Consider the following 144179-nt stretch of genomic DNA (forward strand, 5'->3'; position numbering starts at 1 on the left):
AGTGCTTGGCCCTCAATCACCCAGCTGACAGTTGGTGGAGGCGGGATTTGAACCCAGGACCTCCGACTCCCAAGCCCGGGCTCTTTCCACTGAGCCACCCTGCTTCTCTGGAGAGGCTCCCTCCCCTCCCCTAACGGTCCGGAGGCTGGGCTCCCAGGGGCAGGGGCGGGGCGAGGAGCCTTGGCTTTTTAAGGGCCTCCCCCAAACAGTAGCCAGCCTGGCAGGCCTGGCCCTTTCGTTCTTCCAGTCCTATTTACTGAGCGCTTACTTTGTGCAGAGCACTGTACTGAGCGCTTGGGAAGTCCAAGTTGCCCCTCCTGGCTTGGAAGGCCCATCCCGCAGGATGGCCCTGGTCACCCTGGAAAGAGGCCCCTGCCCCGACCCCACCACCGAGGCGGTGAGTCTGGCAGTGCCCACCTTTTTTTTTGTTTTTTGGCATTTGTTAATAATAATAATGGCATTTATTAAGCGCTTACTATGTGCCAAGCACTGTTCTAATCGCTGGTGGCGGGGGGGGGGGGGGGCGGTTACAAGGTGATCAGGCTGTCCCACGGGGGGCTCCCCGTCTTCATCCCCATTTCATCATCATCAATTGTATTTATTGAGCGCTTACTAAGCGCTTGGGAAGTCCAAGTTGGCAACATCATCATCATCAATCGTATTTATTGAGCGCTTACTGTGTGCAGAGCACTGGACTAAGCGCTTGGGAAGTACAAATTGGCAACATATAGAGACAATCCCTACCCCACAGTGGGCTCACAGTCTAAAAGGGGGAGACAGAGAACAAAGCCAAACATACTAACAAAATAAAATAAATAGGATAGATATGTACAAATAAATTAATAAATAGAGTAAAAAAAATGTACAAACATATATACATTTTGACAGATACATTTGACTGATGAGGCTCAGAGAAGCAATCATAATAATAATGATGGTATTTATTAAGCGCTTACTATGTGCCAAGCACTGTTCTAAGCGCTGGGGACGGTTACAAGGTGATCAGGTTGTCCCACGGGGGGCTCCCAGTCTTCATCCCCATTTGACAGATGAGGCTCAGAGAAGAAATAATAATAATAATGATGGTATTTATTAAGCGCTTACTATGTGCAAAGCACTGTTCTAAGCGCTGGGGAGGTTACAAGGTGATCAGGTTGTCCCCACGGGGGGCTCCCAGTCTTCATCCCCGTTTAACAGATGAGGCTCAGAGAAGCAATCATAATAATAATGATGGTATTTATTAAGCGCTTCCTATGTGCAAAACACTGTTCTAAGCGCTGGGGAGGTTACAAGGTGATCAGGTTGTCCCACGGGGGGCTCACAGTCTTAATCTCCATTTTACCGATGGGGGAACTGAGGCACAGAGAAGTTAAGTGACTGGCCCAAAGTCACCCAGCTGACAATTGGCAGAGCCGGAGTTTGAACCCATGACCTCGGACTCCAAAGCCCGGGCTCTTTCCACTGAGCCACGCTGCTTCTCTTTCAATCAATCAATCAATCGTATTTATTGAGCGCTTACCGTGTGCAGAGCACTGGACTAAGCGCTTGGGAAGTCCGAGTTGGCAACATCTGGAGACGGTCCCTACCCAACAGTGGGCTCACAGTCTAGAAGGGGGAGACAGAGAACAAAACCAAACATGTTAACAAAATAAAATAAATAGAATAGATCAATCAATCAATCAATCGTATTTATTGAGCGCTTACTGTGTGCAGAGCACTGGACTAAGCGCTTGGGAAGTCCAAGTTGGCAACACCTAGAGACGGTCCCTACCCAACGGTGGGCTCACAGGCTAGAAGGGGGAGACAGAGAACAAAACCAAACATATTAACAAAATAAAATAAATGGAATAGATATGTACAAGTAAAATAAACAGAGTAATATAGAGGCGGTCCCTACCCAACAGTGGGCTCACAGTCTAGAAGGGGGAGACAGAGAACAAAACCAAACATATTAACAAAATAAAATAAATAGGATAGATATGTACAAGTAAAATAAATAGAGTAATATAGAGATGGTCCCTACCCAACAGTGGGCTCCCAGTCTAGAAGGGGGAGACAGAGAACAAAACCAAACATATTAACAAAATAAAATAAATAGGATCGATATGGACAAGTAAAATAAATAGAGTAATATAGAGACGGTCCCTACCCAACAGTGGGCTCACAGTCTAGAAGAGGGAGACAGAGAACAAAACCAAACATATTAACAAAATAAAATAAATGGAATAGATAGGTACAAGTAAAATAAATAGAGTAATATAGAGACAGTCCCTACCCAACAGTGGGCTCACAGTCTAGAAGGGGGAGACAGAGAACAAAACATATTAACAAAATAAAATAAATAGGATAGATATGGACAAGTAAAATAAATAGAGTAATATAGAGACGGTCCCTACCCAACAGTGGGCTCACAGTCTAGAAGGGGGAGACAGACAACAAAACCAAACATATTAACAAAATAAAATAAATGGAATAGATATGTACAAGTAAAATAAATAGAGTAATATAGAGATGGTCCCTACCCAACAGTGGGCTCACAGTCTAGAAGGGGGAGACAGAGAACAAAACAAAACATATTAACAAAATAAAATAAATAGGATAGATATGGACAAGTAAAATAAATAGAGTAATATAGAGACGGTCCCTACCCAACAGTGGGCTCGCAGTCTGGAAGGGGGAGACAGAGAACAAAACCAAACATATTAACAAAATAAAATAAATGGAATAGATAGGTACAAGTAAAATAAATAGAGTAATATAGAGACAGTCCCTACCCAACAGTGGGCTCACAGTCTAGAAGGGGGAGACAGAGAACAAAACCAAACATATTAACAAAATAAAATAAATGGAATAGATAGGTACAAGTAAAATAAATAGAGTAATATAGAGACGGTCCCTACCCAACAGTGGGCTCACAGTCTAGAAGGGGGAGACAGAGAACAAAACATATTAACAAAATAAAATAAATAGGATAGATATGGACAAGTAAAATAAATAGAGTAATATAGAGACGGTCCCTACCCAACAGTGGGCTCACAGTCTAGAAGGGGGAGACAGAGAACAAAACCAAACATATTATCATCATCATCAATCGTATTTATTGAGCGCTTACTATGTGCAGAGCACTGTACTAAGCGCTTGGGAAGTACAAATTGGCAACATATAGAGACAGTCCCTACCCAACAGTGGGCTCACAGTCTGAAAGGGGCTCACAGTCTAAAACATATTAACAAAATAAAATAAATAGGATAGATATGTACAAGTAAAATAAATAGAGTAATAGTATAATAGAGTAATTGGAGCGAAGTGACCCGCCCAGGGTCACACAGCAGACGTGTGGCGGAGCCGGGATTTGAACCCATGACTTCTGACTCCAAAGCCCGGGCTCTTTCCACTGAGCCACGCTGCTTCTCTCTGCCCAGGCCCTGGCATCGGCCAAAACGAGGGACATCTGGGCACAGACACTGGGGAGGCCCTGGGGACCAGGGCAGGAGGCCCACGGGTGGGGATGATGATGATGATTATTTCCCAAGCGCTTAGTACAGTGCTCTGCACACAGTAAGCGCTCAATAAATACGATTGAATGAATGAATGATTCATTCAATCGTATAGGGACCGTCTCTCTATGTTGCCAACTTGTCCTTCCCCAGCGCTTAGTCCAGTGCTCTGCACACAGTAAGCGCCCAATAAATACAGTGGAATGAATGAATGAATATTGAGCGCTTACTGTGTGCAGAGCACTGGACTCTTAGTACAGTGCTCTGCACATAGTAAGCACTCAATAAATACGATTGATTGATTGACTAAGCGCTGGGGAAGTCCAAGTTGGCAACATATCACAACATATCATATCACATATCACATATAACAAGCGCTTAGTACAGTGCTCAAGCGCTTAGTACAGTGCTCAAGCGCTTAGTACAGTGCTCTGCACATAGTAAGCGCTCAATAAATACGATTGATAACATAGAGAGAGACGGTCCCTACCCAACAGCGGGCTCACAGTCTAGGTGATGATGATGATGGCAGTTGTTAATAATAATAATAGTAATAATGATGGCATTTCCAGTAAGCGCTCAATAAATACGATTGGTTGATGATTAAGGGCTTACTATGTGCGCTTACTATGTGCCAAGCACTGTTCACAAGGTGATAATAATAATAATGACAATGCATTTATTAAGCACTTACTATGAGCCAAGCACTGTTCTAAGCGCTGGGGAGGTTACAAGGTTGTCCCTCAGGAGGCTCACAGTCTTCATCCCCATTTGACAGATAAGGTCACTGAGGCCCAGAGAATAATAATAATAGTAATGGTATTAAGTGCTTACTATGTGCCAAGCACTGTTCTAAGCGCTGGGGAGGTTACAAGGTGATCAGGTTGTCCCACGGGGGGCTCACAGTCTTCATCCCCATTTGACAGATGAGATCACTGAGGCCCAGAGGAGACTAATAATAGTGGTATTTGTTAAGCACTTACTATGTGCCAAGCACTGTTCACAAGGTGATCAGGTTGTCTCCCAGGAAGCTCACAGTCTTCAGCTCCATTTTACAGATGAGGAAACTGAGGCCCAGAGAAGTGAAGTGACTTGCCCGAAGTCACACAGCTTACAAGTGGAGGAGCCGGGATTATAATAATAATAATAATGACGGCATTTATTAAGCGCTTACTATGTGCCAAGCCCTGTTGTAAGCGCTGGGGAGGTTACAAGGTGATCAGGTTGTCCCCCAGGAGGCTCACAGTCTTCATCCCCATTTTACAGATGAGGTCACTGAGGCCCAGAGAAGAATAATAATAATGGTATTTGTTAAGCACTTACTACGTGCAAAGCACTGTTCTAAGCGCTGGGGGGATACAAGGTGATCTGGTTGTCCCACATAATAATAATAATAATAATAATGATGGTATTTGTTAAGCACTTACTATGTGCAAAGCACTGTTCTAAGTGCTGGGGAGGTTACAAGGTGAATCAGGTTTTCCCACGTGGGGCTCACAGTCTTCATCCCCATTTTACAGATGAAGTCACTGAGGCCCAGAGAATAAAAATAATAATAATAATGATGGCATTTATTAAGCGATTACTATGTGCAAAGCCCTGTTCTAAGCGCCGGGGAGGTTACAAGGTGATCAGGCTGTCCCACAGGAGGCTCACAGTCTTCATCCCCATTTTACAGATGAGGTCACTGAGGCTCAGAGAATAATAATAATGATGGCATTTATTAAGCGCTTACTATGTGCCAAGCACTGTTCTAAGCGCCAGGGAGGTTACAAGGCGATCAGGTTGTCCCACGGGGGGCTCCCAGTCTTCATCCCCATTTTACAGATAAGGTCACTGAGGCCCAGAGAAGTGAAGTGACTCTCCCAAAGTCACACAGCTGACAATAGGCAGAGCTGGGATTCGAACCCATGGCCTCTGACTCCAAAGCCCGGGCTCTTTCTGCTGAGCCACGCTGCTTCTCTATTAAGCGCTTACTACGTTCAAAGCACTGGGGATGATAGTTTGGGGCCGGGGGCGACCCCCAACCCCAGGGAGTCAGAGGTTGTGGGTTCTAATCCCGGTTCTATCACTTGTCAGCTGTGTGACTTTGGGCAAGTCACTTCTCTTGGCCTCAGTTTCTTCATCTGGAAAATGGGGATGAAGCCTGTGAGCCCCCCGTGGGACAACCTGATCAACTTGTAACCTCCCCAGCGCTTAGAACAGTGCTTTGCACATAGTAAGTGCTTAATAAATGCCATTATTATTATTATTATAATCCCGGCTCCTCCACTTGTCAGCTGTGTGACTTTGGGCAAGTCACTTCACTTCTCTGGGCCTCAGTTTCCTCATCTGTAAAATGGGGATGAAGACTGGGAGCCTCCCGTGGAACAACCTGTTGGCCTTGTAACCTCCCCAGCGCTTAGAACAGTGCTTTGCACATAGTAAGTGCTTAATAAATGCCATTATTATTATTATTATAATCCCGGCTCCTCCACTTGTCAGCTGTGTGACTTTGGGCAAGTCACTTCACTTCCCTGGGCCTCAGTTTCCTCATCTGTAAAATGGGGATGAAGACTGGGAGCCTCCCGTGGAACAACCTGTTGGCCTTGTAACCTCCCCAGCGCTTAGAACAGTGCTTTGCACATAGTAAGTGCTTAATAAATAAGTGCTTAATAAGCGCTTAGTCCAGTGCTCTGCACACAGTGAGTGCTCAATAAATACGATTGAATGAATGAATAAATGCTATTATTATTATTATTATTATTATTATTATAATCCCAGCTCCTCGACTTGTAAGAGGTGTGATTTTGGGGCAAGTCACTTCACTTCTCTGGGCCTCAGTTTCCTCATCTGTAAAATGGGGATGAAGGCTGTGAGCCCCACGTGGGAGAACCTTGATTACCTTGTATCCCCCCCAGCGTTTAGAGCAGTGCTTGGCACATAGTAAGCGCTTAACAAAAACCAATATTAGTATCCTCCCCCAGCACCCCCTCACCCTCGGGGGGACAGAGTGCGGGCATCCATCGCCCGTCCCTTAATACTATTAATAATAATGATGGCTTTATTAAGCGCTTACTATGTGCAAAGCGCTGTTCTAAGCGCTGGGGAGGTTACAAGGCCATCAGCTTGTCCCACAGGGTCTCACAGCCTTCATCCCCATTTTCCAGATGAGGGAACTGAGGCCCAGAGAATCAATCAATCAATCAATCGTATTTATTGAGTGCTTACTGTGTGCAGAGCACTGTACTAAGCGCTTGGGAAGTCCAAGTTGGCAACATCTAGAGACAGTCCTTACCCAACAGTGGGCTCACAGTCTAAAAGGGGGACACAGAGAACAAAACCAAACATACTAACAAAATAAAATAAATAGAATAGATATGTACAAGTAAAATAGAGTAATATAAATAGAGTAATAATAAATAGAGTAATAATAAATACATAGAGTAATATTTATATATAATAGAGAAGTGAAGTGACTCACCCAAAGTCACCCAGCTGACAGTTGGAGGAGTCGGAATTTGAACCCGTGACCTCTGACTCCAAAGCCCGGGCTCTTTCCACTGAGCCACGCTGCTTCCCTTCAACTGCTGTTGAGGGAGAGGGAAGACTGTGAGCCCGCTGTTGGGTAGGGACCGTCTCTCTATGTTGCCAACTTGGACTTCCCAAGCGCTTAGTACAGTGCTCTGCACACAGTAAACGCTCAATAAATACGATTGAATGAATGAATGAATGATGGGAGAAAAGTGGGAAGGGGAGAAGTTGTGGGTGGGCAGAGCCGGGTGGGTTCTAGAGCCCTTCAGTTGAGGGTTGAGGGTTCGAATCCCGACTCCGCCACATGTCTGCTGTGTGACCTTGGGCAAGTCACTTAACTTCTCTGAGCCTCAGTGACCTCATCTGTAAAATGGGGATTAAGACTGTGAACCCCACATGGGACATCCTGATCACTTTGTATCCCCCCCGAGCGCTTAGAACAGTGCTTTGCACATAGTAAGCGCTTAACAAATGCCAACATTATTATTATTATTATTATTATTATTATTATTATTATTATTATTGTTGAGGGTGGAGGGGATTGGGAGCGTTTCCCCCACCAAATTCCCAGGGTGGTCCTGTACTGACTGCCACCAAATAGCCCGTTGAGGTGCCAACGGCCTTGACTCTGCCTCTACTCAATCAATTGATCAATCGTATTTATTGAGCGCCTACTGTGTGCAGAGCACTGGACTAAGCGCTTGGGAAATCCAAGTTGGCAACATCTAGAGACGGTCCCTACCCAACAGTGGGCTCACAGTCTAGAAGGGGGAGACAGAGAACAAAACCAAACATACTAACAAAATAAAATAAATAGAATAGATATGTACAAGTAAAATACATAAATAAATAGAGTAATTAATATGCACAAACATATATCCATATATACAGGTGCTGTGGGGAAGGGAAGGAGGTAAGATGGGGGGGATGGAGAGGGGGACGAGGGGGAGAGGAAGGAAGGCGCTCAGTTTGGGAATCAATCAATCAATCAATCGCATTTACTTCCCAAGCGCTTAGTACAGTGCTCTGCACATAGTAAGCGCTCAATAAATACGATTGATGATGATGATGCTTTGCTCCCCTGGCAGGACGTCTTAAGAAGCCGGAGGGACCAGCTGCAGAGACGGTGAGCACCCCACCATATCCATCCTTTCCATCCCCTTCTTCCCTGATACCCTCCCCTCCCTTAATAATAATAATAATAACAATAATAATAATGTTGGTATTTGTTAAGCGCTTACTATGTGCCAAGCACTGTTCTAAGCGCTGGGGTAGATACAGGGTCATCAGGTTGTCCCACGTGGGGCTCACAGTCTTAACCCCCATTTTCCAGGTGAGGTCACTGAGGCCCAGAGAAGTGAAGTGGCTTGCCCAAAGTCACACAGCTAATTGGCCGAGCCGGGATTTGAACCCATAATAATAATAATGATGGCATTTATTAAGCGCTTACTATGTGCAAGGCCCTGTTCTAAGCGCTGGGGGGGGGGGGTTTACAAGGTGATCAAGTTGTCCCACGGGGGGCTCACACGATTTTAATCCCCATTTTCCAGATGAGGGAACTGAGGCCCAGAGAAGTGAAGTGACTTGCCCAAAGTCACACAGCTCACAAGTGGCGGAGCCGGGATTTGAACCCATGACCTCCGACTCCAAAGCCCGGCCTCCATCCACTGAGCCACGCTGCTTCTCTGGTAGCCCCTCAACCTATAACTGATCAAATGTCTCCCCAGCTAGATTGCAAACTCCCTGAACAGGAGGAGTAATACTATTCATTCATTCATTCAATCGTATTTATTGAGCGCTTACTGTGTGCAGAGCACTGTACTAAGCGCTTGGGAAGTCCAAGTTGGCAACATAGAGAGACGGTCCCTACCCAACAACGGGCTCACAGTCTAGAAGGGGGAGACAGAGAACAAGACCAAACAAGTAGACAGGTGTCAATACCATCCAAATAAGTAGAATTATATTCATTCATTCATTCATTCAAACGTATTTATTCATTCATTCATTCAGTCGTATTTATTGAGCGCTTACTGTGTGCAGAGCACTGGACTAAGCGCTTGGGAAGGACAAGTTGGCAACTTCTAGAGACGGTCCCGACCCAACAGTGGGCTCGCAGTCTAGAAGGGGGAGACAGACAACCAAACGAAACATATTAACAAAATAAAATAAATAGAATAAATAAATACAAATAAAATAGATAGAGTAATAAATACGTACATATATACATATATACAGGTGCTGGGGGGGTGGGGAGAGGAAGGAGGGGGAAAATTGGAAATCCGTATTTGCGAAGCTTCCCCCCCAGTTTAGACGGTGAACCCGTTGTGGACAGGGATTGTCTCTCTTTACTGCTGTATTGTACTTTCCAAGCGCTTAGTACAGTGCTCTGCGCACAGTAAATGCTCAATAAATAATAATGTCGGTATTTGTTAAGCGCTTACTATGTGCCAAGCACCGTTCTAAGCGCTGGGAGAGATACAAGGTAATCCGGTTGTCCCACGTGGGGCTCCCAGTCTTCATCCCATCCCATCCCATCTTCATCTAATGCTTCATGAGAAGCAGCGTGGCTCAGTGGAAAAAGCCTGGGCTTTGGAGTCAGAGGTTATGGGTTCGAATCCCGACTCCGCCACATGTCTGCTGTGTGACCTTGGGCAAGTCACTTCACTTCTCTGAGCCTCAGTTCCCCCATCTGTAAAATGGGGATGAAGACTGTGAGCCCCACGTGGGACAACCTGATCACTTTGTATCCCCCCAGCGCTTAGAACAGTGCTTTGCACATAGTAAGCGCTTAACAAATGCCAATATTATTATCATTATTATCCCCATTTTCCAGATGAGGGAACTGAGACCCAGAGAAGTGAAGTGACTCGCCCAGAGTCCCCCAGCTGACAATTGGCGGAGCTGGGATTAGAACCCACAGCCTCTGGCTCCCAAGCCCGGGAGCCAATTCATTCATTCAATTAAGCGCTTAGTCCAGTGCTCTGCACACAGTAAGCGCTCAATAAATACGATTGATTGATTGATTGATTCAATCGTATTTATTGAGCGCTTACTGTGTGCAGAGCACTGGACTAAGCACTTGGGAAGGACAATCAATCAATCAATCAATCGTATTTATTGAGCGCTTACTATGTGCAGAGCACTGTACTAAGCGCTTGGGAAGTACAAATTGGCATCACATAGAGACAAGTTGGCAACATATAGAGACAGTCGACTGAGTGAATGAATACTAAGTATACAAGTGGAAATTAAATACGGACTCTGTTCCGGGAGCGGCTCCCAGGCTCTGAGGTCACAGAACAGGTCTGTCAACTCCACTCTAATAATAATAATAATAATGATAATAATAATAATAATAATGGCATTTGTTAAGCGCTTACTATGTGCAAAGCACTGTTCTAAGCGCTAGGGAGGATACAAGGTGATCAGGTTGTCCCACGTGGGGATCACAGTCTTAATCCCCATTTTAGATGAGGGAACTGAGGCCCAGAGAAGTGAACTGAGTTGCCCAAAGTCACACAGCTGACAGTTGGTGGAGCGGAGATTTGAACCCACGACCTCAGGCTCCCAAGCCCGGGAGCCTATACCACTGAGTGAATGAATACTAAATATACAAGTGGAAATTAAATACGGACTCTGTTCCGGGAGTGGCTCCCGGGCTCTGAGGTCACAGAACCGGTCTGTCAACTCCACTGTAATAATAATAATAATAATAATAATAATAATAATAATAATAATGCCATTTGTTAAGCGCTTACTATGTGCAAAGCACTGTTCTAAGCGCTGGGGAGGATACAAGGTGATCAGGTTGTCCCACTTGGGGATCACAGTCTTAATCCCCATTTTAGATGAGGGAACTGAGGCCCAGAGAAGTGAACTGAGTTGCCCAAAGTCACACAGCTGACAGTTGGCGGAGCGGGGATTTGAACCCACAACCTCAGGCTCCCCAGCCCGGGAGCCAACACGACTGAGTGAATGAATACCAAGTATACAAGTGGAAATTAAATACAGACTCTGTTCCGGGAGCGGCTCCCAGGCTCTGAGGTCACAGAACCGGTCTGTCAACTCCACTGTAATAATAATAATAATAATAATAATAATGCCATTTGTTAAGCGCTTACTATGTGCAAAGCACTGTTCTAAGCGCTGGGGAGGATCCAAGGTGATCAGGTTGTCCCACTTGGGGCTCACAGTGTTAATCCCCAAGCCCGGGAGCCAAGACGACTGAATTCATTCATTCATTCAATCGTCTTTATTGAGCGCTTACTGTGTGCAGAGCACTGTACTAAGCGCTTGGGAAGGACAAGTTGGCAACATATAGAGACGGTCCCTATGAATGAATATTAAATATACAAGTGGAAATTAGATACGAACTCTGTGCCGGGAGCAGCTCCCAGGCTCTGAGGTCACAGAACAGATCTGTCAACTCCACTGTAATAATAATAATAATAATAATAATAATAATAATAATAATAGCATTTGTTAAGTGCTTACTACGTGCAAAGCACTGTTCTAAGCGCTGGGGAGGTTACAAGGTGATCAGGTTGTCCCACGTGGGGATCAAAGTCTTAATCCCCATTTTAGATGAGGGAACTGAGGCCCAGAGAAGTGAACTGAGTTGCCCAAAGTCACACAGCTGACAGTTGGCGGAGCGGGGATTTGAACCCACAACCTCAGGTTCCCAAGCCCGGGAGCCTATACCACTGAGTGAATGAATACTAAATATACAAGTGGAAATTAAATACGGACTCTGTTCCGGGAGCGGCTCCGGGGCTCTGAGGTCACAGAACCGGTCTGTCAACTCCACTCTAATAATAATAATAATAATAACAATGGCATTTATTAAGCGCTTACTATGTGCAGAGCACTGTTCTAAGCGCTGGGGAATTTACAAGGTGATCAGGTTGTCCCACGTGGGGCTCACAGTGTTAATCCCCATTTTACAGATGAGGTAACTGAGGCCCAGAGAAGTGAAGTGACTTGCCCAAAGTCACACAGCTGACAAGTAGTGGAGCCGGGATTTGAACCCATGACCTCTGACTCCAAAGCCCAGGCTCTTTCCACTGAGCCACGCTGCTTCTCTAATGGCGTTTAAGTGCTTACTATGTGCAAAGCACTGTTCTAAGCGCTAGGGAGGTTACAAGGTGATCAGGTTGTCCCACTTGGGGACCACAGTCTTAATCTCCATTTTAGATGAGGGAACTGAGGCCCAGAGAAGTGAACTGAGTTGCCCAAAGTCACACAGCTGACGGCGGAGCGGGGATTTGAACCCACGACCTCTGGCTCCCAAGCCCGGGAGCCAAGACGACTGAATTCATTCATTCATTCAATCGTCTTTATTGAGCGCTTACTGTGTGCAGAGCACTGTACTAAGCGCTTGGGAAGGACAAGTTGGCAACATATAGAGACGGGCCCTATGAATGAATATTAAATATACAAGTGGAAATTAGATACGGACTCTGTGCCGGGAGCGGCTCCCAGGCTCTGAGGTCACAGAACAGGTCTGTCTACTCCACTGTAATAATAATAATAATAATAATAATAATAATAATAATGATAATAATAATAGCATTTGTTAAGCACTTACTATGTGCAAAACACTGTTCTAAGCACTGGGGAGGACACAAGGTGATCAGGTTGTCCCACATGGGGATCACAGTCTTAATCCCCATTTTAGATGAGGGAACTGAGGCCCAGAGAAGTGAACTGAGTTGCCCAAAGTCACACAGCTGACAGTTGGCGGAGCGGGGATTTGAACCCACAACCTCAGGCTCCCAAGCCCGGGAGCCAATACGACTGAGTGAATGAATACTAAGTGTACAAGTGGAAATTAAATACGGACTCTGTTCCGGGAGCGGCTCCCAGGCTCTGAGGTCACAGAACCGGTCTGTCAACTCCACTCTAATAATAATAAAATAATAATAATAATAATAATGGCATTTGTTAAGTGCTTACTCTGTGCAAAGCACTGTTCTAATCGCTGGGGAGGTTACAAGGTGATCAGGTTGTCCCACGTGGGGATCAAAGTCTTAATCCCCATTTTAGTTGAGGGAACTGAGGCGCAGAGAAGTGAACTGAGTTGCCCAAAGTCACACAGCTGACAGTTGGCGGAGCGGGGATTTGAACCCACGACCCCTGGCTCCCAAGCCCGGGAGCCAAGACGACTGAATTCATTCATTCATTCAATTGTCTTTATTGAGCGCTTACTGTGTGCAGAGCACTGTACTAAGTGCTTGGGAAGTACAAGTTGACAACATATAGAGACAGTCCCTATGAATGAATATTAAATATACAAGTGGAAATTAGATACGGACTCTGTTCTGGGAGCGGCTCCCAGGCTCTGAGGTCACAGAACAGGTCTGTCAACTCCACTGTAATAATGATAATAATAATAATGATAATAATGGCATTTGTTAAGCGCTTACTATGTGCAAAGCACTGTTCTAAGTGCTGGGGAGGATACAAGGTGATCAGGTTGTCCCACTTGGGGATCACAGTCTTAATCCCCATTTTAGATGAGGGAACTGAGGCCCAGAGAAGTGAACTGAGTTGCCCAAAGTCACACAGCTGACAGTTGGCGTAGCGGGGATTTGAACCCACGACCTCTGGCTCCCAAGCCCGGGAGCCATGACGACTGAATTCACTCATTCATTCAATCGTCTTTATTGAGCGCTTACTGTGTGCAGAGCACTGTACTAAGCGCTTGGGAAGGACAAGTTGGCAACATAGAGAGACGGGCCCTATGAATGAATACTAAATATGATAGTGGAAATTAGATACGGACTCTGTGCCAGGAGCGGCTCCCAGGCTCTGAGGTCACAGAACAGGTCTGTCTACTCCACTGTAATAATAATAATAATAATAAAATAATACTAATAATAATAATGGCATTTATTAAGCGCTTACTATGTGCAAAGCACTGTTCTAAGCGCTGGGGTGGTTACAAGGTGATCGGGTTGTACCACTTGGGGATCACAGTCTTAATCCCCATTTTACAGATGAGGGAACTGAGGCCCAGAGAAGTGAACTGAGTTGCCCAAAGTCACACAGCTGACAGTTGGCGGAGCAGGGATTTGAACCCACAACCTCAGGCTCCCAAGCCCAGGAGCCAAGACGACTGAGTGAATGAATACTAAGTATACAAGGGGAAATTAAATACGGACTCTGATCCAGGAGCGGCTCCCAGGCTCTGAGGTCACAGAACCAGTCTGTCAACTCCACTGTAATAATAATAATAATAATAATAATAATAATAATAACAATAATAGCATTAGTTAAGCGCTTCCTATGTGCAAAGCACGTAGTAAGCGCTTGATAAATACCATTAAACAAAGAAAGAAAAGAACAGGTCTGTCTACTCCACTCTACTCTCCCAAGTTCTCAGTGGAGTGCTCTGCCTAGAGTAAGCGCTCAGTAAGTATAAGGCGTGGCTCAGTGGAAAGATCCCGGGCTTTGGAGCCAGAGGTCATGGGTTCAAATCCCGGCTCCGCCACTTCAACCAATCAATCAATCAATCGTATTTATTGAGCGCTTACTGTGTGCAGAGCACTGGACTAAGCGCTTGGGAAGTACAAGTCAGCAACACATAGAGACAGTCCCTACCCAACAGCGGGCTCACAGTCTAGAAGACTGTCACTTGTCAGCTGTGTGACTTTGGGCCAGTCACTTCACTTCTCTGGGCCTCAGTTCCCTCGTCTGTAAAATGGGGATGAAGACTGTGAGCCCCACGTGGGACAACCTGATCACCTTGAATCCCCCAGCGCTTAGAACAGTGCTTTGCACATAGTATCAATCAATCAATCAATCGTATTTATTGAGCGCTTACTGTGTGCAGAGCACTGTACTAAGCACTTGGGAAGTACAAGTTGGCAACATATAGAGGGTCCCTACCCAACAGTGGGCTCACAGTCTAGAAAGCACTTAATAAATGCCATCATTATTATTCTTATTATTCTTATTGGAGCCAGAGGTTGTGGGTTTAAATCCCGGCTCCTCCACTTGTCAGCTGTGTGACTTTGGGCAAGTCACTTCACTTCTCTGGGCCTCAGTTCCCTCGTCTGTAAAATGGGGATGAAGACTGTGAGCCCCCCGTGGGACAACCTGATCACCTTGTAGCCTTCCAAGTGCTTAGAACAGTGCTTTGCACATACTAAGTGCTTAATAAATACCATTATTATTATTATAAGGAGAAGCAGCATGGTTCAGTGGAAAGAGCACGGGATTTGGAGTCAGAGGTCATGGGTTCAAATCCCGGCTCCGCCAACTGTCAGCTGTATGACTTTGGGCAAGTCACTTCACTTCTATGGGCCTCAGTAACCTCATCTGTAAAATGGGGATGAAGACTGTGAGCCCCCCGTGGGACAACCTGATCACCTTGTATCCCCCAGCACTTAGAACAGTGCTTTGCACATAGTAAGCGCTTAACAAATACCATTATTATTATAAGGAGAAACAGCGTGGTTCAGTGGAAAGAGCCCGGGCTTTGGAATCAGAGGTCATGGGTTCAAATTCCACTCCGCCAACTGTCAGCTGTGTGACTTTGGGCAAGTCACTTCTCCGGGCCTCAGTGACCTCATCTGTAAAATGGGGATGAAACCTGTGAGCCCCCCCGTGGGACAAGCTGATGGCCTTGTAACCTCCCCAGCGCTTAGAACAGTGCTGTGTGCCTTCGGGCAGGTCACTTCACTTCTCTGGGCCTCAGTTCCCTCATCTGTAAAATGGGGATTAAGACTGTGAGCTCACCTCCTCCAAGGAGGCCTTCCCAGACTGAGCCCCCTCCTTCCTCTCCCCCTGCCCACCCTCCCCACAGCACCTGTATATATGTATATATGTTTGTACAGATTTATTACTCTATTTATTTTACTTGTACATATTTATTCTATTTATTTTATTTTGTTAATATGTCTTTTTTTGTTCTCTGTCTCCCCCTTTTAGACTGTGAGCCCACTGTTGGGTAGGGACCGTCTCTAGATGTTGCCAACTTGGACTTCCCAAGCGCTTAGTCCAATCAATCAATCGTATTTATTGAGCGCTTACTGTGTGCAGAGCACTGTACTAAGCGCTCGGGAAGCCCAAGTTGGCAACATCTAGAGACAGTCCCTACCCAACAGCGGGCTCACAGTCTCGAAGGTGGGCTCACAGTCTAGAAGTCCAGTGCTCTGCACACAGTAAGCGCTCAATAAATCCGATTGTGGGCCCACAGTCCAGAAGGTGGGCTTACAGTCTAGAAGTCCAGTGCTCTGCACACAGTAAGCGCTCAATAAATCCGATTGTGGGCCCACAGTCTCGAAGGTGGGCTCACAGTCTAGAAGTCCAGTGCTTTGCACACAGTAAGCGCTCAATAAATACGATTGTGGGCTCACAGTCCAGAAGGTGGGCTCACAGTCTAGAAGTCCAGTGCTCTGCACACAGTAAGCGCTCAATAAATACGATTGTAGGCCCACAGTCTCGAAGGTGGGCTCACAGTCTAGAAGTCCAGTGCTCTGCACACAGTAAGCGCTCAATAAATACGATTGTAGGCTCACAGTCCAGAAGGTGGGCTCACAGTCTAGAAGTCCAGTGCTCTGCACACAGTAAGCGCTCAATAAATACGATTGTAGGCCCACAGTCTCGAAGGTGGGCTCACAGTCTAGAAGTCCAGTGCTCTGCACACAGTAAGCGCTCAATAAATCCGATTGTGGGCCCGCAGTCTCGAAGGTGGGCTCACAGTCTAGAAGTCCAGTGCTCTGCACACAGTAAGCGCTCAATAAATCCGATTGTGGGCCCGCAGTCTCGAAGGTGGGCTCACAGTCTAGAAGTCCAGTGCTCTGCACACAGTAAGCGCTCAATAAATCCGATTGTGGGCCCACAGTCTCGAAGGTGGGCTCACAGTCTAGAAGTCCAGTGCTCTGCACACAGTAAGCGCTCAATAAATCCGATTGTGGGCCCACAGTCTCGAAGGTGGGCTCACAGTCTAGAAGTCCAGTGCTCTGCACACAGTAAGCGCTCAATAAATCCGATTGTGGGCCCACAGTCTCGAAGGTGGGCTCACAGTCAAGAAGTCCAGTGCTTTGCACACAGTAAGCGCTCAATAAATACGATTGTGGGCCCACAGTCTCGAAGGTGGGCTCACAGTCTAGAAGTCCAGTGCTCTGCACACAGTAAGCGCTCAATAAATCCGATTGTGGGCCCACAGTCTCGAAGGTGGGCTCACAGTCTAGAAGTCCAGTGCTCTGCACACAGTAAGTGCTCAATAAATCGGATTGTGGGCCCGCAGTCTCGAAGGTGGGCTCACAGTCTAGAAGTCCAGTGCTCTGCACACAGTAAGCGCTCAATAAATACGATTGTAGGCTCACAGTCCAGAAGGTGGGCTCACAGTCTAGAAGTCCAGTGCTCTGCACACAGTAAGCGCTCAATAAATCCGATTGTGGGCCCACAGTCTCGAAGGTGGGCTCACAGTCTAAAAGTCCAGTGCTCTGCACACAGTAAGCGCTCAATAAATACGATTGTAGGCCCACAGTCTCGAAGGTGGGCTCACAGTCTAGAAGTCCAGTGCTCTGCACACAATAAATCCGATTGTGGGCCCACAGTCTCGAAGGTGGGCTCACAGTCTAGAAGTCCAGTGCTCTGCACCCAGTAAGCGCTCAATAAATCCGGTTGAATGAATGAATGAATGCTTTGCACACAGTAAGTGCTTAACAAATACCATTATTATTATTATTATTATTATTATCTTTTCGCTTACGTACTCGCTTGAACCGTCCCCAGGCAGAGCTTTGCAGTGCTGCGAGGGGCTGCGCTGGGCCTGCACGATGTTGGGACTCTCGGGGCCGAGGAAGAGGACGAGACCCCGGAGGGGACGCAGGAGCCTGGACATTGGGATGAGGAGCAGAAACATCGCCTGTGCCGCATGATGGAACTGCTCAGACCTCAGGATAACATCCGCCTGGTGCGGGGGCACGCGGAGGGGCCCGGGGGAGACGGGGGAGAGGAGGACGGGGTTCCCAGGTGCATTTTTTTTAATGATATTTGTTAAGCTCTTCTTTGGTAAGCAGCCCGGAACACCAAAGGACATAATAATCATAATAATAATGTTGGTACTTGTTAGGCTCTTCTTTGGTAAGCAGCCTGGAACACCAAAGGACATAATAATCATAATAATAATGTTGGTACTTGTTAGGCTCTTCTTTGGTAAGCAGCCTGGAACACCAAAGGACATAATAATCATCATAATAATGTTGGTACTTTTTAGGCTCTTCTTTGGTAAGCAGCCTGGAACACCAAAGGACATAATAATCATAATAATAATGCTGATTTGCTAAGCTCTTCTTTGGTAAGCAGCCTGGAACACCAAAGGACATAATAATCATAATAATAATGTTGGTACTTTTTAGGCTCTTCTTTGGTAAGCAGCCTGGAACACCAAAGGACATAATAATCATCATAATAATGCTGGTACTTGTTAGGCTCTTCTTTGGTAAGCAGCCTGGAACACCAAAGGACATAATAATAATGATAATGTTGGTATTCGTTAAGCTCTTCTTTGGTAAGCAGCCTGGAACACCAAAGGACGTGATAATAATAATAATAATGGTGGTATTTGTTAGGCTCTTCTTTGGTAAGCAGCCTGGGACTCCAGAGGACATAATAATAATAATGTTGGTATTTGTTAGGCTCTTCTTTGGTAAGCAGCCTGGGACACGAGAGGACATAATAATAATAATGATAATGTTGGTATTTGTTAGGCTCTTCTTTGGTAAGCAGCCTGGGACTCCAGAGGACATCGTAATAATAATAATAATAATGTTGGTATTTGTTAGGCTCTTCTTTGGTAAGCAGCCTGGAACACCAAAGGACATAATGATAATAATAATAATGTTGGTATTTGTTAGGCTCTTCTTTGGTAAGCAGCCTGGGACTCCAGAGGACATAATAATAATGTTGGTATTTGTTAGGCTCTTCTTTGGTAAGCAGCCTGGGACTCCAGTGGACATAATAATAATAATAATAATGTTGGTATTTGTTAAGCTCTTCTTTGGTAAGCAGCCTGGAACACCGAAGGACATAATAATAATAATAATAATGTTGGTATTTGCTAAGCTCTTCTTTGGTAAGCAGCCTGGAACACCAAAGGACATGATAATAATAATGATAATGGTGGTACTTGTTAGGCTCTTCTTTGGTAAGCAGCCTGGGACTCCAGAGGACATCGTAATAATAATAATAATGTTGGTATTTGTTAGGCTCTTCTTTGGTAAGCAGCCTGGGACTCCAGAGGACATAATAATAATAATGTTGGTATTTGTTAAGCTCTTCTTTGGTAAGCAGCCTGGGACTCCAGAGGACATAATAATAATAATAATAATAATAATGTTGGTATTTGTTAGGCTCTTCTTTGGTAAGCAGCCTGTAACACCAAAGGACATAATAATCATAATAATAATGTTGGTATTAGGCTCTTCTTTGGTAAGCAGCCTGGGACTCCAGAGGACATAATAATAATAATAATAATGTTGGTATTTGTTAGGCTCTTCTTTGGTAAGCAGCCTGGGACTCCAGAGGACATAATAATCATAATAATAATGTTGGTATTTGTTAGGCTCTTCTTTGGTAAGCAGCCTGGGACTCCAGAGGACATAATAATCATAATAATAATGTTGGTATTTGTTAGGCTCTTTTTTGGTAAGCAGCCTGGGACTCCAGAGGACATAATAATAATAATAATAATAATGTTGGTATTTGTTAGGCTCTTCTTTGGTAAGCAGCCTGGGACTCCAGAGGACATAATAATCATAATAATAATGTTGGTATTTGTTAGGCTCTTCTTTGGTAAGCAGCCTGGGACTCCAGAGGACATAATAATAATAATAATAATGTTGGTATTTGTTAGGCTCTTCTTTGGTAAGCAGCCTGGGACTCCAGAGGACATAATAATAATAATAATAATAATAATGTTGGTATTTGTTAAGCTCTTCTTTGGTTAGCAGCCTGGGACTCCAGAGGACATAATAATAATAATAATAATAATAATAATGTTGGTATTTGTTAGGCTCTTCTTTGGTAAGCAGCCTGGGACTCCAGAGGACATAATAATAATAATAATAATGTTGGTATTTGTTAAGCTCTTCTTTGGTAATAATAATAATAATAATGTTGGTATTTGTTAAGAGCTTACTATGTGCCAAGCACTGCTCTAAGCGCTGGGGTAGATACAAGATAATCAGGTTGTCCCACGTGGGACTCACAGTCTTCATCCCCATTTTCCAGATGAGGGAACTGAGGCCCAGAGAAGTTAAGTGACTTGCCCAAGGTCACACAGCTGACAAGTGGCAGAGCCAGGATTTGAACCCACGACCTCTGACTCCAAAGCCCGTGCTCTCTCCACTGAGCCACGCTGCTTCCCAGCCTGGGACTCCAGAGAACATAATAATAATAATAATGTTGGTATTTGTTAAGCTCTTCTTTGGTAAGCAGCTTGGGACTCCAGAGGACATAATAATAATAATAATAATAATGATAGTAATAATAATAATGTTGGTATTTGGTAAGCTCTTCTTTGGTAAGCAGCCTGGGACTTCAGTGGACATAATAATAATAATAATAATAATGTAGGTATTTGTTAAGCGCTTACTATGGGCCAAGCACTGTTCTAAGCGCTGGAGGGGGATACAAGGTAATCAGGTTGTCCCACACGGGGCTCACAGTCTTCATCCCCATTTTACAGATGAGGGAACTGAGGCCCAGAGAATAATAATAATGGCATTTATTAAGCACTTATAATAATAATGGCATTTATTCATTCATTCAAATTTCTTGAGCGCTTACTGTGTGCAGAGCACTGTACTAAGCGCTTGGGAAGTACAAGTTGGTAACATATAGAGATGGTGGCTACCCAACAGTGGGCTCATAAGCGCTTGCTATGTGCAAAGCACTGTTCTAAGCACTGGGGATGTTACAAGGTGATCAGGTTGTCCCACGGGGGGCTCACGGTCTTCATCCCCATTTTACAGATGAGGGAATTGAGGCCCAGAGAAGTGAAGTGACTTGCCCAAACTCACACAGCTGACGGTTGGTGGAGCCAGGATTTGAACCCACAACCTCTGACTCCCAAGCCCGGGCTCTTTCCATGGAGCCACGCTGCTTCTGGGTTCTAATCCCAGCTCTGCCACTTGTCTGATGTGTGACCTTGGGCGAGTCAACTTGTACTTCCCCCAACTTGTACTTCCCAAGTGCTTAGTACAGTGCCCTGCACACAGTAAGGGCTCAATAAATACTATTTAATGAATGAATGAGCCACTTGGCTTCACGGGGCCTCAGTTCCCTCATCTGTAAAATGGGGATTAGTCATTCGTTCAATCATATTTATTGAGCACTTACTGTGTGCAGAGCACTGGACTAAGCGCTTGGGAGAGGACAAATCGGCAACATCTAGAGAAGGTCCCTACTCAACAACGGGCTCACTTTCATTCATTCATTCATTCAATCGTATTTATTGAGCGCTTACTGTGTGCAGAGCACTGGACTAAGCGCTTGGGAAGTCCAAGTTGGCAACATCTAGAGACGGTCCCTACCCAACAACGGGCTCACAGTCTAGAAGGGGGAGACAGACAACAAAACAAAACGTATTAACAGAATAAAAGGAATAGAATAAATACGAATAAATAGAATAAATATGAATAAATAGAATAAATATGCTATTCATTCATTCAGTCGTATTTATTGAGCGCTTACTGTGTGCAGAGCACTGGACTAAGCGCTTGGGAGGTCCAAGTTGGCAACATCTAGAGACGGTCCCTACCCAACAGCGGGCTCACAGTCTAGAAGGGGGAGACTGTGGTATATATTATATTATATTATATTATATTATATATTATATTATATTATATTGTATTATATTTTATATTATATTATATTGTATTGTATTGTATTATATTGTACTGTATTGTATTATATTATATATAACATTATATTATATTGTATTGTATTATATATTATATTATATTACATTACATTACATTGCATTATATTATATTGTACTGTATTGTACTATGTTATATATCACATCATATTATATTATATTATATTATAATATTATGTTATATTATATTGTTATATCATATCATATTATATTATATTATATTGTACTGTATTGTATTATATCATATATAACATTATATTGTATTGTATTATATTATATGATATTACATTACATTATATTATATTATACTGCATTATATTATATTATATATCACATTATATTATATTATATTATTATATTATCATATTATGTTATATCATATTGTGTTATATTATTCTATTCTATTCTATTCTATTCTATTCTATTATTATATTTTATATTATATTCCTCCTGGAGGAGGTGAGCTCTCAGTAGGGCTTTGAAGGGAGGAAGAGAGCTAGTTTGGCAGATGTGCGGAGGGAGGGGGGGGGGTCACATAACTAGTGTGAACTCCACGTGGGACAACCTGATTACCGTTTATCTCCCCCAGTGCTTAGAACAGTGCTTGGCACATAGTAAGTGCTCAACAAATTCTAGACTTCTAGCCTGTGAGCCCACTGTTGGGTAGGGACCGTCTCTCTATGTTGTCAACTTGGACTCCCCAATCAATCAATCAATCAATCAATCATATTTATTGAGCGCTTCCTGTGTGCAGAGCACTGGACTAAGCGCTTGGGAAGTCCCAAGTTGGCAACCTAGAGAGACGGTCCCTACCCAACAGCGGGCTCACAGTCTAGAAGGGGAGAGACAGAGAACAAAACCAAACATACTAACAAAATAAAATAAATAGAATAGATATGTTCAAGTAAAATAAATAAATAAATAAATAGAGTAATAAATATGCACAAACATCTATCCATATATCCAGGTGCTGTGGGGAAGGGAAGGAGGTAAGACTGGGGGGATGGAGAGGGGGATGAGGGGAAGAGGAATGAATGAACAAATACCATTATTATTATTATTATTATTATGTCTACGGGGTGACCCTGGGCAAGTCGCTTTACTTCTACGTGCCTCAGTTCCCTCATCCGTAAAATGGGGATCAAGACTGGGGATCAAGTAGAGGCCTTCCCAGACTGAGCCCCCTCCTTCCTCTCCCCCTCATCCCCCTCCCCATCCCCCCGCCTTACCTCCTTCCCTTCCCCACAGCACCTGTATATGTGTATAGATGTTAGCACATATTTATTACTCTATTTATTTTACTTGTACATATTTATTCTATTTATTTTATTTCGTTAATATGTTCTGTTTTGTCGTCTGTCTCCCCCTTCACCTACCTAGCTATCTATTCTATTTATTTTATTTTGTTAGTATGTTTGGTTTTGTTCTCTGTCTCCCCCTTTTAGACCGTCAGCCCACTGTTGGGTAGGGACTGTCTCCATGTGTTTCCAGCTTGTACTTCCCAAGCGCTTAGTACAGTGCTCTGCACACGGTAAGCGCTCAATAAATACGATTGATTGATTGATTGTTGGGTAGGGACCGTCTCTGTTACCGACTTGTACTTCCCAAGCGCTTAGTACAGAGTGCCGCACACAGTAAGCACTCAATAAATACGATTGAATGAATGAATGAGGGACTGTGATGATGATGATGATGGCATTTATTAAGCGCTTACTATGTGCAAGGCACTGTTCTAAGCGCTGGGGAGGTTACAAGGTGATCAGGTTGTCCCACGGGGGGCTCACAATCTTCATCCCCATTTTCCAGATGAGGGAACTGTGTCCAACCTGATCAGCCTGTAGCCACCCCAGTGCTTAATACAGTGCCCGACACACAGTAAGCGCCTATCAAATACCACAATCATCATCATCATCATCAAAATAATAATGATGATGGCATTTATTAAGCGCCTACTATGTGCAAAGCACTGTTCTAAGCGCTGGGGAGATTACAAGGTGACCAGGTTGTCCCACGGGGGGCTCGCAGTCTTCATCCCCATTTTCCAGATGAGATAAATGTGTCCAACCTGATCAGCCTGTAGCCACCCCAGCGCTTAATACAGTGGCCGACACACAGTAAGCGCCTATCAAATACCACAATCATCATCATCATCATCATCAAAATAATAATAATGATGGCAGCGTGGCTCAGTGGAAAGAGCCCGGGCTTTGGAGTCAGAGGTCATGGGTTCAAATCCCGGCTCCGCCACATGTCTGCTGTGTGACCTTGGGCAAGTCACCTAACTTCTCTGAGCCTCAGTTACCTCATCTGTAAAATGGGGATTATGACTGTGAGCCCCATGCGAGACAAACTGATCACCTTGTATCCCCCCCAGCGCTTAGAACAGTGCTTTGCACATAGTAAGTGCTTAATAAATGCCGTTATTATTATTATCATTATTATTAAGCACTTACTATGTGCAAAGCACTGTTCTAAGCGCTGGGGAGGTTACAAGGTGACCAGGTTGTCCCACGGGGGGCTCACAGTCTTCATCCCCATTTTCCAGATGAGTTAACTGTGTCCAACCTGATCAGCCTGTAGCCACCCCAGCGCTTAATACAGTGTCCGACACACAGTAAGCGCCTATCAAATACCACAATCATCATCAATATCATCATAAAAATAATAATAATGATGGCATTTATTAAGCACTTACTATGTGCAAAGCCCTGTTCTAAGCGCTGGGGAGGTTACAAGGTGATCAGGTTGTTTCACGGGGGGCTCACAGTCTTCATCCCCATTTTCCAGATGAGGGAACTGTGTCCAACCTGATCAGCCTGTAGCCACCCCAGCGCTCAATACAGTGCCCGACACACAGTAAGCGCCTATCAAATACCACAATCATCATCATCATCATCAAAATAATAATAATGATGGCATTTATTAAGCGCCTACTATGTGCAAAGCACTGGTCTAAGCGCTGGGGAGGTTACAAGGTGACCAGGTTGTCCCACGGGGGGCTCGCAGTCTTCATCCCCATTTTCCAGATGAGATAAATGTGTCCAACCTGATCAGCCTGTAGCCACCCCAGCGCTTAATACAGTGGCCGACACACAGTAAGCGCCTATCAAATACCACAATCATCATCATCATCATCATAAAAATAATAATAATGATGGCAGCGTGGCTCAGTGGAAAGAGCCCGGGCTTTGGAGTCAGAGGTCATGGGTTCAAATCCCGGCTCCGCCACATGTCTGCTGTGTGACCTTGGGCAAGTCACCTAACTTCTCTGAGCCTCAGTTACCTCATCTGTAAAATGGGGATTATGACTGTGAGCCCCATGCGGGACAAACTGATCACCTTGTATCCCCCCCAGCGCTTAGAACAGTGCTTTGCACATAGTAAGTGCTTAATAAATGCCGTTATTATTATTATCATTATTATTAAGCGCTTACTATGTGCAAAGCACTGTTCTAAGCGCTGGGGAGGTTACAAGGTGACCAGGTTGTCCCACGGGGGGCTCACAGTCTTCATCCCCATTTTCCAGATGAGGGAACTGTGTCCAACCTGATCAGCCTGTAGCCACCCCAGCGCTTAATACAGTGCCGGACACACAGTAAGCGCTTATTAAATACCACAATCATCATCATCATCATCAAAATAATAATAATAATAATGGCATTTATTAAGCGCTTACTATGTGCAAAGCCCTGTTCTAAGCGCTGGGGAGGTTACAAGGTGATCAGGTTGTTTCACGGGGGGCTCACAATCTTCATCCCCATTTTCCAGATGAGGGAACTGTGTCCAACCTGATCAGCCTGTAGCCACCCCAGCGCTTAATACAGTGCCTGTCACACAGTAAGTGCCTATCAAATACCACAATCATCATCATCATCATCAAAATAATAATAATGATGGCATTTATTAAGCATTTACTATGTGCAAAGCACTGTTCTAAGCGCTGGGGAGGTTATAAGGTGATCAGGTTGTCCCACATGGGGCTCGCAGTCTTCATCCCCATTTTCCAGATGAGATAAATGTGTCCAACCTGATCAGCCTGTAGCCACCCCAGCGCTTAATACAGTGCCTGTCACACAGTAAGTGCCTATCAAATACCACAATCATCATCATCATCATCAAAATAATAATAATGATGGCATTTATTAAGCGCCTACTATGTGCAAAGCACTGTTCTAAGCACTGGGGAGGTTACAAGGTGATCAGGTTGTCCCACATGGGGCTCACAGTCTTCATCCCCATTTTACAGTTGAGGTAACTGAGGCGCGGAAAAGTTAGGTGACTCGCCCAAAGTCACCCAGCTGACAAGTGGCAGAGGCAGGATTTGAACCCATGACCTCTGATGCCAGAGCCCGGGCTCTTTCCACTGAGCCACGCTGCTTCTCTGTGTATGTGGGTATGGTTTCTAACAACCCCCAGCCCCGCCGCTTGTCTGCTGGGTGACTTTGGGCAAGTCACTTCACTTCTTTGTGCCTCAGTTCCCTCATCTGGAAGATGGGGATTAAGACGGTGAGCCCCATATGAGAAGCGGCGTGGCTCAGTGGAAAGAGCCCGGGCTTTGGAGTCAGAGGTCATGGGTTCAAATCCCTGCTCTGCCAATTGTCAGCTGGGTGACCTTGGGCAAGTCACTTCACTTCTCTGGGCCTCAGTTCCCTCATCTGTAAAATGGGGATGAAGACTGTGAGCCCCATGTGGGACAACCTGATGGCCTTGTATCCCCCCAGTGCTTAGAACAGTGGGAAGCAGCGGGGCTCAGTGGAAAGAGCCCGGGCTTTGGAGTCAGAGGTCATGGGTTCAAATCCCCGCTCTGCCACTTGTCAGCTGGGTGACTTTGGGCAAGTCACTTCACTTCTCTGGGCCTCAGTTCCCTCATCTGTAAAATGGGGATGAAGACTGGGAGCCCCATGTGGGACAACCTGATGGCCTTGTATCCCCCCAGTGCTTAGAACAGTGGGAAGCAGCGTGGCTCAGTGGAAAGAGCCCGGGCTTTGGAGTCAGAGGTCATGGGTTCAAATCCCGGCTCTGCCACTTGGCAGCTGGGTGACTTTGGGCAAGTCACTTCACTTCTCTGGGCCTCAGTTCCCTCATCTGGAAAATGGGGATGAAGACTGGGAGCCCCACCTGGGGCAGCCTGATCACTTTGTATCTACCCCAGCGCTTAGAACAGTGCTTGGCACATAGTAAGCGCTTAACAAATACCAACATTATTATTATTATTAACAGTGCTTTGCACATAGTAAGCGCTTAACAAATACCAACATTATTATTATTATTATTATTATTAACAGTGCTTTGCTTATAGTAAGCGCTTAACAAATACCAACATTATTATTATTATTAACAGTGCTTTGCACATAGTAAGCGCTTAACAAATACCAACATTATTATTATTATTATTATTATTAACAGTGCTTTGCACATAGTAAGTGCTTAACAAATACCAACATTATTATTATTATTATTATTATTAACAGTGCTTTGCACATAGTAAGCGCTTAACAAATACCAACATTATTATTATTATTAACAGTGCTTTGCACATAGTAAGCGCTTAACAAATACCAACATTATTATTATTATTAACAGTGCTTTGCACATAGTAAGCGCTTAACAAATACCAACATTATTATTATTATTATTAATAGTGCTTTGCGCATAGTAAGCGCTTAACAAATACCAACATTGTTATTATTATTATTATTATTATTATTATTATTAACAGTGCTTTGCACATAGTAAGCGCTTAACAAATACCAACATTATTATTATTATTAACAGTGCTTGGCACATAGTAAGCGCTTAACAAATACCAACATTATTATTATTATTGTTATTAACAGTGCTTTGCATATAGTAAACGCTTAACAAATACCAACATTATTATTATTATTGTTATTAACAGTGCTTTGCATATAGTAAACGCTTAACAAATACCAACATTATTATTATTATTATTATTAACAGTGCTTTGCACATAGTAAGCGCTGAACAAGCTTACTTGTTCAGCAAGTAAAAGTAAGCTTTTAGACTGTGAGCCCACTGTTGGGTAGGGACCGTCTCTATATGTTGCCAACTTGGATTTCCCAAGCGCTTAGTCCAGTGCTCTGCACACAGTAAGCGCTCAATAAATACGATTGATTGATTGATGATTGAACAAATACCATCATTATTACTATTATCATTATGGACTTGGTCCAACCTGATCAACCCCTCTAGCCTGGGAGCCCGCTGTTGGGTAGGGCCCGTCTCTATATGTTGCCAACTTGTCCTTCCCAAGCGCTTAGTCCAGTGCTCTGCACACAGTAAGCGCTCAATAAATACGATTGATTGATTGATTGATTGATTGATTGAACAAATACCATCATTATTATTATTATCATTACGGACTTGGTCCAACCTGATCAACCCCTCTAGCCTGGGAGCCCGCTGTTGGGTAGGGCCCGTCTCTATACGTTGCCAACTTGGACTTCCCAAGCGCTTAGTCCAGTGCTCCGCACACAGTAAGCGCTCAATAAATACAATTGATTGATTGATTGATTGATTGAACAAATACCATCATTATTATTATTATCATTATGGACTTGGTCCAACCTGATCAACCCCTCTACCCTGGAAGCCCGCTGTTGGGTAGGGACCGCCTCTAGATGTTGCCAACTTGTACTTCCCAAGCGCTTAGTCCAGTGCTCTGCACACAGTAAGTGCTCAATAAATACGATTGATTGATTGATGATTGATTGAACAAATACCATCATTATTATTATTATCATTACGGACTTGGTCCAACCTGATCAACCCCTCTAGCCTGGGAGCCCGCTGTTGGGTAGGGCCCGTCTCTCTATGTTGCCGACTTGTCCTTCGCAAGCGCTTAGTCCAGTGCTCCGCACACAGTAAGCGCTCAATAAATACGTTTGATTGATTGATTGATTGAACAAATACCATCATTATTATTATTATCATTACGGACTTGGTCCAACCTGATCAACCCCTCTAGCCTGGGAGCCCGCTGTTGGGTAGGGACCGTCTCTATACGTTGCCAACTTGGACTTCCCAAGCGCTTAGTCCGGTGCTCTGCACACAGTAAGCGCTCAATAAATACGATTGATTGATTGATGATTGATTGAACAAATACCATCATTATTATTATTATCATTACGGACTTGGTCCAACCTGATCAACCCCTCTAGCCTGGGAGCCCGCTGTTGGGTAGGGACCGTTTCTCTATGTTGCCAACTTGGACTTCCCAAGCGCTTAGTCCAGTGCTCTGCACACAGTAAGTGCTCAGTAAATACGATTGATTGATTGATTGATTGATTGAACAAATACCATCATTATTATTATTATCATTATGGACTTGGTCCAACCTGATCAACCCCTCTACCCTGGAAGCCCGCTGTTGGGTAGGGACCGCCTCTAGATGTTGCCAACTTGTACTTCCCAAGCGCTTAGTCCAGTGCTCTGCACACAGTAAGTGCTCAATAAATACGATTGATTGATTGATGATTGATTGAACAAATACCATCATTATTATTATTATCATTACGGACTTGGTCCAACCTGATCAACCCCTCTAGCCTGTGAGCCCGCTGTTGGGTAGGGCCCGTCTCTATGTGTTGCCAACTTGTCCTTCCCAAGCGCTTAGTCCAGTGCTCCGCACACAGTAAGCGCTCAATAAATACGATTGATTGATTGATGATTGATTGAACAAATACCATCATTATTATTATTATCATTACGGACTTGGTCCAACCTGATCAACCCCTCCATGCTGTGAGCCCGCTGTTGGGTAGGGCCCGTCTCTCTATGTTGCCAACTTGGACTTCCCAAGCGCTTAGTCCAGTGCTCCGCACACAGTAAGCGCTCAATAAATACGATTGATTGATTGATGATTGATTGAACAAATACCATCATTATTATTATTATCATTACGGACTTGGTCCAACCTGATCAACCCCTCCATGCTGGGAGCCCACTGTTGGGTAGGGCCTGTCTCTATACGTTGCCGACTTGGACTTCCCAAGCGCTTAGCACAGTGCTCCGCACACAGTAAGCGCTCGATAAATCCGATTGAATGAATAAATGAATGAATCCTGGTGATCAGAAGTGAACTGACGGGGCACGGCCCCCCGGTCATCCAGTGCCCGGCGCTTAAGACAGTGCTTTGCACTTAGTAAGCGCTCAATACATGTCTTTATTATTATTATTATTAATCAATCAATCAATCAATCGTATTTATTGAGCACTTACTATAATATTATTAATATATCATATATTAATATATTATTATTATTATTATTATTATCCCCAGGCGGTGCAGCTGGAGTCGGCCCGGCCTCCTCGCCTCCGCTACCTGCTGGTGGTGTCGCCGTCCAAACCAGAGGCCCGGGATGAGACCGTCCTGTTGGGAGTGGATTTTCCCAAGGGCAGGTGCCAGGGCTGGGGATGGGGCACCTCAGGCGGGTGGGGGGGGGGTCCAGGGGAGGAAGCGGCGGGCCTCAGTTTCCCCATCTCCCCAGCTCCTCCGGCTGCAGCCTGGGCCTGGCCCTGCCCCTGTGGAGTGACTCACAAGTCTACCTGCATGGAGACGGGTGAGCGATTTCGTATTCTTCATTCATCCGTTGCCGTATTTTGGGGGCGCTTACTATGTGCAGGGCACTGGACTGAGCGCTTGGGGAGTCCAGGTTGGCAACAGAGACGGGCCCTACCCGACAGCGGGCTCACAGTCTAGAAGACTGTGTAGGAATGGGGCATCAATCGATCAATCAATCGTATTGATTGAGCGCTTCCTGTGTGCAGAGCACTGTACTAAGCGCTTGGGAAGTACAAATTGGCAACATATAAATAAATGCCATCATCATTATTATTGTTGTGGGCAGCGAATGAGCCTGTTATGTCATATTCTCCCAGGGTTTAGGACAGTGCCTTGCACATAGTAAGCGCTTAATAAATGCCATCATCATTATTATTGTTGTGGGCAGGGAATGAGCCTGTTATGTGATATTCTCCCAGGGTTTAGAACAGTGCCTTGCACATAGTAAGCGCTTAATAAATGCCATCATCATTATTATTGTTGTGGGCAGGGAATGAGCCTGTTATGTGATATTCTCCCAGGGTTTAGGACAGTGCCTTGCACATAGTAAGCGCTTAATAAATGCCATCATCATTATTATTGTTGTGGGCAGGGAATGAGCCTGTTATGTGATATTCTCCCAGGGTTTAGAACAGTGCCTTGCACATAGTAAGCGCTTAATAAATGCCATCATCATTATTATTGTTGTGGGCAGCGAATGAGCCTGTTATGTTATATTCTCCCAGGGTTTAGAACAGTGCCTTGCACATAGTTAATGCTTAATCAATCAATCAACCAATAGTATTTATTGAGCGCTTCCTGTGTGCAGAGCACTGGACTAAGCGCTTGGGAAGTACAGGTTGGCAACATATAAATAAATGCCATCATCATTATTATTGTTGTGGGCAGCGAATGAGCCTGTTATGTGATATTCTCCCAGGGTTTAGAACAGTGCCTTGCACATAGTAAGCGCTTAATAAATGCCATCATCATTATTATTATTGTTGTGGGCAGGGAATGAGCCTGTTATGTTATATTCTCCCAGGGTTTAGAACAGTGCCTTGCACATAGTAAGCGCTTAATAAATGCCATCATCATTATTATTGTTGTGGGCAGCGAATGAGCCTATGTTATATTCTCCCAGGGTTTAGAACAGTGCCTTGCACATAGTAAGCGCTTAATAAATGCCATCATCATTATTATTGTTGTGGGCGGGGAATGAGCCTGTTATGTGATATTCTCCCAGGGTTTAGGACAGTGCCTTGCACATAGTAAGCGCTTAATAAATGCCATCATCATTATTATTGTTGTGGGCAGGGAATGAGCCTGTTATGTGATATTCTCCCAGGGTTTAGGACAGTGCCTTGCACATAGTAAGCGCTTAATAAATGCCATCATCATTATTATTGTTGTGGGAGACAGAGAACAAAACCAAACGTGTGTGGCTCAGCGGAAAGAGCCCGGGCTCTGGAGACAGAGGTCGGGGGTTCAAATCCCGGCTCCGCCAAAGTCACTTAACTTCTCTGTGCCTCAGTTACCTCATCTGTAAAATGGGGATTAATAACACTAATAATGATGGCATTTATTAAGCCCTTAGTATGTGCGAAGCACTGTTCTAAGCGCTGGGGAGGTTACAAGGTCATCAGGTTGTCCCACGTGGGGCCCACAATCTTCACCCCCATTTTACAGAGGAGGGAACTGAGGCCCCGAGAAGTGAAGTGACTTGCCCAAAGTCACACAGCCGACAAGAGGCAGAGGCGGGATTTTTTTTTTAATGATGGTATTTCTTAAGCGCTTACTATGTGCAAAGCGCTGTTCTAAGTGCTGGGGAGGTTACCAGGTGATCAGGTACAGATGAGCAAACTGAGGCACAGAGAAGTTAAGTAAGTAGTAGTACTACTACTACTACTACTAATAATAATGGCATTTGTTAAGCGCTTACTATATGCAAAGCACTATTCTAAGCCCTGGGGAAGATACAGAGTGATCAGGTTGTCCCACGGGGGCGCTCACAGTCTTCATCCCCATTTTACAGATGAGGGAACTGAGGCACAGAGAAGCTAAGTGATTACTACTACTAATAATAATAATAATGGCATTTGTTAAGCGCTTACTATGTGCAACGCACTATTCTAAGCGCTGGGGAGGTTACAAGGTGATCAGGTTGTCCCACGGGGGGCTCACAGTCTTCATCCCCATTTTCCAGATGAGGGAACTGAGGCACAGAGAAGCTAAGTGATTACTACTACGACTACTACTACTACTACTAATGGCATTTGTTAAGCGCTTACTATGTGCAAAGCACTGTTCTAAGCGCTGGGGAGGTTACAAGGTGGTCAGGTTGTCCCACGGGGGGCTCACAGTCTTAATCCCCATTTTACAGATGAGGTAACTGAGGCCCAGAGAAGTTAAGTGACTTGCCCAAAGTCACACAGCTGACAAGAGGCAGGGGCGGGATTTGAACCCGTGACCTCTGACTCCCAAGCCCGGGCTCTTTCCACTGAGCCACACTGCTTCTCTGTGAAGACTGTGACTCTGTTAAGACTGTGAGCCCTCCGTGGGACAGCCTGATCACCTTGTTACCTCCCCAACGCTTAGAACAGTGCTTGGCACATAGTAAGCGCTTAACAAATGCCATCATTATTATTATTTACTGAGCGCTTACTGTGTGCAGAGCACTGCACTAAGCGCTTGGGAGAGTACACTGCAAGTGGCAAGAGCCCGGGCTTTGGAGTCAGAGGTCATGGGTTCAAATCCCGGCTCCGCCAACTGTGACTTTGGGCAAGCCACTTAACTTCTCTGGGCCTCAGTTACCTCATCTGTAGAATGGGGATTAAAACTGTGAACTCCCGGTGGGAGAACCTGATCACCTTGTAACCTCCCCAGCGAGTGCTTTGCACATAGTAAGCGCTTAATAAATGCCATCATTATTATTATTATTATTATTATAGAACAGTGCTTTGCATGTAGTAAGCCCTTAATAAATGCCATCATTATTATTATTAAAGAACAGTGCTTTGCACATAGTAAGCATGTACCAAATACTATTATTATTATTATTATTATTATTATTATTATTATTATTATTATTATTAATGGACACATTCCCTACCCATGTGGCAGTGGAGAGGGTGCAGGCGGGAGGGATGGGGCTGGGGGCTGCACCCTTGCTGTGTGACCTTGGACAAGTCACTTCACTTCCCTGTGCCTCAGTAATCTCATTCATTCATTCATTCATTCATTCAATCGGATTTATTGAGCGCTTACTGTGTGCAGAGCACTGTACTAAGCGCTTGGGAAGTCCAAGTTGGCAACATTTAGAGACGGTCCCGTCCCAATGGCGGGCTCACCGTCTAGAAGACTGTAAAATGGGGATTGAGACGGTAAGCCCCATGTGGGATGGGGACTGTCTCCAATCCGATTTGCTTGTATCCACCCCAGCGCTTAGTACAGTGCCCGGCATGTGGTAAGCGCTTAACAAGTACCATCATTATTATTCATTCATTCATTTATTCAATTGTATTTATTGAGTGCTTGCTGTGTGCAGAGCACTGGCCTAAGCGCTTGGGAAGGACAAGTGGGCAACATTCATTCATTCATTCATTCAGTCGTATTTATTGAGCGCTTGCTGTGTGCAGAGCACTGGCCTAAGCGCTTGGGAAGGACAAGTGGGCAACATTCATTCATTCATTCATTCAATCGTATTTATTGAGCGCTTACTGTGTGCAGAGCACTGGCCTAAGCGCTTGGGAAGGACAAGTGGGCAACATTCATTCATTCATTCGTTCAATCGTATTTATTGAGCACTTACTGTGTGCTGAGGACTGGACTAAGCGCTTGGGAAGGACAAGTTGGCAACATTCATTCATTCATTCAATCATATTTATTGAGTGCTTACTGTGTGCAGAGCACTGGCCTAAGCGCTTGGGAAGGACAAGTTGGCAACATTCATTCAATCGTATTTATTGAGCGCTTACTGTGTGCAGAGCACTGGCCTAAGCACTTGGGAAGGACAAGTGGGCAACATTCATTCATTCATTCAATCGTATTTATTGAGCACTTATTGTGTGCAGAGCACTGGCCTAAGCGCTTGGGAAGGACAAGTGGGCAACATTCATTCATTCAATCGTATTTATTGAGCGCTTACTGTGTGCAGAGCACTGGACTAAGCGCTTGGGAAGTCCAAGTTGGCAACAGATAGAGATGGTCCCTACCGAACAGCGGGCTCACAGTCTAGAAGGGGGAGACAGAAGACAAAACAAAACATATTAACAAAATAAAATAAATAGAATAAATATGTACAAGTAAAATAAATCTGTACAAACATATATACATATATACAGGTGCTGTGGGGAGGGCGAGGAGGGGGAGGGGAAAGAGGGGGCTCAGTCTGGGAAGGCCTCCTGGAGGAGGTGAGCTCTCAGTAGGGCTTTGAAGGGTCTCATCATCATTATCATTATTATTATTATTTGAAGGGATTTGATTATTATTATTATCATATTACTATTTGAAGGGCTTTGGTTATTATTATGATTAATTTTTATGATGATTATGACCCTCTCCCCCACTTTCCCTCCAGAGAAATTATTATTTCTTCTTCTTATTATTATTATTATTTGAAGGGCTTTGATTCTTATTATGATTAATGGTGATGATGATGATGACCCTCTCCCCCACTTTCCCTCCAGAGAAATTATTATTTCTTCTTCTTATTGTTATTATTTGAAGGGCTTTGATTCTTATTATGATTAATGGTGATGATGATGATGACCCTCTCCCCCACTTTCCCTCCAGAGAAATTATTATTTCTTCTTCTTATTGTTATTATTTGAAGGGCTTTGATTATTATTGTGATTAATGATGATGATGATGATGACCCTCTCCCCCACTTTCCCTCCAGAGAAATTATTATTTCTTCTTCTTATTATTATTATATTATTATTTGAAGGGCTTTGCTTATTATTATGATTAATTATTATGACCCTCTCCCCCACTTTCCCTCCAGAGAAATTATTTCTTATTATTATGATCATATTATTAGTATTTGAAGGGCTTTGATTCTTATTATGATTAATGATGATGATGATGATGACCCTCTCCCCCACTTTCCCTCCAGAGAAATTATTATTTCTTCTTCTTATTATTATTATTCTAGTATTATTATTTGAAGGGCTTTGATTCTTATTATGATTAATGATGATTATGACCCTCTCCCCCACTTTCCCTCCAGAGAAATTATTATTTCTTCTTCTTATTATTATTATTCTAGTATTATTATTTGAAGGGCTTTGATTCTTATTATGATTAATGATAATGATGATGATGATGATGACCGTCTCCCCCACTTTCCCTCCAGAGAAATTATTATTTCTTCTTCTTATTATTATATCATCATTATTATTATCCGAAGGGCTTTGATTCTTATTATGATTAATGATGATGATGATGATGACCCTCTCCCCCACTTTCCCTCCAGAGAAATTATCATTTCTTCTTCTTCTCATTCTAATATTATTATTATCTGAAGGGCTTTGATGATTATTATGATTAATGATGATGATGACCCTCTCCCCCACTTTCCCTGCAGAGAAAGGATTATTTCTTCTTCTTATTATTATGAAATTATTATTATTTGAGGGGCTTTGATTGTTGTCATGATGAATGCTGCTGATGGTGCTGCTGAGCCTGTCCCCCCCCCCCCCCCCTTTCCCCGCAGAGGCTTCAGCGTGAGTTCGGGGGGCCACAGCCGGATCTTCAAGCCCATTTCCATCCAAACCATGTGGTGAGCGCAGCGGGGCCCCTCAGGCCCCGCCCCCACCCCGCCGGCCCCGCCCCTTTCCCTCACGCCCCGCCCCTTCCCCTCACGCCCCGCCCCTCAGGCCCCGCCCCATCGCCTCGGGCCCCGCCTCCTTCCCCTCAAGCCCCGCCTCCATCCCCTCAGGGCCCGCCCCATCCCCTCTGAGGCCCCGCCCATTCCCCCTCAGGGTCCGCCCCATCCCCTCTCAGGCCCCGCCTCCACCTCCTCGGACCCCGCCCCTTCCCCTCGGGCCCCGCCCCCATCCCCTCAAGCCCCGCCTCCATCCCCTCAGGCCCCGCCCATTCACCTCAGGCCCCAGCCCACCCCTCAAGCCCCGCCCCCATACCCCCAGGCCCCGCCTCCATCCCCTCAGGCCCCGCCCCTCCCCCTCAGGCCCCGCCCTCTCCTCACTCAGGCCCAACCCCACCGACCCACCCCTTCCCCTCAGGCCCCGCCCCATCGCCTCGGCCCCCGCCCCTTTCCCTCGGGCCCCGCCCCCTTCCCCTCAAACCCCGCCTCCATCCCCTCAGGCCCCGCCCCATCCCCTCAGGGCCCGCCCCCATCCCCTCTCAGGCCCCGCCTCCACCTCCTCGGACCCCGCCCCTTCCCCTCGGGTCCCGCCCCCATCCCATCAAGCCCCGCCCCATCCCCCAGGCCCCGCCTCCATCCCCTCAGGCCCCTCCCATTCACCGCGGGCCCCCCCCCCCCGCCACATCCCCTCCCACCCCCTCAGGCCCCAGCCCACCCCTCAGGCCCCGCCCCTTCCCCTCAGGCCCCGCCCCTTCCCCTCCTACCCCGCCCCTTCCCCTCAGGCCCCGCCCTCTCCCCACTCAGGCCCCTCCCCTCAAGCCCCGCCCCAACCCCGCCGACCCACCCCTTCCCCTCAGGCCCCACCCCATCGCCAGGCCCCGCCCCCTTCCCCTCAGGCCCCGCCCCTTTCCCTCAGGCCCCGCCCCCACCCCCTCAGGCCCCGCCCTCCCCATATGTCCCGCCCCCACCCCTGTGACTGACTGCCCTGGCCCCGCCCCCTCCCCGAGATGACTCCGCCCCAGCCCCACCCCGTCTGAGGGATGACGTCACTTTCCCTGCCCCCTACAGCCCCGCCCCCCTGCGTGATGACGTCACCCTCTCCACGCCCCCTTCCCGCGATGACTCCGCCCCATCACTGCCCCCTTAGGGGAATGACGTCACCCTTTCCCCGCCCTCTCCCAAGGATGACTCCGCCCCGGCCCCACCCCTCGGTGGGATGACGTCACGTTCCCCGCCCCCTACAGCCCCGCCCCCTGCGGGATGACGTCACCCTCTCCAAACCCCCTCCCCTTGATGACTCCTCCCCATCACCGCCCTTTTAGGGGAATGACGTCACCCTTTCCCTGCCCCCTCCCAAGCGCTTGGGAAGTCCAAGTTGGCAACATACGGAGACGGTCCCTACCCAACAGTGGGCTCACAGTCTAGAAATTCATTCAATCGTCTGCATTGAGCGCTTACTGTGTGCAGAGCACTGGACTGAGCGTTTGGCATCATTCATTCATTCAGTCAATCGTATTTATTGAGCACTTACTGTGTGCAGAGCACTGGACTAAGCGCTTGGGAAGTACAAGTTGGCAACATAGAGAGACGGTCCCTACCCAGCAGTGGGCTCACAGGCTAGAAATTCATTCAATCGTCTGTGTTGAGCGCTTACTGTGTGCAGAGCACTGGGCTAAGCGCTTGGGAAGTCCAAGTTGGCAACAGAGAGAGACGGTCCCTACCCAACAACGGGCTCATGGTCTAGAAGGGGGTAATAATAGTATATAATTATGGCATTTATTAAGCGCTTACTATGTGCAGAGCACTGTTCTAATCAATCAATCAATCAATCAATCGTATTTATTGAGCGCTTACTTTGTGCAGAGCACTGTACTAAGCGCTTGGGAAGTACAAGCCGGCAACATCTAGAGACAGTCCCTACCCACCAGTGGGCTCACAGTCTAGAAGGGGGAGACAGACAACAAAACCAAACATACTAACAAAATAAAATAAATAGAATAGATATGTACAAGTAAAATAAATTAATAAATAAATAGAGTAATAAATATGTTCTAAGCGCTGGGGAGGTTACCAGGTGATCAGGTTGTCCCACGGGGGGCTCACCGTCTTCATCCTCATTTTCCAGATGAGGTCACTGAGGCCCAGAGAAGTTAAGTGATTTGCCCAAAGTCACACAGCTGACATTTGGTGGAGCCGGGATTTGAACCCATGACCTCTGACTCCAAAGCCCGGCCTCTTTCCACTGAGCCACGCTCCTTCCAGTACTTTCATTCATTCATTCATTCATTCAATCGTCTTTATTGAGCGCTTACCGTGTGCAGAGCACTGGACTAAGCGCTTGGGAAGTCCAAGTCGACTCCACTGAGCCACGCTGCTTCCAGTACTTTCATTCATTCATCCATTCAATCGTCTTTATTGAGCGCTTACCGTGTGCGGAGCACTGTGCTAAGCGCTTGGGAAGTCCAAGTCGACTCCACTGAGCCACGCTGCTTCCAGTACTTTCATTCATTCATTCAATCGTCTTCATTTTTAGACTGGGAGCCCACTGTTGGGTAGGGACTGTCTCTATATGTTGCCAACTTGGACTTCCCAAGCGCTTAGTACAGTGCTCTGCACACAGTAAGCGCTCAATAAAGACGATTGATTGATTGATTGATTGATTGAGCGCCTACTGTGTGCAGAGCACTGTGCTAAGCGCTTGGGAAGGACAAGTCGGCACGGTCCCTACCCAACAGCGGGTTCACAGTCTAGGAGGCGCTTACTACATACCAATGGGCTCACAGTCTAGAAGGGGGTACGGCTTCCAGTCGCCGGAAGCCAGGGCCCTTCACCCCCCTCCCCGACATAATTATGAAGAGAAGCAGCGTGGCTCAGTGGAAAGAGCCCGGGCTTTGGAGTCAGAGGTCATGGGTTCAAATCCCGGCTCCGCCAATTGTCAGCTGGGTGACTTTGGGCAAGTCACTTCGCTTCTCTGGGCCTCAGTTCCCTCATCTGGAAAATGGGGGCCAAGACTGTGAGCCCCACATGGGACAACCTGCCTTGTAACCTCCCCAGCGCTTAAAACGGTGCTTTGTACATAGTAAGCGCTTAATAAATGCCATTATAAAAAAAAAGATAGTAATAGTGGCATTTATTAAGAGCTTACTATGTGCAAAGCACTGTTCTGAGCCCTGACCCCTCGTCCCCCTCTCCATCCCCCCATCTTACCTCCTTCCCTTCCCCACAGCACCTGTATATATGTTTGTACAGATTTATTACTCTATTTATTTATTTTACTTGTACATATCTATTCTATTTATTTTATTTTGTTAGTATGTTTGGTTTTGTTCTCTGTCTCCCCCTTTTAGACTGTGAGCCCACTGGTGGGTAGGGACTGTCTCTATGTGTTGCCAATTTGTACTTCCCAAGCGCTTAGTACAGTGCTCTGCACATAGTAAGCGCTCAATAAATACGATTGATTGATTGATTGATTGTCAGCTGGGTGACTTTGGGCAAGTCACTTCGCTTCTCTGGGCCTCAGTTCCCTCATCTGTCAAATGGGGATGAAGACTGGGAGCCCCCCGTGGGACAACCTGATCACCTCGTAACCTCCCCAGCGCTTAGAACGGTGCTTTGCGCATAGTAAGTGCTTAATAAATGCCATTATAAAAAAATGATAGTAATAATGGCGTTTATTAAGCGCTTACTATGTGCAAAGCACTGTTCTGAGCCCTGACCCCTCGTCCCCCTCTCCATCCCCCCCATCTTACCTCCTTCCCTTCCCCACAGCACCTGTATAGATGTATATATGGTTGTACAGATTTATTACTCTATTTATTTATTTTACTTGTACATATCTATTCTATTTATTTTATTTTGTTAGTATGTCTGGTTTTATTCTCTGTCTCCCCCTTCTAGACTGTGAGCCCACTGTTGGGTAGGGACTGTCTCTAGATGTTGCCGATTTGTAAGCGCTTAGTCCAGTGCTCTGCACACAGTAAGCGCTCAATAAATACGATTGATGATGATGGTGATGATGATTTTGTTAGTATGTTTGCTTTGGTTCTCTGTCTCCCCCTTTTAGACTGTGAGCCTACTGTTGGGTAGGGACTGTCTCTATATGTTGCCAATTTGTACTTCCCAAGCGCTTAGTACAGTGCTCTGTGCATAGTAAGCGCTCAATAAATACGATTGATGATGATGATGATGATTTTGTTAGTATGTTTGGTTTTGTCCTCTGTCTCCCCCTTTTAGACTGTGAACCCAATGTTGGGTAGGGACTGTCTCTATATGTTGCCAATTTGTACTTCCCAAGCGCTTAGTCCAGTGCTCTGCACGCAGTAAGCGCTCAATAAATACGATTGATGATGATGATGATGATTTTGTTAGTATGTTTGGTTTTGTCCTCTGCCTCCCCCTTTTAGACTGTGAGCCCACTGTTGGGTAGGGACCGTCTCTATATCATCATCATCATCAATCGTATTTATTGAGCGCTTACTATGTGCAGAGCACTGGACTAAGCGCTTGGGAAGTACAAATTGGCAACATATAGAGACAGTCCCTACCCAACAGTGGGCTCACAGTCTAAAAGTCTATATGTCGCCAACTTGGACTTCCCAAGCGCTCAGTCCAGTGCTCTGCACGCAGTAAGCGCTCAATAAATACGATTGATGATGATGATGATTTTGTTAGTATGTTTGGTTTTGTCCTCTGTCTCCCCCTTTTAGACTGTGAACCCAATGTTGGGTAGGGACTGTCTCTATATGTTGCCAATTTGTACTTCCCAAGCGCTTAGTCCAGTGCTCTGCACGCAGTAAGCGCTCAATAAATACGATTGATGATGATGATGATGATTTTGTTAGTATGTTTGGTTTTGTCCTCTGCCTCCCCCTTTTAGACTGTGAGCCCACTGTTGGGTAGGGACCGTCTCTATATCATCATCATCATCAATCGTATTTATTGAGCGCTTACTATGTGCAGAGCACTGGACTAAGCGCTTGGGAAGTACAAATTGGCAACATATAGAGGACAGTCCCTACCCAACAGTGGGCTCACAGTCTAAAAGTCTATATGTCGCCAACTTGGACTTCCCAAGCGCTCAGTCCAGTGCTCTGCACGCAGTAAGCGCTCAATAAATACGATTGATGATGATGATGATTTTGTTAGTATGTTTGGTTTTGTCCTCTGTCTCCCCCTTTTAGACTGTGAACCCAATGTTGGGTAGGGACTGTCTCTATATGTTGCCAATTTGTACTTCCCAAGCGCTTAGTCCAGTGCTCTGCGCACAGTAAGCGCTCAATAAATACGATTGATGATGATGATGATTTTGTTAGTATGTTTGGTTTTGTCCTCTGCCTCCCCCTTTTAGACTGTGAGCCCACTGTTGGGTAGGGACCGTCTCTATATCATCATCATCATCAATCGTATTTATTGAGCACTTACTATGCGCAGAGCACTGGACTAAGCGCTTGGGAAGTCCAAGTTGGCAACATATAGAGACAGTCCCTACACAACAGTGGGCTCACAGTCTAAAAGTCTATATGTCGCCAACTTGGACTTCCCAGGCGCTCAGTCCAGTGCTCTGCACGCAGTAAGCGCTCAATAAATACGATTGATGATGATGATGATTTTGTTAGTATGTTTGGTTTTGTTCTCCGTCTCCCCCTTTTAGACTGTGAGCCCACTGTTGGGTAGGGACCGTCTCTATATCATCATCATCATCAATCGTATTTATTGAGCACTTACTATGTACAGAGCACTGGACTAAGCGCTTGGGAAGTACAAATTGGCAACATATAGAGACAGTCCCTACCCAACAGTGGGCTCACAGTCTAAAAGTCTATAGGTCGCCAACTTGGACTTCCCAAGCGCTCAGTCCAGTGCTCTGCACGCAGTAAGCGCTCAATAAATACGATTGATGATGATGATGATTTTGTTAGTATGTTTGGTTTTGTTCTCTGTCTCCCCCTTTTAGACTGTGAGCCCACCGGTGGGTAGGGACTGTCTCTATATCATCATCATCATCAATCGTATTTATTGAGCACTTACTATGTGCAGAGCACTGGACTAAGCGCTTGGGAAGTACAAATTGGCAACATATAGAGACAGTCCCTACCCAACAGTGGGCTCACAGTCTAAAAGTCTATAGGTCGCCAACTTGGACTTCCCAAGCGCTCAGTCCAGTGCTCTGCACGCAGTAAGCGCTCAATAAATACGATTGATGATGATGATGATTTTGTTAGTATGTTTGGTTTTGTCCTCTGTCTCCCCCTTTGAGACTGTGAGCCCACTGGTGGGTAGGGACTGTCTCTAGATGGTGCCAACTTGGACTTCCCAAGCGCTCAGTACAGTGCTCTGCACGCAGTAAGCGCTCAATAAATACGATTGATGATGATGATGATTTTGTTAGTATGTTTGGTTTTGTCCTCTGCCTCCCCCTTTGAGACTGTGAGCCCACTGGTGGGTAGGGACTGTCTCTAGATGGTGCCAACTTGGACTTCCCAAGCGCTCAGTACAGTGCTCTGCACGCAGTAAGCGCTCAATAAATAGGATTGATGATGACCCCTGACCCCTGACTGGTGGCTGTGCCTCATCCTACCCCCCGACCCCGTCCCCAGGGCCACCCTGCAGGTCCTGCACCAGGTGTGCGAGGCGGCCTTGGCCGGCGGGCTGGTGCCCGGGGGCGGGAGTGTACTGGACTGGACGAAGCACTACCGGGCCCGAGTGACCTCCGACCAAAGCTGCCTCAACGAGTGGACGGCCATGGCCGACCTTGAGTCTCTACGGGCCGACCCGGACCCCGGCCGGTCAGTGTCCGGGGCTTTCGAGGGAGACTGGCAGAATAATAATAATAATAATGGCATTTATTAAGCGCTTACTACATCCCAAGCGCTGGGGAGCCTACCAGATGATCAGGTTGTCCCACCTGGGCCTCCCAGTCTTCACCCCCATTTGACGGATGAGGGAACTGAGGCCCGGAGAAGTTAACCCGCAAAGCAGCGGGGCTCCGTTTAAAGAGCCCGGGCTTTGGAGTCGGAGGTCGTGGGTTCAAATCGCGCCCCCGCCAACTGTGGGGCTTTGGGCCAGTCACTTCACTTCTCTGGGCCTCGGTTGCCTCGTCGGTAAAATAGGGGTTAAAACTGCGAGCCCCCCGTGGGACAACCTGATGACCCGTGTCACTTCCCCAGCGCTTAGAGCAGCGCTTTGCACATAGGAAGCGCTTAATAAAAGCCATCATTATATGGGGGAGCAGCGTGGCTCCGTGGAAAGAGACCAGGCTTTGGAGTCAGAGGCCATGGGTTCAAATCCTGGCTCCGCCATTGTCAGCTGGTGACTTTGGGCAAGTCACTTCACTTCTCTGGGCCTCAGTTCCCTCATCTGGAAAATGGGGATGAAGACTGGGAGCCCCCATGGGGCAACCTGATCACCTTGTAGCCTCCCCAGCGCTTAGAACAGTGCTTTGCATGTAGTAAGCGCTTAATAAATGCACTTCTCCCCCTTCTAGACTGTGAGCCCACTGTTGGGTAGGGACCGTCTCTATATGTTGCCAACTTGGACTTCCCAAGCGCTTAGTACAGTGCTCTGCACACAGTAAGCGCTCAATAAAGACGATTGATTGATTAAGTGACTTGCCCAAAGTCACCCAGCTGACAATTGGCAGAGGCGGGATTTGAACCCATGACCTCTGACTCCCAAACCCGGGCTCTTTCCACTGAGCCACGCTGCAGAACCTGGGTCAGTGGAGGCTGATGGCGGACGCTGATTGGGGCCGGGGGCCGTAATAATGTCGGTATTCTTTAAGCGCTTCCTAATAATAATAATAGTAATGATGATGGCATTTATTAAGCGCTTACTACGTGCAAGGCACCGGTCTAAGCGCTGGGGAGGTTACAAGGTGATCAGGTTGTCCCCCGGGGGGCTCACAGTCTTCATCCCCATTTGACAGATGAGGGAACTGAGGCCCAGAGAAGTGATGTGACTTGCCCGAAGTCACCCAGCTGACAAGTGGCCGAGCCGGGATTTGAACCCATGACCTCTGACTCCAAAGCCCGGGCTCTTTCCACCGAGCCGCACTGCTTCTTATGTGCCAAGCCCTGTTCTAAGCGCTGGAGTCGATCCAAGGTCATCAGCTTGTCCCTCGTGGGGCTCACAGTCTTATCATCAATCGATCAATCAATCGTATTTATTGAGCGCTTACTATGTGCAGAGCACTGTACTAAGCGCTTAGTACAGTGCTCTGCACACAGGGCTCATAGTCTTATGCTGAGAAGCAGCGTGGCTCAGTGGAAAGAGCCCGGGCTTTGGAGTCAGAGGTCATGGGTTTGAATCCCGACTCCGCCACATGTCTGCTGTGTGATCTGGGGCAAGTCACTTCACTTCTCTGGGCCTCAGTTACCTCATCTGTAAAATGGGGATGAAGACTGTGAGCCCCCCGTGGGACCACCTGATCACCTTGTAACCAAAAACAGCGCTTAGAACGGTGCTTTGTGCATAGTAAGCGCTTAATAAATGCCATTATTATTATTATTATTATGTTATATATTATATTGTTATATTATACCGCTCCCAAGCAACTGAGAGAAGCAGCATGACTCAGTGGAAAGAGCCCGGGCTTTGGAGTCAGAGGTCATGAGTTCAAATCCCAGCTCCGCCACTTGTCAGCTGTGTGACTTTGGGCAAGTCACTTCACTTCTCTGGGCCTCAGTTCCCTCATCCGTAAAATGGGGATGAAGACTGGGAGCCGCCCGTGGGACAACCTGATCACCTTGTAACCAAAAACAGCGCTTAGAATGGTGCTTTGCGCATAGTAAGCGCTTAATAAATGCCATTATTATTATTATTGTTATCTCCCCTCCCAGCCCCAAAGCATTTATATACATTTCTGTAATTTAGTGATATTAATGTCTGCCTCCCCCTCTAAAAATAATAATGATAATGATGGCATTTATTATGCGCTTACTATATGCAAAGCACTGTTCTAAGCGCTGGGCTGTAAACTGCGCTTACTGCGTGCAGAGCACTGTACTAAGCTCTTTGTTATATTGTTACATTATTATCAGTGGAAAGAGCCCGGGCTTTGGAGTCAGAGATCACGGGTTCAAATCCCGGCTCCGCCAGTTGTCAGCTGTGTGACTTTGGGAAAGTCACTTCACTTCTCTGGGCCTCAGTTCCCTCATCTGTAAAATGGGGATGAAGACTGTGAGCCCCCCGTGGGACCACCTGATCACCTTGTAACCAAAAACAGCGCTTAGAACGGTGCTTTGCGCATAGTAAGCGCTTAATAAATGCCATTATTATTATTATTATTATTATTATGTTATGTATTATATTGTCATATTATACCTTTCCCAAGCAACTGAGAGAAGCAGCGTGGCTCAGTGGAAAGTGCCCGGGCTTTGGAGTCAGAGGTCATGGGTTCAAATCCCGGCTCCGCCAGTTGTCAGCTGTGTGACTTTGGGCAAGTCACTTCACTTCTCTGGGCCTCAGTTCCCTCATCCGTAAAATGGGGATTTAGACTGTGAGCCCCCTGTGGGACCACCTGATCACCTTGTAACCAAAAACAGCACTTAGAACGGTGCTTTGTGCGTAGTAAGCACTTAATAAATGCCATTATTATTATTATTATTATCTCCCCTCCCAGCCCCAATTTCTGTACATTTCTGTCATCTAGTTATATTAATGTCTGCCTCCACCTCTAATAATAATAATAATGATAATGATGGCATTTATTATGCAGTTGCCATATGCAAAGCACTGTTCCAAGCGCTGGGCTGTAAACTGCCCTTTCTGTGTGCAGAGCACTGTACTGAGCGCTTTGTTACATTGTTATACTATTATGTTATATATGATATTGTTATATTACGACCAGTTGGGTCAACGGAGGCTGACGGGGCCGGGGGCCGAGGAGGCCGGGGTTGATGGAGGCTGACGGAGTTGGGCCTGCAGGGCCTCGGAGCTGGAACTGACGGAGAGACGGATCCGGGAGGAGCTGCGACATGTACTGGACGCCTGTGACCTGGACAGCGTAACTGCCAAGGAGGTGGGGCTGGGGGGCGGCGGGATCCCCCCCACCAGACCCCCCACCACCCCCACCTCAGCTTGGGGAAGCTCACGGGGGCCGGGGAAGGTGCCTCATTATCGTTACACTGTATTCAATCCATCAGTCGTATTTACTGAGCGCTTACTGTGCGCAGAGCACTGGACTAAACGCTTGGGAAGTCCAAGTTGGCAACATCGAGAGACGGTCCCTGCCCGACAGCGGGCTCACAGTCTAGAAGAGGGAGACAGACAACAAAACATATTAACAAAATAAAATAAATAGAATAAATATGTACAAATAAAACAGCACATTCATTCATCCAATCATATTTATTGAGCGCTTACTGTGTGCAGAGCACTGGACTAAACGCTTGGGAAGCCCAAGTTGGCAACAGCGAGAGACGGTCCCTGCCCGACAGCGGGCTCACAGGCTAGAAGGGGGAGACAGAGAACAAAACATATTAACCAAATAAAATAAATAGAATAAATATGTACAAATAAAACAGCGCATTCATTCATCCAATCGTATTTATTGAGCGCTTACTGTGTGCAGAGCACTGGACTAAGCGCTTGGGAAGTCCAAGTTGGCAACATCTAGAGATGGTCCCTACCCAACTCACAGTCTAGAAGGGGGAGACAGAGAACAGAACCAAACATATTAACAAAATAAAATAAATAGAATAGATATGTACAAGTAAAATAAATACGTAAATAGAGTAATAGTAATATTCATTCATTCAATTGTATTTATTGAGCGCTTACTGTGTGCAGGGCACTGTGCTAAGCGCTTGGGAAGTACATGCTGAGAAGCAGCGTGGCTCAGTGGAAAGAGCCCGGGCTTTGGAGTCAGAGGTCATGGGTTCCAATCCCAGCTCCGCCAATTAATAATAATAGTAATAATGATGGCATTTATTAAGCGCTTACTATGTGCAAAGCACTTTTCTAATAATAATAATAATAATGATGGCATTAGGCACTTACTATGTGCAAAGCACTGTTATAATAATAATAATAATAATGGCATTTATTAAGCACTTACTATGTGCAAAGCACTGTTCTAATAATAATCATAATAATGATGATGGCACTTATTAAGCGCTTACTATGTACAAAGCACTGTTCTAAGCACTGGGAAGGTTACAAGGTGATCAAGTTGTCCCCTGGGGGCTCACAGTCTTCATCCCCATTTTCCAGATGAGGGAACTGAGGCCCAGAGAAGTGAAGTGACTTGCCCAAAGTCACACAGCTGACAATTGGCAGAGCTGGGATTTGAACCCACGACCTCTGACTCCAAAGCCCGGGCTCTTTCCACTGAGCCACGCTGCTTCTCTAAGAGCTGGGGAGGTTACAAGGTGATGAGGTTGTCCCACGGGGGACTCACAGTCTTCATCCCCATTTTCCAGATGAGGGAACTGAGGCCCAGAGAAGTGAAGTGACTTGCCCAAAGTCACACGGCTGACAACTGGCAGCTGTGTGACCTGTATATATGCTTGTACGTATTTATTACTCTATTTATTTTACTTGTACATATTTATTCTATTTATTTTATTTTGTTAATATGTTTGGTTTTGTTCTCTGTCTCCCCCTTCTAGACTGTGAGCCCGCTGTCGGGTAGGGACCGTCTCTAGATGTTGCCAACTTGGACTTCCCAAGCGCTTAGTCCAGTGCTCTGCACACCGTAAGCGCTCAATAAATGCGATTGAATGAATGAATGAATGAACCTCTCTCCATCCCCCCCGTCTTACCTCCTTCCCTTCCCCACAGCACCTATATATATGTATATATGTTTGTACATATTTATTACTCTCGTTATTTATTTATTTTACTTGTACATATCTATTCTATTTATTTTATTTTGTTAACATGTTTGGTTTTGTTCTCTGTCTCCCCCTTCTAGACTGTGAGCCCACTGGTGGGTAGGGACCGTCTCTAGATGTTGCCAACTTGGACTTCCCAAGCGCTTAGTGCAGTGCTCTGCACACAGTAAGCGCTCAATAAATACGATTGATTGATTGATTGATTGATTGATTGACCCCCCACCTCTCGCCCCGCAGATCCGCCAGGCTTTAGAGCAGCGCCTGGGCCGTCCACTACAGGACCACCGTGACTTCATCGACAACGAGGCCCTGCTGCTCCTGGCCCAGCGGGACCGGGCCTCCCGCATCTTCCCGCACGTCTACCTGGTGAGTCCAACGCAGTGGGTGGGAGTGGGGGTAGAGAACGAGGCCAGGTCATCTAGTACAGTGCTCTGCACACAGCAAGCGCTCAATAAGTACAATTGAATGAATGAATGAACGAATGAAGTGGCATCATTAGTATTATTATTGTTAATAAGCCCGCTGTTGGGTAGGGACCGTCTCTGTATGTTGCCAACTTGGACTTCCCAAGCGCTTAGTACAGTGCCCTGCACAGAGTAAGGGCTCAATAAATACGATTGAATGAATGATCATTATTATTATTATCATTGTGAATAAGCCCGCTGTTGGGTAGGGACCGTCTCTTTATGTTGCCAAGTTGGACTTACCAAGCGCTTAGTCCAGTGCTCGGCACACAGTAAGCGCTCAATAAATACGATTGAATGAGTGAATGAATGAATGAAGTGCCATCATTATTATTATTATTGTTAATAAGCCCACTGTTGGGTAGGGACTGTCTCTTTATGTTGCCAACTTGGACTTCCCAAGCGCTTAGTCCAGTGCTCTGCACACAGTAAGCGCTCAATAAATACGATTGAATGAATGAATGAATGAATGAAGTGCCATCATTATTATTATTATTATTGTTAATAAGCCCGCTGTTGGGTAGAGACCATCTCTTTATGTTGTCAACTTGGACTTCCCAAGCGCTTAGTCCAGTGCTCTGCACACAGTAAGCGCTCAATAAATACGATTGAATGAATGAATGAATGAATGAAGTGCCATCATTATTATTATTATTATTGTTAATAAGCCCACTGTTGGGTAGGGACCGTCTCTTTATGTTGCCAACTTGGACTTCCCAAGCGCGTAGTACAGTGCTCTGCACACAGTAAGCGCTCAATAAGTACGATTGAATGAATGAATGAAGGAAGGAAGTGCCATCATTAGTATTATTATTGTTAATAAGCCCGCTGTTGGGTAGGGACTGTCTCTCCATGTTGCCAACTTGGACTTCCCAAGCGCTTAGTACAGTGCCCTGCACAGAGTAAGGGCTCAATAAATACGATTGAATGAATGATTATTATTATTATTATTGTTAATAAGCCCACTGTTGGGTAGGGACCGTCTATGTTGCCAACTTGGACTTCCCAAGCGCTTAGTCCAGTGCTCTGCACACAGGAAGCGCTCAATAAATACCATTGATTGATTGATGTGGCGTTAGAGGAGCGAAGTGTCGTGGGCTGCTTTGGAGTGGGAGAGGAGTGAGGTGAGCCTTCTAGACCGGGAGCCCACTGTTGCCAACTTGGACTTCCCAAGCGCTTAGTACAGTGCTCTGCACACAGGAAGCGCTCAATAAATACCATTGATTGATTGATGTGGCGTTAGAGGAGCGAAGTGTCGTGGGCTGCTTTGGAGTGGGAGAGGAGTGAGGTGAGCCTTCTAGACCGGGAGCCCACTGTTGCCAACTTGGACTTCCCAAGCGCTTAGTACAGTGCTCTGCACACAGGAAGCGCTCAATAAATACGATTGAATGAAGGAGCGGGCAAGGACACGGGCGGCTTTAAAACGGCTGTCTCCCTGCGTAGGGCTCCGAGTGGAATGCCGCCAACCTGGAGGAGCTGCAGCGCAATGGGTATGTTTCCTCAGTTTCCCCCCTCTATTTCCCACCTTCCACTCTTTTTTATTTTTTCCTGGTGTTTGTTCAGCACTCTCTATGTGCCAGGCACTGTACTAAGCGCTCTGGGGGATACAAGTTAATCAGGCCCAGCGATATTTACCAACGGTAAAATCAGCCTGAATAAACGCTCGTCCACACAAGTAAGAATCTACCTGAGCGCTTAGTACAGTGCTCTGCACACACTTGACTTCTCTGGGTTTCGGTTCCCTCATCTGTCAAATGGGGATCAAGATTGTGAGCTCCGTGTGGGACGGGGATTGTGTCCAACCTGATTAACTTGTATCTACCAGAGCGCTTAGTACAGTGTTCTTCATATAGTAAGCGCTCAAATTTCCCGCCTCCATTTTCCACCTTCCCCTCTTTTTTATTTTTTCCTGGTGTTTGTTCAGCACTTTCTATGTGCCAGGCACTGTACTAAGCGCTGTGGTGGATACAAGTTAATCAGGCCCACTGATATTTACCAACGGTAAAATCAGCCTGAATAAATGCTCGTCCACACAAGTAAGAATCTACCTGAGCGCTTAGTACAGTGCTCTGCACAAAGGAAGCGCTCAAAAAATAGCACTGACTGACTGACCCGAGGCAAGTCACTTGACTTCTCTGGGTTTCGGTTCCCTCATCTGTCAAATGGGGATTAAGACTGTGAGCTCCGTGTGGGACAGGGATTGTGTCCAACCTGATTAACTTGTATCTACCGGAGCGCTTAGTACAGTGCTCTGCACCCAAGAAGCGCTCAAAAAATAGCACTGACTGACTGACCCGGGGCAAGTCACTTGACTTCTCTGGGTTTCGGTTCCCTCATCTGTCAAATGGGGATTAAGACTGTGAGCTCCATGTGGGACAGGGATTGTGTCCAACCTGATTAACTTGTATCTACCGGAGCGCTTAGTACAGTGCTCTGCATACAGTAAGCACTCAAATTTCCCACCTCCATTTCCCACCTTCCACTCTTTTTTTATTTTTTCCTGGTGTTTGTTCAGCACTTTCTATGTGCCAGGCACTGTACTAAGCGCTCTGGTGGATACAAGTTAATCAGGCCCAGTGATATTTACCAACGGTAAAATCAGCCTGAATAAACACTCGTCCACACAAGTAAGAATCTACCGGAGCGCTTAGTACAGTGCTCTGCACACACTTGACTTCTCGGGGTTTCGGTTCCCTCATCTGTCAAATGGGGATTAAGACTGTGAGCTCAATATGGGACAGGGATTGTGTCCAACCTGATTAACTTGTATCAACCAGAGCGCTTAGTACAGTGCTCTTCATACAGTAAGCGCTCAAATTTCCCGCCTCCATTTCCCACCTTCCACTCTTTTTTATTTTTTCCTGGTGTTTGTTCAGCATTTTCTATGTGCCAGGCACTGTACTAAGCGCTCTGGGAGATACAAGTTAATCAGGCCCAGCGATATTTACCAACAGTAAAATCAGCCTGAATAAACACTCGTCCACACAAGTAAGAATCTACCGGAGCGCTTAGTACAGTGCTCCGCACACACTTGACTTCTCTGGGTTTCGGTTCCCTCATCCGTCAAATGGGGATTAAGACTGTGAGCTCCGTGTGGGACGGGGATTGTGTCCAACCTGATTAACTTGTATCTACCGGAGCGCTTAGTACAGTGCTCTTCATACAGTAAGCGCTCAAATTTCCCGCCTCTATTTCCCACCTTCCACTCTTTTTTTATTTTTTCCTGGTGTTTGTTCAGCACTCTCTATGTGCCAGGCACTGTACTAAGCGCTCTGGGAGATACAAGTTAATCAGGCCCAGCGATATTTACCAACGGTAAAATCAGCCTGAATAAACACTCGTCCACACAAGTAAGAATCTACCGGAGCGCTTAGTACAGTGCTCTGCGCACAGGAAGCGCTCAAAAAATAGCACTGATTGACTGAACCGGGGCAAGTCACTTGACTTCTCTGGGTTTCGGTTCCCTCATCTGTCAAATGGGGATTAAGACTGTGAGCTCCGTGTGGGACAGGGATTGTGTCCAACCTGATTAACTTGTATCTACCGGAGCGCTTAGTACAGTGCTCTGCACCCAAGAAGCGCTCAAAAAATAGCACTGACTGACTGACCCGGGGCAAGTCACTTGACTTCTCTGGGTTTCGGTTCCCTCATCTGTCAAATGGGGATTAAGACTGTGAGCTCCATGTGGGACAGGGATTGTGTCCAACCTGATTAACTTGTATCTACCAGAGCGCTTAGTACAGTGCTCTTCATACAGTAAGCACTCAAATTTCCCGCCTCCATTTCCCACCTTCCACTCTTTTTTATTTTTTCCTCGTATTTGTTCAGCACTTTCTATGTGCCAGGCACTGTACTAAGCGCTCTGGGAGATACAAGTTAATCAGGCCCACTGATATTTACCAACGGTAAAATCAGCCTGAATAAACGCTCGTCCACACAAGTAAGAATCTACCGGAGCGCTTAGTACAGTGCTCTGCGCACAGGAAGCGCTCAAAAAATAGGACTGACTGACTGACCCGGGGCAAATCACTTGACTTCTCTGGGTTTCGGTTCCCTCATCTGTCAAATGGGGATTAAGACTGTGAGCTCCGTGTGGGACAGGGATTGTGTCCAACCTGATTAACTTGTATCTACCGGAGCGCTTAGTACAGTGCTCTGCACACAGTAAGCGCTCAAATTTCCCACCTCCATTTCCCACCTTCCACTCTTTTTTATTTTTTCCTCGTATTTGTTCAGCACTTTCTATGTGCCAGGCACTGTACTAAGCGCTCTGGGAGATACAAGTTAATCAGGCCCAACGATATTTACCAATGGTAAAATCAGCCTGAATAAACGCTCGTCCACACAAGTAAGAATCTACCGGAGCGCTTAGTACAGTGCTCTGCACACACTTGACTTCTCTGGGTTTCGGTTCCCTCATCTGTCAAATGGGGATTAAGACTGTGAGCTTCGTGTGGGACGGGGATTGTGTCCAACCTGATTAACTTGTATCTACCAGAGCGCTTAGTACAGTGCTTTTCATATAGTAAGCGCTCAAATTTCCCGCCTCCATTTCCCACCTTCCACTCTTTTTTATCTTTTCCTGGTATTTGTTCAGCCCTTTCTGTGTGCCAGGCACTGTACTAAGCGCTCTGGTGGATACAAGTTAATCAGGCCCAGTGATATTTACCAACGGTAAAATCAGCCTGAATAAACCCCTGTCCACAAAAGTAAGAATAATAATGGTATTTGTTAAGCGCTTACTATGTGCCAAGCACTGTTCTAAGCGCTGGGGGAGATACAAGGTCAGCAGGTTGTCCCACGTGGGGATCACAGTCTTAATCCTCATTTTACAGATGAGGGAACTGAGGCCCAGGGAATAATGATAATAATAATAATAATAATAATAATAATAATAATAATAATGGTATTTGTTAAATGCTTACTATGTGCCGAGCACTGTTCTAAGCGCTGGGGTAGATACAAGGTCATCAGGTTGTCCCACATGGAGCTCACAGTCTTAATCCCCATTTTACAGATGAGGGAACCGAGGCCCAGAGAAGTGAAATGAGTTGCCCAAGGTCAGCCAGTCAATCCTATTTTTTGAGCGCTTCCTGTGTGCAGAGCACTGTACTAAGCGCTCCGGTAGATGCAAGTTAATCAGGTTGGACACAATCCCCGTCCCACACGGAGCGCACAGTCTTAATCCCCATTTGACGGATGAGGGAACCGAAACCCTGAGAAGTCAAGTGACTTGCCCCCGGTCAGTCAGTCAGTCCTATTTTTTGAGCGCTTCCTGGGTGCAGAGCACTGTACTAAGCGCTCCAGTAGATGAAACTTAACCAGGTTGGACACAATCCCTGTCCCACATGGAGCTCACAGTCTTAATCCCCATTTGACAGATGAGGGAACCGAAACCCTGAGAAATCAAGTGACTTACCTCCAGTCAGTCAGTCAGTCCTATTTTTTGAGCGCTTCCTGGGTGCCGAGCAGTGTACCAAGCGCTTGGTTGAGCCCGACATAATATAACAGACGTATTCCCTGACCGCAACGAGTATACTGTTGGGTAGGGACCGTCTCTCTATGTGGCCAACTTGGACTTCCCAAGCTCTTAGTACAGCGCTCTGCACACAGTAAGTGCTCAATAAATACGATTGAATGAATGAATGAGTATACAGTTTAGCGGCGAAGCCGGGATCGGAACCCAGATCCTCCGGACTCCTGGGCCTGTGGTGTAGACGCTAGGCCACACTGCTTCTCGCCTCCTTGCCTCCGGTCGCCCGCCCTCCTCCTCTCCGTGCCCTCTTCACACCCTCGGCATCCTCGGCCTTCATTCACTCATTCATTCAATCGTATTTATTGAGCGCTTACTGTGCGCAGAGCACTGTACTAAGCGCTTGGGAAGTCCAATTCGGCCACATATAGAGACGGTCCCTACCCAACAACGGGCTCCCAGTCTAGAAGGGGGAGACAGATGACAAAACAAAACAAGTAGACAGGTGTCAAGGAGCACAGAGCTCCGTACTAAGCGCTTGGCCTCTCGTCAGCCATGACACCTCCTTCCTTCCTTCATTCAATCGTATTTATTGAGACTTACCGTGCGCAGAGCACTGTACTAAGCGCTTGGGAAGTCCAATTCAGCCACATACAGAGACGATCCCTACCCAACAACGGGCTCACAGTCTAGAAGGGGGAGACAGACGACAAAACAAGTAGACAGGTGTCAAGGAGCACAGAGCTCTGTACTGAACGCTTGGGAGGGGTCAACACAACAAGAAACGGACACACTCCCAGCCCACAGTGGGCTTGGGTGCCATGAAGAGGCCTGGCCTCTTGTCAGCCTCGGCCTCTCTCTCAGGGTCAGCCACATCCTGAACGTGTCGCGGGAGATCGACAACTTCTTCCCCGAGCTCTTCACCTACCACAACGTGCGCCTGTGGGATGAGGAGTCCACACAGTTGCTGCCCCACTGGCCCGAAACCCACCGCTTCATCGAGACCGCCCGGTTAGCCCCCCATCCCCGGGGTCCGTCGTTCCCACGGGCGGGCCCACCCCCCAATCCAACCTCCTAGGAATAACAATAGTCATTCATTAATCACTGAATTATATTTAGCGAGCGCCGACTGTGTGCAGAGCACTGTCCTAAGCGCCAGGGAGAGTATCACATAGTAGGCTCCTTCCCTGCCCACAACAATAATAATGATGATGGCATTTATTAAGCGCTTACTATGTGCAAGGCACTGTTCTAAACCCTGGGAGAATATAACATAACAGGCTCATTCGCTGCCCACAACAATAATAATGATGATGACATTTATTAAGCGCTTACTATGTGCAAGGCACTGTTCTAAACCCTGGGAGAATATCACATAACAGGCTCGTTCGCTGCCCACAACAATAATAATGATGATGGCATTTATTAAGCGCTTACTATGTGCAAGGCACTGTTCTAAACCCTGGGAGAATATCACATAACAGGCTCATTCCCTGCCCGTAACAATAATAATGATGATGGCATTTATTAAGCGCTTACTATCTGCAAGGCACTGTTCTAAACCCTGGGAGAATATCACATAACAGGCTCATTCCCTGCCCACAACAATAATAATGATGATGGCATTTATTAAGTGCCTACTATGTGCAAGGCACTGTTCTAAACCCTGGGAGAGTATAACATAACAGGCTCATTCCCTGCCCACAATAATAATAATGATGATGGCATTTACTAAGCGCTTACTATGTGCAAGGCACTGCTCTAAACCCTGGGAGAATATAACGTAACAGGCTCATTCCCTGCCCACAACAATAATAATGATGATGGCATTTATTAAGCGCTTACTATGTGCAAGGCACTGCTCTAAACCCTGGGAGAGTATAACATAACAGGCTCATTCGCTGCCCACAACAATAATAATGATGATGGCATTTATTTATATGTTGCCAACTTGTACTTCCCAAGTGCTTAGTACAGTGCTCTGCACACAGTAAGCGCTCAATAAATATGATTGATTGATTGATTGATTGATTAAGCACTTACTATGTGCAAGGCACTGTTCTAAACCCTGGGAGAATATCACATAACAGGCTCATTCCCTGCCCACAACAATAATAATGATGATGGCATTTATTAAGTGCCTACTATGTGCAAGGCTCTGCTCTAAACCCTGGGAGAGTATAACATAACAGGCTCATTCGCTGCCCACAACAATAATAATGATGATGGCATTTATTTATATGTTGCCAACTTGTACTTCCCAAGCGCTTAGTACAGTGCTCTGCACACAGTAAGCGCTCAATAAATATGATTGATTGATTGATTGATTGATTGATTAAGCACTTACTATGTGCAAGGCACTGTTCTAAACCCTGGGGGAATATCACATAACAGGCTTATTCCCTGCCCACAATAATAATAATGATGATGGCATTTATTAAGCGCTTACTATGTGCAAGGCACTGCTCTAAACCCTGGGAGAGTATAACATAACAGGCTCATTCGCTGCCCACAACAATAATAACGATGATGGCATTTATTAAGCGCTTACTATGTGCAAGGCACTGTTCTAAACCCTGGGAGAATATCACATAACAGGCTCATTCACTGCCCACAACAATAATAATGATGATGGCATTTATTTATTTATTTATATGTTGCCAACTTGTACTTCCCAAGCGCTTAGTACAGTGCTCTGCACACAGTAAGCGCTCAATAAATATGATTGATTGATTAAGCACTTACTATGTGCAAGGCACTGTTCTAAACCCTGGGGGAATATCACATAACAGGCTCATTCCCTGCCCATAACAATAATAATGATGATGGCATTTATTAAGCGCTTACTATGTGCAAGGCACTGTTCTAAACCCTGGGAGAATATAACGTAACAGGCTCATTCCCTGCCCACAACAATAATAATGATGATGGCATTTATTAAGCGCTTACTATGTGCAAGGCACTGTTCTAAACCCTGGGGGAATATCACATAACAGGCTCATTCCCTGCCCACAGTAATAATAATGATGATGGCATTTATTAAGCGCTTACTATGTGCAAGGCACTGCTCTAAACCCTGGGAGAACATAACATAACAGGCTCATTCCCTGCCCGTAACAATAATAATGATGATGGCATTTATTAAGCGCTTACTATGTGCAAGGCACCGCTCTAAACCCTGGGAGAATATGACATAACAGGCTCATTCGCTGCCCACAACAATAATAATGATGATGGCATTTATTAAGCGCTTACTATGTGCAAGGCACTGTTCTAAACCCTGGGAGAATATAACATAACAGGCTCATTCGCTGCCCACAACAATAATAATGATGATGGCATTTATTAAGCGCTTACTATGTGCAAGGCACTGTTCTAAACCCTGGGAGAATATCACATAACAGGCTCATTCCCTGCCCACAATAATAATAATGATGATGGCATTTATTAAGCGCTTACTATGTGCAAGGCACTGTTCTAAACCCTGGGGGAATATCACATAACAGGCTCATTCCCTGCCCACAATAATAATAATGATGATGGCATTTATTAAGCGCTTACTATGTGCAAGGCACTGCTCTAAACCCTGGGAGAGTATAACATAACAGGCTCATTCGCTGCCCACAACAATAATAACGATGATGGCATTTATTAAGCGCTTACTATGTGCAAGGCACTGTTCTAAACCCTGGGAGAATATCACGTAACAGGCTCATTCACTGCCCACAACAATAATAATGATGATGGCATTTATTTATTCCTTTATATGTTGCCAACTTGTACTTCCCAAGCGCTTAGTCCAGTGCTCTGCACACAGTAAGTGCTCAATAAATACGATTGATTGATTGATTAAGTACTTACTATGTGCAAGGCACTGTTCTAAACCCTGGGAGAATATCACATAACAGGCTCATTCGCTGCCCACAACAATGATAATGATGATGGCATTTATTAAGCGCTTACTGTGTGCAAGGCACTGTTCTAAACCCTGGGAGAATATCACATAACAGGCTTATTCCCTGCCCGTAACAATAATAATGATGATGGCATTTATTAAGCACTTACTATGTGCAAGGCACTGTTCTAAACCCTGGGGGAATATAACATAACAGGCTCATTCGCTGCCCACAACAATAATAATGATGATGGCATTTATTAAGCGCTTACTATGTGCAAGGCACTGTTCTAAACCCTGGGAGAATATGACATAACAGGCTCATTCGCTGCCCACAACAATAATAATGATGATGGCATTTATTAAGCGCTTACTGTGTCGAAGCGGGTCGATGAGGTCACGGGTTCAAATCCCAGCTCCACCAATTGTCAGCTGTGTGACTTTGGGCAAGTCACTTCACTTCTCTGGGCCTCAGTTCCCTCATCTGGAAAATGGGGGTGAAGACTGGGAGCCCCCCGTGGGACAACCTGATCACCTTGTAACCTCCCCAGCGCTTAGAGCGGTGCTTTGCACATAGTAAGCACTTAATAAATGCCATTATTATTATTATTATTATTATTATTATTATTATTAATCCCCATTTTCCAGATGAGGTCACGGAGGCTCAGAAAAGTGAAGTGACTGGCCCAAGGTCACACAGCAGACATGGCTCAGTGGAAAGAGCCCGGGCTTTGGAGTCAGAGGTCATGGGTTCAAATCCCGACTCCACCAATTGTCAGCTGTGTGACTTTGGGCAAGTCACTTCACTTCTCTGGGCCTCAGTGACCTCATCTGGAAAATGGGGATTAAGATAGTGAGCCCCCCCTGGGACAACCTGATCACCTTGTAACCTCCCCAGCGCTTAGAACAGTGCTTTGCACGTAGTAAGTGCTTAACAAATACCATTATTATTCTTCTCTGTGCCTCAGTTCCCTCATCTGTCAAATGGGGATGAAGACTGTGAGCCCCCCGTGGGACAACCTGATCACCTTGTAACCTCCGTAGCGCTTAGAACAGTGCTTTGCACATTCATTCATTCATTCAATCGTATTGATTGAGTGCTTACCGTGCGCAGAGCACTGGACTAAGCGCTTGGGAAGTACAAGTCGGCAACATATAGAGACGGTCCCTACCCGACAGCGGGCTCATAGTAAGCGCTTAATAAATGCCATTATTATTATTATTATTATTATTATTTTTATTATGTGGCGGAGCTGGGATTATGAGCCCTTCTAGACTGTGAGCCCACTGTTGGGTAGGGACCGTCTCTATATGTTGCCAACTTGGACTTCCCAAGCGCTTAGTACAGTGCTCTGCACACAGTAAGCGCTCAATAAATACAAACTGAGGCACAGAGAAGTGAAGTGACTGGCTCAAAGTCACACAGCTGACAATTGGTGGAGCCGGGATTTGAACCCATGACCTCTGACGCCAAAGCCCGGGCTCTTTCCACTGAGTCATGTCTGCTGTGTGACCTTGGGCCAGTCACTTCACTTCTCTGAGCATCAGTGGCTCAGTGGAAAGAGCCCGGGCTTTGGTGTCAGAGGTCACGGGTTCAAATCCCGGCTCCACCAATTGTCAGCTGTGTGACTTTGGGCAAGTCACTTCACTTCTCTGGGCCTCAGTTCCCTCATCTGTCAAATGGGGATTAAGACTGTGAGCCCCCCGTGGGACAGCCTGATTACCTTGAGACCTCCCCAGTGCTTAGAACAGTGCTTTGCATGTAGTAAGTGCTTAATAAATGCCATTATTATTATTATTATTATTATTATTATTATTATTATTATTAAGACCCATGACCCCTGGCTCCCAAGCCCGCGTTCTTTCCACTGAGTGGGTGCGTGTGGGGAATTCATTCATTCATTCAATGGTATTTTTTTTTAATGGCATTTATTAAGCGCTTACTATGTGCAAAGCACTGTTCTAAGCGCTGGGGAGGTTACAAGGTGATCAGGTTGTCCCACGGAGGGCTCACAGTCTTCATCCCCATTTTCCAGATGAGGGAACTGAGGCCCAGAGAAGTGAAGTGACTTGCCCAAAGCCACCCAGCTGACAAGATGTTGCCAACTTGTCCTTCCCAAGCGCTTAGTACAGTGCTCTGCACACAGTAAGTGCTCAATAAATACAATTGAATGAGTGAATTAAAGTGGCATAGCCGGGATTTGAACCCACGACCTCTGACTCCAAAGCCCGGGCTTTGAGAAGCAGCGTGGCTCAGTGGAAAGGGCACGGGCTCTGGAGTCACAGGTCATGGGTTCAAGTCCTGGCTCCGCCAATTCTTTTTTTTAATGGCATTTATTAAGCGCTTACTATGTGCAAAGCACTGTTCTGAGGCCCAGAGAAGTTAAGTGACTTGCCCAAAGTCACACAGCTAATTGGCGGAGCTGGGATTTGAACCCATGACCTCTGACTCCAAAGCCCGGTCTCTTTCCCACTGAGCCACGCTGCTTCTCTAATTCACACAATTGCCAGCTGTGTGACTTTGGGCAAGTCACTTCACTTCTCTGGGCCTCAGTTCCCTCATCTGGAAAATGGGGATGAAGACTGGGAGCCCCACCGTGGGACAACCTGATCACTTTGTAACCTCCCCAGCGCTTAGAGCGGTGCTTTGCACATAGTAAGCGCTTAATAAATGCCATCATAAAAGCGCTCACTGTGTGCAGAGCACTGTGCTAAGCGCTTGGGAAGTCCAAGTTGGCAACATATAGAGACGGTCCCTACCCAACAGCGGGCTCGCGGTCTAGAAGATAAATGGCATCCTAAAAAGCCACGCTGCTTCTCTAATTATTGGGCGCTTACTGTGTGCAGAGCACTGGACTAAGCGCTTGGGAAGTCCAAGTCGGCAACATCGAGAGATGGTCCCTACCCAATCAATCAATCAATCAATCAATCAGTCGTATTTATTGAGCGCTTCCTGTGTGCAGAGCACTGGACTAAGCGCTTGGGAAGTCCAAGCTGGCAACATCTAGAGACAGCCCCTACCCAACAGTGGGCTCACAGTCTAGATTCATTCATTCATCCAATCGTATTTATTGAGCGCTTACCGTGTGCAGAGCACTGGACTAAGCGCTTGGGAAGTCCAAGCTGGCACCATAGAGAGACAGTCCCTACCCAACAGTGGGCTCACAGTCTAGATTCATTCATTCATCCAATCGTATTTATTGAGCGCTTCCTGTGTGCAGAGCACTGGACTAAGGGCTTGGGAAGTCCAAGCTGGCAACATAGAGAGACGGTCCCTTTCATTCATTCATTCATCCAATCGTATTTATTGAGCGCTTACTGTGTGCAGAGCACTGTACTAAGCGCTTGGGAAGTCCAAGCTGGCAACATCTAGAGACAGTCCCTACCCAACAGTGGGCTCACAGTCTAGATTCATTCATTCATCCAATCGTATTTATTGAGCACTTACTGTGTGCAGAGCACTGGACTAAGCGCTTGGGAAGTCCAAGCTGGGAACATCAAGAGACGGTCCCTACCCAATCAATCAATCAATCAATCGAATTTATTGAACGCCTACTGTGTGCAGAGCACTGGACTAAGCGCTTGGGAAGTCCAAGCTGGGCAACATAGAGAGACAGTCCCTACCCAACAGTGGGCTCACAGTCTAGATTCATTCATTCATTCATCCAGTCGTATTTATTGAGCGCTTACTGTGTGCACAGCACTGGACTAAGCGCTTGGGAAGTCCAAGCTGGCAACATAGAGAGACAGTCCCTACCCAACAGTGGGCTCACAGTCTAGATTCATTCATTCATCCAATCGTATTTATTGAGCGCATCCTGTGTGCAGAGCACTGTACTAAGCGCTTGGGAAGTCCAAGCTGGCACCATAGAGAGACAGTCCCTACCCAACAGTGGGCTCACAGTCTAGATTCATTCATTCATCCAATCGTATTTATTGAGCGCTTACCGTGTGCAGAGCACTGGACTAAGCGCTTGGGAAGTCCAAGCCGGCAACATAGAGAGACGGTCCCTTTCATTCATTCATTCATCCAATCGTATCTATTGAGCGCTTCCTGCGTGCAGAGCACTGGACTAAGCGCTTGGGAAGTCCAAGCTGGCAACATAGACGGTCCCTACCCAACAGTGGGCTCGCAGTCGAGGAGGGGGGTGCCGGGGGCTACTTTCTGGACCCCTCCCCGGTGAAAAGCCGCCCTTCCCTCGGCCACCCCGCGCCTCCGGCAGGGCCCAGGGCTCCCGCGTGCTGGTTCACTGCAAGATGGGGGTGAGCCGGTCCGCGGCGACGGTGGTGGCCTACGCCATGAAGCAGTACGGCTGGGAGCCGGACGCGGCCCTGCGCCACGTGAAGGACCTGCGGCCCGTCGTCCACCCCATCCCCAGCTTCCTGCGCCAGCTCCACACCTACCAGGGCATCCTGACTGCCAGGTACCATTCATTCCTTCAATCCATCAATCAATCAATCGATCAATCAGTCGTCTATACTGAGCGCTTACTGTGTGCAGAGCACTGGGCTAAAATAATAATAGTAATGATGGCATTTACTAAGCGCTTACTACGTGCCAAGCACTGTTCTAAGCGCTGGGGAGGTTAGAAGGAGATCAGGGTGTCCCACGGAGGGCTCACAGTCTTATCCCCATTTTACAGATGAGGGAACTGATCTCCTCTGATCTCCCCTCGTCCCCCTCTCCATCCCCCCCATCTTACCTCCTTCCCTTCCCCACAGCACCTGTATAAATGTATATATGTTTGTACAGATTTATTACTCTATTTATTTTACTTGTACATATCTATTCTATTTATTTTATTTTGTTAGTATGTTCGGTTTTGTTCTCTGTCTCCCCCTTCTAGGCTGTGAGCCCGCTGTTGGGTAGGGACTGTCTCTGTATGTTGCCAACTTGGACTTCCCAAGAGCTTAGTCCAGTGCTCTGCACACAGTAAGCGCTCAATAAATACGATTGATCGATTGATTGGTTGGTTGATTGAAGTGACTTGCCCAAAGTCACACAGCCGACAATTGGTGGAGCCAGGATTTGAACCCATGACCTCTGGCTCCAAAGCCCGGGCTCTTTCCACTGAGCCACGCTGCTTCTCTAAAAGCGCTTGGGAAGTCCAAATTGGCAACCGACTTGGCAGCGTTCATTCTAGGAGAAGCCGCGGGGCTCGGTGGAAAATCAATCAATCAATCAATCAATCGTATTTATTGAGCGCTTACTGTGTGCAGAGCAGTGGACTAAGCGCTTGGAAAGTACAAGTTGGCAACATAGTTGGCAACATTCATTCTAGGAGAAGCCGTAGGGGCTCGGTGGAAAATCAATCAATCAATCAATCGTATTTATTGAGCGCTTACTGAGTGCAGAGCACTGGACTAAAAGCGCTTGGGAAGTCCAAGTTGGCAACTTACTTGGCAATGTTCATTCTAGGAGAAGCCGCGGGGGCTCGGTGGAAAATCAATCAATCAATCAATCGTATTTATTGAACGCTTACCGTGTGCAGAGCACTGGACTAAAAGCACTTGGGAAGTCCAAGTTGGCAATCAATCAATCAATCAATCAATCAATCGTATTTATTAAGCGCTTACTGTGTGCAGAGCACTGGACTAAGCGCTTGGGAAGTCCAAGTTGGCAACCTACGTGGCAACGTTCATTCTAGGAGAAGCCGCGGGGGCTCGGTGGAAAATCAATCAATCAATCAATCAATCAATCATATTTATTGAGCGCTTACTGTGTGCAGAGCACTGGCCTAAAAGCGCTTGGGAAGTACAAGTTGGCAACCTACTTGGCAACGTTCCCTCTGCTGGGTAGGGACTGTCTCTATATGTTGCCAGCTTGTCCTTCCCAAGCGCTTAGTCCAGTGCTCTGCACACAGTAAGCGCTCAATAAATATGATTGATTGATTGATTGAGAAGCCACGGGGCTCGGTGGAAAAGAGCCTGGGCTTTGGAGTCTGAGGTCAGGGGTTCAAATCCCACTTGTCAATCCATCAATTATATTTATTGAGCGCTTACTGTGTGCAGAGCACTGGACTAAGCGCTTGGGAAGGACAAGTTGGCAACCTACTTGGCAACGTTCATTCTAGGAGAAGCCACGGGGCTCAGTGGAAAAGAGCCCGGGCTTTGGAGTCCGAGGTCAGGGGTTCAAATCCCACTTGTCAATCAATCAATCAATCAATCGTATTTATTGAGCACTTACCGTGTGCAGAGTACTGGACTAAGCGCCTGGGAAGTCCAAGTTGGCAACATCTAGAGACGTTCCCTACCCAACAGCGGGCTCACAGTCTAGAAGGGGGAGACAGAGATCATCATCATCATCATCAATCGTATTTATTGAGCGCTTACTGTGTGCAGAGCACTGGACTAAGCGCCTGGGAAGTCCAAGTTGGCAACATCTAGAGACGTTCCCTACCCGACAGCGGGCTCACAGTCTAGAAGGGGGGCTCACAGTCAATAAATACGATTGATCGATTGATTGATTCTAGGCTGCGAGCCCGCCGTCGGGTAGGGACCGTCTCTCGACGTTGCCAACTTGGCCTTCCCAAGCGCTTAGTCCAGTGCTCTGCACACAGTAAGCGCTCAATAAAGACGATCGATTGGTTACCAGGGTCCGGGGAGGACGCGGGTGGGGGGCAGGCTGGCTTCATCATCAATTGTATTTATGATGAATAAATACATCATAAATCATACATTCCTTCCTCTCCCCCTCGTCCCCCTCTCCATCCCCCGCATCTTACCTCCTTCCCTTCCCCACAGCACATGTATATATGTATATATGTTTGTACATATTTATTACTTTATTTATTTTACTTGTACCTATCATCATCATCAATCGTATTTATTGAGCGCTTACTGTGTGCAGAGCACCGTACTAAGCGCTTGGGAAGTCCAAGTTGGCGACACATAGAGACAGTCCCTACCCACCAGTGGGCTCACAGTCTAAAAGGGGGAGACAGAGAATAAAACCAAACATACTAACAAAATAAAATAAATAGAATCGATATGTACAAGTAAAATAAATAAATAAAGAGTAATAAATCTGTACAAACATCTATCCATATATCCAGGTGCTGTGGGGAAGGGAAGGAGGTAAGATGGGGGGGATGGAGGGGGGACGAGGGGTCAGGGCTCAGAACAGTGCTTTGCACATAGTAAGCGCTTAACAAACGCCATTATTACTATCATTTTTTTTATAATGGCATTTATTATCTATTCTATTTATTTTATTCTGTTAGTATGTTCGGTTTGGTTCTCCGTCTCCCCCTTTTAGACTGTGAGCCCGCTGTTGGGTAGGGACCGTCTCTATGTGTTGCCAACTTGGCCTTCCCAAGCGCTTAGTCCAGTGCTCTGCACACAGTAAGCGCTCAATCAATACGATTGATTGATTGATTGATTGATGGAGCGCTTACTGTGTGCAGAGCACTGCACTAAGCGCTTGGGAAAGATCAATCAATCGTATTTATTGACGGCGAGCCCCCCTTCTAGACTGCGAGCCCACTGGTGGGTAGGGACCGTCTCAAGATGGTGCCAACTTGGCCTTCCCAAGCGCTTAGCGCAGTGCTCTGCACACAGTCAGCGCTCCATCAATCAATCAATCAATCAATCGTATTGATTGAGCGCTTACCGTGTGCAGAGCACCGGACTGAGCGCTTGGGAAGTCCAAGTTGGCACCGTCTAGAGACGGTCCCTACCCAACAGCGGGCTCACAGTCTAGAATCATCAATCAATCGTATTTATTGAGCGCTGACTGCGTGCAGAGCACTGGACTAAGCGCTTGACCCCCGGCTTCCACGGCTGACCCCTGACCTTTGACCCCTCCCCGCAGCCGTCAGAGCCAGGTGTGGGAGCAGAAGGCGGCGGAGGCGTCACCGGAGCGGCCGGGAGCCCGCGTCCCCGCGTGGTTGCCCCCGCCGACCCCAACTGACCCCTCGGTGGCTACCAAAGAGGAGCCGGGGCCGCGGCGCATCAGCCTGAGGAAGATGATGAGGTCCATCAGCTGCCTGGAGGCCCCGGACCAGGCCGCACCACTGACCCCCGGAGACCTCCCCGAGGTCAGGTGTCAGCAGGAAAAAAAAAAAAAAAGATGCTATTTGTTAAGCGCCCACTACGTGCCAAGCACTGTTCTGAGCGCCGGGGAGGTTACGAGGTCACCGGGTTGGCCCACGTCACCCCCGTTTTCCAGACGAGGGAACTGAGGCTCGGAGAAGCTGTGGCTCGCCCAAGGCCACGCGGGTCCTCCCGCCTCCGCCAGTCGTCGGCTGGGTGACTTTGGGCAAGTCACTTCACTTCTCTGGGCCTCAGTGACCTCATCTGGAAAATGGGGATGAAGACTGAGAGCCTCCCCCCGGTGGGACAACCTGATCATCTTGTAACCTCCCCAGCGCTTAGAACAGTGCTTTGCACAGAGTAAGCGCTTAATAAATGCCATTATTATTATTATTATTATTATTATTATTAATCCCCATTTTCCAGATGGAGGCTCAGAAAATTGAAGTGACTGGCCCAAGGTCACACAGCAGACATGGCTCAGTGGAAAGAGCCCGGGCTTTGGAGTCAGAGGTCATGGGTTCAAATCCCAACTCCACCAATTGTCAGCTGGGTGACTTTGGGCAGGTCACTTCACTTCTCTGGGCCTCAGTGACCTCATCTGGAGAATGGGGATGACGACTGGGAGCCCCCCGCCGTGGGACAACCTGATCACCTTGTAACCTCCCCAGCGCTTAGAACAGTGCTTTGCACATAGTAAGCGCTTAATGAATGCCATTATTATTATTCTTACACAGCAGACCTGTGGCGGAGCCGGGATTCGAACCCATGACCTCTGACTCCAAAGCCCGGGCTCTTGCCCAAGGTCACACAGGTCCTCCCGCCTCTGCCAATCATCAGCTGTGTGACTTTGGGCAAGTCACTTCACTTCTCTGGGCCTCAGTGACCTCATCTGGAGAATGGGGATGAAGACTGGGAGCCCCCGCCCCCATGGGACTGATCACCTTGTAACCTCCCCAGCGCTTAGAACAGTGCTTTGCACAGAGTAAGCGCTTAATAAGTGCCATCATTATTATTATTATTATTCTTACACAGCAGACCTGTGGCGGAGCCAGAATTCGAACCCATGACCACTGACTCCCCAGCGCTTAGAACAGTGCTTTGCACAGAGTAAGCGCTTAATAAATGCCATCATCATTATTATTATTATTCTTACACAGCAGACCTGTGGCGGAGCTGGAATTCGAACCCATGACCTCTGACTCCCCAGCGCTTAGAACAGTGCTTTGCACAGAGTAAGCGCTTAATAAATGCCATCATTATTATTATTATTATTATTCTTACACAGCAGACCTGTGGCGGAGCCGGAATTCGAACCCATGACCTCTGACTCCCCAGCGCTTAGAACAGTGCTTTGCACAGAGTAAGCGCTTAATAAATGCCATCATTATTATTATTCTTACACGGCAGACCTGTGGCGGAGCCGGGATTCGAACCCATGACCTCTGACTCCAAAGCCCGGGCTCTTGCCCAAGGTCACACAGGTCCTCCCGCCTCTGCCAATCGTCAGCTGGGTGACTTTGGGCAGGTCACTTCACTTCTCTGGGCCTCAGTGACCTCATCTGGAAAATGGGGATGAAGACTGGGAGCCCCCGCCCCCGTGGGACTGATCACCTTGTAACCTCCCCAGCGCTTAGAACAGTGCTTTGCACAGAGTAAGCGCTTAATAAATGCCATCATTATTATTATTATTATTATTCTTACACAGCAGACCTGTGGCGGAGCCAGAATTCGAACCCATGACCTCTGACTCCCCAGCGCTTAGAACAGTGCTTTGCACAGAGTAAGCGCTTAATAAATGCCATCATTATCATTATTATTATTCTTACACAGCAGACCTGTGGCGGAGCCGGGATTCGAACCCATGACCTCTGACTCCAAAGCCCGGGCTCTTGCCCAAGGTCACACAGGTCCTCCCGCCTCTGCCAATCGTCAGCTGGGTGACTTTGGGCAGGTCACTTCACTTCTCTGGGCCTCAGTGACCTCATCTGGGAAATGGGGATGAAGACTGGGAGCCCCCGCCCCCGTGGGACTGATCACCTTGTAACCTCCCCAGCGCTTAGAACAGTGCTTTGCACAGAGTAAGCGCTTAATAAATGCCATTATTATTATTATACTCTATTCATACTCACATTTATTACTCATATTCTACTCATATTTATTACTCTATTTATTTTACTTGTACCTATCTATTCTATTTATTTTATTTTGTTAGTATGTTTGGTTTTGTTCTCTGTCTCCCCCTTCTAGACTGTGAGCCCGCTGTTGGGTAGGGACTGTCTCTCTATGTTGCCAGCTTGTACTTCCCAAGCGCTTAGTACAGTGCTTGGCACACAGTAAGCGCTCAATAAATACGATTGATTGATTGATTGATTATTATTATTACACAGCAGACCTGTGGCGGAGCTGGGATTCGAACCCGTGACCTCTGACTCCAAAGCCCGGGCTCTTGCCCAAGGTCACACAGGTCCTCCCGCCTCTGCCAATTGTCAGCTGGGTGACTTTGGGCAAGTCACTTCACTTCTCTGGGCCTCAGTTCCCTCATCTGGAAAATGGGGATGAAGACTGGGAGCCCCCCCAAAACCCCCGGTGGGACAGCCTGATCACCTTGTAACCTCCCCAGCGCTTAGAACAGTGCTTTGCACGTAGTAAGCACTTAATCAATCAATCAATCATCTTATTTATTGAATGCTTACTGTGTGCAGAGCACTGTACTAAGCGCTTGGGAAGTGCAAGTTGGCAACATATAGAGACAGTCCCTACCCAAGCGCTTAATAAATGCCATTATTATTATTATTATTATTATTATTATTACACAGCAGACCTGTGGCAGAGCTGGGATTCGAACCCATGACCTCTGACTCCAAAGCCCGGGCTCTTTCCACTGAGTCACGCTGCTTCTCCTTCTCCTTACTATGTGCCAAGCACTGTTCTAAGCGCTGGGGAGGATACAAGGTGATCAGGTTGTCCCACGGGGGGCTCACAGTCTTCACCCCCATTTTCCAGATGAGGGAACTGAGGCTCAGAAAAGTGAAGTGACTTGCCCAAGGTCACACAGCAGACCTGTGGCGGAGCCGGGATTCGAACCCATGACCTCTGACTCCAAAGCCCGGGCTCTTTCCACTGAGCCACGCTGCTTCTCCTTCTCCTTACTATGTGCCAAGCACTGTTCTAAGCGCTGGGGAGGATACAAGGTGATCAGGTTGTCCCACGGGGGGCTCACAGTCTTCACCCCCATTTTCCAGATGAGGGAACTGAGGCTCAGAGAAGTGAAGCGACTTGCCCAAGGTCACACAGCAGACATGTGGCAGAGCTGGGATTCGAACCCATGACCTCTGACTCCAAAGCCCGGGCTCTTTCCACTGAGCCACGCTGCTTCTCCTTCTCCTTATTATGTGCAAAACACTGTTCTAAGCGCTGGGGAGGTTACAAGGTGATCAGGTTGTCCCACGTGGGGCTCACAGTCTTCACCCCCATTTTCCAGATGAGGGAACTGAGGCTCAGAAAAGTGAAGTGACTTGCCCAAGGTCACACAGCAGACCTGTGGCGGAGCCAGGATTTGAACCCATGACCTCTGACTCCAAAGCCCGGGCTCTTTCCACTGAGCCACGCTGCTTCTCCTTCTCCTTACTATGTGCAAAACACTGTTCTAAGCGCTGGGGAGGTTACCAGGTGATCAGGTGGTCCCACGGGGGGCTCACAGTCTTCACCCCCATTTTCCAGATGAGGGAACTGAGGCTCAGAGAAGTTGTGACTTGCCCAAGGTCACACAGGAGACATGTGGTGGAGACATGTGGTGGAGCCGGGATTCGAACCCATGACCTCTGACTCCAAAGCCCGGGCTCTTTCCACTGAGCCACGCTGCTTCTCCTTCTCCTTACTCTGTGCAAAGCCCTGTTCTAAGCGCCGGGGAGGTTACAAGGTGATCAGGTTGTCCCACGGGGGGCTCACAGTCTTCACCCCCATTTTCCAGATGAGGGAACTGAGGCTCAGAGAAGTGAAGCGACTTGCCCAAGGTCACACAGGAGACATGTGGCGGAGCAGGGATTCGAACCCATGACCTCTGACTCCAAAGCCCGGGCTCTTTCCACTGAGCCACGCTGGGAGAGGGACACGTCTCCGCGGGCTGGGCGATGGGCTTGGCCTAGGCCTTAGCGCTGCCCTACCTCTTCAATCAATCAATCAATCAATTCATTCATTCATTCAATCGTATTTATTGAGCGCTTACTGTGTGCAGAGCACTGTACTAAGCGCTTGGGAAGTGCAAGTTGGCAACATATGGAGACGGTCCCTACCCAACAGCGGGCTCACAGTCTAGAAGGAAAATGGGGATGATGACTGTGAGCCCCCCGTGGGACAAACTGATCACCTTGTATCCCCCCCAGCGCTTAGAACAGTGCTTCGCACATAGTAAGCGCTTAGCAAATACCATCATTACATATTTATTCTATTTGTACATATTTATTCTATTTTATTTTCTTAGTATGTTTGGTTTTGTTCTCTGTCTCCCCCTTCTAGACTGTGAGCCCACTGTTGGGTAGGGACCGTCTCTAAATGTTGCCAACTTGGACTTCCCAAGCGCTTAGTACAGTGCTCTGCACACAGTAAGCGCTCAATAAATACGATTGAATGAATGAATGAATGAATGAAAGACTATATACAGGTGCTTTGCACAGCGTGTCTCAGTGGAAAGAGCCCGGGCTTTAGAGTCAGAGGTCTTGGGTTCAAATCCTGGCTCCGCCAACTGTCAGCTGGGTGACTTTGGGCAGTGTACTTCCCAAGCGCTTAGTCCAGTGCTCTGCACACAGTAAGCGCTCAATAAATACGATTGATTGAATGAATGAATGAATGAATGAATGAATATATACAGGTGCTTTGCACAGCGTGGCTCAGTGGAAAGAGCCTGGGCTTTGGAGTCAGAGGTCATGGGTTCAAATCCCGGCTCCGCCAACTGTCAGGTGGGTGACTTGGGGCAGTGTACTTCCCAAGCGCTTAGTCCAGTGCTCTGCACACAGTAAGCGCTCAATAAATACGATTGAATGAATGAATGAATGAATAGATACAGGTGCTTTGCACAGCGTGTCTCAGTGGAAAGAGCCCGGGCTTTAGAGTCAGAGGTCATGGGTTCAAATCCCGGCTCCGCCAACTGTCAGCTGGGTGACTTGGGGCAGTGTACTTCCCAAGCGCGTAGTCCAGTGCTCTGCACACAGTAAGCGCTCAATAAATACGATTGAATGAATGAATGAATGAATGAATGAATAAATATATACAGGTGCTTTGCACAGCGTGGCTCAGTGGAAAGAGCCCGGGCTTTGGAGTCAGAAGTCATGGGTTCAAATCCCGGCTCCGCCAACTGTCAGCTGGGTGACTTGGGGCAGTGTACTTCCCAAGCGCTTAGTCCAGTGCTCTGCACACAGTAAGCGCTCAATAAATACGATTGAATGAATGAATGAATGAATGAAAGACTACATACAGGTGCTTTGCACAGCGTGTCTCAGTGGAAAGAGCCCGGGCTTTGGAGTCAGAAGTCATGGGTTCAAATCCCGGCTCCGCCAACTGTCAGGCGGGTGACTTTGGGCAGTGTACTTCCCAAGCGCTTAGTCCAGTGCTTTGCACACAGTAAGCGCTCAATAAATACAATTGAATGAATGAATGAATGAATGAATGAATGAATATATACAGGTGCTTTGCACAGCGTGGCTCAGTGGAAAGAGCCCAGGCTTTGGAGTCAGAAGTCATGGGTTCAAATTCCGCCTCCGCCAACTGTCAGGTGGGTGACTTTGGGCAGTGTACTTCCCAAGTGCTTAGTCCAGTGCTCTGCACACAGTAAGCGCTCAATAAATACGATTGAATGAATGAATGAATGAATGAATGAAAGACTATATACAGGTACTTTGCACAGCGTGTCTCAGTGGAAAGAACCCGGGCTTTGGAGTCAGAGGTCATGGGTTCAAATTCCGGCTCCGCCAACTGTCAGCTGGGTGACTTGGGGCAGTGTATTTCCCAAGCGCGTAGTCCAGTGCTCTGCACACAGTAAGCGCTCAATAAATACGATTGAATGAATGAATGAATGAATGACTATATAGAGGTACTTTGCACAGCGTGTCTCAGTGGAAAGAGCCCGGGCTTTGGAGTCAGAAGTCATGGGTTCAAATCCCAGCTCCGCCAACTGTCAGGTGGGTGACTTTGTGCAGCGTTCTTCTCAAGCGCTTAGTCCAGTGCTCTGCACACAGTAAGCGCTCAATAAATACGACTGAATGAATGAATGAATGAATGAATGAATGAAAGACTATATACAGGTACTTTGCACAGCGTGTCTCAGTGGAAAGAGCCCGGGCTTTAGAGTCAGAGGTCATGGGTTCAAATCCCGGCTCCGCCAACTGTCAGCTGGGTGACTTGGGGCAGTGTACTTCCCAAGCGCGTAGTCCAGTGCTCTGCACACAGTAAGCGCTCAATAAATACGATTGAATGAATGAATGAATGAATGAATGAATAAATATATACAGGTGCTTTGCACAGCGTGGCTCAGTGGAAAGAGCCCGGGCTTTGGAGTCAGAAGTCATGGGTTCAAATCCCGGCTCCGCCAACTGTCAGCTGGGTGACTTGGGGCAGTGTACTTCCCAAGCGCTTAGTCCAGTGCTCTGCACACAGTAAGCGCTCAATAAATACAATTGAATGAATGAATGAATGAATGAATGAATATATACAGGTGCTTTGCACAGCGTGTCTTGGTGGAAAGAGCCCGGGCTTTGGAGTCAGAGGTCATGGGTTCAAATCCCGGCTCCGCCAACTGTCAGCTGGGTGACTTGGGGCAGTGTACTTCCCAAGCGCTTAGTCCAGTGCTCTGCACACAGTAAGCGCTCAATAAATACAATTGAATGAATGAATGAATGAATGAATGAATATATACAGGTGCTTTGCACAGCGTGGCTCAGTGGAAAGAGCCCGGGCTTTGGAGTCAGAAGTCATGGGTTCAAATCCCGGCTCCGCCAACTGTCAGCTGGGTGACTTGGGGCAGTGTACTTCCCAAGCGCTTAGTCCAGTGCTCTGCACACAGTAAGCGATGAATGAATGAATATATACAGGTGCTTTGCACAGAGTGGCTCAGTGGAAAGAGCCGGGCTTTGGAGTCAGAGGTCATGGGTTCAAATCCCGGCTCCGCCAACTGTCAGCTGGGTGACTTGGGGCAGTGTACTTCCCAAGCGCTTAGTCCAGTGCTCTGTACACAGTAAGTGCTCAATAAGTACGATTGAATGAATGAATGAATGAATGAATGAATGAATGAATGAATGAAAGACTATATACAGGTGCTTTGCACAGCGTGTCTCAATGGAAAGAGCCCGGGCTTTAGAGTCAGAGGTCATGGGTTCAAATTCCGGCTCTGCCAACTGTCTGCTGGATGACTTGGGGCAGTGTACTTCCCAAGCGCTTAGTCCAGTGCTCTGCACACAGTAAGTGCTCAATAAATACGATTGAATGAATGAATGAATGAATATATACAGGTGCTTTGCACAGCGTGGCTCAGTGGAAAGAGCCCGGGCTTTAGAGTCAGAGGTCATGGGTTCAAATCCCGGCTCCGCCAACTGTCAGGTGGGTGACTTTGTGCAGTGTCCTTCCCAAGCGCTTAGTCCAGTGCTCTGCGCACAGTAAGCGCTCAATAAATACGATTGAATGAATGAATGAATGAATGAATGAATGAATAGATACAGGTGCTTTGCACAGCGTGGCTCAGTGGAAAGAGCCCGGGCTTTGGAGTCAGAGGTCATGGGTTCAAATCCCGGCTCCGCCAACTGTCAGCTGGGTGACTTGGGGCAGTGTCCTTCCCAAGCGCGTAGTCCAGTGCTCTGCACACAGTAAGCACTCAATAAATACGATTGAATGAATGAATGTATACAGGTGCTTGGCACAGCGTGTCTCAGTGGAAAGAGCCCAGGCTTTAGAGTCAGAGGTCAGGGGTTCGAGTCCCGGCTCTACCCCCATGTCTGCTGTGTGACCTTGGGCAAGTCACTTAACTTCTCTGAGCCTCGGTTACCTCATCTGAAAAATGGGGATTGACTGTGAGCCCCATGTGGGACAACTTAATCGCCTTGTATCCTCCCCAGCACTTAGAACAGTGCTTTGCACATAGTAAGCGCTTAACAAATGCCATTATTATTATTATTATTATTATTATGAATGAAGTCCTCTTCTCTGGGCCTCAGTGACCTCATCTGTAAAATGGGGACTAAAACTGTGAGCCCCCCTGTGGGACAAACTGATCACCTTGTAACCTCCCCAGCGCTTAGAACGGTGCTTTGCACATAGTAAATGCTTAATAAATGCCATCACTATTATCATTATTAATAATAATAAAAACAGTGCTTTGCACATAGCAAGCACTTAATAAATGCCATTATTATTATTATTAATAATAAAACAGTGCTTTGCACATAGTAAGCACTTAATAAATGCCATCATCATTATTATTAATAATAATAAAAACAGTGCTTTGCACATAGTAAGCACTTAATAAATGCCATTCTTATCATTATTATTAATAAAACAGTGCTTTGCACATAGTAAGTGCTTAAATGTCATTATTATTACTATTGTTAATAATAATAATAAAAACAGTGCTTTGCACATAGTAAGCGCTTAATAAATGTCATCATCATTATTATTAATAATAATAAACAGTGCTTTGCACAGAGTAAGCACTTAATAAATGCCATTATTATTATTATTAATAAAACAGTGCTTTGCACATAGTAAGTGCTTAATAAATGCCATTCTTCTTCTTATTATTAATAAAACGGTGCTTTGCACATAGTAAGCACTTAAATGTCATCATTATTATCATTATCAATAATAATAATAATGAAAACAGTGCTTTGCACATAGTAAGTGCTTAATAAATGTCATTATTATTATTAATAATAATACAGTGCTTTGCCCATAGTAAGTGCTTAATAAATGCCATTATTATCATTATTAATAAAACAGTGCTTTGCACATAGTAAGCACTTAAGAAATGTCACTATTATTATGATTATTATTAATAAAAACAGTGCTTTGCACATAGTAAGTGCTTAATAAATGCCATTCTTATTATTAATAATAAAACAGTGGTTTGCACATAAGTGCTTAAATGTCATTATTATCATTATCAATAATAATAATGATAATAATAAAAACAGTGCTTTGCACATAGTAAGCGCTTAATAAATGTCACTATCATTATTATTAATAATAATAAAACAGTGTTTAGCACATAGTAAGCACTTAATAAATGCCATTATTATTATTATTATTAATAATGAAACAGTGCTTTGCACATAGTAAGCGCTTCATAAATGTCATTATTATTACTAATAATAAAAACAGTGCTTTGCACATAGTAAGCGCTTCATAAATGTCATTATCATTATTATTATTAATAATAAAACAGTGCTTTGCACATAGTAAGTGCTTAATAAATGTCATTATTATTAATAATAATCAAAACAGTGCTTTGCACATAGTAAGCGCTTAATAAATGCCATTCTTCATTATTATTAATAAAAGAGTGCTTTGCACATAGTAAGTGCTTAATAAATGCCATTATCATTATTATTATTAATAACAAAAATGGTGCTTTGCACATAGTAAGCGCTTAACAAATGCCATCATTATTATTATCAGTATGAATAAAAACAGTGCGTTGCACCGTTAATAAGTAAAGTGCTTAATAAAGTTAATAAAGTGCTTAATAAAGTTAAGTAAGCTGAATAAATTAACAATAACTTAATAAATTAACTTAATAGAGTTCATAAAGTGCTTAATAAATGCCATTCTTATTGTGCTTATTAATAAAACAGTGCTTTGCACGTAGTAAGCGCTTCATAAATGCCATTCTTCTTCTCATCATCAATAAAATTCTATATTAAATTCATGTAGTAATCATATTAAGATATCATTATATCAATATAATTAATAGCAATATTTGAATATTATTAAATAATAATTAATAAATAAGTACTGTGTGCAAAGCACTGGTTTTAGCACCAATAAATAATCACCAATTATTTATTTATCATCCAGTAAAAATTATTAATCATTCATTTATTATTTATTATTCAAACATTATGAAATAATAATTAATAATCGATAAATAATTACGGTGCGCAAAGCACTGGTTTTATCATCAATAAATAATGATCAATTATTTATTTATCATTCCATAAAGATCATTAATCATTCATTCATTATTTATTATTCAAACGTTATGAAATAATAATGAATAATCGATAAATAATTACGGTGCGCAAAGCACTGGTTTTATCATCAATAAATAATTATCAATTATTTATTTATCACTCAATAAAGATCATTAATCATTCATTCATTATTTATTATTCAAACGTTATGAAATAATAACGAATAATCGATAAATAATTACGGTGCGCAAAGCACTGGTTTTATCCTCAATAAATAATGATCAATTATTTATTTATCATTCAATAAAGATCATTAATCATTCATTTATTATTTATTATTCAAACATTATGAAATAATAATGAATAATCGATAAATAGTTACGGTGTGCAAAGAACTGGTTTTATCATCAATAAATAATTATCAATTATTTATTTATCACAATAAAAATCATTAATCATTCATTCATTATTTATTATTCAAACATTATGAAATAATAATGAATAATCGATAAATAATTACGGTGCGCAAAGCACTGGTTTTATCATCAATAAATAATTATCAATTATTTATTTATCATTCAATAAAGATCATTAATCATTCATTCATTATTTATTATTCAAACATTATGAAATAATAATGAATAATCGATAAATAATTACGGTGTGCAAAGCGCTGGTTTTATCATCAATAAATAGTCATCAATTATTTATTTATCACTCAATAAAGATCATTAATCATTCATTTATTATTCATTATTCAAACATTATGAAATAATAATTAATAATCGATAAATAATTACGGTGTGCAAAGCACTGGTTTTATCCTCAATAAATAATTATCAATTATTTATTTATCATTCCATAAAGATCATTAATCATTCATTCATTATTTATTATTCAAACATTATGAAATAATAATGAATAATCGATAAATAATTACGGTGTGCAAAGCACTGGTTTTATCCTCAATAAATAATGATCAATTGTTTATTTATCATTCAATAAAGATCATTAATCATTCATTCATTATTTATCATTCAAACATTATGAAATGATAATTGATAATCGATAAATAGTTACGGTGTGCAAAGCACTGGTTTTATCCTCAATAAATAATGATCAATGATTTATTTATCATTCCATAAAGATCATTAATCATTCATTCGTTATTTATTATTCAAACATTATGAAATAATAATGAATAATCGATAAATAGTTACGGTGTGCAAAGCACTGGTTTTATCATCAATAAATAATTATCAATTATTTATTTGTCATTCAACAAAAATTATTCATTTATTATTTATTAATCATACTGTTGATATAATAATTAATATTAATTGATATAATAGTGATGACTAATTATTGATTATTGATTGATTGATTATTGATTGATGATAAAACCAGTGCTTTGCACATAGTAAGCGCTTAATAAATGCCATCATTATTATTTTTTTTTCTGATGATCATTCTCATTGTGTTGTTTTCCGCCCCACTCCAGGTTTTCCCAAGGGAGGAGGGGATCCCCGTGTCCCCCCAGGAGCAGACGGGAAAAGCGAGGCCTCCCGGCCTGGAATCCCAACAGCGGAGCCCTGCCTCGATGGGCCCCCGGCGCCGGGCCTCCGCAGGCCCGCGACCTGTCCCCTCCGCTCCCCGAGCGCGGAGGATGGTGAGACAGGCCGGCGTGGACGACGACAGCGGAGGCGACTGTTAGTCCAGGGCTGAGTGCTTAGTACAGTGCCCTGCACGCAGTAAGCGCTCAATAAGCACGACTGATTGACCAGCGGGGAGACCGGGGTGGGGGAGAACGTGGAAGCACCGCCTGATCCCCCTCGCCGACATCCTTTTCCTTGGCTCAGTGGAAAGAGGCCGGGCCTTAGGAGTCAACTTGGACTTCCCAAGCGCTTAGTACAGTGCTCTGCACATAGTAAGCGCTCAATAAATACGATTGATTGATTGATTGACCAGTGGGGAGACCAGGGGGGAGAACATGGACGCACCGGCTGATCCCCCTCGCCGACATCCTTTTCCTTGGCTCAGTGGAAAGAGGCCAGGCCTTAGGAATCAACTTGGACTTCCCAAGCGCTTAGTACAGTGCTCTGCACATAGCGCTCAATAAATATGATTGATTGATTGATTGTGGGGAGACCAGGGGGGAGAACATGGACGCATCAGCTGATCCCCTGCGCCCACTTCCTTTTCCTTGGCTCAGTGGAAAGAGGCCAGGCCTTAAGAGCCAATTTGTACTTCCCAAGCGCTTAGTACAGTGCTCTGCACATAGTAAGCGCTCAATAAATACGATTGATTGATTGATTGACCAGTGGGAAGACCAGGGGAGAGAACATGGACGCATCAGCTGATCCCCCGCACCCACTTCCTTTTCCTTGGCTCAGTGGAAAGAGGCCAGGCCTTAGGAGTCAACTTGGACTTCCCAAGCGCTTAGTACAGTGCTCTGCACACAGTAAGTGCTCAATAAATACGATTGATTGATTAGGAGTCAGAGGTCACGGGTTCAAATCCCGGCTCTGCCACTCGGCTGTGTGAAGTCATTTGACTTCTCTCTGTGCCTCAGTTCCCTCATCTGGAAAATGGGGATGAAGTCTGAGAGCCCCACCGTGTATCTACCCCAGCGCTTAGAACAGTGCTTTGCACATAGTAAGTGCTTAATAAAGGCCATCATTATTATTATTTGCACATAGTAAGCGCTTAATAAACGCCATCATTATTTACAGCGCTTAGAACAGTGCTTTGCACTTAGTAAGTGCTTAATAAAGGCCATCATTATTATTATTTGCACATAGTAAGCGCTTAATAAACGCCATCATTATTTACAGCACTTAGAACAGTGCTTTGCACATAGTAAGTGCTTAATAAATGCCATCATCATTATTATTATTATTATTATTTTTGCACATAGTAGGCGCTTAATAAACGCCATCATTATTTACAGCTCTTAGAACAGTGCTTTGCACATAGTAAGCGCTTAATAAATGCCATCATTATTATTATTATTATTTTTGCACGTAGTCAGCGCTTAATAAATGCCATCATTATTTACAGCGCTTGGAACAGTGCTTTGCACATAGTAAGCGCTTAATAAATGCCATCATTATTATTCTTTGCACATAGTAAGCGCTTAATAAATGCCATCATTATTTACAGCTCTTAGAACAGTGCTTTGCACATAGTAAGCGCTTAATAAATGCCATCATTATTATTATTATTATTTGCACATAGTAAGCGCTTAATAAACACCATCATTATTTACAGTGCTTAGAACAGTGTTTTGCATATAGAAAGCGCTTAATAAATGCCATCATTATTATTATTATTATTTGCACATGGTGAACACTTAATAAATGCCATCATTACAGCACTTGGAACAGTGCTTTGCACATAGTAAGTGCTTAATAAAGGCCATCATTATTATTCTTTGCACATAGTAAGCGCTTAATAAACACCATCATTATTTACAGCGCTTAGAACAGTGCTTTGCACATAGTAAGCGCTTAATAAATGCCATCATTATTATTATTATTATTATCATTATTTGCACATAGTAAGCGCTTAATAAACATCATCATTATTTACAGTGCTTAGAACAGTGCTTTGCACATAGTAAGCGCTTAATAATAACAATAATAATAATGGCATTTGTTAAGCACTTACTATGTGCAAAGCACTGTTCTAAGCGCTGAGCACTGTTCGAAGCGCTGAGCACTGTTTAAATGTCATTATTATTATTATTATTAATAATAATAATATTAATATTATTATTATGCCAAGACCTGTACCCCGCTCCTCTGGATACTCCAGCTTCAGATGCCCCCAAGGACATGGCTTCCTTCCTTCCTTTCCTTCCTTTCCTTCCTTTCCTTCCTTCCTTCCTTTCCTTCCTTCCTTTTTTTCCTTCCTTTTTTCCTTCCTTCCTTCCTTCCTTCCTTCCTTCCTTCCTTCCTTCCTTCCTTCCTTCCTTTCCTTCCCTTCCTTTTTTCCTTCCTTTTTTCCTTCCCTTCCTTTTTTTCCTTCCTTTTTTTCTTCCCTTCCTTTTTTTCCTTCCTTCCTTCCTTCCTTCCTTCCTTCCTTCCTTCCTTCCTTCCTTCCTTCCTTTCCTTCCCTTCCTTTTTTCCTTCCTTTTTTCCTTCCCTTCCTTTTTTTCCTTCCTTTTTTTCCTTCCCTTCCTTTTTTTCCTTCCTTTTTTTCCTTCCTTCCTTTTTTCCTTCCTTCCCTTCCTTTTTTCCTTCCTTCCTTCCTTCCTTTTTCCTTCCTTCCTTCCTTCCTTCCTTCCTTCCCTTCCTTTTTTTCCTTCCTTTTTTTCCTTCCCTTCCTTTTTTCTTCCTTTTTTCCTTCCTTCCTTTTTTTCCTTCCTTTCCTTTATTTCTTCCTTTTTTCCTGCCTTTTTTCTTCCTTCCTTTTTTCCTTCCTTTTTTTCTTCCTTTTTTCCTTCCTTCCTTTTTTCCTTCCCTTTTTTTCCTTCCTTCCTTCCTTCCTTCCTTCCTGCCTGCCTTCCTTCCTTCCTTTTTCCTTCCTTCCTTCCTTTTTCCTTCCTTCCTTCCTTCCTTCCTTGGCCGTTGACCAGCATCGCCCAGGAGGCCCCCCCACCGTCTCCTCTCCCCTCGTTGAGTCTGTTTCCCTCCCCGCCAGGCCGTGGGACGGGGCCTTCCCGGACACGAGAGACCCACAACTGACCCCGGCCGGACAGAGACCGTCACAGGATGGGGCTTCCGCGGCTGACTGGTTGGCCGGTTGGCTGACTGACCGGTTGGCTGGCTGGTTGACCAGTTGGCTGGTTGGCCAGTTGGCTGGGTGGGGGGCTGGCTGACCAGTTGGCTGGGTGGGGGGCTGGCTGACCAGTTGGCTGACTGGTTGGCCAGTTGGCTGACTGATCAGTTGTTTGGCTGGCTGGCCAGTTGGCTGGTTGACCAGGTGGCTGGCTGACCAGTTGGGTGGCTGGCTGACCAGTTGGCTGGTTGACCAGTTGGCTGGCTGGCTGACCAGTTGGCTGGCTGGCTGGCCGATTGGCTGGTTAACCAGTTGGCTGGCTGGCTGACCAGTTGGCTGGCTGGTTGACCAGTTGGCTGGGTGAGTGGCTGGCTGATCAGTTGGCTGGCTGGCTGATCAGTTGGCTGGCTGGTTGACCAGTTGGCTGCCTGGGTGGCTGGCTGACCAGTTGGCTGGCTGGCTGGCCAGTTGGCTGGGTGGCTGGCTGGCTGACCAGTTGGCTGACTGGTTGGCCAGTTGTCTGACTGACTGGTTGGCTGGCTGGCTGGCCGGTTGGCTGGTTGGCTGGTTGACCAGTTGGCTGACTGGGTGGCTGGCTGACCAGTTGGCTGGGTGGGTGGCTGGCTGACCAGTTGGCTGACTGGTTGGCCAGTTGGCTGACTGATCAGTTGTCTGGCTGGTTGACCAGTTGGCTGGCTGGGTGGCTGGCTGACCAGTTGGGTGGCTGGCTGACCAGTTGGCTGACTGGCTGGCCGGTTGGCTGGCTGACCACTTGGCTGGGTGGCTGACTAGTTGGCTGGCTGGCTGACCAGTTGGGTGGCTGGCTGACCAGTTGGCTGGTTGACCAGTTGGCTGGGTGGCTGGCTGGCTGACCAGTTGGCTGGCTGGCTGGCCGATTGGCTGGTTAACCAGTTGGCTGGCTGGTTGACCAGTTGGCTGGGTGAGTGGCTGGCTGATCAGTTGGCTGGCTGGCTGATCAGTTGGCTGGCTGGTTGACCAGTTGGCTGCCTGGGTGGCTGGCTGACCAGTTGGCTGGCTGGCTGACCAGTTGGCTGACTGGTTGGCCAGTTGTCTGACTGACTGGTTGGCTGGCTGGCTGGCCGGTTGGCTGGTTGGCTGGTTGACCAGTTGGCTGGCTGGGTGGCTGGCTGACCAGTTGGCTGGCTAGGTGGCTGGCTGACCAGTTAGCTGGTTGACCAGTTGGCTGGGTGGGTGGCTGGCTGACCAGTTGGCTGGCTGGCTAACCAGTTGGCTGGCTGACTGACCAGTTGGCTGGGTGGGTGGGTGGCTGACCAGTTGGCTGGCTGGCTGGCCAGTTGGCTTGCTGGTTGACCAGTTGGCTGCCTGGATGGCTGGCTGACCAGTTGGCTGGGTGGGTGGCTGGCTGACCAGTTGGCTGGCTGGTTGACCAGTTGGCTGGATGGGTGCCTGGCTGACCAGTTGGCTGGCTGGCTGGCCAGTTGGCTGGCTGGTTGACCAGTTGGCTGCCTGGATGGCTGGCTGACCAGTTGGCTGGCTGGTTGACCAGTTGGCTGGCTGGCTGACCAGTTGGGCGGCTGGCTGACCAGTTGGGCGGCTGGCTAGCTGACCAGTTGGCTGACCAGTTGGGTAGTAGGCTGGCTGGCTGGCTGGCTAACCAGCTGGTCGGCTGGCTGACCAGGTGGCTGGAAGGCTGGCTGGTTCATTCATTCACTCAACCGCATTTATTGAGCGCTTCCTGTGTGCAGAGCACTGTACTAAGCGCTTGGGAAGTCCAAGTTGGCAACACAGAGAGACGGTCCCTCCCCAACAGCGGGCTCACAGTCGAGAAGGGAAGGGCGAGGGCTTCCAAGGGCGAAGAATAATTGTGGCATTGGTTAGGTGCTTACTATGTGGCAAGCACTGTTCTAAACGCTGGGGTAGATGTGCAAGATAATCAGGTCACATACGGGGCTTAAAATAGGGATTAAGGTTGTGTCCAAACCGATGTGCGTGTATCTACCCCAGGGCTTAGTACAGTGACTGGCATGTAGTAAGCACCTAATTAAGCAGCGTGGCTTAGTGGAAAGAGCATGGGGCTTGGGAGTCGGAGGACCTGAGTTCTAATCCCGCCTCCGCCACTTCATCATCACCGTGATAATAAATACGATTGAATGAATGAAAGTGATGGCGATTAATATTAGACCGTGAGCCCACTGTTGGGTAGGGACCGTCTCTCTATGTTGCCAACTTGGCCTTCCCAAGCGCTTAGTCCGGTGCTCTGCACACAGTAAGCGCTCAATAAATACGACTGATTGATGGATTAAGCGCTTACTCTGTGCGAAGCACTGTTCTAAGAGCTGGGGAGGTTACAAGCTGATCAGGTTGTCCCACGGGGGGCTCCCAGTCTTCTCCCCATTTTACAGATGAGGGAACTGAGGCCCGGAGAAGTGAAGTGACTTGCCCAAAGTCACACAGCCGACAACTGGCGGAGCCGGGATTTGAACCCATAACCCCTGACTCCAAAGCCCGGGCTCTTTTCCACTGAGCCACGCCGCTTCACGCACTTCTCAGCTGTGTGAGACTTTGGGCAAGTCGCTTAACTTCTCTGGGCCTCAGTTCCCTCATCTGTATCAATCAATCAATCGTATTTACTGAGCGCTTACTGTGTGCAGAGCACTGTACTAAGCGCTTGGGAAGTACAAGTTGGCAACATAGAGAGACGGTCCCTACCCAACAGTGGGCTGTAAAATGTAAAATGGGGATGAAGACTGTGAGCCCCACGAGGGACAACCTGATTCCCAAGCGCTTAGTACAGTGCTCTGCACACAGTAAGCGCTCAATAAATACGATTGATTGATTGATTGATTACCTTGTATCTACCCCAGCGCTTAGAACGGCGCTTTGCACATAGCAGGAGAAGCAGCGTGGCTCAGTGGGAAGAGCCCGGGCTTGGGAGCCAGTGGTCGTGGGTTCAAATCCCGGCTCCGCCGCTTGTCAGCTGGGTGACTTTGGGCAAGTCACTTCACTTCTCTGGGCCTCAGTGACCTCATCTGGAAAGTGGGGATGAAGACTGTGAGCCCCCAGTGGGACAACCTGATCACCTTGTATCCTCCCCATTCATTCAGTAGTACTTATTGAGCGCTTACTGTGTGCGGAGCACTGTACTAAGCGCTTGGGAAGTCCAAGTTGGCAACATAGAGAGACGGTCCCTACCCAACAGCGGGCTCACAGTCGAGAAGGGGGAGACAGACAATAAAACGTGGATAGTGTTTTGCACATAGTAAGCGCTTAACAAATACCATCATTATTATTTATTAGAACAGTGCATGGCACATAGTAACTGCTTAACAAATACAATTATTATTATTATTATTATTATTGTTATTAATACCATGGTTATTATGTTGATGATCAATCAATCGTATTTATTGAGCGCTTACTGTGTGCAGAGCACTGTACTAAGCGCTTGGGAAGTCCAAGTTGGCAACATAGAGAGACAGTCCCTATCCAACAGTGGGCTCACAGTCTAAAAATGGTGAGGAGGCTCACGGTCTAGTTGGGAGAACAGATATTAAATCCCCGATTTTCAGACGAGGGGACTGAGGCAAGGAGAAGCGAAATAATAATAATAATAATAATAATAATAATAATAATAATAGTGGTATTTGTTAAGCACTTACTATGTGCAAAGCACTGTTCTATGCGCTGGGGAGGTTACAAGGTGATCAGGTTGTCCCACGTGGGGCTCACAGTCTTCATCCCCATTTTCCAGATGAGGGAACTGAGGCCCAGAGAAGTGAAGTGACTTGGCCAAAGTCACCCAGCTGACAGTTGGCAGATCCGGAATTTGAACCCACGACCCCTGACTCCAAAGCCCGGGCTCTTTCCACCGGGCCACGCTGCTTCTCCGGGGCACTGTGGAAAGTGGAAACTGAGGCCCAGAGAAGTGAAGTGACTTGCCCGAGGTCACACAGCAGACAAGTGAGCCCACTGTTGGGTAGGGACCGTCTCTCTATGTTGCCAACTTGTACTTCCCAAGCGCTTAGTACAGTGCTCTGCACACAGTAAGCGCTCAATAAATACGATTGAATGAATGAATGAATGAACCCAGGTCCTCGGACGTTCAGGCATGTGCTTCGCCAAGTGCTTAGAGAAGCAGCGTGGCTCAGTGGAAAGAGCCCGGGCTTTGGAGTCAGAGGTCATGGGTTCAAATCCCGGCTCCGCCAATTGTCAGCTGTGTGACTTTGGGCAAGTCACTTCACTTCTCTGGGCCTCAGTTCCCTCATCTGGAAAATGAGGACTGTGAGAACCCCGTGGGACAACCTGATAATAATAATAATAATGATGATGGCATTTATTAAGCACTTACTATGTGCAAAGCACTTTACTAAGCGTTGGGGAGGTTACAATTCAATTCAATCGTATTTATTGAGCGCTTACTGGGTGCAGAGCACTGGACTAAGCGCTTGGGAAGTACAAGTTGGCAACATATAGAGACGGTCCCTACCCAGCAGCGGGCTCGGGTGATCAGGTTGTCCCATGGTGGGGCTCACAGTCTTAATGCCCATTTTACAGATGCGGTAACTGAGGCCCAGAGAAGTGAAGTGACTTGCCCAAAGTCACACAGCTGACAATTGGCGGAGCCGGGGTTTGAACCCATGACCTCTGACTCCAAAGCCCGAGCTCTTTCCACTGCGCCACGCTGCTTCTCTTAATCACCTTAATCTCTTGATCACCTTGTTACCTCCCCAGCACTTAGAACAGTGCTTTGCACATAGTAAGCGCTTAATAAATGCTATTATTATTATCATTATTCTCTGAGCCCCAGTGACCTCATCTGTAAAATGGGGATGAAGACTGTGAACCCCCCATGGGACAACTTGATCACCTTGTATCCCTCCCAGCGCTTAGAACAGTGCTTTGCACAGAGTAAGCACTTAATAAATGCTATTATTATTATTATTATTATTCTCTGAGCCTCAGTGACCTCATCTGTAAAATGGGGATGAAGACTGTGAGCCCCCCGTGGGACAACCTGATCACCTTGTATCCCCCCAGCACTTAGAACAGTGCTTTGCACAGAGTAAGCGCTTAATAAATGCTATTATTATTATTATTATTATTATTCTCTGAGCCTCAGTTCCCCCATCTGTAAAATGGGGATGAAGACTGTGAGCCCCCTGTGGGACAACCTGATCACCTTGTATCCCCCCCAGCACTTAGAACAGTGCTTTGCACAGAGTAAGCGCTTAATAAATGCTATTATTATTATTATTATTATTCTCTGAGCCCCAGTTCCCTCATCTGTAAAATGGGGATGAAGACTGTGAGCCCCCCGTGGGACAACCTGATCACCTTGTATCCCCCCCAGCGCTTAGAACAGTGCTTTGCACAGAGTAAGCGCTTAATAAATATTATTATTATTATTATTATTAAGTAGGCCTTCCCAGACTGAGCCCCCTCCTTCCTCTCCCCCTCCTCCCCCTCCCCATCCCCCCCGCCTTACCTCCTCCCCCTCCCCACAGCACCTGTATATATGTATATATGTTTGTACGGATTTATTACTCTATTTATTTATTTTACTTCTATTTATTTTATCTTGTTAGTATGTTTGGTTTTGTTCTCTGTCTCCCCCTTCTAGACTGTGAGCCCGCTGTTGGGTAGGGACCGTCTCTCGATGTTGCCAACTTGGACTTCCCAAGCGCTTAGTACAGTGCTTTGCACACAGTAAGCGCTCAATAAAGACGGTTGAATGAATGAAAGTAGGCCGCGGCCCGCTCTCCGCCCAGAGGAACTACAGTTCCCAGAAGCCCCTTCGCCCACTCAGTCCCACCGCGCAGCCGCAAAGCCGCTCGGGCGTCCGCGCCGAAGCCCCGCCCCCTTCCGCGTCCGTCACGACCAATGAGGTCCGCGGAGAGGCTCCAGGACTACATTTCCCGGCGTGCACCTTGCCGGCGGCGCATGCTCCGTCGGCTCGTGCGCATGCTCAGTCGGCTTCCTCCGCGTTCCGCAGGGAGGGTGCAGGCCCAAGGGGGAGGGGGAGGTGTCAGCGCTCTGGGTTGGTTTTCAATCAATCAATCAATCAATCAATCAATCAATCAATCAATCGTATTTATTGAGCGCTTACTGTGTGCAGAGTACTGGACTAAGCGCTTGGGAAGTACAAATTGGCAACATATATTTCAGTTGCTGCTTCTTAAGCGCTTACTATGTACCACAGTACATAGTACATAGTACTATGAATGAATGAATTCTACGATTGAATGAATGAATGACTGTGAGCCCACTGTTGGGTAGGGACCGTCTCTCTATGTTGCCAACTTGTCCTTCCCAAGCGCTTAGTCCAGTGCTCTGCACACAGTAAGCACTCAATAAACACGATTGAATGAATGAATCACTATTATTATTATTATTATTGTTAATAAGCCCCCTGTTGGGTAGGGACCGTCTCTATATGTTGCCAACTTGTCCTTCCCAAGCGCTTAGTATAGTGCTCTGCACACAGTAAGTGCTCAATAAATACGATTGAATGAAAGACTTATTATTATTATTATTATTATTATTGTTAATAAGTCCCCTGTTGGGTAGGGACCATCTCTCTATGTTGCCAACTTGTCCTTCCCAAGCGCTTAGTATAGTGCTTTGCACACAGTAAGGGCTCAATAAACACGATTGAATGAATGAATCATTATTATTATTATTATTGTTTATAAGCCCCCTGTTGGGTAGGGACTGTCTCTCTATGTTGCCAACTTGTCCTTCCCAAGCGCTTAGTACAGTGCTCTGCACACAGTAAGGGCTCAATAAACACGATTGAATGAATGAATCATTATTATTATTATTATTATTATTGTTTATAAGCCCCCTGTTGGGTAGGGACCGTCTCTCTATGTTGCCAACTTGTCCTTCCCAAGCGCTTAGTACAGTGCTCTGCACACAGTAAGGGCTCAATAAACACGATTGAATGAATGAATCATTATTATTATTATTATTATTATTATTGTTTATAAGCCCCCTGTTGGGTAGGGACCGTCTCTATATGTTGCCAACTTGTCCTTCCCAAGCGCTTAGTCCAGTGCTCTGCACACAGTAAGCGCTCAATAAATACGATTGAATGAATGAATACCAGGCACGGTACTAAGCACTGGGGTCACTTTCATTCATTCAATCGTATTTATTGAGCGCTTACGGTGTGCAGAGCATTGTACTGAGCGCTTGGGAAGTCCCAGTTGGCAACATAGAGACGGTCCCTACCCAACAGTGGGCTTATTAACAATAATAATAATAATGGCATTTATTAAGTGCTTACTATGTGCAAAGCACTGTTCTAAGCATTGGGGAGCTTACAAGGTGATCGGGTTGTCCCATGGGGGGCTCACAGTCTTCATCCCCATTTGACAGATGAGGGAACTGAGGCACTGAGAAGTGAAGTGACTTGCCCAAAGTCACCCAGCTGACAATTGGCAGAATCGGGATTTGAACCCATGACCTCTGACTCCAAAGCCCATGCTCTTTCCTCTGAGCCATGCTGCTTCTCTATGATGGCACTTTATTCATCCATTCATTCAGTCGTATTTATTGAGCGCTTACTGTGTGCAGAGCACTGGACTAAGCGCTCGGGAAGTCCAAGTTGGCAACATAGAGAGCCGGTCCCTAACTCAACAGTGGGCTTATTAACAATAATAATGATAATGATGGCACTTCATTCATTCAATCTTATTTATTGAGCGCTTACTGTGTGCAGAGCACTGTACTAAGCGCTTGGGTAGTACAAGTTGGCAACATAGATGGTCCCTACCCAACAGCGGGCTTATTAACAATAATAATAATAATGATGGCACTTCATTCATTCATTCATTCAATCATATTTATTGAGCGCTTACTGTGCGCAGAGCACTGGACTAAGCGCTTGGGAAGTCCAAGTTGGCAACATCTAGAGACGGTCCCTACCCAACAACGGGCGCGCAGTCTAGAAGCAGCGTGGCTCAGTGGAAAGAGCCCGGGCTTTGTAGTCAGAGGTCATGGGTTCAAATCCCAACTCTGCCATTTGTCAGCTGCGTGACTTTGGGCAAGTCACTTCACTTCTCCGGGCCTCAGTTACCTCATCTGTAAAATGGGGATGAAAACTGTGAGCCCCCCCGAGGGACAGCCTGAACACCTTGTATCCTCCTCAGTGCTTAGACCAGTGCTTTGCACATAGTAAGCGCTTAACAAATGCCATTATTATTATTATTATTACTATTCTCTGGGCCTCGGTTAACTCATCTGTTAAATAGGGATTAAGATTGTGAGCCCCACGTGGGACAACTTGATCACCTTGTATCCCCCCCAGCGCTTAGAACAGTGCTTTACACATAGTAAGTGCTTAATACTATCATTATTATTATTATTATTATTCCCTGGGCCTCAGTTATCTCATCTGGAAAATGGGGATGAAGACTGTGAGCCCCACGTGGGACACTCTGATCACCTTGTATCCTCCCCAGCGCTTAGAGCAGTGCTTTGCACATAGTAAGCGCTTAACAAATGCCATCATTATTATTATTCTCTGGGCCTCAGTTAACTCATCTGTAAAATGGGGATTAAGATTGTGAGCCCCACGTGGGACAACTTGATCACCTTGTATCCCCCCCAGCGCTTAGAGCAGTGCTTTGCACATAGTAAGCGCTTAACAAATGCCATCATTATTATTATTATTCTCTGGGCCTCAGTTAACTCATCTGTAAAATGGGGATTAAGATTGTGAGCCCCACGTGGGACAACTTGATCACCTTGTATCCCCCCAGCGCTTAGAACAGTGCTTTATACATAGTAAGCGCTTAATACCATCATCATTATAATTATTATTATTCCCTGGGCCTCAGTTATCTCATCTGGAAAATGGGAATGAAGACTGTGAGCCCCACGTGGGACACTCTGATCACCTTGCATCCTCCCCAGCGCATAGAGCAGTGCTTTGCACATAGTAAGCGCTTAACAAATGCCATCATTATTATTATTATTCTCTGGGCCTCAGTTAACTCATCTGTAAACTGGGGATTAAGATTGCGAGCCCCACGTGGGACAACTTGATCGCCTTATATCCCCCCCAGCGCTTAGAACAGTGCTTTACACATAGTAAGCGCTTAATACCATCATCATTATTATTATTATTATTCCCTGGGCCTCAGTTATCTCATCTGGAAAATGGGGATGAAGACTGTGAGCCCCACGTGGGACACTCTGATCACCTTGCATCCTCCCCAGCGCATAGAGCAGTGCTTTGCACATAGTAAGCGCTTAACAAATGCCATCATTATTATTATTATTCTCTGGGCCTCAGTTAACTCATCTGTAAAATGGGGATTAAGATTGTGAGCCCCACGTGGGACAACTTGATCACCTTGTATCCCCCCAGCGCTTAGAACAGTGCTTTATACATAGTAAGCGCTTAATACCATCATCATTATAATTATTATTATTCCCTGGGCCTCAGTTATCTCATCTGGAAAATGGGAATGAAGACTGTGAGCCCCACGTGGGACACTCTGATCACCTTGTATCCTCCCCAGCGCTTAGAGCAGTGCTTAGCACATAGTAAGCACTTAACAAATGCCATCATTATTATTATTATTCTCTGGGCCTCAGTTAACTCATCTGTAAACTGGGGATTAAGATTGCGAGCCCCACGTGGGACAACTTGATCGCCTTGTATCCCCCCCCAGCGCTTAGAACAGTGCTTTGCACATAGTAAGCGCTTAATACCATCATCATTATTATCATTATTATTATTGTTCCCTGGGCCTCAGTTATCTCATCTGGAAAATGGGGATGAAGACTGCGAGCCCCCCGTGGGACACTCTGATCTCCTTGTATCCTCCCCAGCGCTTAGAGCAGTTCTTAGCACATAGCGCTTAACAAATGCCATCATTATTATTACTATTCTCTGGGCCTCAGTTAACTCATCTGTAAAATGGGGATTAAGATTGTGAGCCCCACGTGGGACAACTTGATCACCTTGTACCCCCCCCAGCGCTTAGAACAGTGCTTTGCACATAGTAAGCGCTTAATACCATTATTATTATTATTATTATTATTCCCTGGGCCTCAGTTATCTCATCTGGAAAATGGGGATGACGACTGTGAGCCCCCCGTGGGACACTCTGATCGCCTTGTATCTGCCCCAGCGCTTAGAGCAGTGCTTTGCACGTAGTATGTGCTTAACAAATGCCATCATTATAATAATAATAATAACTATTATTATAATAATAACTATTATTATTATTATATTATTATAATTATAATAATAACTATTATTATTATTATTCTTACTATTCCGTAGGTGGGGCCCTGGGTCGGAGGCAGGCCGAAGGATCTGCAGCCCTCGGAATCGCCACCAGGGGGCACTGTCACACCACCACCCTCCAAATCTGGTCAGAATAATAATAATAACAATAATAATAATAATAATAATAATGGCATTTATTAAGCGCTTACTATGTGCAGAGCACTGTTCTAAGCGCTGGGTGGGATCCAGCGCTTATATCATAATCCATTATTATTATTATACAAGGTGATCAAGTTGTCTCATGGGGGGCTCCCAGTCTTCATCCCCATTTTCCAGGTGAGGGAACTGAGGCTCAGAGAAGTGAAGTGACTTGCCCAAGGTCACCCAGCAGACATGTGGCGGTGCCGGGATTCGAACCCATGACCTCTGACCCCAAAGCCCGGGCTCTTTCCACTGAGCCACGCTGCTTCTCTGGAAGAGACCCCAGCAGGTTGAGGGGCTGGGGGTCTTTGATGGGGAGGGGGCAGGGGGGCTTTTGATGGAAAGGGGGCAAGGGGGCTTTGATGGGGAGGGAGCAGGGGGGCTTTGATGAGGAGGGGGCTTGGAGGCTTTTATGGAGGGGGGCCTGGAAGCTTTGATGGGGAGGGGACGGGGGGGGGCTTTTCTGGGGGGCTTGAATGGCTTTGATGGGAGGGGGCAGGAGGGCTTTGATGGGGAGGGGGCTTGGAGGCTTTGATGGAGGGGGGCAGGGAAGCTTTGATGGGGGCAGGGAGGCTTTGATGGGGAGGGGGCAGGGGGGCTTTTATGGGGGCTTGAATGGCTTTGATGGGAGGGAGCAGGAGGGCTTTGATGGGGAGGGGGCATGGAGGCTTTGATGGGGAGGAATCAGGGAGGCTTTGATGAGAAGGGGGCAGGAGGGCTTTGAAGGGAGGGGGCTTGGAGGCTTTGATGGGAGGGGGAGGGGGGTTTTGATGGGGGGCTTGAATGGCTTTGATGGGGGCTTGGAGGCTTTGATGGAGAGGGGGCAGGGAGGCTTTGATGGGGAGGGGGCAGGGGGGCTTTGGGGAGGGGGCTTGGAGGCTTTGATGGGGGGCAGGGGGGCTTTGAAGGGGAGAGGGCTTGGAGGCTTTGATGGAGGCAGGGAGGCTTTGATGGGGGGCAGGGGGGCTTTGGGGAGGGGGCTTGGAGGATTTGATGGGGGGCAAGGGGGCTTTGAGGGGGAGGGACTTGGAGGCTTTGATGGCAGGGAGCAGGAGGGTTTTGGGGAGGGGGCTTGGAGGCTTTGATGGAGGCAGGGAGGCTTTGATGGGGAGGGGGCAGGGGGGCTTTGGGGAGGGGGCTTGGAGGCTTTGATGGGGGCAGGGGGGCTTTGATGGGGAGGGGGCTTGGAGGCTTTGATGGGAGGGAGCAGGGGGGTTTTGGGAAGGGGGCTTGGAGGCTTTGATGGGGCAGGGAGGCTTTGATGGGGAGGGGGCAGGGGGCTTTGGGGAGGGGGCTTGGAGGCTTTGATGGGGGCAAGGAGGCTTTGATGGGGAGGGGGCTTGGAGGCTTTGATGGCAGGGAGCAGGGGGGTTTTGGGGAGGTGGCTTGGAGGCTTTGATGGAGGCAGGGGGGCTTTGGAGAGGGGGCAGGGGGGCTTTGATGGGTAGGGGGCAGGGGGGCTTTGATGGGGAGCTTGAATGGCTTTGATGGGAGGGTCAGGAGGACTTTGATGGGGAGGAGGCTTGGAGGCTTTGATGGAGAGAGGGCAGGGAGACTTTGATGGGGAGGGGGCAGGAGGGCTTTGATGGGGAGGGGGCAGGGGGGCTTTGGGGAGGGGGCTTGGAGGCTTTGATGGGGAAGGACTTGGAGGCTTTGATGGCAGGAAGAAGGGGGGTTTGGGGGAGGGGGCTTGGAGGCTTTGATGGAGGCAGGGAGGCTTTGATGGGGAGGGGGCAGGAGGGCTTTGATGGGGAGGGGGCAGGGGGGCTTTGGGGAGGGGGCTTGGAGGCTTTGATGGGGGGCGAGGAGGCTTTGATGGGGAAGGACTTGGAGGCTTTGATGGCAGGAAGAAGGGGGGTTTGGGGGAGGGGGCTTGGAGGCTTTGATGGAGGCAGGGAGGCTTTGATGGGGAGGGGGCAGGGGGGCTTTGGGGAGGGGGCTTGGAGGCTTTGATGGGGCAGGGGAGCTTTGATGGGGAGGGGCTTGGAGGCTTTGATGGCAGGGAGCAGGGGGGTTTTGGGGAGGGGGCTTGGAGGCTTTGATGGGGGCAGGGGGGCTTTGATGGGGAGGGGGCAGGGGGGCTTTGATGGGGAGGGGGCAGGGGGGCTTTGAGGGGGAGGGGGCAGAGGGGCTTTGGGGAGGGGGCTTGGAGGCCTTGATGGGGGGCAGGGGGGCTTTGATGGGGAGGGGGCTTGGAGGCTATGATGGGAGGGGGCTTGGAGGCTTTGATGGAGGCAGGGAGGCTTTGATGGGGAGGGGGCAGGGGGGTCTTTGGGGAGGGGGCATGGAGGCCTTGATGGGGGCAGGGGGGCTTTGAGGGGGAGGGACAAGGGGGCTTTGATGGGGAGGGGGCAGGGGGGCTTTGAGGGGGAGGGGACAAGGGGGCTTTGATGGGGAGGGGGCAGGGGGGCTTCAGCTCCGGGCAGGTAGGAGGTGTGAGGGACAGCACGACAGGGGGAAGGCCGGCCTGGGCGAGGGCTTCAAAGGGCTGGCGAGCTCACCAGTGTGCTGTTCCTTTCATTAATTAATCAATTAATGATGGCATTAAGAGAAGCAGCGTGGTTCAGTGGAAATGGCCCGGGCTTTGGAGTCAGAGGCCATGGGTTCGAATCCCGGCTCCACCACTTATCCGCTGTGTGACTTTAGGCAAGCCACGTCACTTCTCTACCCTACCTCCCTCCCCTCCCCACAGCACCTGTATATATTTGTACAGATTTATTACTCTATTTTACTTGTACATATTTATCATTCTATTTCTTTTGTTAATGATTTTGACACGTCTATATGTTTTGTTTTGTCGTCTGTCTCCTCCTTCTAGACTGTGAGCCCGCTGTTGGGTAGGGACCGTCTGTAGATGTTGCCAACTTGTCCTTCCCAAGCGCTTAGTCATTCATTTATTCATTCATTCGTATTGAATATGTATTTATTGAGCGCTTACTGTGTGCAGAGCACTGTACTGAGCGCTTGGGAAGTCCAAGTTGGCAACATCTAGGGACGGTCCCTACCCAACAGTGGGCTCACAGTCTAGAAAGGGGAGAAGTCCAGGGCTGTGCGCACAGTAAGCTCAATAAACACGATTGAATGAATGTCAATCAATCATTAGATTCATTCAGTCGTATTTATTGAGCGCTTTCTGTGTGCAGAGCACTGGACTGAGCGCTTGGGAAGTCCAAGTTGGCAACGTTAAATGGAATTTATTCATTAATTCATTCAGTTGTATTTATTGAGCGCTTTCTGTGTGCAGAGCACTGGACTAAGCGCTTGGGAAGTCCAAGTTGGCAATGTTAAATGGAATTTATTTATCATTCATTCATTCAGTCGTATTTATTGAGCGCTTCCAGGGCTGGACTAAGCGCTTGGGAAGTCCAAGTTGGCAACGTTAAATGGAATTTATTCTTTCATTCATTCAATCGTATTTATTGAGCGCTTTCTGTGTGCAGAGCACTGGACTAAGCGCTTGGGAAGTCCAAGTTGGCAACATTAAATGGAATTTATTCATTCATTCATTCAATCATATTTATTGAGCGCTTCCTGGGTGCAGAGCACTGGACTGAGCGCTTGGGAAGTCCAAGTTGGCAGTGTTAAATGGAATTTATTCATTCATTCATTCATTCAGTCGTATTTATTGAGCGCTTCCTGTGTGCAGAGCACTGGACTAAGCGCTTGGGAAGTCCAAGTTGGCAACGTTAAATGGAATTTATTCATTCATTCATTCAATCGTATTTATTGAGCGCTTACTGTGTGCAGAGCACTGGACTAAGTGCTTGGGAAGTCCAAGTTGGCAACGTTAAATGGAATTTATTCATTCATTCATTCAATCATATTTATTGAGCGCTTCCTGGGTGCAGAGCACTGGACTGAGCGCTTGGGAAGTCCAAGTTGGCAGTGTTAAATGGAATTTATTCATTCATTCATTCATTCAGTCGTATTTATTGAACGCTTACTGTGTGCAGAGCACTGGACTAAGCGCTTGGGAAGGACAAGTTGGCAACGTTAAATGGAATTTATTCATTCATTCAGTCAGTCGTATTTATTGAGCGCTTACTGTGTGCAGAGCACTGGACTAAGCGCTTGGGAAGTCCAAGTTGGCAACATTAAATGGAATTTATTCATTCATTCATTCAATCGTATTTATTGAGCGCTTCCTGGGTGCAGAGCACTGGACTGAGCGCTTGGGAAGTCCAAGTTGGCAGTGTTAAATGGAATTTATTCATTCATTCATTCATTCAGTCGTATTTATTGAACGCTTACTGTGTGCAGAGCACTGGACTAAGCGCTTGGGAAGGACAAGTTGGCAACGTTAAATGGAATTTATTCATTCATTCAGTCAGTCGTATTTATTGAGCGCTTACTGCGTGCAGAGCACTGGACTAAGCGCTTGGGAAGTCCAAGTTGGCAACATTAAATGGAATTTATTCATTCATTCATTCAATCATATTTATTGAGCGCTTCCTGGGTGCAGAGCACTGGACTGAGCGCTTGGGAAGTCCAAGTTGGCAGTGTTAAATGGAATTTATTCATTCATTCATTAATTCAGTCGTATTTATTGAATGCTTACTGTGTGCAGAGCACTGGACTAAGCGCTTGGGAAGGACAAGTTGGCAACATTAAATGGAATTTATTCATTCATTCAGTCAGTCGTATTTATTGAGCGCTTACTGTGTGCAGAGCACTGGACTAAGTGCTTGGGAAGTCCAAGTTGGCAACGTTAAATGGAATTTATTCATTCATTCATTCAATCATATTTATTGAGCGCTTCCTGGGTGCAGAGCACTGGACTGAGCGCTTGGGAAGTCCAAGTTGGCAGTGTTAAATGGAATTTATTCATTCATTCATTCATTCAGTCGTATTTATTGAGCGCTTCCTGTGTGCAGAGCACTGGACTAAGCGCTTGGGAAGTCCAAGTTGGCAACGTTAAATGGAATTTATTCATTCATTCATTCAATCGTATTTATTGAGCGCTTACTGTGTGCAGAGCACTGGACTAAGTGCTTGGGAAGTCCAAGTTGGCAACGTTAAATGGAATTTATTCATTCATTCATTCAATCATATTTATTGAGCGCTTCCTGGGTGCAGAGCACTGGACTGAGCGCTTGGGAAGTCCAAGTTGGCAGTGTTAAATGGAATTTATTCATTCATTCATTCATTCAGTCGTATTTATTGAACGCTTACTGTGTGCAGAGCACTGGACTAAGCGCTTGGGAAGGACAAGTTGGCAACGTTAAATGGAATTTATTCATTCATTCAGTCAGTCGTATTTATTGAGCGCTTACTGTGTGCAGAGCACTGGACTAAGCGCTTGGGAAGTCCAAGTTGGCAACATTAAATGGAATTTATTCATTCATTCATTCAATCGTATTTATTGAGCGCTTCCTGGGTGCAGAGCACTGGACTGAGCGCTTGGGAAGTCCAAGTTGGCAGTGTTAAATGGAATTTATTCATTCATTCATTCATTCAGTCGTATTTATTGAACGCTTACTGTGTGCAGAGCACTGGACTAAGCGCTTGGGAAGGACAAGTTGGCAACGTTAAATGGAATTTATTCATTCATTCAGTCAGTCGTATTTATTGAGCGCTTACTGCGTGCAGAGCACTGGACTAAGCGCTTGGGAAGTCCAAGTTGGCAACATTAAATGGAATTTATTCATTCATTCATTCAATCATATTTATTGAGCGCTTCCTGGGTGCAGAGCACTGGACTGAGCGCTTGGGAAGTCCAAGTTGGCAGTGTTAAATGGAATTTATTCATTCATTCATTAATTCAGTCGTATTTATTGAATGCTTACTGTGTGCAGAGCACTGGACTAAGCGCTTGGGAAGGACAAGTTGGCAACATTAAATGGAATTTATTCATTCATTCAGTCAGTCGTATTTATTGAGCGCTTACTGTGTGCAGAGCACTGGACTAAGCGCTTGGGAAGTCCAAGTTGGCAACGTTAAATGGAATTTATTCATTCATTCATTCAATCATATTTATTGAGCGCTTCCTGGGTGCAGAGCACTGGACTGAGCGCTTGGGAAGTCCAAGTTGGCAGTGTTAAATGGAATTTATTCATTCATTCATTCATTCAGTCGTATTTATTGAATGCTTACTGTGTGCAGAGCACTGGACTAAGCGCTTGGGAAGGACAAGTTGGCAACGTTAAATGGAATTTATTCATTCATTCAGTCAGTCGTATTTATTGAGCGCTTACTGTGTGCAGAGCACTGGACTAAGTGCTTGGGAAGTCCAAGTTGGCAACGTTAAATGGAATTTATTCATTCATTCATTCAATCATATTTATTGAGCGCTTCCTGGGTGCAGAGCACTGGACTGAGCGCTTGGGAAGTCCAAGTTGGCAGTGTTAAATGGAATTTATTCATTCATTCATTAATTCAGTCGTATTTATTGAACGCTTACTGTGTGCAGAGCACTGGACTAAGCGCTTGGGAAGGACAAGTTGGCAATGTTAAATGGAATTTATTCATTCATTCATTCAGTCGTATTTATTGAGCGCTTACTGTGTGCAGAGCACTGGACTAAGCGCTTGGGAAGTCCAAGTTGGCAACGTTAAATGGAATTCATTCATTCACTCGATCGTATTTATTGAGCGCTTTCTGTGTGCAGAGCACTGGACTAAGCGCTTGGGAAGTCCAAGTTGGCAACGTTAAATGGAATTTATTCATTCATTCATTCAATCATATTTATTGAGCACTTCCTGGGTGCAGAGCACTGGACTGAGTGCTTGGGAAGTCCAAGTTGGCAGTGTTAAATGGAATTTATTCATTCATTCATTAATTCAGTCATATTTATTGAACGCTTACTGTGTGCAGAGCACTGGACTAAGCGCTTGGGAAGGACAAGTTGGCAATGTTAAATGGAATTTATTCATTCATTCATTCAATCGTATTTATTGAGCGCTTCCTCGGTGCAGAGCACTGGACTGAGCGCTTGGGAAGTTCAAGTTGGCAGTGTTAAATGGAATTTATTCATTCATTCATTAATTCAGTCGTATTTATTGAACGCTTACTGTGTGCAGAGCACTGGACTAAGCGCTTGGGAAGGACAAGTTGGCAACATTAAATGGAATTTATTCATTCATTCATTCATTCGTATTTATTGAGCGCTTTCTGTGTGCAGAGCACTGGACTAAGCGCTTGGGAAGTCCAAGATGGCCACGTTAAACGGAATTTATTGAGCGCTTACGGTGTGCAGAGCGCTGAATTAGGCACTTGGCGGGTGCAGTATAATACAGTCCGTAGCTAGGATCCCTGGCTCGTGGAGTTGAGCGTCTAGGAGGTAGCCTTCGGTGTAGGTGGCAGGAGGAGCGGGTGGGCAGCGCCAGTCACAGTGGGTACGGGTGCCAGAGGCTGTGGGGAGGAAGTGAGAGAAAGGAGGTGGGGTCTCCCTGGGGGGCAACCCAACATCGTCATCATCATCAATCGTATTTATTGAGCGCTTACTATGTGCAGAGCACTGTACTAAGCGCTTGGGAAGTACAAATTGGCAACATATAGAGACAGTCCCTACCCAACAGTGGGCTCACAGTCTAAAAGGTGGGCAGCGGCCCAAATCCAAGAGCCCCCACCGGTATCTGTGCCACCCCATATTCGGCCTCAGGTGGAGTGTATAATAATAATAATAATAATAATAATAATAATAATAATAATAATGGCATTTATTAAGCGCTTACTATGTGCAAAATGCATCTTTTAGACTGTGAGCCCACTGTTGGGTAGCGACTGTCTCTATATGTTGCCAACTTGGACTTCCTAAGCGCTCAGTACAGTGCTCTAGCACACAGTAAGCGCTCAATAAATACGATCGATTGATTGATAGAAGGAGCTTTTGTTTAAGAGTGTTATAGGAGGATAGTAATAAAAATGGTATTTCTTATTCTATTCTATTTTATTTTGTTAATATGTTTTGTTTTGTTGTCTGTCTCCCCCTTCTAGACTGTGAGCCCGCTGTTGGGTAGGGACCGGCTCTCGATGTTGCCAATTTGGACTTCCCAAGTGCTTTGTACAGTGCTCTGCACACAGGAAGCACTCAATAAATACGACTGAATGAATGAATGAATGCAAGGCACGGTTCTAAGCGCTGGGGAGGTTACAAAGTGATCAGGTTGTCCCACGGGGGGCTTCCAGTCTTCATCCTCATTTTCCAGATGAGGGAACTGAGGCCCAGAGAGGTGAAGTGACTTGCCCAGAGTCCCACAGCTGACAATTGGTGGAGCTAATAATGATAATAATAATAATGATGGTATTTGTTAAGCGCTTACTATGTGCAAAGCACCGTTCTAAGCGCTGGGGGGGATACAAGGTGATCAGGCTGTCCCACGGGGGGCTCACAGTCTTCATCCTCATTTTCCAGATGAGGGAACTGAGGCCCAGAGAGGTGAAGTGACTTGCCCAGAGTCCCACAGCTGACAATTGGTGGAGCTAATAATAATAATAATAATAATAATAATAATAATAATGGTATTTGTTAAGCGCTTACTATGTGCCAAGCACTGTTCTAAGCGCTGGGGGGATACAAGGCGATCAGGTTGTCCCACGGGGGGCTCACAGTCTTCATCCTCATTTTACAGATGAGGGAACTGAGGCCCAGAGAAGTGACGTGACTTGCCCAAAGTCACCCAGCTGACAATTGGCAGAGCCGGGATTTGAACCCATGGCCTCTGACTCCAAAGCCCGGGCTCTTTCCAATTAATCAATCAATCATATTTATTGAGCGCTTACTGTGTGCAGAGCACTGGACTAAGCGCTTGGGAAGTCCAAGTTGGCAACACATAGAGATGGTCCCTACCCAACAGCGGGCTCACAGTCTAGAGGGGGGAGACAGAGAACAAAACCAAACGTATTAACCAAATAAAATAAAATAAATAGAATGGATATGTACAAGTAAAATAAATAAATAGAGTAATAAATACGTACAAAAAAAGACAGACAGTCTTCTAGCCTGTGAGCCCGCTGTTGGGTAGGGACCATCTCTAGATGTTGCTAACTTGGACTTCCCAAGCGCTTAGTCCAGTGCTCTGCACACCGTAAGCGCTCAATAAATACGACTGATTGATTGACTGATTGATAGAAGGGGGAGACGGAGAACAAAACCAAACGTATTAACCAAATAAAATAAATAGAATAGATATGTACAAGTAAAATAAATAGAGTAATAAATCTGTACAAACAGACAGACAGTCTTCTAGACTGTGAGCCCACTGTTGGGTAGGGACCGTCTCTAGATGTTGCCAACTTGGACTTCCCAAGCGCTTAGTCCAGTGCTCTGCACACCGTAAGCGCTCAATAAATACGATTGATTGATTGACTGATTGCTAGAAGGGGGAGACAGAGAACAAAACCAAATGTATTAACAAAATAAAATAAATAGAATAGATTTTAGACTGTGAGCCCACTGTTGGGTAGGGACTGTCTCTATATGTTGCCAATTTGTACTTCCCAAGCACTTAGTACAGTGCTCTGCACATAGTAAGCGCTCAATAAATATGATTGATGATGATGATGATATGTACAAGTAAAATAAATGGAGTAATAAATCTGTACAGACAGACAGTCTTCTAGACTGTGAGCCCACTGTCGGGTAGGGACCATCTCTAGATGTTGCCAAACTTGGACTTCCCAAGCGCTTAGTACAGTGCTCTGCACACAGTAAGCGCTCGATAAATACGATTGATTGATTGATTGATTGAATTGGTGAGCGTATATTGGTGACGCCACCCCAGGGAAAGCCGAGTACCCCACCCCGTCCCCTCGAGCCCCGCTCTGACCTGTACTGGACGCTGGGGTTTCCAGGATGTTCCCACAAAACCCGGAGAACCTCTGTTGGGGGGCCCAGGCCCAGGTGGTCCGCCCTTTCCCAGCGCTGGAAGCGGGTGATTCCTGAAGGGGATGGGGAGGACAGGGCAGGGCAGGTGAGCATCATCATCATCATCATCACCAATCGTATTTATTGAGCGCTTACTGTGTGCAGAGCACTGGACTAAGCGCTTGGGAAGTCCAAGTTGGCAACATCTAGAGACGGTCCCTACCCAACAGTGGGCTCACAGTCTAGAAGGGGGAGACAGAGAACAAAACCAAACAGACTAACAAAATAAAATAAATAGAATAAATATATACAAATAAAATAGAGTAATAAATATGTACAAACATATATCCATCTATACAGGTGCTGTGGGGAAGGGAAGGAGGTAAGACGGGGGGATGGAGAGGGGGACGAGGGGGAGAAGAAGGAAGGGGCTCCCTTCCATTCACCCACTCGTTCATCCAGTCGTATTTATTGAGCGCCTCCTGTGTGCAGAGCACTGGAGTAAGCGCTACGGACAGTACGACAGAACGATAAACAGACACATTCCCGGCCCACAGTTGGATAGGGACCGTCTCCATGTGTACTGTGAGCCCGCTGTTGGGTGGGGACCGTCTCTCTATGTTGCCAAATTGTCCTTCCCAAGCGCTTAGTCCAGTGCTCTGCACACGGTAAGCGCTCAATAAATACGATCGAATGAATGAATGTACTGTACATATTTATTACTCAGATTTATTCCGTTGCTGACTTGTACTTCCCAAGCGCTTAGTCCAGTGCTCTGCACACAGTAAGCGCTCAATAAATACAATCGAATGAATGAATGAATGCACTGTACATATTTATTACTCAGATTTATTCTGTTGCCAACTTGTACTTCCCAAGTGCTTAGTCCAGTGCTCTGCACACAGTAAGCGCTCAATAAATACGATTGAATGAATGAATGAATGAATGCACGGTACATATTTATTTATTCCGTTGCCGACTTGGACTTCCCAAGTGCTTAGTCCAGTGCTCCGCACACAGTAAGTGCTCAATAAATATGATCGAATGAATGAATGATTGAATGTACTGTACATATTTATTATTCAGATTTATTCCGTCTCCGACTAGTACTTCCCAAGCGCTAAGTCCAGTGCTCTGCACACAGTAAGCGCTCAATATATACGATCGAATGAATGAATGAATGAATGCACTGTACATATTACTCAGATTTATTCTGTTGCCAACTTGTACTTCCCAAGCGCTTAGTCCAGTGCTCTGCACACAGTAAGCGCTCAATAAATACGATTGATTGATTGATTGACTGATTGAATGAATGTACATATTTATTACTCATATTTATTCTGTTGCCGACTTGTCCTTCCCAAGCACTTAGTACAGTGCTCTGCACACAGTAAGCGCTCAATAAATATGATAGAATGAACGAATGAATCTGTGTTTGCTGTATGTGTGTGTGACATAAAGGGAAATTTGGTTTGCTGAGCTACTCTTGAAATGTGTTCTTATGTTCATCAAGGGAACAGCTCAAATATGTGGATAATTGCACATATCTATTACTCTTATTGATGTGTATATAGCTATAATTCTAATTATTCTGATGGTATTGACACCCGTCTACTTGTTTTGTTTTGTTGTCTGTCTCCCCCATCTAGACTGTGAGCCCGCTGTTGGGTAGGAACCGTCTCTATACGTTGCCAACTTGTACTTCCCAAGCGCTTAGTACAGTGCTCCTTACACAGTAAGCGCTCAATAAATACGATTGAATGAATGAATGAATGACTTGGCTCACAGTCTAGAAGGGGAAGACAGACGACAAAACAAAACGTGTGGACCTGTATATATGTATATACGATTGTACATATTTATTACTCTATTTATTTATTTTACTTGTACATATCTATTCTATTGATTTTATTTTGTGAATATGTTTGGTTTTGTTGTCTGTCTCCCCCTTCTAGACTGTAAGCCTGCTGTTGGGTAGGGACCGGCTCTAGATGTTGCCAACTTGTACTTCCCAAGCGCTTAGTACAGTGCTCTGCACACAGTAAGCGCTCAATAAATACGATTGATTGATTGATTGATTGATTGGACAGGTGTCAAGTCATCAGAACAAATAGAATTAAAGCTAAATGCACATCAGTAAGCGCTCAATAAATACGACTGAATGAATGAATCACTGACAAAATTAATAGATTAGTAAATATGTCCAAGTAAAATAGAGTAATAAATCTGTACAATTTATCTGTATGGATGTATGGATATGTATGTATATTGTGTGTAAAACAGAGTAATAAATCTGTACAATAAGTAAAATAAATAGAGTATTCATTCATTCATTCAATCGTATTTATTGAGCGCTTACTGTGTGCAGAGCACTGTACTAAGCGCTTGGGAAGTACAGGTTGGCTACATAGAGAGACGGTCCCTACCCAACAGTGGGCTCACAGTCTAGAAGAGTAATAAATCTATATGTATGTATATGTATGTATATTGTACTTCCCAAGCGCTTAGTCCAGTGCTCTGCACACAGTAAGCTCTCAATATATACGATTGAATAATAATAATAATAAAAATGGCATTTATTAATTGCTTACTATGGGCAAAGCACTGTTCTAAGCACTGGGGAGGTTACAAGGTAATCAGGATGTCCCACTGGGGGCTCACAGTCTTAATCCCCATTTGACAGATGAGGCACCTGAGGCCCAGAGAATAATAATAATAATGGTATTTGTTAAGCACTTACTATGTGCCAAGCACTGTTCTAAGCACTGGGGAGGTTACAAGGTAATCAGGGTGTCCCACTGGGGGCTCACAGTCTTAATCCCCATTTTACAGATGAGGCACCTGAGGCACAGAGAATAATAATAATAATAATGATGGTATTTGTTAAGCGCTTACTAAGTGCAAAGCACTGTTCTAAGCGCCGGGGAGTTTACAAGGTGATCAGGTTGTCCCACGGGGGGCTCCCAGTCTTCATCCCCATTTTACAGATGAAGCAACTGAGGCACAGAGAAGTTAAGTGACCTGCCCAAAGTCACACAGCTGACAATTGGTGGAGCCGGGATTTGAACCCGTGACCTCTGACTCCAAAGCCCGGGCTCTTTTCCACTGAGCCACGCTGCTTCAGAGTTGGGGCTCCCAGCTTGGCTCAGTGGCAAGAGCCCGGGCTTTGGAGTCGGAGGTCACGGGTTCAAATCCCGGCTCCGCCACTTGTCAATCAATCAATCGTATTTATTGAGCGCTTACTGTGTGCAGAGCACTGGACTAAGCGCTTGGGAAGTACAAGCGCGTGTGACTTTGGGCAAGTCACTTCACCTCTCTGGGCCTTGGTTCCCTCATCTGTAAAGTGGGAGTTAAGGCTGTGAGCCCCCCGTGGGACAACCTGACCACCCTGTGACCTCCCCAGCGCTTAGAACAGTGCTTGGCACATAGTAGGCGCTTAGTCAATCAATCAATCGTATTTATTGAGCGCTTACTGTGTGCTTGGTAAGCGCTTGGGAAGTCCAAGTTGGCAACAGATAGAGACGGTCCCTACCCAACAGTGGGCTCACCGTCTAGAAATGTGCCATTATTATTATTATTACTCTCCCAGGCGTTTAGTACGGTGCTTGGCACACACCTGGTGCTCAGTAAATACAATTATTAATATTAATAATAGTAATTATTATTTAATAATAATTAATATTGATAATAGCGAGGCGAGGTGGGAGGGGAAGAGGACTGAGGGCAGGGCGAGCGGGTGGGAGAGAAGCGGGGGTCCTCACCCGTGCAAGGCCCGAACTGCCAAGCCAAGTCAAACTGCCTCAGTAGGTCCAACACGGCCTCTTCCACGGGCGGCTGCAGCGACTCCCCTGTGGGGTGGTAATAACAATAATAATAATAATAATAATAATAATAATAATAATAATAATAATAATAATAATAATAATAATGTCCCTTCAAGGCTCACCTCCTCCAGGAGGCCTTCCCAGACTGAGCCCCTTCCTTCCTCTCCCCCTCGTCCCCCTCTCCATCCCCCCCATCTTACCTCCTTCCCTTCCCCACAGCACCTGTATATATGGATATATGTTTGTACAGATTTATTACTCTATTTATTTTACTTGTACATGTCTATTCTATTTATTTTATTTTGTCAGTATGTGTGGTTTTGTTCTCTGTCTCCCCCTTTTAGACTGTGAGCCCACTGGTGGGTAGGGGCTGTCTCTAGATGTTGCCAATTTGGACTTCCCAAGCGCTTAGTACAGTGCTCTGCACACAGTAAGCGCTCCATAAATACGATTGATGATGGTAATGTTGGTATTTGTTAAACGCTTACTATGTGCCAAGCACTGTTCTAAGCGCTGGGGGAGATACAAGGTGATCAGGTTGTCCCACGTGGGGCTCCCAGTCTTCATCCCCATTTTCCAGATGAGGGAACTGAGGCACAGAGAAGTGAAGTGACTTGCCCAAAGTCACACAGCAGACAAGTGGCGCAGTCCCAGCGGCCGACGAATATCCCCCGTCCTCCCCTTCCTCCTCCTCTTTCTCTTGGCTTCTTCCCTTTTTTCCAGCGGTATTTGCTGGAGAAGCATCCCGGCCTAATGGTAATGATGGCATTTATTAAGCGCTTACTATGTGCAAAGCACTGTTCTAAGCGCTGGGGAGGTTACAAGGCAGGTTGTCCCATGTGGGGCTCACAGTCTTGGCCCCCATTTTCCAGATGAGGGAACTGAGGCCCAGAGAAGTGAAGGGACTGGCCCAAAGTCACCCAGCTGGCAAGTGGCGGAGCCGGGATTTGAACCCATGACCTCTGACTCCAAAGCCAGGGCTCTTTCCACCGAGCCACGCTGCTTCTCTGCTATGTACACATCATTAATAAAATAAATAGAATAATAAATATGTAGAAATATACAGCAGGGCTGTGGGGCAGGGAAGGGGGAAGAGAAGAGAGAGGGAGCAGGGGCCATGGGGAGGGGAGGAGGAGCAGAGTCAACTTGTCAACAAGCCAATTTCTACTTCCCAAGCGCTCAGTACAGTGCTCTGCACACAGTCGGCGCTCAATAAATACGATTGATGATGATGATGATGATGATGAGCAGAGGAAAAGGGGGGGCTCAGTCTGGGAAGGCCTCCTGGAGGAGGTGAGTTCTCCGTAGGGAAGCAGCGTGATTCAGTGGAAAGATCCCGGGCTTTTGGAGCCAGAGGTCCTGGGTTCAAATTCCAGCTCCGCCAACTGTCAACTGGGTGACCTTGGGCAAGTCACTCCACTTCCCTGGGCCTCAGTTCCCTCATCTGGAAAAGAGCCCAGGCCCGAGAGTCCGAGGTCCTGGGTTTTAATCCTGACTCCGCCGTTTACCTGCTCTGTGACCCTGGGCGAGTCACTTCACTTCTCTGGGCCTCGGACCGTCCTTCTCAGACTGGGAGTCCCGGGTGGGGCCTGATTATCTTATATTTTCCCCGGTAATGATGACGATGGCATTTATTAAGCACTTATTACCAATCAATCAATCAATCGTATTTATTGAGCGCTTACTGTGTGTAGAGTACTGGATTAACCGCTTGGGAAGTACAAGGTGGCAACATAGAGAGACGGTCCCCACTCTATATTATTATTATATTTGTATTGTATTATATTATATTATATTATAATTATATAATTATATTATTATTATATTTATATTTGGCAGGTTTTAATCCTGACTCCGCCATTTACCTGCTCTGTGACCCTGGGCGAGTCACTTCACTTCTCTGGGCCTCGGACCGTCCTTCTCAGACTGGGAGTCCCGTGTGGGGCCTGATTATCTCATATTTTCCCCGGTAATGATAATGATGGCATTTATTAAGCATTTATTACCAATCAATCAATCGTATTTATTGAGCGCTTACTGTGTGCAGAGCACTGTACTAAGCGCTTGGGAAGTACAAGTTGGCAACACATAGAGACGGTCCCCACTCTATATTATTATTATATTTGTATTATTATTATATTATATTATATTATATTATATTATATTATATTATATATTATTATATTTCTATTTGGCAGGTTTTAATCCTGACTCCGCCATTTACCTGCTCTGTGACCGTGGGCGAGTCACTTCACTTCTCTGGGCCTCGGACCGTTCTTCTCAGACTGGGAGTCCCGTGTGGGGCCTGATTATCTTATATTTTCCCCGGAAATAATAATGATGGCATTTATTAAGCACTTATTACCAATCAATCAATCAATCATATTTATTGAGCGCTTACTGTGTGCAGAGCACTGCACTAAGCGCTTGGGAAGTACAAGTTGGCAACATATAGAGATGGTCCCCACTCTATATTATTATTATATTTGTATTATATTATATTTTATATTATATTATATTATATTATATTATATTATATTATATTATATTATATTATATTATTACATTTATATTTGGCAGGTTTTAATCCTGACTCCGCCGTTTACCTGCTCTGTGACCCTGGGTGAGTCACTTCACTTCTCTGGGCCTCGGACCGTCCTTCTCAGACTGGGAGTCCCGGGTGGGGCCTGATTATCTTATATTTTCCCCGGTAATAATAACGATGGCATTTATTAAGCACTTATTACCAATCAATCAATCAATCGTATTTATTGAGCGCTTACGGTGTGCAGAGCACTGGACTAAGCGCTTGGGAAGTACAAGTTGGCAACAGATAGAGACGGTCCCCACTCTATATTATTATATTTGTAATATTATATTATATTATATTATATTATATTATATTATATTATTTATATTTGGCAGGTTTTAATCCTGACTCCGCCATTTACCTGCTCTGTGACCCTGGGCGAGTCACTTCACTTCTCTGGGCCTCGGACCGTCCTTCTCAGACTGGGAGTCCCGGGTGGGGCCTGATTATCTTATATTTTCCCCGGTAATAATAACGATGGCATTTATTAAGCACTTATTACCAATCAATCAATCAATCGTATTTATTGAGCGCTTACGGTGTGCACAGCACTGGACTAAGCGCTTGGGAAGTACAAGTTGGCAACATATAGAGACGGTCCCCACTCTATATTATTATATTTGTAATATTATATTATATTATATTATATTATATTATATATTATATTATTTATATTTGGCAGGTTTTAATCCTGACTCCGCCGTTTACCTGCTCTGTGACCCTGGGCGAGTCACTTCACTTCTCTGGGCCTCGGACCGTCCTTCTCAGACTGGGAGTCCCATGTGGGGCCTGTTTATCTTATATTTTCCCCAGTAATAATAACGATGGCATTTAATAAGCACTTATTAGCAATCAATCAATCAATCGTATTTATTGAGCGCTTACTGTGTGCAGAGCACTGCACTAAGCACTTGGGAAGTACAAGTTGGCAACATAGAGAGACGGTCCCTACCCAACAGTGGGCTCACAGTCTAGAATTATTATGTGCAAAGCATTCATTCATTCATTCAATCATATTTATTGAGCGCTTACTGTGTGCTGAGCACTGGACTACTGAGAGCTCACCTCCTCCAGGAGGCCTTCCCAGACTGAGCCCCCTCCTTCCTCTCCCCCTCCACCCCCTCCCCATCCCCCCGCCTTACCTCCTTCCCTCCCCAGAGCACCTGTATATATGTATATATGTTTGTACAGATTTATTACTCTATTTATTTTACCTGTACATATTTATTCTATTTATTTTATTTTGTTAATATGTTTAGTTTTGTCGATTGTCTCCCCCTTCTAGACTGTGAGCCCGCTGTTGGGTAGGGTCCGTCTCTAGATGCAACTTGGACTTCCCAAGCGCTTAGTCCAGTGCTCTGCACACAGTAAGCGCTCAATAAATACGATCGATTGAATGAATGAATAATAATAATAATAATAATAATGGCATTTATTAAGCACTTACTATGTGCAAAGCACTGTTCTAAGCGCTGGGGAGGTTATAAGGCGATCAGGTTGTCCCACGGGGGGCTCACAGTCTTCATCCCCATTCTACAGATGAGGTCACTGAGGCCCAGAGAAGTGGAAGTGGCTTGCCCAAAGTCACACAGCTGACAATTGGTGGAGCCGGGATTTGAACCCACGACCTCTGACTCCAAAGCCCGGGCTCTTTCCACTGAGAAGGGGGAGACGGACGACAGAACAAAACCGGTGTCAATCCCATCAGAATAGATAAATAGAATTCTAGATCTACACAAATCATTAATAAAATAAATAGAGTAATAAATAGGTACAAGAAGCAGCGTGGCTTAGCGGAAAAAAAAGCCCGGGCTTGGGGGTCTGAGGTCGTGGGTTCGAATCCCGGCTCCGCCACTTAGCTGTGTGACCTTGAGCAAGTCACTTCACCTCTCTGGGCCTCAGTGACCTCATCTGGAAAATGGGGATGAAGACTGGGAGCCCCACGGGGGACAACCTGATTACTCTGTATCTACCTCAGCGCTTAGAACAGTGCTCGGCACACAGTAAGCGCTTAACAAATACCAACATTATTATGATTACGCTTAGAACAGTGCTTGGCACAGAGTAAACACTTAACAAATACCAACATTATTATGATTACGCTTAGAACAGTGCTTGGCACACAGTAAACGCTTAACAAATACCAACATTATTATGATTATTATTACTACAAATATACACAAGGGCCTTTTTTAATGGCATTTTTTAAGCGCTTATTATGTGCCAAGCGCTGTTCTAAGCACTGTGGGGAGGGGAAGTTCAAGAAGCGCCTAACAAATACCTACGTTATTATGATTATTATTACAAATATACACAAGTGCTGTGGGGAGGGGAAGTGTCCGGCACACAGGAAGCGCTTACCAAATACCACAATGATTTATTATTTTTAACCCCCATTTTACAGATGAGGGAACAGAGGCACCGAGAGGTGTCTCAATGCTCCAAATAACATATTAATCCCCGCTCCGCCACTTGTCAGCTGGGTGACCTTGGACAAGTCACTTCACTTCTCTGGGCCTCAGTTCCCCCATCTGTCAAATGGGGATGAAGACTGTGAGCCCCACGGGGGACAACCAGATTACTTTGTATCTCCCCCAGCGCTTAGAACAGTGCTTGGCACATAGTAAGCGCTTAACAAATACCAACATTATTATTATTATTATTATTATTATTACAAATATACACAAGTGCTGTGGGGAGGGGAAGTGCCTGGCACACAGGAAGCGCTTAACAAATACCAACATTATTATTATTGTTATTATTACAAATATACACAACTGCTGTGGGGAGGGGAAGGCCTGGCACACAGGAAGCGCCTAACAAATACCAACATTATTATGATTATTACAATTATACACAAGTGCTGTGGGGAGGGGAAGGCCTGGCACACAGGAAGCACTTAACAAATACCAACATTATTATGATTATTACAAATATACACAAGTGTTGTGGGGAGGGGAAGGCCTGGCACACAGGAAGCGCCTAACAAATACCAACATTATTATGATTATTACAAATATACGTAAGTGCTGTGGGGAGGGGAAGGCCTGGCACACAGGAAGCACCTAACAAATACCAACATTATTATGATTATTACAAATATACACAAGTGCTGTGGGGAGGGGAAGTGCCTGGCACACAGGAGGCGCTTAACAAATACCAACATTATTATGATTATTACAAATATACACAAGTGCTGTGGGAAGGAGAAGTGCCTGGGACACAGGAAGCACCTAACAAATACCAACATTATTATTATTATTATTATTATTAAAAATATACACAAGTGCTGTGGGGAGGGGAAGGCCTGGCACACAGGAAGCACTTAACAAATACCAACATTATTATGATTATTACAAATATACTCAAGTGCTGTGGGGAGGGGAAGTGCCTGGGGCCCAGGAAGCGCCTAACAAATACCAACATTATTATGATTATTATTATTACAAAGATACACAAGTGCTGTGGGGAGGGGAAGTGCCTGACACCCAGGAAGCGCTTAACAAATACCAACATTATTATGATTATTATGATTCTTACAAATATACACAAATGTTGTGGGGAGGGGAAGTGCCTGGAACCCAGGAAGCGCTTACCAAATACCACAATGATTTATTATTTTGAACCCCCATTTTACAGATGAGGGAACTGAGGCACCGAGAGGTGTCTCAATACTCTAAATAACATACTAATCCCGGCTCCGCCACTTTCATTCACTCATTCAATCGTATTTATTGAGCGCCTACTGTGTACTAAGCACTGGACTAAGCGCTTGGGAAGTACAAGTTGGCACCACTTCGCTGTGTGACCTTGGACAAGTCACTTCACTTCTCTGGGCCTCAGTTCCCCCATCTGTCAAATGGGGATGAAGACTGTCAGCCCCCCATGGGACAACCTGATCACCTTGTATCTCCCCCAGCGCTTAGAACAGTGCTTGGCCCGTAGTAAGCGCTTAACAAATACCAACCTTATTATGATTACGCTTAGAACAGCGCTTGGCACACAGTAAACGCTTAACAAATACCAACATTATTATGATTATTATTATTACAGATACACACAAGGGCTTTTTTTAATGGCATTTTTAAGCGCTTATTATGTGCCAAGCACTGTTCTAAGCACTGTGAGGAGGGGAAGTTCAGGAAGCGCCTAACAAATACCAACATAATTATGATTATTATTACAAATATACACAAGTGCTGTGGGGAGGGGAAGTGTCCGGCACACAGGAAGCGCTTACCAAATACCACAATGATTTATTATTTTTAACCCCCATTTTACAGATGAGGGAACAGAGGCACCGAGAGGTGTCTCAATGCTCTAAATAACGTATTAATCCCCGCTCCGCCACTTGTCAGCTGGGTGACCTTGGGCAAGTCACTTCACTTCTCTGGGCCTCAGTTACCTCATCTGTAAAATGGGGATGAAGGCTGTGAGCCCCACGTGGGACAACCTGATCACCTTATATCTCCCCCAGCGCTTAGAACAGTGCTTGGCACATAGTAAGCGCTTAACAAATACCAACATTATTATGATTATTATTATTATTACAAATATACACAAGTGCTGTGGGGCGGGGAAGTGTCTGGCACACAGGAAGCGCTTACCAAATACCACAATGATTTATTATTTTTAACCCCCATTTTACAGATGAGGGAACACTGTATCCTCCCCTAGTGCTTAGAACAGTGCTTGGCACATAGTAAGCGCTTAACAAATACCATCATTATTATTATTAAGGCTGTGAGCCCCAAGTGGGACCATCTGATGACCTTGTATCCCTCCCAGTGCTTAGAACAGTGCTTGGCACATAGTAAGCGCCTAACAACTTGTACTTTCCAAGCGCTTAGTACAGTGCTCTGCACACAGTAAGCGCTCAACAAATGATTGAATGAATGAACAAATGCCATCATTATTATTATTATTAAGGCTGTGAGCCCCAAGTGGGACAATCTGATCACCTTGTATCCACCCCCAGCGCTTAGAACAGTGCTTGGCACATAGTAAGCGCCTAACAACTTGTACTTCCCAAGTGCTTAGTACAGTGCTCTGCACACAATAAATGCGATTGAATGAATGAACAAACGCCATCGTTATTATTATTAAGACTGTGAGCCCAAGTGGGACCATCTGATGACCTTGTATCCACCCCCAGCGCTTAGAACAGTGCTTGGCACATAGTAAGCGCCTAACAACTTGTACTTCCCAAGCGCTTAGTACAGTGCTCTGCACACAGTAAGTGCTCAATAAATACGATTGAATGAATGAACAAATGCCATCACTATTATTGTTAAGGCTGTGAGCCCCAAGTGGGACCATCTGATGACCTTGTATCCCCCCCAGAGCTTAGAACAGTGCTTGGCACATAGTAAGCGTTTAACAACTTGTACTTCCCAAGCGCTTAGTACAGTGCTCTACACACAGTAAGCGCTCAATAAATGCGATTGAATGAATGAACAAACGCCATCATTATTATTATTAAGACTGTGAGCCCCAAGTGGGACCATCTGATCACCTTGTATCCACCCCCAGCGCTTAGAACAGTGCTTGGCACATAGTAAGCGTCTAACAACTTGTACTTCCCAAGCGCTTAGTACAGTGCTCTGCACACAGTAAGCGCTCAATAAATGATTGAATGAATGAACAAATGCCATCATTATTATTATTAAGGCTGTGAGCCCCAAGTGGGACCATCTGATGACCTTGTATCCCCCCCAGAGCTTAGAACAGTGCTTGGCACATAGTAAGCATTTAACAACTTGTACTTCCCAAGCGCTTAGTACAGTGCTCTACACACAGTAAGCGCTCAATAAATGCGATTGAATGAATGAACAAACGCCATCATTATTATTATTAAGACTGTGAGCCCCAAGTGGGACCATCTGATCACCTTGTATCCACCCCCAGCGCTTAGAACAGTGCTTGGCACATAGTAAGCGTCTAACAACTTGTACTTCCCAAGCGCTTAGTACAGTGCTCTGCACACAGTAAGCGCTCAATAAATGATTGAATGAATGAACAAATGCCATCATTATTATTATTAAGGCTGTGAGCCCCAAGTGGGACAATCTGATCACCTTGTATCCACCCCCAGTGCTTAGAACAGTGCTTGGCACATAGTAAGCGCCTAACAACTTGTACTTCCCAAGTGCTTAGTACAGTGCTCTGCACACAATAAATGCGATTGAATGAATGAACAAATGCCATCATTATTATTATTAAGACTGTGAGCCCAAGTGGGACCATCTGATCACCCTGTATCCACCCCCAGCGCTTAGAACAGTGCTTGGCACATAGTAAGCGCTTAACAGCCTGTACTTCCCAAGCGCTTAGTCCAGTGCTCTGCACACAGTAAGCGCTCAATAAATACGATTGAATGAATGAATGAACAAACGCCATTATTATTATTATTAAGGCTGTGAGCCCCAAGTGGGACCATCTGATCACCTTGTATCCACCCCCAGCGCTTAGAACAGTGCTTGGCACATAGTAAGCGCTTAACAACTTGTACTTCCCAAGCGCTTAGTACAGTGCTCTGCACACAGTAAGTGCTCAACAAATGATTGAATGAATGAACAAATGCCATCATTATTATTATTAAGGCTGTGAGCCCCAAGTGGGACAATCTGATGACCTTGTATCCCACCCATGGCTTAGAACAGTGCTTGGCACATAGTAAGTGCTTAACATACTTCCCAAGCGCTTAGTACAGTGCTCTGCACACAGTAAGCGCTCAATAAATACGATTGAATGAATGAACAAATGCCATCATTATTATTATTAAGGCTGTGAGCCCCAAGTGGGACCATCTGATGACCTTGTATCCACCCCCAGCGCTTAGAACAGTGCTTGGCACGTAGTAAACGCTTCGCAAATGGCATCATCATTATAATAATAATAATATAGAGAGCGCTTATCTCATTTATTTACAATAATAATACTAATAATTCCACCCCCAGCACTTAGAACGGTGCTTGGCACGTAGTAAGCGCTTCACAAATGGCATCATCATTATAATAATAATATAGAGAGCGCTCATCTCATTTATTTACAATAATAATACTAATAATTCCACCCCCAGCGCTTCGAACGGTGCTTGGCACATAGTAAGCGCCTCGCAAATGTCATCATCATTATAATAATAATAGAGAGAGCGCTCATCTCATTCATTTACAATAATAATACAAATAATTCCACCCCCAGCGCTTAGAACGGTGCTTGGCACATAGTAAGCGCTTCACAAATGGCATCATCATTATAATAATAATAGAGAGAGCGCTCATCTCATTTATTTACAATAATAATACTAATAATTCCACCCCCAGCGCTTAGAACGGTGCTTGGCACATAGTAAGCGCTTCACAAATGGCATCATCATTATAATAATAATAGAGAGAGCGCTCATCTCATTTATTTACAATAATAATACTAATAATTCCACCCCCAGAGCTTCGAACGGTGCTTGGCACATAGTAAGCGCTTCACAAATGGCATCATCATTATAATAATAATATAGAGAGCGCTCATCTCATTTATTTACAATAATAATACTAATCATTCCACCCCCAGCGCTTAGAATGGTGCCTGGCACGTAGTAAGCGCTTCACAAATGGCATCATCATTATAATAATAATATAGAGAGCGCTCATCTATTTATTTACAATAATAATACTAATAATTCCACCCCCAGCGCTTAGAACGGTGCTTGGCACATAGTAAGCGCTTCACAAATGTCATCATCATTATAATAATAATATAGAGAGCAGTCATCTCATTTGTTTACAATAATAATACTAATCATTCCACCCCCAGCGCTTAGAACGGTGCTTGGCACATAGTAAGCGCTTCACAAATGGCATCATCATTATAATAATAATATAGAGAGCGCTCATCTCATTTATTTACAATAATAATACTAATCATTCCACCCCCAGCGCTTCGAACGGGGCCTGGCACGTAGTAAGCGCTTCGCAAATGTCATCATCATTATAATAATAATATAGAGAGTGCTCATCTCATTCATTTACAATAATAATACTAATAATTCCACCCCCAGCACTTAGAACGGTGCTTGGCACATAGTAAGCGCTTCGCAAATGTCATCATCAATATAATAATAATATAGAGAGCGCTCATCTCATTTATTTACAATAATAATACTAATAATTCCACCCCCAGTGCTTCGAACGGGGCCTGGCACGTAGCAAGCGCTTCACAAATGGCATCATCATTATAATAATAATACAGAGAGCGCTCATCTCATTCATTTACAATAATAATACTAATAATTCCAATCAATCAATCAATCAATCGTATTTATTGAGCGCTTACTATGTGCAGAGCACTGGACTAAGCGCTTGGGAAGTCCAAATTGGCAACCTATAGAGACAGTCCCTACCCAACAGTGGGCTCACAGTCTAAAAGGGGGAGACAGAGAACAAAACCAAACATACTAACAAAATAAAATAAATAGAATAGATAGGTACAAGTAAAATAAATAAATAAATAAATAGAGTAATAAATATGTTCAAATATATACATATATACAGGTGCTGTGGGGAAGGGAAGGAGGTAAGATGGGGGGGATGGAGAGGGAGACGAGGGGGAGAGGAAGGAAGGGGCTCAGTCTGGGAAGGAATTCCACCCCCATGGCTTCGAACGGTGCTTGGCACATATAGTAAGCGCCTCGCAAATGGCATCATCATTATAATAATAATATAGAGAGCGCTCATCTCATTTATTTACAATAATAATACTAATAATTCCACCCCCAGCGCTTCGAACGGGGCTTGGCACATATAGTAAGCGCCTCGCAAATGGCATCATCATTATAATAATAATATAGAGAGCGCTCATCTCATTTATTTACAATAATAATACTAATAATTCCACCCCCAGCGCTTAGAACGGTGCTTGCCACATATAGTAAGCGCTTCACCAATGGCATCATCATTATAATAATAATATAGAGAGCAATCATCTCATTTATTTGCAATAATAATACTAATCATTCCACCCCCAGCGCTTAGAACGGGGCTTGGCACATATAGTAAGCGCTTCACAAATGGCATCATCATTATAATAATAATATAGAGAGCGCTCATCTCATTTATTTACAATAATAATACTAATCATTCCACCCCCAGCGCTTAGAACGGGGCTTGGCACATATAGTAAGCGCTTCGCAAATGGCATCATCATTATAATAATAATATAGAGAGCGCTCATCTCATTTATTTACAATAATAATACTAATCATTCCACCCCCAGCGCTTAGAACGGGGCTTGGCACATATAGTAAGCGCTTCGCAAATGGCATCATCATTATAATAATAATAGAGAGAGCGCTCATCTCATTTATTTACAATAATAATACTAATAATGACATTTGTGATATTGTAAATAAATGAGATGAGCGCTCTGGCCCGTCAGGCCCGTCCCCCTCTGGGCTGGCAGTGACCTGGGCCTGCAGTCTTCTGTTGCTCCTCCTTCTCCTCCTCCTCCTCCTCTTCCTCCTTTTCCTCCTCTTCCTCCTTTTCCAACTTTTCCTCCTCTTCCTCCTTTTCCTCCTCTTCCTCCTCCTCCTCCTCCTCCCCCTTAAGGGGGTCTTCCAGGCCGCGACGCCCCCTTTTCTTCTTCACCACCGGGAAGGAGTCGGTGATGAGCCGCTTCTTCCCCATGGCAACCGACCCCCTGAGTCGGCTGGACCAACAGGCCCCAGGCGCTCAGCCCACTGCTCTGCCCCCCTGGAGGCGCTCAGCAAGTAGGCCTGACAGGCGAGGGGAGGAGCGGCCGGCTCCCTGGCAGCTCCGCCCCCTCGCTTACTTGGCAGCTGGGTGACTTCGGGCCAGTCGCTTCACTTCTCTGGGCCTCAGTTCCCTCATCTGGAAAATGGGGATCATCATCATCATCATCAATCGTATTTATTGAGCGCTTACTATGCGCAGAGCACTGTACTGAGCGCTTGGGAAGTACAAACTGGCAACATAGACAGTCCCCACCCAACGGTGGGCTCCCAGTCTAAAAGGGGGAGACGGAGAACAAAACCAAACATACTGACAAAATAAAATAAATAAATCGTCATCAATCGTATTTATTGAGCGCTTACTATGTGCAGAGCACTGGACTAAGCGCCTGGGAAGTACAAATTGGCAACATAGAGAGACAGTCCCTACCCAACGGTGGGCTCACAGTCTAAAATAAATCAATAAATAGAGTAATAAATCTGTACAAACATCTATCCATCTGTACAGGTGCTGTGGGGAAGGGAAGGAGGTAAGATGGGGGGATGGAGAGGGGGATGAGGGGGAGAGGAAGGAAGGGGCTCAGTCTGGGAAGGCCTCCTGGAGGAGGTGGGCTCTCAGCAGGGCCTTGAAGGGAGGAAGAGAGCTAGCTTGGCGGGTGGGTGACTTTGGGCCAGTCACTTCACTTCTCTGGGCCTCAGTTCCCTCATCTGGAAAATGGGGATGAAGAATGTGGGACAACCTGATCCCCCTTGTATCCTCCCCAGCGCTTAGAATAGTGCTTTGCACGTAGTAAGCGCTTAACAAAATGCCATTATTATTATTATTATTATTATCCCCTTGTATCCTCCCCAGCGCTTAGAATAGTGCTTTGCACGTAGTAAGCGCTTAACAAAATGCCATTATTATTATTATCCCCTTGTATCCTCCCCAGCGCTTAGAGTAGTGCTTTGCACGTAGTAAGCGCTTAAAAAATGCCATTATTATTATTATTATTATCCCCTTGTATCCTCCCCAGCGCTTAGAATAGTGCTTTGCACGTAGTAAGCGCTTAACAAAATGCTGTTATTATTATTATTATCCCCTTGTATCCTCCCCAGCGCTTAGAATACTGCTTTGCACGTAGTAAGCGCTTAACAAAACGCCATTATTATTATTATTATCCCCTTGTATCCTCCCCAGCGCTTAGAATAGTGCTTTGCACGTAGTAAGCGCTTAACAAAATGCCGTTATTATTATTATTATCCCCTTGTATCCTCCCCAGCGCTTAGAATAGTGCTTTGCACGTAGTAAGCGCTTAACAAATGCCGTTATTATTTTTATTATCCCCTTGTATCCTCCCCAGCGCTTAGAATAGTGCTTTGCACGTAGTAAGCGCTTAACAAATGCCATTATTATTATTAGTAGTAGTAGTAATCACTTAACTTCTCTGTGCCTCAGTTCCCTCATCTGTAAAATGGGGATGAAGACAGTGAGCTCCCCATGGGACAACCTGATCCCCTTGTATCCTCCCCAGCACTTAGAATAGTGCTTTGCACGTAGTAAGCACTTAACAAATGCCATTATTATTATTATTAGTAGTAGTAGTAGTAGTAGTAGTAGTAGTAATCACTTCACTTCTCTGTGCCTCAGTTCCCTCATCTGTAAAATGGGGATGAAGACTGTGAACCCCCCGTGGGACAACCTGATCACCTTGTAACCTCCCCAGCGCTTAGAATAGTGCTTTGCACATAGTAAGCGCTTAACAAATGCCATTATTATTATTATTATTATTAGTAGTAGTAGCAATAGTAGTAATCACTTAACTTCTCTGTGCCTCAGTTCCCTCATCTGTAAAATGGAGATGAAGACTGTAAGCCCCCCGTGGGACAACCTGATCACCTTGTAACCTCCCCAGCACTTAGAACAGTGCTTTGCACATAGTAAGCGCTTAACAAATGCCATCAGTAGTAGTAGTAGTAGTAGTAGTAGTAGTAGTAGTAATCACTTAACTACTCTGTGCCTCAGTTCGCTCATCTGTAAAATGGGGATGAAGACTGTGAGCCCCCCATGGGACAATCTGATCACCTTGTAACCTCCCCAGCGCTTAGAACAGTGCTTTGCACATACTAAGCACTTAACAAAGGCCATCATTATTATTATTAGTAGTAGTAGTAATCACAACTTAATTCTATTTATTTTATTTTGTTAATATGTTTGGTTTTGTTGTCTGTCTCCCCCTTCTAGACTGTGAGCCCACTGTTGGGTAGGGACTGTCTCTAGATGTTGCCAATTTGTACTTCCCAAGCGCTTACTACAGTGCTCTGCACACAGTAAGCGCTCAATAAATACGATTGATTAACTTCTCTGTGCCCTCATCTGTAAAATGGGGATGAAGACTGTGAGCCCCCCGTGGGACAACCTGATCACCTTGTAACCTCCCCAGCGCTTAGAACAGTGCTTCGCACATAGTGCTTAAAGCCCATTGTTTGGTAGGGACGGTCTCTATGTGTCGCCAACTTGTACTTCCCAAGCGCTTAGTACAGTGCTCTGCACACAGTAAGCGCTCAATAAATTCATTCATGCATTCAATCGTATTTATTTATGAATTTATTATTTATTTATGAATTTATGTATGAATTTGTATTATGTGTTTATGAATGAATACACAATACAAATTCATAAATACGATTGAATGCATGAATGAATCGTACTTATGAATTTATTCATGAATTTGTATTCATTGTGTATTTATGAATGAATACACAAGGAATACAAATTCATAAATAAATACGATTGAATGCCTGAATGAATCGTACTTATGAATTTGTATTTATCATGTATTTATTTATGAATGAATACACAATAAATACAAATTCATAAATGAATACGATTGAATGCCTGGATGAATCGTACTTATGAATTGGTTTATGAATTTGTATTTATTATATATTTATTTATGAATGAATACACAAAAAATACAGATTCATAAATGAATACGATTGAATGCCTGAATGAATTGTACTTATGAATTGATTTATGAATTTGTATTTATTGTCAATTTATTTATGAATGAATACACAATACAAATTCATAAATAAATACGATTGAATGCCTGAATGAATCGTATTTATGAATTTGTATTTATTATGTATTTATGAATGAATACACAATACAAATTCATAAATGAGTACGATTGAATGCCTGAATGAATCGTACTTATGATTTGTATTATATGTTGCCAATTTGTGCTTCCCAAGCGCTTAGTACAGTGCTCTGCACATAGCGCTCAATAAATACGATTGATGATGATAATGTATTTATTTATGATACACAATAAATACAAATTCATAAATGAATACGATTGAATGCATGAATGAATCGTACTTATTAATTTATTTATGAATTTGTATTTATTAATGTATTCATGAATGAATGCACAATAAATACAAATTCATAAATAACTACGATTGAATGCCTGAATGAATCGTACTTATGACTTTATGAATTTGTATTTATTAGGTATTTATTTATGAATGAATACATAATAAATACAGATTCATAAATAAATATGATTGACTGCCTGAATGAATCGTACTCATGTATTTATTTATTACTTTGTATTTATGAATGAATACACAATGAATACAAATTCATAACTCAATACGATTGAAGACCTGAATGAATCGTACTTATGAATTTATGAATTTGCATTTATTATGTATTTATGTATGAATGCACAATAAATACAAATTCGTAAATAATTCATGAATAATAATAGGAATAATATAATAATATAACTATTGATAACATCAATAATAATATATAAATGCGGAATAAATACTAATTCATAGGTAATTTATGAATTTGTATTTATTCTGCATTTATTAATTAACGAATGCACAATAATACAAATTCACAAATAATTTATGAATTTGCATTTTTTATGCATTTATTAATTAATGATGCACAATAAATACAAACTCATAAATAATTTATGAATTTGTATTTATTCTGCACTTATTAATTAATGAATGCAGAATAAATACAAATTCATAAATAATTTATGAATTTGCATTTTATGCATTTATTCATTAATGAATGCACAATAAATACAAACTCGTAAATAATTTATGAATTTGTATTTATTCTGCATTTAGTTATGAATGAATGCACAATAAATACAAATTCATAAATAATCTATGAATTAGTATTTATTATGTATTTATTTATGAATGAATGTACAATAAATACAAATTCATAAATGAATACGATTGAATGCCTGAATGAATTGTACTTAAGAATTTATTCATGAATTCGTATTTATTAGGTATTTATTTATGAATGAATACACAATAAATACAAATTCATAAATAAATACGATTGACTGCCTGAATGAATCGTACTTATGTATTTATTATGAATTATGATTAATTATATTTATGAATAAATGCGATCGAATGCATGAATGAATGAACAAATGCCATTCTTCTTCTTCTTATTCTTAGTTGGAAAGTGTCCCGGGATCCACCAATCAGAAGCGAGGTAGAAATGGCGGGGGGGGGGTTGGGGGGGTTCAGGCCGCGACCAATAGGAAGGCGGAGAGGGGTGGGCGGTCCCGAGGGAGCCAATAGGAAAGAGGAGGGGGGGGGCGGGGAATCCAGGCTGCAGCCAATGGTAAGAGCGGAAAGGGCGAGCGGAAAGATTTGCAGCCAATAGAGAGCAGGGAAAGAATGGGGGGCGGGGGATGGAGCTGGGCGGGGTCATTCATTCATCCTTCATTCAGTTCATTCATTCAATCGTATTTATTGAGCGCTCACTGTGTGCTAAGCGCTTGGGAAGTCCAAGTTGGCAACATAGAGAGCCGGTCATTCATTCATTCAATCGTATTTGTTGAGCGCTTACTGTGTGCAGAGCACTGGACTAAGCGCTTGGGAAGTCCAAGTTGGCAACATCTAGAGACGGTCATTCATTCATTCAGTCGTATTTATTGAGCGCTCACGGTGTGCTAAGCGCTTGGGAAGTCCAAGTTGGCAACATAGAGAGCCGGTCATTCATTCATTCAATCGTATTGATTGAGCGCTTACTGTGTGCAGAGCACTGGACTAAGCGCTTGGGAAGTCCAAGTTGGCAACATCTAGAGACGGTCATTCATTCATTCAATCGTATTTATTGAGCGCTCACGGTGTGCTAAGCGCTTGGGAAGTCCAAGTTGACAACATTAGAGAGCCGGTCATTCATTCATTCAATCGTATTTGTTGAGCGCTTGCTGTGTGCAGAGCACTGGACTAAGCGCTTGGGAAGTCCAAGTTGGCAACATAGAGAGCTGGTCATTCATTCATTCAGTCGTATTTATTGAGCGCTCACGGTGTGCTAAGCGCTTGGGAAGTCCAAGTTGGCAACATAGAGAGCCGGTCATTCATTCATTCAATCGTATTGATTGAGCGCTTACTGTGTGCAGAGCACTGGACTAAGCGCTTGGGAAGTCCAAGTTGGCAACATCTAGAGATGGTCATTCATTCATTCAGTAGTATTTATTGAGCGCTCACGGTGTGCTAAGCGCTTGGGAAGTCCAAGTTGGCAACATAGAGAGCTGGTCATTCATTCATTCAATCGTATTTGTTGAGCGCTTACTGTGTGCAGAGCACTGGACTAAGCGCTTGGGAAGTCCAAGTTGGCAACATAGAGAGCCAGTCATTCATTCATTCAATTGTATTCATTGAGCGCTTACTGTGTGCAGAGCACTGGACTAAGCGCTTGGGAAGTCCAAGTTGGCAACATCTAAAGACGGTCCCTACCCAACAGCGGGCTCCCAGTCTAGAAGGGGGAGACGGACAACAAAACAAAACATATTAACAAAATAAAATAAATAGACTAGAAGGCACAGTGAAAACCGTATGCAGAACCCCACTCATTCAATCGTATTTATTGAGCGCTTACTGTGTGACCATTCAATCATTCATCCATCCATTCATTCATTCAGTCGTATTTATTGAGCGCTTACTGTGTGCAGAGCACTGTACTAAGCGCTAGGGAAGTCCAAGTTGGCAACATCCAGAGATGGTCCCTACCCAACAACGGGCTCACGGTCCAGAAGGGGGAGACAGACGACAAAACAAAATCAACCAATCAATCAATCAATCGTATTTATTGAGCGCTTACTGTGTGCAGAGCACTGTACTAAGCGCTTGGGAAGTACAAGTTGGCAACATAGAGAGACGGTCCCTTCCCAACAGCGGACTCACAGTCCAGAAGAGGGAGACAGACAACAAAACAAAATCTATTAACAAAATAAAATGAATAGACTAGAAGGCACAGTGAAAACCGTATGCAGAACCCCATTCATTCAATCGTATTTATTGAGCGCTTACTGTGTGATCATTCATTCATTCATTCATTCGTATTTATTGAGCGCTTACTGCCTGCAGAGCACTGTACTAAGCATTTGGGAAGTCCAAGTCGGCAACACATAGAGACGGTCCCTGCTCAACAATGGGCTCACAGTCAATAATAATAATAATAATAATAATAATAATAATAATAATAATAATAATAATAATAATAATAATAGCATTTGCTAAGCGCTTACTATGTGCAAAGCACTGTTCTAAGCACTGGGGAGGATACAAAGTGATCAAGTTGTCCCACGTGGGGCTCACAGTTTTAATCCCCATTTTACAGATGAGGGAACTGAGGCTCAGAGAAGTTAAGTGACTTGCCTAAGGTCACACAGCAGGCATGTAATGATGATGATGATGATTCATTCATTCGTTTAATCGTACTTATTCATTCATTCATTCAATCATATTTCATTCAGTCGTATTTATTGAGCGCTTACTGCGGGCAGAGCACTGGACTAAGCGCTTGGGAAGTCCAAGTCGGCAATATAAAGAGACGGTTCCTACCCAACAACGGGCTCACAGTCTAGAATAACAATAATAATAATAATAATAATAATGGCATTTGTTAAGCACTTACTATGTGCAAAGCACTGTTCTAAGCGCTGGGGGGGTACAAGGTGATCAAGTTATCCCACGTGGGGCTCACAGTTTTAATCCCCATTTTACAGATGAGGGAACTGAGGCTCAGAGAAGTTAAGTGACTTGCCTAAGGTCACACAGCAGACATGTAATGATGATGATGATGATTCATTCATTCGTTTAATCGTACTTATTCATTCATTCAATCATATTTCATTCAATCGTATTTATTGAGCGCTTACTGCAGGCAGAGCACTGGACTAAGCGCTTGGGAAGTCCAAGTCGGCAATATAAAGAGACGGTCCCTACCCAACAATGGGCTCACAGTCTAGAATAACAATAATAATAATAATAATAATAATAATAATAATAATAATGACATTTGTTAAGCACTTACTATGTGCAAAGCACTGTTCTAAGCGCTGGGGGGGTACAAGGTGATCAAGTTATCCCACGTGGGGCTCACAGTTTTAATCCCCATTTTACAGATGAGGGAACTGAGGCTCAGAGAAGTTAAGTGACTTGCCTAAGGTCGCACAGCAGACATGTAATGATGATGATGATTCATTCATTCGTTCAATCGTATTTATTCATTCATTCAATCGTATTTCATTCAGTCGTATTTATTGAGCGCTTACTGCATGCAGAGCACTGGACTAAGCGCTTGGGAAGTCTAAGTTGGCAATATAGAGAGACGGTCCCTATCCAACAGCGGGCTCACAGTCTATAATAATAATGATAATAATAATAATAATAATGATAATAATGGCATTTGTTAAGTGCTATGTGCAAAGCACTGTTCTAAGCACTGTGGTGGGTACAAGGTGATTGTTGTCCCACGTGGGGCTCACAGTTTTAATCCCCATTTTACAGATGAGGGAACTGAGGCTCAGAGAAGTTAAGTGACTTGCCTAAGGTCACACAGCAGACATGTAATGATGATGATTCATTCCTTCGTTCAATCGTATTTATTCATTCATTTATTCGATCGTATTTCATTCAATCGTATTTATTGAGCGCTTACTGCGGGCAGAGCACTGGACTAAGCGCTTGGGAAGTCCAAGTTGGCAACACATAGGGACGGTCCCTGCCCAACAACGGGCTCACAGGCTAGAAATGATGATGATGATTCATTCACTCGTTCAATCGTATTTATTCATTCATTCATTCAATCGTATTTCATTCAATCGTATTTATTGAGGACGTAACTTCTCTGGGCCTCAGTTCCCTCATCTGGAAAATGGGGATTAAAACTGTGAGCAGCCCGTGGGACAGCCTGGTCACCTTGGAACCTCCCCAGAGCTTAGAACAGTGCTTTGCAAATAGTAAGTGCTTAACAAATGCCATTATTATTATTATTATTATTATTATTATTATTATTATTACTGTGTGCAGGGCACTGGACTAAGCGCTCGGGAAGTCCAAGTTGGCAACATAGAGAGACGGACCCTACCCAACAGCGGGCTTATAGTCTAGAAATGATGATGATGTTGATGATTCATTCACTCATTCAATCATATTATAATGATTGCATTTATTGAGCACTTACTATGTGCAAATCACTATTAATAATAATAACAATAATGATGGCATTTGTTAAGTGCTTACTATGTGCAAAGCACTCTTCTAAGCACTGGGGAGGTTACAAGGTGAACTTTTAGACTGTGAGCCCACTGTTGGGTAGGGATTGTCTCTATATGTTGCCAACTTGTATTTCCCAAGCGCTTAGTACAGTGCTCTGCACACAGTGAGCGCTCAATAAATATGATTGATGATGGAAGGTGAACAGGTTGTCCCACAGGGGGCTCATAGTCTTAATCCCCATTTTCCAGATGAGGTCACTGAGGCCCAGAGAAGTGAAGTGACTTGCCCAAAGTCACCCAGCTGACAATTGGCAGAGTCAGGATTTGAACCCCTGACCTCTGACTCCAAAGCCCGGGCTCTTTCCACTGAGCCACTCTGCTTCTCTATATGTTGCCAACTTTGTACTTCCCAAGCGCTTAGTCCAGTGCTCTGCACACAGTAAGCGCTCAATAAATACGATTGAATGAATGAATACGATTGAATGAATGAATGAATCAGCTGCTCTACTGATTGACAGATTAGTTTCTTTCTAGACTGTGAGCCCACTGTTGGGTAGGGACTGTCTCTATATGTTGCCAATTTGTATTTCCCAAGCGCTTAGTACAGTGCTCTGCACACAGTAAGCGCTCAATAAATACGATTGAATGAATGAATACGATTGAATGAATGAATACGATTGAATGAATGAATGAATCAACTGCTCGACTGATTGACAGATTAGTTTCTTTCTAGACTGTGAGCCCACTGTTGGGTAGGGGCTGTCTCTATATGTTGCCTATTTGTACTTCCCAAGCGCTTAGTACAGTGCTCTGCACATAGTAAGCGCTCAATAAATAGGATTGATTGATTGATCTCTGTCTACCCAAGCTCTCTCTGATCCCCCCGGCCCCCCTTCCATGAGAGATCTGGGAAGTGGGGGAAGTGACTCAGCTGGATAAATCCTTGTGGGCAGGGAATTTTTATTGTCTATTGTTATATCGTACCCTCCCAGGCACTTAGTACAGTGAACTAGAGAAGCACTAGAGAAGCAGCGTGGCTCAGTGGAAAGAGCCCGGGCTTGGGAGTCCGAGGTCATGGGTTCAAATCCCGACTCTGCCAATTGGCAGCTGGCTGACTTTGGGCAAGTCACTTCACTTCTCTGGGCCTCAGTTCCCTCATCTGTAAAATGGGGATGAAGACTGGGAGCCCCCCCCCCCACGTGGGACAACCTGATCACCTTGTAACCTCCCCAGCGCTTAGAACAGTGCTTTGCACCTAGTAGGCGCTTAATAAATGCCATCATCATCATTATTATTAGAAGGGGGAGACAGGAGAAGCAGCGTGGCTCAGTGGAACGAGCCCGGGCTTGGGAGTCCGAGGTCATGGGTTCAAATCCCGGCTCCGCCAATTGTCAGCTGGGTGACTTTGGGCAAGTCACTTCTCTTCTCTGGGCCTCAGTTCCTTCATCTGTAAAATGGAGATGAAGACTGGGAGCCCCCCCGTGGGACAACCTGATCACCTTGTAACCTCCCCAGCGCTTAGAACAGTGCTTTGCACCTAGTAGGCGCTTTATAAATGCCATCATCATCATTATTATTAGAAGGGGGAGACAGGAGAAGCAGCGTGGCTCAGTGGAAAGAGCCCGGGCTTGGGAGTCCGAGGTCGTGGGTTCAAATCCTGGCTCCACCAACTGTCAGCTGGGTGACTTTGGGCAAGTCACTTCACTTCTCTGGGCCTCAGTGACCCCATCTGTAAAATGGGGATGAAGACTGTGAGCCCCCCGTGGGACAACCTGATCGCCTTGTAACCTCCCCAGCGTTTAGAACAGTGCTTTGCACCTAGTAGGCGCTTAATAAATGCCATCATCATCATTATTATTAGAAGGGGGAGACAGGAGAAGCAGCGTGGCTCAGTGGAAAGAGCCCAGGCTTGGGAGTCCGAGGTCATGGGTTCAAATCCCGGCTCTGTCAATTGTCAGCTGGGTGACTTTGGGCAAGTCACTTCTCTTCTCTGGGCCTCAGTTCCCTCATCTGTAAAATGGGGATGAATAATAATAATGATGGCATTTATTAAGCGCTTACTATGTGCAAAGCACTGTTCTAAGCGATGAAGACTGTGAGCCCCCCGTGGGACAACCTGATCACCTTGTAACCTCCCTAGCGCTTAGAACAGTGCTTTGCACATAGTAAGCGCTTAATAAATACCATTATTATTATGATTACAGTGCTCTGCACACAGTGAGCGCTCAGTAAATACGAATGAATGAATGCTTCCGTGTCCAGCTGCCCCCCCACCATCCCTGACCCTTGCCCCCCTGGGCTCAGGCCGACCCTGACTCACCCTCCGGACAAAGGCAGGACAGTGGAGGAGGGTGGGAGAGACGGGAAGTGGGTTCAGGGGTCCATTTATTCATTTATTTACTCTATTTTACTTGGACATATTCACTCTTCTATTTATTTTGTTAATGCTCGGCATTTAGCTTTAATTCTATTTGTCCTGACGACTTGACAGTTGTCAATTGACAATAAATACTTCCTCTCCCCCTCGTCCCCCTCTCCATCCCCCCCATCTTACCTCCTTCCCTTCCCCACAGCACCTGTATATATGTATAGATGTTTGTACATATTTATTACTCTATTTATTTATTTTACTTGTACATATCGATTCTATTTATTTTATTTTGTTAGTATGTTTGGTTTTGTTCTCTGTCTCCCCCTTTTAGACTGTGAGCCCACTGTTGGGTAGGGACTGTCTCTAGATGTTGCCAATTTGTACTTCCCAAGCGCTTAGTACAGTGCTCTGCACATAGTAAGCGCTCAATAAATACGATTGATGATGATGATGATGATTGGAGGCCTTCCCAGACTGAGCCCTTTCCTTCCTCTCCTCCTCATCCCCCTCTCCATCCCCCCCATCTTACCTCCTTCCCTTCCCCACAGCACCTGGATAGATGTATATATGTTTGTACAGATTTATTACTCTATTTATTATTTTACTTGTACATATCTATTCCATTTATTTTATTTTGTTAGTATGTTTGGTTTTGTTCTCCGTCTCCCCCTTTTAGACTGTGAGCCCGCTGTTGGGTAGGGACTGTCTCTATATGTTGCCAACTTGGACTTCCCAAGCGCTTAGTACAGTGCTCTGCACACAGTAAGCGCTCAATAAATACGATTGATGATGATGATGATGAAATGTCTCTTAAGTGGCAAGCACTGTACTAAAATCTGGGGTAGGGAAGCAGCGTGGCTCAATGGAAAGAGCCCGGGCTTTGGAGTCAGAGGTCATGGGTTCAAACCCCAGCTCTGCTGATTGTTGGCTGTGTGACTTTGGGCAAGTCATTTCACTTCTATGGGCCTCAGTTCCCTCATCTGTCAAATGGGGATGAAGACTGTGAGCCCCCCCCGGGACAACCTGATCACCTTGTAACCTCCCCAGCGCTTAGAACAGTGCTTTGCACATAGTAAGTGCTTAATAAATGCCATCATCATCATTATTATTATTATTACAGTAATCACTCAATAAACAGGATTGAATGAATGAACCCTAAGTTCCCATGGGAAGCAGCGTGGCTTGTTGGAAAGAGCCCGGGCTTGGGAGTCAGAGGCCGTGGGTTCTAATCTCGGCTCCGCCACACGTCTGCTGTGTGACCTTGGGCAAGTCACTTCACTTCTCTGAGCCTCGGTTCCCTCATCTGTAAAACGGGGATGAAGCCTGTGAGCCCCACATGTGACAACCTGATCACCTTGTATACCCCCAGTGCTTAGAACAGTGCTTTGCACATAGTAAGTGCTTAATAAACACCATCATAATTATTATTATTATTATTATTATTATTCTCTGAGCCTCAGTTCCCTCATCTGTGAAGCGGGGATGAAGACTGTGAGCCCCACGTGGGACAACCTGATCACCTTGTATCTCCCCCAGCGCTTAGAACAGTACTTGGCACATAGTAAGTGCTTAACAAATACCATTATTATTATTATTATTATTCTCTGAGCCTCAGTTCCTTCATCTGTAAAATGGGGATGAAGACTGGGAGCCCCACATGGGACAAACTGATCACCTTGTATCCCCCCCAGCACTTAGAACAGTGCTTGGCACATAGTAAGTGCTTAACAAATACCATTATTATTATTATTATTATTCTCTGAGCCTCAGTTCCCTCATCTGTAAAATGGGGATGAAGACTGGGAGCCCCACATGGGACAAACTGATCACCTTGTATCCCCCCCAGCACTTAGAACAGTGCTTGGCACATAGTAAGCGCTTAACCCAGACTGAGCTCCCTCCTTCCTCTCCCCCTCCTCCCCCTCCTCATCCCCCGCCTTACCTCCTTCCCCTCCCCACAGCACCTGTATATACGTATATATGTTTGTACGGATTTATTGCTCTATTTATTTTACTTGTACATATTTATTCTATTTATTTTATTTTGTTAATACATTTTGTTTTGTTGTCTGTCTCCCCCTTCTAGACTGTGAGCCTGCTGTTGGGTAGGGACCGTCTCTAGATGCTGCCAAATTGGACTTCCCAAGCACTTAGTCCAGTGCTGTGCACACAGTAAGCGCTCAATAAATACGATTGAATGAATGAATGACTGTCTCTATATGTTGCCAACTTGTACTTCCCAAGCGCTTAGTCCAGTGCTATGCACGCAGTAAGCGCTCACTAAATATGATTGAATGAATGAATGACCGTCTCTCTGTGTTGCCAACTTGTACTTCCCAAGCGCTTAGTCCAGTGCTCTGCACACAGTAAGTGCTCAATAAATACGATTGAATGAATGAATGACCGGCTCTCTATGTTGCCAACTTGTACTTCCCAAGCGCTTAGTGCAGTGCTCTGCACACAGTAAGCGCTCAGTCAGTCTGATTGAGTGAATGAACAACCGTCTCTCTATGTTGCCAACTTGTACTTCCCAAGCGCTTAGTCCAGCGCTCTGCACACAGTAAGCGCTCAATCAATACTCAATCAAGCGCTCAATGAATGAATTCATTCATTCATTCATTCAATCGATTGAATGATGTATATATATGTATATATGTATACCTGTATATATGTATATATGTTTGTACATATTTATTACTCTATTTATTTATTTATTTTACTTGTACACATCCATTCTATTTATTTTATTTTGTTAGTATGTTTGCTTTTGTTCTCTGTCTCCCCCTTTTAGACTGTGAGCCCACCCTTGGGCAGGGACCGTCTCTCTATGTTGCCAACTTGCACTTCCCAAGCGCTTAGTCCAGTGCTCTGCACACAGGAAGCGCTCAATAAATACGATTGATGATGATTTTATTTTGTTAGTATGTTTGGTTTTGTTCTCTGTCTCCCCCTTTTAGACTGTGAGCCCACCATTGGGCAGGGACCGTCTCTAGATGTTGCCAACTTGCACTTCCCAAGCGCTTAGTCCAGTGCTCTGCACACAGTAAGCGCTCAATAAATACGACTGATGATGATTTTATTTGGTTAGTATGTTTGGTTTTGTTCTCTGTCTCCCCCTTTTAGACTGTGAGCCCACCGTTGGGCAGGGACTGTCTCTCTATGTTGCCAATTTGCACTTCCCAAGCGCTTAGTCCAGTGCTCTGCACAGAGTAAGTGCTTCCTTTGCTCCTCCTCCCTCTGCTCTACCCCCTTCCGCACCCTGCAGTACTTGTGTATGCATGTATCATCATCATCATCAATCGTATTTATTGAGCGCTTACTATGTAGAGAAGCAGCATGGCTCAGTGGAAAGAGCACGGGCTTTGGAGTCAGAGGTCATGGGTTCGAATCCCGACTCCGCCACATGTCTGCTGTGTGACCTTGGGCAAGTCACTTAACTTCTCTGAGCCTCAGTTACCTCATCTGTAAAATGGGGATTAAGACTGTGAACCCCACATGGGACAACCTGATCACTTTGTATCCCCCCAGTGCTTAGAACAGTGCTTTGCACATAGTAAGCGCTTAACAAATGCCAACAAAACCAAACATACTAACAAAATAAAATAAATAGAATAGATATGTACAAATAAATTAAATAGAGTAAAAAAATATGTACAAACATGTATACATATATATACGTATACAATAAATACGATTGATGATGATGATGATGATGATGATGATGAATGAATGAATGAACAAATGCCAGTATTATTACTCCCCTTAGTCTGGGGGCCCCCAGGGAAGGCCCCAGCTCGGAGTTGGTGGGTGGCAACTGAGAATCCCCCCTTCCTGCCACCTCCCCTGGCCCCGGGGGTGTTTGAGCTTTCCCAGGTGGGGCCCCCTGAGTGGGGTGGGGGCTTTGGGCACGTAGTAGGCCTCACCGGCTATTGTCTGGGCTAAACCCAGCCTAATCCTAGGGGTGGGGGCAGAGAGGAAAGCAGGCCAACAGGCCAGTTGGAAGGGGGTGTATTGGGGAGGGGGGAGAAGGAAGGGCGGGGGTTCAGGTGGGATGACTCCCTCTCGGCCCCCCAGGTGGGGACTGGGGGATTAGGCTGGGTTTAGCCCAGACAAAGCAGTTGGGGCCCGGGGCCCCCAGGAGCCAGGAGTCCCTGCCCTCCCAGGGGCCCAGGATGGGAAAACCCACAGGCCCGGAGCTGTGGGAGGAGGATGGGGGTCCCATGGACCCACCCCTCTCCATGCCCCTCTCTCCTCTTCCCACCCCGGACCCCTGCCCCAGCTCTAGGCCCAGCCGCTGGTCCATCTCCAGACCTTTTCCCCTTATAATAATAATAATAATAATGGCATTTATTAAATGCCTACTATAAATAATAATAATAATGGCATTTGTTAAGCGCTTACTACGTGCAAAGCACTGTTCTAAGCGCTGGGGGGGATACAAGTGATCAGGTTGTCCCACGGGGGGCTCGCCGTCTTCATCCCCGTTTTACAGATGAGGGAACTGAGGCTCGGGGAAGTGAAGTGGCTTGCCCAGGGTCACACAGCAGACATGTGGCGGAGCCGGGATTCGAACCCATGACGTCTGACTCCAAAGCCCGGGCTCTTTCCACTGAGCCGCGCTGCTTCTCATCATCGACCGTGTTTGTTGAGCGCTTACTGTGTGCCGAGCACTGTACGAAGCGCTTGGGAAGCACAAATTGGTAACGTATAGAGACGGTCCCTACCCAACAGTGGGCTCACAGTCTAAAAGGGGGAGACAGAGAACAAAACCAAACATACTAACAAAATAAAATAAATAGAATAGATATGGACAAGTAAAATAAATAAATAAATGAATAGAGTAATAAATATGTACAAACATATATACATATATACACTGTTCTCATCATCAATCGTACTTATTGAGTGCTTACTGTGTGCCGAGCACTGGACTAAGCGCTTGGGAAGGACAAGTTGGCAACATATAGAGACAGTCCCTACCCCAACAGTGGGCTCACAGTCTTAAAGGGGGAGATAGAGAACAAAACCAAACATGCGCTGGGGAGTTTACAAGGTTATCAGGTTGTCAATCAATCAATCAATCAATCATATTCATTGAGCGCTTACTGGAAGGCCTTCAAGGCCTACTGAGAGCTCACCTCCTCCAGGAGGCCTTCCCAGACTGAGCCCCTTCCTTCCTCTCCCCCTCGTCCCCCTCTCCATCCCCCCCATCTTACCTCCTTCCCTTCCCCACAGCACCTGTATAGATGGATATATGTTTGTACAGATTTATTACTCTATTTATTTCTTTATTCATTTTACTTGTACATATCTATTCTATTTATTTTATTTTGTTAGTATGTTTAGTTTGGTTCTCTGTCTCCCCTTTTTAGACTGTGAGCCCAGTGTTGGGTAGGGACTGTCTCTAGATGTTGCCAACTTGGACTTCCCAAGCGCTTAGTACAGTGCTCTGCACACAGTAAGCGCTCAATAAATATGACTGATTGATTGATTGATTGAGCGCTTACTGTGTGCAGAGCACTGGACTAAGCGCTTGGGAATCAATCAATCAATCATATTTATTGAGCGCTTACTGTGTGTGGAGCACTGGACTAAGAGCTTGGGAAGTCCAAGCTGGCAACATCGAGAGACGGTCCCTACCCAACAACGGGCTCACAGTCTAGAATGGGGAGACAGGGAACAAAACCAAACATATTAACAAAATAAAATAAATAGAATAAATATGTACTGATAAAATAAATAAATAAATACAGTCCTCTAGAGTGTAAGCTCTTTATTCAATTCAATCGTATTTACTGAGCACTTACTGTGTGCAGAGCACTGGACTAAGCGCTTGGGAAGGACAAGTCGGCAACATATAGAGAGGGTCCCTACCCAACGGTGGGCTCACAGTCTAGAAGGGGGAGACAGAGAACAAAACCAGACATATTAACAAAATAAAATCAATAGAATAGATATGTACAAGTAAAATAAATAGAGTAAGAAATATGTACAAACATATATACATATATACAGGTGCTGTGGGGAAGGGAAGGAGGTAAGGCAGGGGGGATGGAGAGGGGGAGGAGGGGGAGGGCTCACAGTCTTCATCCCCATTTTACAGATGAGGTCACTGAGGCACAGAGAAGTGAAGGGACAGAGAAGCAGCACGGCTCAGTGGAAAGAGCCCGGGCTTTGGAGTCAGAGGTCAGGGGTTCTGACACAATTGTCAGCTGTGTGACTTTGGGCAAGTCACTTAACTTCTCTGGGCCTCAGTTCCCTCATCCGTAAAATGGGGATTAAGACTGTGAGCCTCTGTGGGATAACCCAATCACCTTGTAATCTCCCCAGCGCTTAGAACAGTACTTTGCACATAGTAAGTGCTTAATAAATGCCATCGTAAAAGGGACTTGCCTAAAGTCACACAGCTAACAAGTGGCAGAGTGGGGATTTGACTTTGTCACACAGCGCTTTATTAAGCGCTTACTATGTGCCAAGCGCCGTTCTCAGTGCTGGGGAGGTTACAAGGTGATCAGGTTGTCCCACGTGGGGCTCCCAGTCTTCATCCCCATTTTACAGATGAGGTCACTGAGGCACAGAGAAGTGAAGGGACTTGCCTAAAGTCACACAGATGACAAGCGGCAGAGTGGGGATTTGACTTTGTCACACAGCGCTTTATTAAGCGCTTACTATGTGCCAAGCGCCGTTCTCAGTGCTGGGGAGGTTACAAGGTGATCAGGTTGTCCCACGTGGGGCTCCCAGTCTTCATCCCCATTTTACAGATGAGGTCACTGAGGCACAGAGAAGTGAAGGGACTTGCCTAAAGTCATACAGCTGACAAGTGGCAGAGCGGGGATTTGACTTTGTCACACAGCGCTGTATTAAGCGCTTACTATGTGCCAAGCGCCGTTCTCAGTGCTGGGGAGGTTACAAGGTGATCAGGTTGTCCCACGTGGGGCTCCCAGTCTTCCCATTTTACAGATCATCATCATCATCATCATCAATCGTATTTATTGAGCGCCTACTGTGTGCAGAGCACTGTACTAAGCACCTGGGAAGTACAAGTTGGCAACAGAGAGAGACAGTCCCTACCCAACAGCGGGCTCACAGTCTAAAAGGGGGAGACAGAGAACAAAACCAAACATACTAACACAATAAAATAAATAGAATAGATATGTACTAGTAAAATAAATAAATAAATAGAGTAATAAATATGTACAAACATATATACGTATGTACATATTTATTAGACTGTGAGCCCACTGTTGGGTAGGGACTGTCTCTATATGTTGCCAATTTGTACTTCCCAAGCGCTTAGTACAGTGCTCTGCACAGAGTAAGCGCTCAATAAATACGATTGATGATGATGATGATGTACAGATGGGGTCACTGAGGCACAGAGAAGTGAAGGGACTTGCCTAAAGCCACACAGCTGACAAGCGGCGGAGCGGGGATGTGACTTTGTCACACAGCACAAAGTAAGTGCTTAAGAAATACCACTATTATCATTATTATTATCGTAACCTCCCCGGCGCTTAGAACAGTGCTTTGCACATAGTAAGCACTTAATAAATGCCATTATTATTATTATTATTATTATTATTATTATAAATACGATTGAATGAGATTAACAGACTTTTCCCTCTCTCCTCCCCAAGAGGCTGTGAGCTGCATTCACCACGTCAGGAATCAGGGCTATTTTTTTTTTTTTAATGGTATTTGAGCACTTATAGCTGTAATTTTATTTATATTAGTGTCTGTCTCCCCCTCTAAACTGTAGGTTTGTTGTGAGCAGGGAATGTGTCTGTTATATTGTACTCTCCCAAGTGTTCAGTACAGTGCTTGTGATGTGCGTATATATGTCAGCACCTGTATATATGTCAGCACCTGTATATATGTTTGTACATATTTGTTACTCTATTTATTTATTTCACTTGTACCTATCTATTCTGTTTATTTTATTTTGTTAGTATGTTTGGTTTTGTTCTCTGTCTCCCCCTTTTAGACTGTGAGCCCACTGTTGGGTAGGAACTGTCTCTATATGTTGCCAATTTGTACTTCCCAAGCACTTAATACAGTGCTCTGGACATAGTAAGCGCTCAATAAATACGATTGATGATGATGATGATGTACAGATGAGGTCACTGAGGCCCAGAGAAGTGAAGGGACTTGCCTAAAGCCACACAGCTGACAAGCGGCGGAGCGGGGATGTGACTTTGTCACACAGCACAAAGTAAGTGCTTAAGAAATACCACTATTATCATTATTATTATCGTAACCTCCCCGGCGCTTAGAACAGTGCTTTGCACATAGTAAGCACTTAATAAATGCCATTATTATTATTATTATTATTATTATTATTATTATAAATACGATTGAATGAGATTAACAGACTTTTCCCTCTCTCCTCCCCAAGAGGCTGTGAGCTGCATTCACCACGTCAGGAATCAGGGCTATTTTCTTTTTTTTAATGGTATTTGAGCACTTATAGCTGTAATTTTATTTATATTAGTGTCTGTCTCCCCCTCCAAACTGTAGGTTTGTTGTGAGCAGGGAAAGTGTCTGTTATATTGTACTCTCCCAAGTGTTCAGTACAGTGCTTATGATGTGCGTATATATGTCAGCACCTGTATATATGTCAGTACATATTTGTTACTCTATTTATTTATTTTACTTGTACATATCTATTCTGTTTATTTTATTTCATTAGTCTGTTTGGTTTTGTTCTCTGTCTCCCCCTTTTAGACTGTGAGCCCACTGTTGGGTAGGGACTGTCTCTAGATGTTGCCAATTTGTATTTCCCAAGCGCTTAGTACAGTGCTCTGCACAGAGTAAGCGCTCAATAAATACGATTGAAGATGATGATGATGTACAGATGGGGTCACTGAGGCCCAGAGAAGTGAAGGGACTTGCCTAAAGCCACACAGCTGACAAGCGGCGGAGCGGGGATGTGACTTTGTCACACAGCACAAAGTAAGTGCTTAAGAAATACCACTATTATTATTATTATTATTACTGTAACCTCCCCGGCGCTTAGAACAGTGCTTTGCACATAGTAAGCACTTAATAAATGCCATTATTATTATTATTATTATTATTATAAATACGATTGAATGAGTGAACGAACAATAAACAGACACATTCCCTGTCCACAATGTAGGTGGGCAGGGGCAGGCCGGACCCCAAGACCCCCAGAGAGGTGGAGTCCCCATCCCCACCTCAAATTTAGGGCAAGACCCCCGAGGCTGGGGCTGGGGGAGACGCTTCCTCTCAGTCTCCCCATCCCGCTGAGGCAGTGCTCAGCTTATTTGGAGAAGCGGCGCGGTTCAGTGGAAAGAGCCCGGCCTTGGGGGCCAGAGGTCGTGGGTTCAAATCCCGGCTCCGCCGCTTGTCAGCTGGGTGACTTTGGCCCAGTCACTTCACTTCACTAGGCCTCAGTGACCCCATCTGGAAAATGGGGATTAAGTCTGTGAGCCCCACGTGGGACAACTTGATTACCTTGTATCCGCCCCAGCGCTTCGAACGGTGCTTTGCACATAGTAAGCACATAGAGAAGCAGCATGGCTCAGTGGAAAGAGCCCGGGCTTTGGAGTCGGAGGTCATGGGTTCGAATCCCGGCTCCACCACGTCAGCTGTGTGACCTTGGGCAAGTCAGTTAACTTCTCTGAGCCCCAGTTCCCTCATCTGTAAAATGGGGATTAAGACTGTGAGCCCCGCATGGGACAACCTGATCACCTTGTATCCCCCAGCGCTTAGAACAGTGCTTTGCACATAGTAAGTGCTTAACAAATGCCATTATTATTATTATTATTATCTGTAAAATGGTGATTAAGACTGTGAGCCCCCCATGGGACAACCTGATCACCTTGTATCCCCCACAGCGCTTAGAACAGTGCTCTGCACATAGTAAGCACTTAATAAATGCCATCATTATTAGTAAGCGCTTAATAAATGCCATCATACTTCACATCTCTGCACCTCAGTTACCTCATCTGGAAAATGGGGATTAAGATTGTGAGCCCCACATGGGACAATCTGATTACTTTGTATCCTCCCCAGTGCTTAGAACACTGCTTTGCACATAGTAAGCGCTTAACAAATACAGCGTGGCTCAGTGAAAAGAGCCCGGGCCTTGGAGTCAGAGGTCATGGGTTCAAATCCCCGCTCCGCCAACTGTCAGCTGTGTGATTTTGGGCACGTCACAACTTCTCTGGGCCTCAGTTACCTCATCTGTAAAATGGGGATTAAAGCTGTGAGCCCCCCCAGGGACAACCTGATCACCTTGTATCCACCCCAGCGCTTAGAACAGTGCTTTGCACATAGTAAGCGCTTAATAAATGCCATCATACTTCACATCTCTGTGCCTCAGTTACCTCATCTGGAAAATGGGGATTAAGATTGTGAGCCCCACACGGGACAATCTGATTACTTTGTATCCTCCCCAGTGCTTAGAACAGTGCTTTGCACATAGTAAGCGCTTAACAAATACAGCGTGGCTCAGTGAAAAGAGCCCGGGCTTTGGAGTCAGAGGTCATGGGTTCAAATCCCGGCTCCACCTGACTGCTGTGCTGGCCTCAGTTTCCTCATCCGCGTAAAATGGGGATGAAGATCGTGAGTCCTGTGTGACCACGGGGACTTTGTCCAACCTGATTAATTTGTATCTACCCCACTGATTAGTTCAGTGCCTGGCATATAATAAGCACTTAATAAATACTATGACTTGCTAGAGAAGCAGCGTGGCTCAGGGGAAAGAGCCCGGGCTTTGGAGTCAGAGGTCATGGGTTCAAATCTGGGCTCTGTCAATTGTCAGCTGTGTGACTTTGGGCAAGTCACTTAATAATAATAATAATAATAGTAATAGTAATAATAATAATAATGGTATTTGTTAAGCACTTACTGTGTGCCAAGCACTGTTCTAAGCGCTGGGGTAGATACAAGGTAATCAGGTTGTCCCACGTGAGGCTCACAGTCTTCATCCCCATTTTACAGATGAGGTAACTGAGGCACAGAGAAGTTAAGTGACTTAATAATAATAATGATGGCATTTATTAAGCGCTTACTATGTGCAAAGCACTGTTCTAAGTGCTGGGGAGGTTACAAGGTGATTAGGTTGTCCCACGGGGGGCTCACAGTTTTAATCCCCATTTTACAGATGAGGGAACTGAAGCTCAGAGAAGTGAGGTGATTTGCCCAAAGTCACACAACTGACAATTGGCAGAGCTGGGATTTGAACCCATGGCCTCTGACTCCAAAGCCCGGGCTCTTGCCACTGAGCCACGCTGCGTCTCTTACTGTTCTAAGCGCTGGGGAGGATACAAGGTGATCAGGTTGTCCCACGGGGGGCTCACAGTCTTCATCCCCATTTTACAGGTGAGGTAACTGAGGCACAGAGAAGTTGAAAGTGACTTAATAATAATAATGATGGCATTTATTAAGCGCTTACTATGTGCAAAGCACTGTCCTAAGCGCTGGGGAGGTTCCAAGGTGATCAGGTTGTCCCATGGGGGGCTCACAGTTTTAATCCCCATTTTACAGATGAGGGAACTGAAGCTCAGAGAAGTGAGGTGATTTGCCCAAAGTCACACAACTGACAATTGGCAGAGTCGGGATTTGAACCCATGACCTCGGACTCCCAAGCCCGGGCTCCTTCCACTGAGCCACGCTGCTTCTCTTACTGTTCTAAGCAGTGGGGAGGTTACAAGGTGATCAGGTTGTCCCATGGGGGGCTCCCAGTCTTAATTCCCATTTTTCGAGAAGCAGCGTGGCTCAATGGAAAAGAGCCCAGGCTTTAGAGTCAGAAGTCATGGGTTCAAATCCCGCCTCCGCCAATTGTCAGCTGTGTGACTTTGGGCAAGTCACTTCACTTCTCTGTGCCTCAGTTCCCTCATCTGTAAAATGGGGATTAAGACTGTGAGCCCCCCGTGGGACAATCTGATCACCTTGTAACCTCCCCAGCGTTTAGAATAGTGCTTTGCACATAGTAAGTGCTTAATCAATGCCATCGTTATTACAGATGAGGTAACTGAGGCTCAGAGAAGTGAAGTGACTTGCCCAAAGTCACACAGCAGACATGTGGCGGAGCCGGAATTAGAACCCATGACCTCTGACTCCCAAGCCCGGGCTCTTTCCACTGAGCCACGCTGCTTCTACTTCACTTCTCTGTGCTTCAGTTCCCTCATCTGGAAAATGGGGATTAATCAATCAATCAATCGTATTTATTGAGCGCTTACTGTGTGCAGAGCACTGTACTAAGCGCTTGGGAAGTCCAAATTGGCAGCATATAGAGACGGTCCCTACCCAACAGTGGGCTCACAGTCTAGAAGGGGGAGGATTAAGACTGTGAGGCCCCCATGGGACAACCTGATCACCTTGTAACCTCCCCAGCGCTTAGAACAGTGCTTTGCACATAGTAAGCGCTTAATAAATGCCATCATTATTATGATGATGATGACTACGATTATATTGTACTCTCCCAAGTGCTTAGAACAGTGCTCTGCCCACAATACGCCCTCAATAAATACGAGCCCCTTCCTTCCTCTCCCCCTCGTCCCCCTCTCCATCCCCACCTTCTTACCTCCTTCCCTTCCCCACAGCACCTGGATATATGGATATATGTTTGTACAGATTTATTACTCTATTTATTTATTCATTTATTTTACTTGTACCTATCTATTCTATTTATTTTATTTTGTTAGTATGTTTGGTTTTGTTCTCTGTCTCCCCCTTTTAGACTGTGAGCCCACCGTTGGGTAGGGGCTGTCTCTATATGTTGCCAATTTGTACTTCCCAAGAGCTTAGTACAGTGCTCTTCACATAGTAAGCACTCAATAAATGCGATTGATGATGATGATGATGATGATGATGATGATTGATTGATTGATTAATTGATGTCTGGCTCTCTTCATCTTCAGGGACCTCCTTAATTAACATCTCCCCCAAAAGACCCCCGATTAATCTTTCTTTTCCCCAATCTATTTCTCCCCCAAAAGCCACTTCAGCCCTTCAGTGTCACCTAAGCATTTTAGTTCTCACCCCCGCCACATCCTCAATGCCCTTTTTTTATATCCATTCATTCATTCAATCGTATTTATTGAGCGCTTAATAAATGCCATCCTTATTATTATTATTATTATTAAGATTGTGAGGCCCCCTTGGGACAACCTGATCACCTTGTAACCTCCCCAGCGCTTAGAACAGTGCTTTGCACATAGTAAGCACTTAATAAATGCCATCATTATTATGATGATGATGACTACGATTATATTGTACTCTCCCAAGTGCTTAGAACAGTGCTCTGCCCACAGTACGCCCTCAATAAATACGATTGATTGATTGATTGATTGATTGATTGATTGATTGATGTCTGGCTCTCTTCATCTTTAGGGACCTCCTTAATTAACATCTCCCCCAAAAGACCCCCGATTAATCTTTCTTTTCCCCAATCTATTTCTGCCCCAAAAGCCACTTCAGCCCTTCAGTGTCACCTAAGCATTTTAGTCCTCACCCCCGCCACATCCTCAATGCCCTTTTTTTATATCCATTCATTCATTCAATCGTATTTATTGAGCGCTTACTGTGTGCAGAGCACTGGACTAAGCGCTTGGGAAGTCCAAGTTGGCAACATCTAGAGACGGTCCCTACCCAACAACGGGCTCACAGTCTAGAAGGGGGAGATGGACAACAAAACAAAACATATTCACAAAATAAAATGAATAGAATAGTAAGTTCATTCATTCAATCGTATTTATTGAGCGCTTACTGTGTGCAGAGCACTGGACTAAGCGCTTGGGAAGTCCAAGTTTGCAACATATAGAGACGGTCCCTACCCAACAGCGGGCTCACAGTCTAGAAGGGGGGAGATAGAGAACAAACCCAAACATGTTAACAAATAAAATAAATAGAATAGATATGTACAAGTAAAATAAATAAATAGAGTAATAAATCTGTAGAAACATATATACATATATACAGGTGCTGTGGAGAAGGGAAGGAGGTAAGTCGTATTCAATAAATAGGATTGAATGAATGAATCTACCCCTGAGCGACGATAGGGCTGGCCCCTGCTCCAATTGTTCATTCAATCGTATTTATTGGGCGCTTACCATGTGCAGAGCACTGTACTGAGCGCTTGGGAAGTCCAAGTCGGCAACATATAGAGGCGGTTCCTACCCAACAACGGGCTCAGGACTTACGGGGAAAAAGTAGATTTTCTCTGAGCTTGTTAGGTAGAAACCGCCTGAGGCCTGGAACTGCCCCTCATCATCCTCTCTCCAATTTGGCCCTCTCCATCCCCCCTGCCTTACCTCCTTCCCCTCCCCACAGCACCTGTAGATATGTTTGTACAGATTTATTACTCTATTTATTTTATTTGTACATATTTATTGTACTTCCCAAGCGCTTAGTACAGTGCTCTGCACACAGTAAGCGCTCAATAAATACGATTGATTGATTGATTGATTGATTCTATTTATTTTATTTTGTTGATACTTTTCGTTTTGTTCTCTGTTTCCCCCTTCTTGACTGTGAGCCCACTGTTGGGTAGGGACCGGATCTCGATGTCGCCAACTTGGACTTCCCAAGCGCTCAGTCCAGTGCTCTGCACACAGTAAGCGCTCAATAAATACACTTGATGATTGATTGACCGTCTCTTGATGTTGCCAACTTGGACTTCCCAAGCGCTTAGTCCAGTGCTCTGCACACAGGAAGCGCTCCATAAATACGATTGATTAATTGATTGACTGTCTCTAGATGTTGCCAACTTGGACTTCCCAAGCGCTTAGTCCAGTGCTCTGCACACACAGTAAGTGCTCAATAAATACGATTGATTGATTGATTGATTGGCCGTCTCTAAATGTTGCCAACTCGGACTTCCCAAGCGCTTAGTCCAGTGCTCTGCACACAGTAAGCACTCAATAAATACAATTGATTGATTGATTGACCGTCTCTAGATGTTGCCAACTTGGACTTCCCAAGCGCTTAGTCCAGTGCTCTGCACACAGTAAGCGCTCAATAAATACGCTTGATTGATTGATCGACCGTCTCTAGATGTTCCCAACTTAGACTTCCCAAGCGCTTAGTTCAGTACTCTGCACACAGTAAGCGCTCAATAAATACGCTGGATTGATTGATTGACTGTCTCTAGATGTTGCCAACTTGGACTTCCCAAGCGCTTAGTCCAGTGCTCTGCACACAGTAAGCACTCAATAAATACCCTTGATTGATTGATTGACCGTCTCTAGATGTTGCCAACTTGGACTTCCCAAGCGCTTAGTCCAGTGCTCTGCACACAGTAAGCGCTCAATAAATACGATTGATTGACTGATTGACCGTCTCCAGATGTTGCCAACTTGGACTTCCCAAGCGCTTAGTCCAGTGCTCTGCACACAGTAAGCGCTCAATAAATACGATTGATTGATTGATTGATTGGCCATCTCTAGCTGCTGCCAACTTGGACTTCCCAAGCGCTTAGTCTAGTGCTCTGCACACAGTAAGCACTCAATAAATACGATTGATGATTGATTGACCATCTCTAGATGTTGCCATCTTGGACTTCCCAAGCGCTTAGTCCAGTGCTCTGCACACAGTAAGCGCTCAATAAATACACTTGATTGATTGATTTACTGTCTCTCGATGTTGCCAACTTGGACTTCCCAAGCGCTTAGTCCAGTGCTCTGCACACAGGAAGCGCTCAATAGATACACTTGATTGATTGATTTACCGTCTCTAGATGTTGCCGACTTGGACTTCCCAAGCGCTTAGTCCAGTGCTCTGCACACAGTAAGCGTTCAATCAATACGATTGATTGATTGATTGGCCGTCTCTCGATGTTACCAACTTGGACTTCCCCAGCGCTTAGTCCTGTGCTCTGCACGCAGTATGCGCTCCATAAATACGATTGATGATTGATTGACCGTCTCTAGATGTTGCCAACTCGGACTTCCCAAGCGCTTAGTCCAGTGCTCTGCACGCAGTAAGCGCTCAATAAATACGATTGATTGATCGA

The 144179-nt window shown here is 45.3% G+C and overlaps 2 protein-coding genes and 1 long non-coding RNA gene across 6 annotated transcripts; 2 read left to right on the forward strand and 1 right to left on the reverse strand.

The window, feature by feature from the left end:
- Positions 1-245: 245 nt before the first annotated feature.
- SSH3 (slingshot protein phosphatase 3) lies at positions 246-78250 on the forward strand. Of its 3 annotated transcripts, XM_038764371.1 has the most exons (14): positions 246-397; positions 8099-8136; positions 17757-17937; positions 30209-30327; positions 30417-30488; positions 36186-36251; positions 42893-43081; positions 46221-46314; positions 48368-48496; positions 50038-50084; positions 54932-55078; positions 62186-62386; positions 65776-66001; positions 77673-78250. In XM_038764371.1, the coding sequence occupies exons 1-14, from the start codon at positions 344-346 to the stop codon at positions 77883-77885; spliced, it is 1776 nt and encodes a 591-aa protein (XP_038620299.1). In that variant the 5' UTR covers positions 246-343; the 3' UTR covers positions 77886-78250. The 3 variants fall into 3 exon arrangements, with proteins under 3 accessions (XP_038620299.1, XP_038620301.1, XP_038620300.1); XM_038764373.1 differs by lacking the exon at positions 65776-66001; XM_038764372.1 differs by lacking the exon at positions 42893-43081.
- Positions 78251-98474: 20224 nt separating this feature from the next.
- POLD4 (DNA polymerase delta 4, accessory subunit) lies at positions 98475-117230 on the reverse strand. 2 transcript variants are annotated; one of them, XM_038764941.1, is made up of 4 exons: positions 117002-117230; positions 104889-104975; positions 101090-101201; positions 98475-98672 (listed from the first exon to the last, which is right to left on the reverse strand). In XM_038764941.1, the coding sequence occupies exons 1-4, from the start codon at positions 117219-117221 to the stop codon at positions 98648-98650; spliced, it is 444 nt and encodes a 147-aa protein (XP_038620869.1). In that variant the 5' UTR covers positions 117222-117230; the 3' UTR covers positions 98475-98647. The 2 variants fall into 2 exon arrangements, with proteins under 2 accessions (XP_038620869.1, XP_038620868.1); XM_038764940.1 differs by lacking the exon at positions 101090-101201 and having other exon boundaries at positions 98482-98672.
- Positions 107580-108243, forward strand: LOC119943778. The gene is made up of 3 exons (XR_005455681.1): positions 107580-107661; positions 107877-108006; positions 108224-108243. It is a non-coding gene; the product is annotated as an uncharacterized LOC119943778 (long non-coding RNA).
- Positions 117231-144179: the final 26949 nt, after the last annotated feature.

The sequence above is a fragment of the Tachyglossus aculeatus genome, chromosome 22 (genome assembly GCF_015852505.1).
Source record: "Tachyglossus aculeatus isolate mTacAcu1 chromosome 22, mTacAcu1.pri, whole genome shotgun sequence".
Lineage (NCBI taxonomy): Eukaryota > Metazoa > Chordata > Mammalia > Monotremata > Tachyglossidae > Tachyglossus > Tachyglossus aculeatus.

What these genes read in the sequence shown, in the direction of transcription:
- SSH3 (XM_038764371.1), top strand. Translation starts at nt 344, where the DNA reads ATGGCCCTGGTCACCCTGGAAAGAGGCCCCTGCCCCGACCCCACCACC. An exon ending in GCCGACCCGGACCCCGGCCG is followed by an intron (nt 43,082 to 46,220) that starts GTCAGTGTCCGG and finishes TTGGGCCTGCAG; the next exon opens with GGCCTCGGAGCTGGAACTGA. An exon ending in ACAGCGTAACTGCCAAGGAG is followed by an intron (nt 46,315 to 48,367) that starts GTGGGGCTGGGG and finishes CTCGCCCCGCAG; the next exon opens with ATCCGCCAGGCTTTAGAGCA.
- POLD4 (XM_038764940.1), bottom strand. Translation starts at nt 117,221, where the DNA reads ATGGGGAAGAAGCGGCTCATCACCGACTCCTTCCCGGTGGTGAAGAAG. An exon ending in ACAGAAGACTGCAGGCCCAG is followed by an intron (nt 104,976 to 117,001) that starts GTCACTGCCAGC and finishes ACCACCCCACAG; the next exon opens with GGGAGTCGCTGCAGCCGCCC. An exon ending in GCAGTTCGGGCCTTGCACGG is followed by an intron (nt 98,673 to 104,888) that starts GTGAGGACCCCC and finishes TCCTCCCCACAG; the next exon opens with CCTCTGGCACCCGTACCCAC.